Genomic DNA, 144,179 nt, shown 5'->3' with positions numbered 1-144,179 from the left:
GTGATCTTCCTGAAGCACAGATTGGACTACATCACTCCTCTACTCAATAAACCCCAGTGGCTCGCTGTTATCTCCCAAAACAAATATAAAATCCTGTTTGGTTCTTAACACCTTTATAACCTGGCTACTTAATATCTTTCCATTATTATTTACTCTCTTTCATGTAATCTAAGATCCAGTGACAGTGGCCTTGCTGTTCCAAGAATATGTGGCTCAATCTTCTGGCTCCTTGCATTTTCACTGGCCATCCCCCATGCCCAGAAGGTTCTACCTCTTCATCTCCACCTCTGAGCTTCCCTGGCATCCTGCAAGTTTCAGCTCATATACACCTTCTGCAAGAAGCTTTTCTGGCTTCCCCTCAATCCTAGTGCCTAACTTCTGAGATTGCCCCCAACTGACCCCATATATATCTTGTTTGGACATAGCTCTCTATATGTTGCCTCCTCTGTTCCTTGAAGGCCTTTCTTCTTGGCCTTTCTTGGTAACCCCAGTGCTTAGCTCAGTACCTGGTGCTTAATAAGCATTTAACAAATGCTTATTGACTTGACTTAGCATATTGTTCATCCTTAATAAATGTTTGTTTAATGATGAAAGAAGAGAGAGAAAAAGAAAGAAGGAGAAACTCATTTGATGCTGAGTCTAATACAACCATCATGTCTTTCTCTGCCCCTCTCAGTTCTCTTCTGCTGGCTAAATAGCTCTGCTTCTTCCAACCAATTCTTATATGGCATGTTTTCAAAACACTTTACCACCTGGGTCACCCTTCTCTGGACACTCACCAGCATTTTGTTATCCTTCCTAAAATGTGTCACTCGAACTGAAAACAATGCTCAGCTCTAGTTCTCTCCATCTGTAAAGAGGGAACAGCTACGTTTTCTACCTTCTCTTCTCAGGGTAGTGGTGCTGAACTCATCTGGGAAATGCAGCTCTTTATAAGGAATGAGGCTGAAAAATTAGGCACCATCAAAACTGCTATACCTGCCTAGGTGGGAGAGCTCAGACTTTTAGATGAGGGGTTCTTAGATTTAGGGGAAGGAAACTCCGAGGTCACCTAGTTCAACCGTTTTGTTTTATAGACATGTAAACTGATTCCCAGAAAAGTGAAGTGACTTACTACTTAAGGAGACATATGGGTGGGAAGAGGTTGGCACTTTCCACTGCACTACCGTGGGACTGTAGGGATGGCCAATCCCTACCCACCCTTTATCCTAGGCTCAGAGGTCTAGACAAGTCCTAACTTAGATTTTCAAAGGCAGATCTGCCAAAGTGGAGTTTGTACCGCTGGTAATGATAGGCAGTTTCTCCTGCCAATGGTAATAGCAGGCAACTGTTTGAAAGTAATTAACTTGAAGAAACCTCCCCCGAGTACAGTTGTTCACCCAATCCGAATCTCCTTTCATTGTGCCAATGACTCCTCAGGGCATTTGGAAATTTACCAGCAGAAAACTTAGGATGCAGAGAGGTTATTACTCCAAGGAACAATTACATTAAGATTGAATTAGCAGAAAAGTCTATCTTACCAAGTCTGTGGTATGCAATAGACTCACTGATTTTAAAAGAAATATATAATGTTAGCAATTAGCTGTGACACCAGAAATGGTCATAAGAAGTTTACTTTACCCGTGATTTTTAAAAAAATGCCTTAAAAAGAAAAAAGTTTCATCAAAAGTTTTTTTAAAGTCTCTGAACTTCCTTCAGAAGGAAACACAGGCAAACAGAACAGCTTTGAAAGTAACGTGTTGAATTTATTATATACTTTAAAAAATAAGTTGTGCCTAATGGAAATTCACATTTTCACATATAATTATCTTTTTTCTGTTCTATTTAATTAATGGAAATGTTCTCCTTTTGGGCTGTGCATTAAACCCAGAATAATACATTAAAAAAAAATAAAGATTTCAAAACCACACCTGAGAACCAACAATAATTTTTGGGAAAGAAGAACAGATCTTCCTATTCAATTCTCTAGGGGGTCCTATCCACTCCAAATGAGACATAGCTGTGCTAAAAACTTAAACTTATAGGATTAAAGCCGACACTCTCTTTGGCAAATTAATGACCAAAGAATTGACTGATGTGCTAATGGAAGAGCGTAGTACCATGGATGATTGCAAAAATCAAGCTGGCTTTGAGATGCTCTGTGACTATGTGATAAGGCAGGAAGAGCACCAGTATTGGAATCATGGAGCTTGGATTTGAGTCCTAATTCCAATATTTACTATCTGTGTGGTCTAGGGCAAGTTGTTCTACCTTTCTGAACTTTAGAGCTCTGTAAAATGGAAGACCCGATCAAATAATGGTCCCTTCCAGTCTAACATTCTGTGATTTCGTTTTTCAGCTACAGCCTCACTATGATGTTTTATGTTATGTCACATTAAAATTATTTTGTACTTCCTGAGTGAACACCAACTGATAAAGGAGGGAGGCCTCCCACAGACAGGCTATCTACCAAGGTGAAGCCAACACGGCACTCTACAAAGAGCACTAATTTTGGATTCAAAGGACCTGAGTTTAAATCTTGCCTCTTCCACTTACTGCTTGTGAGACCCTGGATAAGTCATTTGGTTTCTCTAGTTTTCTCTTGCGAAAAAGGAAAGGGGTTGGACTATACCCATAAACTCCCTTCCAGCTCTAAATCTACATAAATGTTAGCTATTATTATTTTTACATATTCCAAAGCACCAACATATCTGTCACAAGACACTCACTCACTGAAATCAATCAATAAATATTTATTAAGTGCCAGGCACATGAATTCTTGTACCCTACTTCAAAAGCATTTCCTTTCAAACCACTGATAAAGACAATGTTAGGCTTCAAATTCAGTTGCTCAAAACTACCTTGGTACTGAATGATAAAGCCAAATATCTTTTAAGAGACACTCCCATGTCTACTTCTACTCTTCGTTGCAGAAATTTCATCTGGGAGACAGCAAGAGTCATAGACATTATGTATTGGCCCATCCCTGCATTTTGCAGATGGGAAGACTGAGGTCCCAAGAGAGGAGGTGGTAAACTATCAAGTTGACACAGGTAGTAAGTAAAAGAACTAAGAGTCAGGCCTTCTCATTTAAGACCCGTTTAGTCTCTACGTTTAGTCTATAGTGCACTGCATAAGGAAGGCCTCTTAGGGAAGTACCATGTGTCTTGCCCTTCTTTTTATCTCCATTGCTTAGCATAGTAGCTGGCACATAGTAAATGCTTAATCAATGCTTGTTACCTCACTTTAGACTGATTGAGAATATGGGCTATAACCCCTAGGGAGCAACATGGCTTAGGCTAGGAAATAGATATATGATTGACATTCTCCTTTTGAATCTGGAGATAATAAAAATTAGTGGACATTTATTTAGTCCTCTTACATTGTCAACCAGCTGAAGCCCACCAACTCAAAATGCGGAGGAGTCCAAGCTGGGTTGAAAGCAGAAAAGTTTTATTAGGAGGAAAATCAGACACTAGTGCCAAGGCCCCCAGTACAAGGTACAAGGGAGTCCACAGCCCAGGAGAGGTAGGGGAGATTTATGCTTGAAAACTGCAAAGGGGAGGTTCAGGGTGGGGTTGGGGAAAAGAATGGACAATCTTTCTCAAGAACAGGTGGACATAGAAGAAGGATGTTGTTTGGGGGGAGAGGGGAGACAGTTCAGCAAGGTCATCCAGTGAAAACCAGCAATGGCATCTGGGAATGAGCAAGACTTTGGCTCACTGAGGGCTCCTGATTGGTTCCTTTCGGCAAAAAGGTTTACTCTGTGTCCAGGGTACCTGGCTGGTAAGGTAATTCAATTCATAGAAGACAGACATATTAAACTCAGGGGTACTTCCACAACATGTATGATCTCATTTTAGTATTACCCCTATTTTACAGAAAAGGAAATTGAGGATCAGGTCACATAGTTCAGAAATTTCTGAGGTAGGAATAGAATCCAAGCCTTTCCTCACTTACTCTAGATCCAGCTCACACTTCACACTGGTCAGGATAAGGATTGGCTCTATGATTTCATTGGAATGCAGAACTCCCAGGTGAGAAAACTCTTTCTACCAGAACAGGGTTGCACTTACCTGCAATTTATAGCCTAAAATAGAGGTGCCAGACATGTAGCAGGGGTGCATGGGGCCCACAGTACTCATGACTGTAGCCCACACCAGATTAAAATGTAACTGAGAAATATTTAACAAAATAAATAAAAATACAATAAAACATAGACAATGTTAATATGTGGTTTTCTAAGTCAATATACTGCCCACAGGGATCCTTTAGTAGCCCTTAGGTTGGTTGGTTTGTTGGTCTTCCTCCATTTTTGAAGAAATCTTGACTTACTTGTGAATTGGATTTAAGTAAGGCAGAGTTCCCAACATGCTGTCAGCCTCACTCTCTCTTCTAAAGTCATTGAAGTCCTTCCCTTAGTTTTAGTAGCCTGTATCTATTTGAGTTTGATACCACCAGCCTATGGCAAATAGAGGTTAAATGACACAGCTAGTATGTGTCAGAGGCAGGGTTTGGACGTAGGTATTCCTGGCTTCCATGCCAGGTCTCTCTCACAATACCATCCAGAGACTTGAACCCTACCATGGTTATACTGGCTTTCACACATTTGTAAACTTAACTGCATTGGTTTCCTCTTTTTAAAATTTATTTATTTTTAGTTTTCAACATTTGCTTTTATAAGATTTTGAGTTATAAAATTTCCCCCCTTCTTCCACTCCTTCCTGCCCAAGATGGCATGCAATCTGATATAGGCTATGTACATACAATCATATTAAACATATTTCCACATTAGTCATGTTGTGAAAGAAAAATCAGAACAAAAGGGAAACATTGGTTTTCTCTTTGAGAGGCAGCTAGCACACCTTAATTGGGCAGTTAGCATTTGAAGGGTTTTTTGTTTCTGGCAAAGATCCCCAATCTCCATGCATATAAGGCTGTAGCAATACCAGCCTGGTCTTGTCAAAGGGCTGTGTGGCATGTATTTGTTATTTTAATTACTTTACTTTAAAACTGCAGATATCTGGGATTTTTTCAGTATGGATCCTCCTTCCTTCCACTAATGAAAATCCTGGTCTTTAAACCTCAGTAGCTGAACATTGAGGTCAGTCATGAGGAGCCAGCCTAATGTCTAGCCTGGCTTAGCAGAAGATGTGGTCTTTGAAGGAGATGGAGCCAAATTGTGATGAGACGGAGTAATGCCTGCTTCATAATCCTACCAACTGCTTTATATTTCGATACCTATATGTCTCAACAATCACAGGAGAGTATAACAGTAGTTTTAAGTTACTTTGTCCTATGTTGAGTCTTTGTAAATGAAGTGCTTGTCAACCTTTTGTGTTCAGCATTTCTTCTGCATAGAGGAAAAAAATAGCTTTCCTAAACCTAAACCTAAAAAAAAAAAAGAATCATTACCCTGTAGCCAGCTTGATAGTGGATCTCTTTTTCTGAACTTCAATAGTCTATCCCTGACTCACACCTGAAGCTGTTGAAGCTTGGCAGGACCCACCACTGCTGGTGCTCTTCTAGCATGGCCTGTGAAAAGCCAGGGTCACTCACGCTATGATGAGGCATAAGAGTAAGGCTTCAGAGGAGGATTGTTTTAATTAGTCAATTAAATTTAATTTTGCTTTGAAAATCTTGTGACATCCCTTGAGATAAAATGAAACTCTCTGGACTATTATTGCAAAAACAGGTTTGCAAAAGGGGCTCTCACCTGGTGCTCTGCCCAGCCAACCCTTCCCCCATCCTTTAAGACCCAGCTCAAATCTTACTCCATTCTTTAAGCCTCTCCAAACTTGCCATCAGGAAGTGTTTTTTCTTTTGTCTGAACTTGCACAGCCACTAGAAGAGCTTTACCTGGGAATCTGAAGGTTTGAGCCCTTGGCCTGGCACTACCACTGTCTAGATATGTTGGGTGGTCATAAGCAAGCTAATTTCACCTCTCTGGGCCTCACTTTCCTCCTTGAAATGAGGGCCTTGAAGTTCCCTCTACTAATACAAGTGGGAACTCTTCTGTGACATGGAAATGCCAGCAAGATACTCTCTAAGCTCCTTTTCAGTCCTGACATTTTAGGATTCCCTGAGCTGTAAAACAGTGATAATAACATGTGCCCTGCTCACTAGACATAATTGCTATGAGAATCAAATGGGATAATGGCTGTGAAAGGTTCTATTAAGTTACCATATAAACGCTCTATTAATTTACTATATAAATGTAGGGTTGCAATGGGAAAGCAGTTCTGCAATTATCCTTTGTAGGCTTCCTATGATAAATGATCGGGTATACTACCTTATATTCCTAGCTGTGTAACTCTGGGCAAGTCACTTAATGTCTCTGAACCTCGGTATCCTCATCTGTAAAATGGGAAGGATAATACCTGCAGTATATACCTCACAGGGTTGTTGTGAGGGTCAAATGAAATAATATGTAATGATAATGGTAAAGCATTTATTAAACCCTTATGGTGCATCAAGCACTGTGCTAAGCTCTGGAGGTTAAATCCCAAATAAGCAAGATAGTCACTGACCTCAAGGAGTTTATATTCTAGTAGAGGAAGACTCATAAAGAAGATCTGGGGCGGGGAGAGGTAGGGGTTAAATGAATAAATTACTTTGCAAACTTTAAAGGGTTATAGAAATTTAAACTATTATTATTATTCATATGGTAAGTTCAGATTTGTAATTTCCTCTAGAGACCTTCCCTGGGAGGAATCTCCTTTTTATCAATGAAGACAGAAAATCCTTTCCAATTTATATATAATTTAAGAGAGTTGCCTGGGCACCTAGAGGTTGTTGACTAATTTCTGGAATACATAAGGGAGCAGCTTAGTCTGAGTTACTAAGTCATAGTGATTAGAACCAGCTGAAAGGGTGCAGGGCGATAAGGCAGGGCTGAGATACCCCAAATTTTCCTGCTACAGTTGGAGGCACTGTGGTCTACTTTTAATGAAAAGAATCCTGGACTAGGAGTCAAGAGACTCAATTTCCTGTTAGTTAACCTGCCTCGGTTACCCCCAAGAGAAAAATGAGGATGGTGTTACCTGTGCTACCTATCTCGTGTCAGGCAACACTGATGAGCAGTAAAATGGGACAATGACAGTATTTTGAAAATTTAAACCACTTCTACGCATATTTGTATATATAACATTTTATTTTTTCCCCAATTACATGTTAAACAATTTTTATACCACTTTTACTTTTGAGAGACAGCATGGTATGTACAGAATAGATTCTTAGACTTGGAGTCAAGAAAATGTGGATTCAGATCCCATTTCTAGCTGTGTAGCTATGGGTAAGCTGCTTCTCTTTTCTGAGCCTCAGAATATCTACTTTACAGGATATTATGAAGATCAAACAAGACAATTTGTGTAAAGCATTTTGCCAGACATAAAGCCAATAATAGTACGTGAAAATAATAGTGTGTTCTTTGCAGCTCGCGCCGACCATGGGGATCTCCCGGGACAACAGGCACAAGCGCCGCAAGACTAGGGGCAAGCGTAAGCCCTACCACAAGAAGCGCAAGTATGAGCCGGGCCGCCCGCCAGCCAACACCAAGATCGGCCCCCGCCGCATCCCCACCGTGCGAGTCCGAGGTGGCAACAAAAAGTACCGGGCACTGAGGCTGGACGTGGGCAACTTCTCCTGGGGCTCCGAGTGCTGAACCCGAAAAACAAGGATTATTGATGTGGTCTATAATGCATCCAACAATGGGCTGGTTCGGACCAAGACACTGGTGAAGAATTGCATCGTGCTCATCGATAGCACCCCGTACCTCCAGTGGTATGAGTCCCACTATGCCCTGCCCTTGGGCAGGAAGAAAGGAGCCAAGCTGACTCCTGAGGAGGAAGAAATTTTAAATAAAAAGCGGTCAAAGAAGATCCAGAAGAAATATGAAGAAAGGAAGAGGAATGCCAAGATCAGCACACTTCTGGAGGAGCAGTTTCAGCAGGGCAAGGTACTTGCCTGCATCGCATCAAGGCCAGGCTAGTGTGAACGAGCAGATGGCTACGTGCTCGAAGGCAAAGAGCTTGAGTTCTACCTAAGAAAGATCAAAGCCCGAAAGGGCAAATAAACTGTAACCTGGACATTCTCTAATGGAATAAATCCCCATATTGTTCAAAAAAATATAATAATAGTTTATTATTATTGTTATTATTGTTATTATTATTATTATTATTATTATTATTATTATTATTATTATTATTATTTCCTTGGCTTCCTGGGCACAGCTATAGAGCCTGCTAGATAATCTCGAAAGCATCATGTTAGACTCTAGGGTGAATTTGATTTATGTCACATCTCTGTGATGACAAATGTCTTATGGTTCCTTGGAGGATCCTGCTTCTAGCCTGACTTCCTACAAGAATAGTCTTTACACAAATCACTGGGTAAATGAATAAATGGTAAAAGGATACGAACAGTCAATTTACAAAAGAAGGAGCACAAAGTATAACAATCCATTCACCCAGTTTTTTATGTAGGGGACTAGTCCCCCAGGAAATTAGGTGAGAAGTAGTCTAAGTGACCATGAAATGCTATAAATAACAATTTACAATTTGTTCAGAGTCTTTAATAATTAGAGAGGTAGAAATTTTAAAAGTCTGAGGTAACAACTAAATAACCACCACATCAATCAAAATAGGAAAAAAGAACAAAAGTTGATATTATTGGGATTGTGTGGAAATAGACTATTGCATTGCTGGTGGAATTATAAATGGCTCATCATATACATTCATATGTACATATACATACATACACATACACACACGTCTATATATACACATTATAAATCTACGCCTATTCAAGAGGCAATGTGGTGCAGTGGACAAATAGTTGGCCTCAGAACTCAAGGGGTTCTTAGGGTCCTGGATAGCTACTTCTAAGCCTTGGGGTGGGAGCAACCATGATGGTTAAGCTCTCCTCTGCCTCATATATACCACCTCCTGTCTCTCCCTCAGGGCACTTCACTTCTTCTGGCTTGCCTGCCCAACCCTTGGCAGTTGGTCAGCAAATGTGGTGGTGCTGAAGGGGTGGCATCCCCACTGGGGTTGTTCCTCTATTTATTTATAATATGAGAAAAACCAACCTAGAAATAACTTTTGTGTCCAGAGCTTAGCAACAACAACATGGCATGTGTCAATGTAATGGAATATGGAAACAAAATAGAAACTAAATAAATATTGGAAGATTATGTACAATGAAGAAAGAATTAGAGTATAACCATTGGTTGCCTATGGGTTGGAATAAAACTGGAAGGAAACATGCAGTACCTAAATTGCTGCTATTGTTATTTTAAATTTTACGTTATGTTAAAATAATGTCATTTCAAAAGTTTTTTTCATGTAAATAGTTTTGTTCTATATTTTTATTGTTTTATCTTATTTTTTATTATCTTATCAATTTGTTTTGTTGTTTTTGTTGTTTTATTTATTTTTCTTGTTTTTTTTACCCTTATTTTGTTTGTATTTGTTGAGATGGTTAAACTTACAATTTAAAGGAAAAATGAAAAATCATTGGATGTTCCTATCCTCCTTTTGGGATGGCCCAAGCAGAAACAATTCTATTTTTGGCAATTATACAAGATGAGATTGCTACTTTTCTACTTTTCTAAGAATTTGTCCAATTTAAGCTATGGTCAAAAAAAGGTCAAAAAAGGCAACTTTTTTGAACTAGAATATAATTGTTCATTGGAGTCCTGGTCTTAATGGGCATTAACTATGCAGAACAACTTACTTATAAAGAAAGAAGGCTGGTAATGGTACTGATATGACTTTTCATATTAAGTAGCTTGTACCGTGAAGCTTCAATGCCTACCCTCTGGCAAGCATGACCTCTGGCAAAACTCTATTTCCATGATACAAGAAAGTCTCCATGCTCCATCAAGTGACTGATTAATCCCAGTGCATATTTTACCTGATCCTTTTCTGGTAAATTCGAAATTTTGCCTAATAACATCTATTTGGGAAGGGTGAGTGAGAGAGGAGCTAGCCTAGTTAGGTGGTGCAGTGGATGGAGCACTGGGCTTGGAATTAGGAAGACTCATCTTCAAGTTCAAATCTGGCCTCAGACACTTACTAGCTGTGTGACCCTGTTCAAGTCACTTAACCCTGTTTGCCTCAGTTTCTTTATCTGTAAAATGAGCTGGAGAACAAACCACTCCGGTATCTTTGCCAAGAAAACCTCAAAATGGGATCATGAAGAGTGAGACATGACTGAACAACAGTGAGTGGGGAAGCCTGACCTGTGATTTCATCAGTATGGGAAACTCCCATATGTGGAAATTCCCTCCAACAACTACTGGGTAATACATATGCTTAGAAGAGTTGCCCGGACCCCTGGGAGCTTGTGATTTGCTCCATTCCACCATACCACCTCCCAAAGGAGTGTACGTTTATGTCCCCCTTCAAAGTATGCTCAAATTTTTAAAGAGTTTAGAACCATTAAGAGAGTATTCTTCTAGATCAAAAGAGAAAGTAGAAGAGAGTGAGATGGGCTGAGTGCCTCTTGATTAATTAATTGATAAGGGATAATTGTAATTAACAAGAGCTGCCACAGACAAATTAGAAATGTAGCAGGAGGTATAATTAAGGCATTGTTAGTGCTTTATAAATGTTTATCTCCCATCATTAGCAGTTCTGTTAGAATTATCTTTTGCTTTTATAAAACTGAATCATTTCCAGGCCATAAAAGTGATGTATTTTTTAAAAAAAGATTAATCTTGACATGCCAGGCATTGCCAAATGCTACAATAGATGGATTGTATAAGGCACAATGCCTCTACAACGCTTGTTTAAGGATCTGATCTTTGATAGAAACAGTCTAATAGAAATGCTAACCAACTATCCTCCCATCCACTCACCTAACTATCCATCCAAGCAACCATCTGTCCACATTCTCCATCAAGCCACTCCTGATCCTGAGGTAACTAAGTGATGCAATGGATAGAATGTTTGGTATGGAATAAGGAAGACCTGCATTCAAATCCCACTTCAGACACCTAGATGTGTGTTACTCTGGGCAAGTCACGTAACCTCTGTCTGCCTCAGTTTCCTCAATTATAAAATAGGGCAGCTAGGTGGTGCAGTGGGTAGAGTGCCAGGCCTGGAGTCAGGAAGACCTGAGTTCAAATCCAACCTCAAACACTAGCTGTGTCACCCTTGGCAAGTCACTTAACCCTGTTTGCCTCAGTTTCCTCATCTATAAAATGAGCTGGAGAAGGAAATGGCAAACCACATCAGCACCTTTGCCAAGAAAGCCCTAAGTAAGGTCCTGAAGAGTTGGACACAATGGAAAAGGCTGAACAGCCACCACCAGATTGTTGTGATGATCAAATGAGAACAATAATAATAAATGCTCAGCCAGTTCCTGACACATAGTAGGTGTTTAATAAATGCTTATTCCCTTCTACCACCACCCATAACACCAGCTAGAAGAGGTAGAAGTGAGGTTACAGATCAACTAGTCCCTGTTTGCCTTCTGTAACCTTCATCTTTCTCTGTTCCTTTGCACAGGCTGCACTCATGCCTGGAATCCACTTCCTTCTCACCACTATTTCTTAAGAGTCCTGGTTTCCTTCTAGAGTCAGCTCAAGCACTGCCATCTAGCGCCTTTCCTAGTCCCTACCACGTTCTAGGGCTTTTCCTCACCAAATGACTTTGTCTTTATTTTGTACATACTTTTAGGTATACAAATAATCTCCTCTAATAAAATTATAACCTTCTTCAGAGCAGGAATTATTCCATTTCTATCTTTATATACTGAGTGCCCAGCACAACGGCTGACACATAGGAGACATTTAAATGCTTATTGACAACTTTGAAAAATCTAAAAACTGACAAATGCAATGACTGATCACAATTGTTGTTTAGTCATGTCTGACTTTCACCCCATTTGGGATTTTCTTGGCAAAGATAGTGGAATGGTTTGCTATTTCCTTATCTCACACATTTTACAGATGAGGAAACTAAGGCAAACAGGGTTAAGTGACTTGCCTAGGGTCACACAGCTAGTATCTGAGATGGGATATAAACTCAGGAAGATGAGTCTTCCTGATTCCAAACTCAATGCTCTATCCATTTTGACACCTAGCTGCACTAGATCACATACATATGATGAAGCATGTTGCCTGTCTTCTCACACAGAGGTGATGGACTCAATATGCAGAATGAGATGAATACTCTTGGATAGGGCCAAGCTGGGAATTTGTTTGACTATATGTATTGTTACAAGGGTTTTGTTCTTTTTTTCTTCTAAATGTGAGGAGATGGGGAGGAAGAGAAAAGAAATGGTTAATCAAATTTTTTCACTTTATATTTCTTGCTTATTTTTGCAACACGCTAATGTGAAAATCTGTTTTGGATGATTTCATATGGATAATTGATGCCACATTTCTTGCCCTCTAAATGGGTGGGGGAGGGGCAGGAGAGAGAGAGGGAACCCAAACTTTAAAAAAAATTTTAAATGTAGAAAATGAGTAAATAATAAATTTGTTTTAAAAAAGAAAAGCAATGCTTATTAAATGAAAAATTAAATACATAAAATGCTCAATATACTTTTTAAAAACACATAATCAGTAGTTTTATTGTGTTTTCAACAAAGATGAAACCTTAGAAAAAGGTCAAAGAAAAGAAGGAAATATTTTCCATTCTCAAAAGTAAAACTTTTTGGGGGAGGGGAAAGAAATAGATTGGAGATTTCATCATAGGAGAGCTTCTATTATGGAAACTCCTCCACTGATGCTAATTACTCATTTTTAATAAGTGGTGACTACTTTGGGAGCATGGATTCTTGGTTGAATTTTGGTTCCCATAATCACAAGTCTTAGGTGTCTTCAGAAGAATGGTGCTAGATTTTTGGGTAAGGATTCCAGATGTGGTTTCCAACTGGTCCCATGACTTCTATTAGGGAGCTGAATCTTTGGGACCTAAGTCTAGCAGAACTGAGATGGGAGGGGTGAAGCCAAGGAAAAGGGCAAATATTGGTGTATTATTCTTTAATTTGTAACATCTGTCTTGTCTTCCCAACTAAATTGCAAGTTTCTTGAGAGCCTGACAAAGCAATCCCACCTACAGAGTTAAATAGTATCTAAAGAAAAGCATTGTAACCAGATTCAAGGATATGCTCCATAAAAGTGATCTAGGAATAATATCTTGGTAGAATGAAAAATAGAAAAACAAAAGCATTTCTTATTATTTTTCATCCTCTTACTGCTGGGGAGGACCACTGGACTGTGACACAATTGTCTTTACCATATTGTCCATGAGACAAAAATACTCATCCCTTTAAGCCTTGTTTTGTAAACCAGTTAGACCAGATGACCAGTTTAAATGACAAAAGGAATGACCCAGGGTTCAACTCTGGAGAGTTCTGGAATGCTGCCCTTTTTCTCACTTTCTCTTATGTGAAAAATCTGTATCTTCTCTCATTTTTGCAATGGAGAAATACCTGCTCTCGACCAATTCAGCTAAAAGATAAAACTGTTCTAGGCTGACTTCAGAAAAACTGGGAAGACCTATATGGTCTGATGCTGAGTGAAGTGAGCAGAACCCAGAGGACTTTGTATACAATAGCAGCCACGTTATGCAATGACTAAAAATGTTAAACTGAACCCTTCTCAGCATTATGAGGCTCTAAGACATCTCCAGAGGCCTTGGGATGGAAAATGCTGTCCACATCCAAAGAAAGAACTATGGAAGTCAAATCGCTCTCATTTCATTTTACCTTAAGTTGAATTTTGTTTCATCTTTCTGATGGTTCCTCCTATTGGTTTCAATTTTTACTTACAACTTCACTAATGTGAAAATATGTTTAATGGGTACGTAAATGTAAAGCCTATGTCAGATTGTGCGCTGTTTGGGGGGGGAGAAAAAGGGAGAAAAAAATTTTCAACTCAAAAGCATATGGAAAAAAAAATTTTTTAAAAAAAAAGAAAAAAAAAGATAAAACTGTTCTTTCTTTGGCAGCCTGGTGCAGTGGTAAAGGTGATGGACCCGCAATTTAAAAGACAGGGATCAAGTCAAGACTGTGCCTTTTCCTAGATGCATGATCTTGGACAAGGTATTTACTCTTACTGATCCTCAGTTTTTCCATCTGTAAAATGGGACAATAATATTTGCATTTCCTACCTCATGGGATTGTTTTAAAGTTCAAATAGGATAAAGTAAATCTACATAAATGTAAGCTATTATTTTGAGTTTGGACTTTAAACAAACAATAGAGAAGGTGAGCATTTTATTCCTAGATCTAGGAGTCCCAGATCTTAGAATTTATCCAAGGTGTCAAAAAGCCAGTCTCATTCAGATTGTCTTCCATGACATTAAAAATGCATCAGACAGAAACGTAAAAAGTCACAAAAAGCCTCATGACTTGGTGAAGCTATGAAACAGTTCAGGTCAAGTATGTAAGTCACAAGGTTAACATAAAAGGTAGGCAGATATTGGAAGGAGTCAGTGAGAAGGAAGGACTCCCATAAACAGTCAGGAAAATGAAACTGTTGTGTCTGATTATTTCTCTTTAGGCTTTCTAAGTAGGGACTTAGGACTTGCTAGAAGCAAAGATAACCAAGCTTCACATACTTCACCTGGCCACTACAATGGCAGCTCAAGGCTGGTCAAGCATCACTGCTGTCTCTCCAAAGTAATCTGACGGCCCAAGCCTTCCAATCTCCACATACTCCTCATTATCAGACCTGAAATGGAGAAGATGTACCCTCCATTATGATGCAAAAGTCATCTCTTGGCTGCCTCCAAACCACAATTTTCTCTCCATCTTCAAACTGGACAACCTCTAGCATGTGAGCCACTGTTGGTCATTCCCACTTATCCAGTGATTGCAGGATGAAGACATTACTCAGGAATTCCTCATGCATCTTCCATTTTCTCATAGTATTGCCCATCAAAATGCGGCTGTAGCAATCCCTAGCAACATCGCTAAGTTTGAGGTTTGTCTTGGCTTTAATGATGGTAGCCATTGGCGTGCCATAGATTAGCACATGTTCTCTCTATTGATATATTTACATGAAAATTTTCCATCTGCAGATAGATTTGCCTTCTGGTTGTCAGAAATTTAAAATTTAAGTAATGTTGTTTATTTCTTTGCTTTAGTTATCCCAAACCTTAAGCTCAAATTTATTGGCCAAGTAATATAAGCTGTTTAATTCTGATACGTATCTCAGCAGCCATTTCTTCTCCTTGCTTTAGGTGGGACTCAAGTTTTTCCTCATCCTGGTTTTGACACTCAGGAATATGACCGGACCTGTGATTTCACTGATACAGGGTTAGCAAACTCCCCCTCCCAATGCTTGTTGTCTAGCTGGGGTAGGCAAACTATGACCCAAGGGCCAAATCTGGCCCAGTACATGTTTTTGTACAGCCCTTGAGCTATGAATGCATTCTTAGCCTTTAGGCCATACAAAAACAGGGGCACCATTCTTGCCTCGAAGGCCTCTAGATCTGCACTTTCTTTGCTATGCCTATTACTAATGCCCTTTAAAGATCAAACAAGTTATTTAAGCTGTCTGGGCCTCAGTTTCCATATCTGTAAAATGAGTGATATGAACTGGATGATTTCCAAAATATGATCTGCGAATGCCTTATCTCATATAGTGTTAAAATATAAGCTCCTCAAGCCCATGTGGAAGAAATAAAGGTAGGTACAAATGTCAAATAACTACTACTAATAATATAACCCCCTATGCTTCAATTAGTTGTGTATGATTGTTCAATTATCTATGACAATCGTCATTGTTAAAAGGTCTATTGTTGTTCAGTTGTGTCCCACTCTTGGTGACCCCATTTGCAATTTTCTTGGCAAAGACACTGGAGTGATTTGCTATTTCCTTCTCCAGCTCATTTGACAGATGAGGAAACTGAGGCAAACAAGATTAATTAACTTGCCCAGAGTCACACAGCTAGTAAGTGTCTGTGGCTAAATTTGAACTACCCTGTTTCCTTATCTTTCTCATGCAAACTGCTTTTTATTTCCTTCTGTGTGTTTTATGATTTTTTGATATTTTCTTTTGTATTTCTTATATTTCTTCTAAAATCCTAAATTATCAGTTTCCCTATTTATCCACAATTTTTTTTCAGATAGCTCTTTCCTTTTCGTCTATGCATTTATATCTCTATATATTTATGTGTATGTACAAAACTGTAAACACATACACACACACAAAACATTTCCCAATCCCCCTTAAGGTTAGTGTTTTCCTTCAGTTATCCTCAATTTCTCCTCTGTGTGTGTGTGTCTTGTTTGTATATAGTTCTTTTCATTTTGTCTCCTCCATTAGACTGTGAGCTACTTGAGGGAATGGACAGTCTTTTGCCTTTCTTTGTATCCCCAGTACTTCACACAGTGCCTGGCACTTAGAAGGCACATATTAAATGCATTGTAACTGACATATACACCCCTCCCTAACCCCATCCTTGTCGAAATTGCTTCTCATTTTCTTTCCTTTTTATGGGAAGCTAAGTTTGTCATGTATAAACACTTTTTGTGTGAAAATTATAACAGAAATTTAATTCATATAGGCTTTAGGACTTGCCAGATATTTTCCTCCTAACAAGAATTTATTAAGCACCTACTGTATGCCAAGCAATGAGCTAGGTTACAGGCCACAAAGACAAAAATAAGGATATTACCTACCTTAAAGAAGACTACTTCAATGAAAGTTTTCATCCCTATTTTACAGATGAAGGATTGGAAAAGAAACAAATATAGAAACAGAAGTAAAATGACTCGCCCATTACCACAGAGCTAACAAGTCAGTGCATCATGGATTTAAAACTAGAAGGGACTTCAGAGATGATCTAATCCTGCTTCCTTAGCTTACAGCTAGCAGCTAGGTAGTCCAACAGATGGAGTTCTGGGCCTGGACTCTTAGGAAGATTTGAGTTTAAATGTAGCCTCAGACACTTACTAGTTGTGTGGTCCTGGGCAAGCCACTTAACCCTAGTTTGCCTCAGTTTCCTTAACTATAAAATGAGGATAATAATTACATTCAATTAAATTAAATTAGATTAGATTAAATTAGATTAAATGAGATAATAATTGTAAGGTGTTTAGTACAGTGCTTAGCACATAATAAGCCCTATAAATGTTAGTTGTTTTTATTTATAGATAAAGAAATCTTTCCAGTCTTCTTACATCTTACTCCCTACCATCTACTTTTCAATCCAATGACACTGGCCTGTTCCATTAAAAAGACACTCTTCTCAGCTCCAGGCATTTTCTCTGGCCATCCCCCATGCCTGGAATTCTCTTTCTCCTAAGCTCTGATTACTGACTTCTCTGGCTTTCTTTAAGTCTAATCTAAAATCTCATTTTCTACAAGAAGCCTTCCCTAGTCCCTCATAATTCCAATATTTTCCTCCTTTTAATTATTTCCTATTTATTCTGTAGTAGCTTGCTTTGTATATATTTGTTTGCACTTTGTCTCCCTCACTAGACTATAAGCTCCTTGAGGGCAGGGATTGTCTAGTGTCTCTTTTTATATCCCCAGCACTTAGCACAGTGCCTGCCTACAGTGTAGTAGGTGCTTAATAAAGGTTGATTGTATTGTAAACCTTAGACCCCTCGAGATGAACTGACTTGCCCCCGTGACCCACATAGTAAGTATGCAGCCGGGATGTAAACTGAAGTGCTCCAAATGTAAGTCCAGTGTTCCCTCCACTTAACTATGCTGTTAATATCAGAGCTCAGATTCAAATCCCTATCTCCTAACTCCAAATCTGTTATTCTTTTCACTGCTCTTTCTAATCTTCTTTCCATGCTGCCTTCCTTCCATGATGATAAGTATGATAAATAGTATCAATTATTAGATCATTATGAATTATAGAACATGTCAAATATTCAATTCAACAAACATTTATTAAGCATCTACTAAGTACCATGCACTATGCTAGTGTTGGGAATACAAAAAGAAGCACAAGATAGTCCCAGCCCTCAAGGAAGCTTATAATCTAATGGAGGAGACAACATGCAAACAAATATATACAAAACAAACTATATGCAGAATAAATATGAAATAATTAACAGAGAGAAGGCACTGCAATAAAGAGGGAATAAAATGTAGTTTTATTACTTTCAAACATATATTAACTAGCATTAACTACTAATAAGTTGAATTACTAATCCAGCCTTAGAACCAGAAAGAGCTGGGTTCAAGTCCTATCTCTGACATATACTGGCTGCTTGACCCTGGCAAGTCTTGTAACCTCTCAGTGCTCAAAGAAACTTTCTAAGACCATAAGTTAAAGGAAATGACTGACCTGCATTGGGAGAAGGAGTTTCTCACATGGGAGTCTCCTACACCAGTATAATCCTAGGTCTAGTCCTTTTTTCTAAATGTCAATTTTTCTAGAAAAATATTTATAAATGACAACTTAAAATATTTTATAGGGATTGGATATGGTCACAAACTGAGTGTGTGTTCATCGGTTAACAATGCATTAATTCTTTAGGGATCGTGGAGCCCTTGAATGAATTAGAGGAGCAATTCCTCATTGGCACACATCTCAGGTGGCCTTTAAAAAGAAAGTCCAACAAATTACTATGTGTGAATGGAATGGAATCCTATTGTGCTGCAAGAAATGAGGAAAAGGATGAATATGAATATGTGGACTGATGCAGAACAAAGTGAGCAGAACCAGGAGGACAATTTAAACAATAATAATTTTATAAAGATGAATAATTTGGAAAGAAAAGAATCCTGATCACCATGATTCCAGAAAATTGGTGGAGAATGATACCTACTAATTGACAGAGAAGTGATGGACAGGGTGCAGAAAGGTATTTTTCGGACATGGCCAGTGCAGGAATTTGTTTTCTTGACTATGCATATTTGTTATGAAGGTTTTGATTTTTCTTTTTCTTTCATGGAGAAATGATTGGGAGGGAGAGAAAATAGAGTTTTGTTCATTGAAAAAAAAATTAATTTATTTTTAAAAAATAGTGGAACAGTTCAATAGCTCAAGAGTCAATCAATTCAAAGGAGTCCAGGTATAAGCCAAACTCAAGAAGAAATACAACATCCAATCATGTGCATAGTATGCATAGAGCCCAACAAGGGACAGACATGAGATGTGAGAAATTTGCCACATGAAGCTGGAAGAGCATGGGTGTGGACATCTGCCGCAAAGAACAAGGGGTCAGAACTCTAGGATTGATATTTTGTGGGCCAGTTGGGCATGAGGAATGTCAAATAAATGCTGTATTGCTAAACTCCCCTAACCCCTCCAACTACAAGGTTCTGTATATTTCTGCCCCCCCCATTTCCTTCATAGAAGCCTAAATACTTTTTCTTTGGGAACAGGGAAAAATCTGTTTGCTTTTCCTCGTTTTTAAATATTCACTAAGTCTTTATAAGCAGTGTTAGTTAGCCACAGGCATTTGCTAGTCTAGATATGCTTAGTGTGATTGTAGTTAGAAGGAAGAAATGGGGGGAGGGGGTTGAGGAGGAATCATTCCCAGAGACAGAAGAGACAACTTTAACGCTGAGGTGTTTTGTCAGAGTATTGTCTCTGGCTGGGGATTCAGAGCTAAAAATAGAAAGAATTGTAGATATTTGTTACAATTTCCCAGAGCAGAGAGAGAATGTTTATGTGGGGAAACTCATCCAGGCAATGAGTCAATAGTAAAGTGGAGAGTAAATAGGGAATGGCTGAACAACCCCCAATCACCACACCAGCACATCATATACATATAAGTAGATATATCATATATGAAAAGTGCATACAGCTTTTTTTTTTGGAGGAAGAGTTACTAATAAAAGCTCCAGTAGAAGTCTACATGGATGAGGCGGCATGTGACATGATCTTTTATCCTCTGTGGTGCTTCCCTGCTTAGGGCACTACAGTTATCATCACCCTTAGGGCATACTCAGCCTGAGAACTGCCATGGTCATTTATAACCATTGTAATTTCTTCATTCAGGACATTACTGTGCCCTTCTGTTCCCCACGAGGCTTCCTTAAGCAAGATGCTTCTGCTTCCATACCCACTATAGGTTACCTCTCAGCTTACTACTTGACATATTACCATATTCACTCTTCTAATTCTGAATTCTAGGGTAATCCAGGGAGCACTTTGGATATTGCCTCATTAATTACTAATTATATCTAATTAATCAGTTAAAATCTGATCTCCCCACTCCAGCTTATCAAATATTATTTACTTCACAGAGGATAGGGACTAGGGCTGTGATTTCATTAGCTTAGGGAACTCCCAGCAAGGAAACTTCCTCTATCAATACTGGTCCGTACCTTCTTTTCAGCTTTATGTTGTTTAGTGTTGCCTAAAACACTGAGAACTTGGTGACTTGCTCAGGGACACAGAATTATTATGTGTCATAATGGGGCCTTGAAAGCAGGTCTCTTTGATTTTGAGGTCAGCTCTCCACCCAGTACATTGTTGCAAAAAAAAATTGTTGAAAAACCTCCTTTCCCATATATCATTGTTCATATTTCTATATCAAAGCCCAGAATCTAGGATTAGATAAATGTTAAGGGTATCACATTATTAACAAAGCAAAACTACAGAGATAGACAATTATTTACAGTAACTTACAATTATTTTTACAGTGTTTCAGCTGTGAGAAAGATCACAGCCAGTCACCTCGAACAATCACTGTAACTGAGGATGAAACCTTGTCATTTCTGAAAATACAGTCCAAACATGTTGTTTACTCAAAATACCAATAAAAATAGCTTCTCAACTATTCTCATCATCCTTTTTACAAGGTAAAGGTTAAAACAATTCTATCAGGAAAGAAATTCTCTTCATCTCCTTTTTCCTTGCCTTCTCCAGTTTCTTTTAAGCTATTACTCTTAACAGATTCCTTGTTAAATTCTCTTTATAATGTTTCTTCACACTGTCTAGAGGAAGTGAAGTGGTACAATGTATGGAGTGCTAGACCTGGGGTCAGGAAGACCTGAGTTCAAATTTGACCTTAAGCCTCAAATTTGCTGTGGGCAAATCACTCAACTTCTGTTTGACTTTTTTTTTTGTAACTGTAAAATGGGACAATAATAGCACCTACCTCACAGAGTTGCTGTGAAGATCGAATGTTGTAAAAATATTTATCACAGTGCCTAGCACTTAAATGCTTATTTCCTTTCCTTTATAGTGTAAGTTAAACAACTTTCAAGAAAGTTTTTGTTCCTATTTTTTCCCTTATCGTCTCTATAATTTCTCTTCAACCATCTTCATTAACTCTGTCTTCTCAGTCTCTCAAAAACTGACAGCCCATCTGCCAAATCCTCAATATTCCATCTGGCTCTTAAAGTCACAGTAACTATAATGATAACCTGCATAGAAGAGGCTATTGGAACCAGTGTTACATATATATCTCTTTAAAAGAAAAAACTGTTGGACTATCAAATGTTTTATATCCACTTGACTATTTACATAAACTTGAAAGAGTCAAGAGATGCAGCATGATATAGTAAGTACATAGAGAGCAATCCTTGATGTCAGAAAGATCTGAGTTCAAGTTCCTTTTTGACATATACTGGTTGTGTGACCCAGGCAGATCACTTAACCTCTCTGTGCCCCTAGCCAGCTATCTATGACTAGGAGTTGCAGAACTGTTACCAATCTGCTTTAGTAGGAGTTTCCTTACTGGGAATTCCCTACAACAAGAAAATCCATTGGGACTAAAAGGATAAAAGATTTCCCTTTATATATTGAGATTTTTACTTCCATGGTTTGGACCACCTAAATATCAGGGCCTTTGCTTAAATTATCCAAATATTTAATGTATCATTGACATAATTATTAATGATTTCTCTTGTACTTAATTTTGGAATACCTATTTTATCAAGTTCTGTCTCTGAGGCCTACCAGTTATATGACCCCAGCAAATCACTACCTCTGTAAACCCCCTGCCCTGCTAGAAGGACTTTCTTCACCTGAAGTTCTTTACATCAGTGAAATCTTAAATCAAGACCAAAAACCATTTTTAACACTCACACTCAAGTCAGGACAGTAATGCACTTGAACTTAAATTGAGCTAAGCAGACGTCCATCATTCCCCTTTATTTCTGCCATTGACAGCTGCAAGCATTTATTAAGGGCCTATTAAATGTAGGCTCTTCTGTTTATGGGAGACAGTTTCCATAGCTCTAAAGTGAGAGGAATGGAGGAGACGATTTTCTTCCGCAGTCTATGATGGATGAGCCCATATCCTCAATTGACTTTCAAAGGTTTGGGCATTTCTGTGAAACCTTTAACCCTGTAACCAATGGGAAGACATTATCCAAATGAATTCACTTAAAAAACAATTAAATACATAGGAGCCAAAGATATGATTTACTGTCCTGCTAAAGAGATGCCTGGATCAATACACAAACCTCAGATTGTAATATAATACACTAGATCCTGAGTCAGAGAGGAATTTCTCCTGGAGCCCAGGATTGTACTTTACTCTCAAGGAGGAGACTGTCCTAGCAGAATGGGGTCAGATGAAGGGAAATTTCTCTGGAGTGATATTTATGGGTGGAACAGTAGGGAGCAATGGGATATCACTCACGTAGAATCAAGGATCTAAGTCTGGACAAAAGAAATCTGCTATGTATAACCTATATCAAATTGCCTTCCATGTAAGGGAGGGGAGATGGTGGCAGGGAGGGAGGGGAAGGAGGGAGAGAATTTAGAACTCAAAATTTTAAAAAATATGAACATTGTTTTTACATGTAATTGGAAAAAATAAAATATTATAAAAAACACAAAAGAAGTCTGTGAGAAATTGTAGACAGAGTAGAGTGAGCTGAGGGAAGGGAAGAAATGAGAAAAAGACCACGAAAGGATCACAAAGTTAGAAATGGAAGAGCCACTAGAGATCACTTAATCCAACTGCCTCAGTGATCATTTAGTCCAACTGCCTCAGTGTGCCAATGAGAAAAACCAAGGTCCAGAGAAATTCCATCAATCAATCAGCCAATCGAGAATCATTTATTAAGAACCTACTATATGTCAGGCACTGTGCTAAGCACTGGGGTACTTACAAGCAGAGGTGTCCTGGAGTCAGCTCCTAACTAGCTTGTGAGAGCTGACTATTCAGTTTTCAGTGAGCTTTCGCACCTCAGAAATCAGCAAATGCTACAATCAGGGCTTAAGAAAGTGATGGAGAAAATGTTAGTAATGCAGTTTAAACTTGAAAGTGTCTTGTACGTTTTGGGGTTTTTTTGTGGAGACCTGGTTGTTTAACAGCATACCTCTGGGTACCAGTATTAAAAAATGTGAGGAGCTTACATTCTAATTGTTGTTGTTGTTTGTCCTTTGCTCTCAAAGAGGACCATGACATCAGGGAAGTGATGCCATGACTTGCAAGTGAATTGGATTTAAGTGAGGGAGGGCTGTGCAAAGTCATCAGCCCCACTTTCTCCTCTGGAGCCATCTGGGTCCAGTGGCAAGACATAGATCAGAATGGCTAGTGATGGCCCTGGAAGGCAATGGGAGACCTTTGCCTTTTTTTTTAAGGGCAACTGGGGTTAAGTGACTTGCCCAGGATCACACAGCTAGTAAGTGTCAACTGTTTGTCTGAGGTCGGATTTGAACTCAGGTCCTCCTGACTTCAGGGCTGGTGCTCTAACCACTGCACTACCTAGCTGCCCTGACCTTTGCCTTTTTAAGATAAGACATCTAATAGAGAAAGAACAACATATATTATTACATACAAGATAAAAATAAAGAAAATAAATACAAAGTAGCTAAATTGAAATGTAGTTTTAGGAGGGAGGGCACTAGTAGTTGAGAGGGTCACAAAAGCTTCATACATAGGATAGTGCTTGAACTCTGCTTTGAAGGAAGAGAGGAAGGTGGGGAGGTTCATTCTAAGCTTGGCAGAAAGCTGGGTCAAAGGCAAGGATAGAGGCAATGGAATTGTCATGGTAGGGAATAATAAGAAAGCCAGTTTAGCTGGATTGCAGTATACAGGAGGGGGAGTAATGCATAATGATGTTAGAAAGATAGATTGGGGCCAGATTGTGAAAGTCTTTAAAAAACTTCATATATAGTTTATATTTTATCCTAGGGGGAGCCATAAGTTTATTGAGTAGGGGAGTGACATGGTCAGATCTGCTTTTAAGGAAAATCCCTTTGGCAGGAAGATGGACTAGAATAGGAGACAGATTTGAGGCTTGGAGGTCAATTAGAAAACTATAGTCCAGGTGAGAGGTGATGAAAGCCTGAACTAAAGCAGTAGCTGTTTGAGTGGAGAGAAAGGGTCAGGTGCAAGAGATATTACTGAAGTAGACATAGCATGCTTTAGTAGCTGATCAGATTTAGGGGGTGAGGGAGATGAGGAGTTGAGGATATTGCTGAGATTACAAACCTGGCAGATTATCTTCTCTAGTTATGTTGAAGCTGATTATTCTTTTATTCTATGATATTTTATGAGGCCTGATACCTGCTAGAATTGTGCTCAATATCTTCTGTACCTCTACAAAAACCCTCACTGGTGCTGCCACACTGATTTCATCCTTATTTGATTTCAAACTAATTAACCCAGAAAGACCCGGGTTCAAATCCTACCTCAGATGCTTATTAGCTATCAGACAAGTCACTTAACCTCTATGCTCGTTTCCTTGTGTGTCAAATGAGGGGGTTGGATGGGATGACCTCTAAGGTCCCTTTCAGTTCTAACTCTCAGATCCTATGAACTCAGCAGTAGAACCTTCCTTGTCTCATTTTCATCCAATTTCACATTTTCATGAAAGCGAAAATGTTGGTTCTAAAATATCTTGCCTCCTTTCTTCCCTTCAACAGGATAAAAGGGAGTTGGGTTATAAATAGATTGGATATTGCTGCTTTTGAAATTACTGATTGATGTTTTTTGCCATCCTTCTCCTTTTGACTTCCTGTAAGGAAGGAAACACTGAGTGACTGTGGGGGGCACCTCTGTACCCAGGATGACCGAGTCTTGGCTTCTGGAACTAAGGGAACAGTACAGGCCTAACAGAAAAGTCCTGGTGCTCTAGGGAGGTTGTTGTCAATGTCTAACGTGCTAATTCTGAGTGGGGGGGTTCCAGAGGGGTGACCTCAAAAATTGTTTGAGAAGGTATGTCTAGATTTCTCCAGGGGTTCTAAAAAGATTCATTTTGTAGGAATCATAAATAAAATCAGCACTATGAATAAATGAATAAATAAAAAATTCCTCATTTCTAAGGTCCAGGCTCCCTGGTGCAACAATTACATACAGTAGGCTGATTCTAGATAGGAGCAGCTAGGTGGTGAAGTGGATAGAGTGTCCGACCAAGTGAGGAAGATTCATCTTCCTGAGTTCAAATCCCACCTTAGATACTTATTCGCTGTGTGACCCTGGGTAAGTCACTAAACGCTATTTGCCTCAGTTTCCTCACCTGTAAAGTGAGCTGGAGAAGGAAATGGTGAACCACTCCAGTATCTTTGCCAAGAAAACTCCAAATGGGATCACAAAGCGTCGGACACAACTGATGTGACTGAACAGACTTTAGATAAAACAATTAAAATAGTGACCAGCCTCACAAGCTTTCTCATGACCAGCAATTTATTGTAATTATTTTTTCAGTATGAGATTTAACAAGATAATTACTCAACAAACATTTATTAAGCATATACTAGGTGCTAGGGAGAGAGAAAGAGAGAGTGAGATCCAGAACCTGTCCTATGAATGTATGGCCCCTGAAGGCCAGGGACTGTTTTACACAGCTAGCTAGATTTTAGTGATGCCCTATAATGAAACTAAAGCTGAGGTGGGCAGATTTTGGTTCATGTGAAACTATTTCCAAATGAATTGATATTTAAGCACCTACTATGTGCTAGGCACTGGAAATGAAAACAAAACAAAAAACCTCAAAGCTTTCATCTTCCTGGGAAGAGATTTTTAGAGGCATGGAGCTTTGATGTCAGGGTCTGTTTTGTTTTTGTCTTTGAATCTCCAATGCCAAAAAACAATCCTGTGCACTTAGTAGGTACTTAATAAATTTTTGCTGACTTGGAAATAAATTACCTTTCGCCATATTTTACATAAACTACAAACTTCCCATCAAGCTATAACTTCACTCAAGTCTTACTGACCTTGCAAAACAAAACACACCTTGTACTAAATCCACCAACAAACATTAAAAAACTACTGTGTGCTAGGCACTATGCTAGGCAGCAGAGACAAAAAGGGAGGCAAAAGGCCCTGCCATCAAAGTTTACAAACTAGTGAGGAAGGACAAGATAGATAGACTGATTGATAAATTGATCTGTATATACACACGTGTATATAAAGCATTGGGGAAAAGGCACTAACAGTTGGAAGGATCAGGAAAGGTTTCATTTCAAGTAGAAGATAAGGCTGGAGCTGTGCTATGAAGGAAGCTAGAGATTTTAATAGGCAAAGGAGAGGATGGAGTCATTCCACGCATGCAAAGGCATGGAGATGGGAGATCGGAAATCTGTGTTCGAGGAAGTGTACCGTGGCAAATTTGACAGAATCATAATGAGTATGAGAATAATGAGTGATAAGTTTAGAAAGGTAGGATTGGGCAAGATTGTGAAGGGCATTAAAGTTCAAACTGAGTTTATATTTGATTCCAGAGACTAGGAGTACTAGGGACCCACTGGAATTTACTCACAGTCAGATCAGTGCTTTAGGAAAACTACTTTGTCAGCTGTGCGGATAATTGAATAGGGAGAGATTGGAGGCAGGGAGACTAAATAGGAAACTTTTTCAATAGTCTAGATGAGAAGTGATTAAGTACCTGAACTAGGGTGGTAGCCATGAGAGTGGAGAGAAGTGGATAAGAGGACAGATGTGAGAGATTCTGGGGAGGTAGGAGATAGTTTGGCAACTGAATCCATCTAGAGGGAAAGTAAAAGTAAGGTCAAAGATAACACTGATATTACGAATGTGGGAGACTAGAAAGATGGTGGAGTTTGGAGGAGTTGGGTTTAGAGAGATAGATAATGAGTTTTGTTGTGGACCTGCTAATCCACTCTGCAGCAGTCCTACCTAGGAACTGCAAGCCTGCCCTCTTCCTGTCACTTTCAATGATGTTACCACTTTGAACTATGGAGTAAGACATCAGAATTACATCTGCCAGAGAACCTGAGAACAGTCTAGTGTTAAAGAAAAGACCAAGGTAGTGAAATGAGGAAACATTTTCATTTTTAATGGTCAAGGCATGAAGGGTTAGATCTGATGGGAGTTATGGGTAGATTCTAATGATGAGACCAATCAGAGGGTAGACAGGCAGGAGGTAGCAGGAGAGGCTGAATCCCAGTCTACTGATGGTTCGGTGGTGTCAGAATTAAAACTTTCTTCAACAGACAGGAGGAAGTTGAGAGCCTGCTCTCCTTCTTCAGGTCCACATAGGAAATTTGCTAGTATCAGTGCTTTGCATATACTAGGCACTTATAAATGCTTATAGGATTGAAGTCTTGTGTGTGCAGGCAACCAGTATTGGATGATTTTTTTAAAAGTGTAAACAAAAGCCTCAAGAGGGTTCAATACTGAAATGCTGACTGCTGATGTGTTATTGACAAAGTGAACATAGAAGAAATTTGGATCCTTTTAACTAATTAAAGATGTCAAATTCAAAAACAATTCCAGGATTGGCTTCATTAATGAGAAGCACAAAAACACTTGAAATCTTATCCTGATGAAAACAAGTCCATAAAAAAGGTCTTAGGCATCCTGTAGTTATCACAAAAGCAAAAAAAACCCCCCCAAAAACCAAAAAACCCAAGAAACAAGCAAACAAAACCCCCCACTACCAAAACCCAGCCCTAAACCATAGGGCATTTTAGGAAGGTAGTTGTGGGAGGCCTTCAGTCACAGCAAAATACTCAATTGAGGAAGACTTGTATGTTGACTCAAAGCTCCACAGATCATAAGGAGTTAATTTTTTGATGTCTAAAAGAAAGGCCTCCGGCACCTCAGTTGCCCAACTCAATGATGTGCCCTTGACACTGTCAACAGCCTTGACATTGTACTGAGCTACAGAGGCCAAGCCAGGTGGCTTCCATCTCAGCTCTCTTCTTGTCCAGTCACCATCCTCATCATTTTCAAGGCCATTTCCCCTTGGTCAGATGGAACCTGGGAAGAAAAAGGAGTCCAGATATTAGCGTTTATGATGGCATTGCTATTGTTAGGTTCATTTTGGGGACCAGGGGTTAGGGAGTAGTGTCCAAGAGATCGAAGGCTTTTGGATGGAGAACTGGAAGGGAACTTGAAGGCCCTTTAAATTGCCTGACTTTAGAGGGCAGGAAGTGGAGAGGCCAAGAAGTTAAGTGGCTTGTCAAAGGTCACACAAGAAGTGGCAGAACTGAGATGTGACTACAGGTGGTGACTCCAAATCTAGCACTCTTTCCACTGCATCATGGTCATATTAATGAGAGAGAGAAGGAGGAGGAGAAGTAGCAGAGAGAAAAGAGGGAGAGGTGAGGAGAAGAAAAGACAGAAGGAAGGAAGAAACAAAGAAAGAAAGAATAAGTACAGGTGGATCCTTGAAAACACAAGTTTAAGTGAAATAAGGTTCTGGAGGCAGTTGCTAGCTACCTAATTCCAGGTATCAGATGAATGTTATGTCAGGGCTTTGCAGTATTAGGGTAGCATTTATTTTTTTATTCTTTTTTAATTTTTGGCTAGGCAATGGGGTTAAGTGACTTGCCCAGGGTCACACAGCTAGTAAGTGTTATGTGTCTGAGGCCACATTTGAACCCAGGTCCTCCTGAATCTAGGGCCAGTGCTCTATCCACTGCGCCACCTAGCTGTTCCTTATTTTTTTTATTCTTAAGAATGTTTTTATTTTATTTTTTTCCCTCAATTACACACAAAAATAATTCATTTTTATAATTTTTGAATTCTAAATTCCCTATCTTCTTCCTATCCCCCCCTCGAGAAGGAAAGCCTTTTGATATAGATTACACATGTGCAGTCATGCAAAACACACGTCCACATTAGCCATCTTGAAAAAGAGAACACGGACAAAAAACCAAAACAAAACATAACAAAACCCAAAGAAAAAAAAGTTTTAAAAGCATGCTTTGATCTGCATTCAGACTGTATCAGTTCTTTCCCTGGAGGTAAATAGCATTTTTCATCATAAATTCTTCAGAACTGTCTTGGATCATTGTATGGCTGAATATAACTAAGTGATTCAGAGTTGATCATTGTACAGTTTTGCTGTTACACAGTTGTACACAGGTACAATGATCTCCTGTCTCTGCTGAGTTCACTTTGCATCAGTTTATAGAAGTCTTTCCAGGTTTTTCTGCAGCCATCCTGGGTAGCATTTAATTTAATGTATTAAGGCTATTATTGTCAGATAATATAGGTCAGGGCAACATTAAATAGAGTATGCTATAAAGCATTAAGATATTAATCATAAAAATAATACTTGGGGCATACTTTTAAAAAGAGTCACATTTCCCATGGCAAAGAACCTCCTAATCTTGGAATGTGTGAGGGGAGTGTCAAGATTCTATTTTAAAAGAGTCATGGAAAACCAAGAAATTATCTGAAGTAAAACCAATAGAAATAATTGAAGGAATGGAAAATCAGAAAGATTTTAAAATGGTTTGCATGTATCTAATGTCTTTTCCAGGTAAAGAACCCATAATGACTTGTGCTGTCTGGTTTCCCCAGCAGATGTAAATTGTGCCGAATTTACGCACTGCCTGTTGTTTCCTTTTGTGGCCGATGGCCATGGTCGCCAGTTCATCTCTACATCTCAGTGTTCTCAATGCTTACGATTCCCCTGGGACTCACCCCACCCCACCCAGGCTAGCTCCTTCTCTTTGGTGCCCCTATGCTCCAAAACACATCCTCGTTCCTCATACCCAGCCAAAACTCCCATTCCCTCAGGACATAATACATTTTAGCTAGTTTTAGGAGGAAAACATTTGATTTCACAAATTCACTCGACTCCACTCTGTTCACCTTCTTAATTAATCAATAAGCATTTATTAAATGCCTACCACATGTCAGGCACTGTTCAGATGAACCCTCTGGGAACTTGTTTTATCAGGGGAGACAACACATACACATTTAAATAATACACAAAATAAGTGCAAAATAGCTATCAGGTGGTTTACCTAGTAACTTGTCAGCCTCAAGAATAATGACTCTCTAACGATGAGATTTCAGTAAAAGCATCAGCACCAGTCCTAGCACTAAAAAGTTTAGAGAGATACATTTTGTTGTTTTTCAGTTGTTTTTAGTCATGTCCTGCTCTTCATGACCCAATTTGGGGTTTTCTTGGCAAAGATACTGGAATGGTTTGCCATTTCCTTCTCTAGCTCATTTTACAGATGAGGAAATGAGGCAAATAGAGTTAAGTGACTTGCCCAGGGTCACACAGTTAATAAGTCTCTGAGGCCGGATTTGAACTTAGGTCTTCCTGACTCCAGGCCTGGCGCTCTACCCACTATGCCACCTAGTTGCCCATAGAAAGACACATAGCTCAGGCTATAATAGCCAGCATTCTTCTCCCTTCTGCTTCTCCAGTATGCCTGTGCATGCCAGTCTAGAGACCACACACTTTTCAATCTGGAACAAAAGCTGTGTTTTTCTCACCATGTGGCCAGCCTTGAGAATCCAGTAGAAAGCAAGGTTCTTGTGGGACTTATAGAAAGCAGATGTATCATTAGACTCAGGATTAACATACAGAGGCTTCCTTTTCATCTGACTAAAAGTAGTCAGCTCAGGCCACTTCAGTTTACGCAACCATGCCTCCTGACCTGTCAGTGATGAGAAAGACAAAGAAATGAAAGTTATTAGCTGTCTCCAACAAGACCCTCTCCTATTGCTGTCAGTGACTGCCTACAAAAGGGCTATAACCCACAGAAATGGGCCACCCAGGTCTATTTGCACCGCAGAGAGGCACAAGTTTCCAGTTTTCCACGTAATTGCTACAGAGTCAAATACCCCTCTAGCAACCTGATATGGCTTTAAGAGACTCCCATAAATAACTGTATTGGCAAGGAGACAGCTCCAAACAAAGTCAGCTCCCTAAACAGACAAAGAGCAGGCTATGTGGAATGATGACAGTAGTTTGTTGGGCACTTCTCAAATCTGAAGTGGGCACCTGGCCCTCTCCTATCTTTCTAGTTTCCTTCCAAATTATTCTTCTCTGTGTTCTTTACTATCCACTGACATTGGCCTCCAAAACTGGGAGAAGAAGCAAGGCACTAGCCATCCTTATACTTCCTGCCTTCTCTCTTTTTCTTTCACTCCAGTCCTTCATTCAGCTACCAAAGTGACTTTCCTAAAGCACAGGTCTGACCATGCCCTTCCCATCCTTGCCCCACCATTCATTCAACTTCAGTGCTCCCCTTCACCTCCAACATTATATATAAAATCCTGTTTGGTATTTAAAACCCCTCATAACTCATTCCCTTCCTACCTTTTCAGGCTTCTCACACTTCGCTCCCTTCCATGTACTATTCAGCCTAGTTACACTGGTCTTCTTGTTCCTTGCACAGGAGACACCATCTCCCAACCTGGTGTATTAACCCTGGATGTTCCCCTTGCCTGAAATTCCATCTCTCCTCACCTCTGCCTCTGGGCTTCCATGATTTCCTTCAGGTTTCAGCTCAAATGCCTTTCCCAGTCCACTCCTCCTCTATTAGGATGTGAGCTCCTTGACAACAATGACTATTTTTGCCTTCCTTTGTACCTTCAGCATTTAGCATAATGTCTAGCAAATAGTAGTTGCTTAATACTCTTTAACTTGACTTGAAAGGCTGGAGAGGAGATGTAGAGAGCAGAGACAAAGTAGTCCTACTCCTTTATCACAAGGTTTAAGAGCTGACTGGCAGGGAAGACCCAATAGAAAATAGATAACCAGCTTCCCGACAAACTTAATATCATCAATTCCACTTGCCTAGTCTGTGAATTTTCATTGTCTGTTTGTTTTCAGGTCAATTCCTGAAACTCTCTCCATGTTATCATATCTCTCTCCATCCACCCCAACCATTCCCACCCATGGTATCCACTATAAGATCTAATTGTCTCCCCCTATCCATCCTCCCCAACCTTCCCTACCCATAGTACCCACTATGAGATCTAATTGTCTCCCCCTCTTCATCCTCCCCAAACTTCCCTACCCATGGTATCCACTATGAGATCTAATTGCCCATTGTAAATTATGACGTTGATGCCAGCTTCCAGCAGTTCATCTACAATGTTAATCACAGGCTTCATGAAGTCCTTCTCCATGTTCCTGAAAACTGAACTTGATTGTTCTGCATATGTAGGAAGGAGAAAAACTGGATTAAGCTTGACATAATCAGAATAAGAGGAGTCACTGGGTACATGACATAAGCAGTTTCAGTATATAATGTACTTTAGTAGTACTGTTCTAAGCAATGAATCAATTACAGGTGCTTGGTTAACATGGCCCTGACTCAATAAATGAATAAACATTTATTAAATGCTTCCTACGTATACACTGTGTTAAGGGCTGGGGATAAAAAAAAAGGACAAAAATAATCCTGCCCTCAAGGAGTTTACATTCTAATGGACAGAGATAATATATATAAGGGAATGGTAACTGGAAAGGAGTATTTTGTTTTGGAAAGTTACTAGGTTGGTGAGTAAAGCCATAGAGAAGTAGATTGGCACACCTTTTCCAATATTGATTTCATGATGGTTGTGGAACTGGAAGGGGTGTGGTGGGAGGAGGTGGCTGGGGAGTAAACCGTGGCTGAGTGCAGGCCGATATAGTAGGCAGTGAAAAAGTTCACCAGCTGAGCCTCAGGATAAGAGTTCTAGAATGAAAGGGTTAAGTTCTCAAGGCATGGTTTCTGGCCTTGGTCCTAAAACACCCTACTTAACTCTGTGATAACCAAAGACGGAGAGAAGGATGGGCAAGTATAAAAAGAATCACTGGCACATTTCATGAAAATGCCTGGTAGTCACTTGGCAGATTTCATTACATCTTATTATAAGAGAAACTAGACGTTGAGGGAGTAGTTTGCCTAATGTCACAAAGTGAGACAGAGGCTCAGAAGCCAGATGCTTCTAGGTCTCCATTAATCATTTTGTGCTAGGCACTATGAGAAAACCTTAACAAGTTAAGCCAATTCACATAGCCTCAACTATGGTTTCTTCTTAAAAAAGTGGTACAGAAAGGGGCAATGATGGTCTCCAGAGGCAAAGTGGCCTAAAAGAGAGAGCCTTGGGCAGGGATTGAGAAGACCGGAGTTTGGGTCCTGGCTTTGCACTAGCTGTAGCTACACTACCTTGGGCAAGTCATTTATGTCCTCTGGGCCTAGGCTACACCATCTGTAGAATAGGGACAATTCCTTACAGGTTTGAGGGGATAATAACTGAACTGACAGAAGACACTTAAAAAATTTTGCATGCATAAAATTAAAATGCTTTTGCATGAACACAATCAATGTAGCTAGGATAAGAAGTCAACAAACATTTATTAAATGCCTGCAATGTGTCAGGCACTGTGCTAAGAGCTGGAAGGGAAGATGTCAAGTGGGAAAAAAAAAATCCTTGCCTCTTTGTATCAAATATTGCTGATCAAAGTTTGTTATCCAAGATATATAGACAAGTGACACAAATATAAGATGAAGACTCTGATAAATAAGTAGTTAAAAGACATGAACAAAGAATTTATAGAAGAAATGCAAATGATCAGCAATTGCAAAAAAAAATGCTCTAAGGCACTAATAAGAGAAATGCACATTAAAATAACTCTGGGGTTTTGCCTTATACCCCATAAATTAGTAAATAAGATTAAGTATAGGCTCAGTCCATGTTGGAGGAGTTTTGAAAGAGGCATACACTGTTGGTGCAGCAACAAATTGGTCCAACCATTTTAGGGAAAAAATGTAGAATTATGCAAGAAAAATGATGGAATTGTTCCTACCTTTTGCCCCAGAGCTCTTACTAGGGGCATATACTCTAAGAAGGGCAATTATAGAAGGAAAGGCACGTGGAAAAAATTATCTGTAGTAGCATCCTTTATGTTAGCAAATACACTGCAAACACAGTGGATGCCCCCAAGTTGGGGGATGACTGAATGAACTGTGGATGACTGAATGAATTGTGGTGTATGGATGTAATGGAATATTATAGTGCCATAAGAAATAAATATGAGAAATTCAAAGATAAGTGGAAAGACTTGTATGAAGTGAAGAAAGTAGAACCACGAAAACAACATATACAATCAATACAATAAAGAAAAAGAAAATAACATTAAAAGCCAGCTGAATTCAAGTAGAAATCAATCTTGGCTTTGGAGAATGGAGAACATGTTACACATCCCTTTTCTCAGTAGTGGTAGGAACCTGTAGGTGTCAATGCTGCATACATTGCCAGACTTGGTGACTTTCTCAGCCTGCTCTGCTTATTGCTTTGTTACAAAAGCAGATTCAAAGCGGGGGTAGGATATTGTGAATGAAACAATAGGCATCGATAAAATATGGAGGAAAAGTATACAGCAAACATTAAAGTTTATAAACAAAAATGTGAACTGTCTTCTCCAAAACCCTCTACAAATAGAACCTAATAATATTAACTAATACCTCCCCAGGTGACAAAATCTGGAATGATTTTGAGCTTCTTTCTGATGGGTCCATTCATGAGCGCACTTAACTTATTCTGGTGCAGTGGTCTCACATGGCGGTGATAAAGTCGAACTGAAACAAAACCAGTCTGCATTGAGTCATTGGACTGAAAATAAATCCAAAAGTGAAAAAAAAATTGCAGGACAGAGTCTTTCTTACAAAGACTCCAAAGTGAAAGTACTTGAAAGATCAAGTTACAAACATCAGTATAAAGTCTCGTAGCTTCAGGTACACCGATGTGGTAGGGTTAGAGTTTGGGTGGGAGAAGTCAAGGGAGTGTTTCAGTTGGAAGATAGGAAAGAATAATCTTGGCTGTCCCCCAAAGAAATACAAGTTGAAAGTGAAGATAGTTTGTTACTTTTGAAAGGTGAACTTCATTCCTTTGCTTTTCAACTCTAAGAGAACCAAAGTTAGGATTAGGGATGCTTTAGGATTGGGAGGGGAAGAGAAGTAGCTGCTCCTGTTGAGGGACATTTGGGGAAGTGGTTGAAGGAAGAGAGGAGAGATGAGATTTGCAGTCCTTGGGGATATTTAGGAGCATCAGAAAGTAGTTTGGAAGCTGGTATGTGTTGACTGGAATTTAGGGTATCTATGAATGCAGTAGGACAGAAAGAATCTCAGCATTTGTAGTGAGAAGGTTCTGCCTGTGTACATATTCCTACGAGATTAGCGAGTCAATAGCAGAGATGCTCTGGCAAAAGTGTAAGTTAGTGGGTACTAGTGCCTGTGCAGAGCTTGGGAGCCCTGGTGATGTGTTTAGAACTTGAACTGGGGAAAGAGGGCATGAAGTCAGACCCTGAGCACTACATAAGGCTGTGTGTAGCCTGGTTGCACCCAAACACACCATAGCATGGAAAGAAAGGCAGTGAAAAACTACAAGATCAGATTCTATCTAGTGTGTAGCTGAATCCTGGGCTTGGGAGTTCTCTACTGGTTAGTCATGGATGTAGACTACCTGGGTCAGGGGAGGCTACAGTCTTACACCAGAAGTCAAGTCTCAGGGCATTTACTAAATACTTACTATGCATCAGGCACTGTGTTAAGCACTGGGGATACAAATGGAAGCAAAAAGAGATAACAAAAACAGCTTACCTATAAATTCAATAATTTGCAAAGAGGTGAGAATTCAGTTAAAAAGGACTTTCAGCTTGGAAATTATGCATCAATAAGGCATTTGAACTAGATAAAGGGCAAATAACAATGGGCTTAAGGCAGACAGGAATTTTCCAAGTCTGTTTCCCCTTGAAGTCAATCAACATACATTTATTAAGCACTTACTGTATGCCAGGTACTGTACTATAAGCTGGGGACTTAAAGAAAGGCAAAAACAGTTCCTGGGCACTTTTCCAGGGTAAGAATGACCTAAGGTCACCAGGCCCAACTCACCTAGATGATCCTGGGTGAATTCTTGGCTTGTCTTCATTGTAAACTCAGGAGGATTTTTATTTAAAATATTGTAAAAGTTCACTCCATCTGTGTCCTGAAATTAAATTAAAAGTCATGCTGCTCTTACTTGCTCATCACACACTTTTTTCTTTAGATCCTGAGCCCATGGGTCTGATAGCTGAATTTACTAAATAGACTTCTCTTCTCACCTGCTCCACAAACATTTCTGCATCTGCCCACAGTTGGGTAGCCCATTCATATAGTCTCTTATTCATAGCATCTAGAATTTTCTCTCCAATTTTTGTCATATCTGCTAGACTTCTGTCATCCAGAAGAGACTAGAATGCAAATAGAGAAGAAAAAGAGCACTGTTAATTTAAAAGCCTAACCTTGGTTATGTTCTGAGGATGAGGGTCCTTTTGGTCTCATAGAAAGTCTGATTTATCATTGTAAAATAAAAATGTGAAAAATAAATATCAAGCAATTGTCTGGAATTTTGGGGAAAAAGTGAAGATACCTAAACAAAAAATGTTATATTACAAAAATAATAGAGAATAGAAGAAGGTATCATTAAGATCTGTGGCTGGAGAGAGAATTCTTTACCAATCAAGTGATAGAAGAGATCACACACACACACACACACACACACACACACACACACACACACAATTTTGATTAAAAGAGCTTTTGCATATATAAAATAGATGCAGCAGAAAAAAGGAGAAACTGCCAAGTGGGAAGAAATCTTCACGTCAAATGTCATTGATAAGGATATGACATCCAAGATATAAAAGAAACTGATGCAAATATAAGGCTGAGTTATTCCCATTGGATAATATCCCAGTGGATAATATCAAAGGATATGAATAAACAGTTTCCAAAAAGAAGAAATGCAAGTTAAATGATGATACCAAAAATGCTTTGATTCACTAATAAGAGCAATATGATTTAAAACAATTCTGAGGTTTCACTTCACATAAATGAAACAGTCAAATATTGGAGTGTCTATGGGAAGACAAGCTTTACTTGTAGAGCTATGAATTGGTCCAACCATTCCAGAAAACAATTTGGAATTATGTAAGGAAAGCTACTAAATTGTTCATATCCTTTGATCTCACTAGTGAAGTATATACCCTGAGTAGGTCAAAGACAGTCAGTTACTAAATGAGCAATTTATTAAGTATTTACTTCTTCCAGGCACTGTGATAAGTACCGTGAAATACAAATAAAGACACCAAATATACCAAAATATTCATAACAGCATTTTTCTATGGTGGCAAAGAATTGGACACAAAGTGAGTATCTGCTAATTATAAAATGACTGAATGAACTAATGGAATATTATCATGCCATGAGAAATAATTAAATTCAAGAATTCAGAAAGACATGGGCACACTTTGATGAACTAATATAGAGGGAAGGTAGAAGAACCAAGAAAATATACACAATGACTAAAATAATTTAAATGAAAGAAACCCTAACAGAAAATGGAATTTTGAATAATTATAATGAGCCATCTTGGTCCCTCCCTTCCTATCATGTAACATGTTCCCTTCCCCTTTGAAGAGGTAGGACGCTATCGAGAGAAGACTACAAGTCATTGTCATCGAGAGTGTTCATTGTATTGGTTGTTTTTGCATAGCAGTTTCTTCTTCAATACCAGGGAGGTTTTAATGATGGGGCTGGGATGGTGGTGGTGGTAGTGGTAGTGGTGAAGGAGAGGAATGGGAGGGGTCTCTACTCAGATATAACTATGGTATAAAAAACAAAGGACATCAATTAAAAAAATCTCTTTAGGGAAGAATTTCCGTGCAAAATAGCTGAAGTGTATTTAACTGATGACAGCTGTCTTCAATCAAGGACTGTTAAAACACGAAGAGTTGTTCATATGCCTGACAAAACGATGAATCTGATTTATTTACTCACATATTCTGGAGGTTGGTTGTTCATTAAAAAAAAAAAAAAGAAATCACCAATCTCATTTTAGCCTCCAAGGATAATTAAATAAACTAGCTATTAGGTTGATAAAAGAAATGGCAATTTGAAGACAATTCAATGCAAACACAATTCCAGATGTTTATATTTCCAGTTGAAGGAATTTAGTTGCTAGATATAATAAAGGGAATAAAGGAAATAACACTTACCATGCTGTACAGATAAGGTCCCCAGGAAAGCACAGAATCTAAAGAGAACCACATATATGCAGAATGGATAAAGGAAGCTTGTCACAGCTTTGTCTTCAAGAGAAAAAAGCAAAACTTAACTTATACTCCTGAACAGAATTTTGAAATGTTTATTTCATAACTTCCTGTCTCCTTAACTCAGAATCATACTGTTTGTGATACTCATGGATTTCTCTGTGGGTAGGAGATGGGGATAGGGTGGGTGCATGCTCCAAAGCTGAGTAGCAAGACTTAATTGCATGTTTAATAAATGTTGTCATAAATAATTAAGTCTTCCTACAGAAAGGTAGTTGACAGGTAGGTTGTGGCTTCTCTATCCATTTCCCAGTCTTCTGGTTGCTTTAAATACTTGCTCATCCCCACAATATTGGCCTATATCCTGTTTGTTCCCCGTGTTCTAAGGCTACTGTTTCAGAGAATGACTTAATTAAGGAAGGCTGAGGACAAATCTAACATACCCACCAAACTCACTGGCATTAGCTTTGCAGAATGTCGGGTTTGTCTTTTGTTTTTTATAATTTTACATAAACAGGAGAAATAAATGAACCTTCCATGAACCTAAAGAGCCAGAGGCTGGGAAAATTCCCTGCCTAACTGTGCATTATGGAATATTGGGTTCAATACTAGGTGCCAGATTTTAGGCAGGAAGCTGAAGACCATGTTATCTGAGGACCTGCTAAAGGAACAAGTTTGCTGACTTTGGTAGAGAAATAAGGAAGGTGAAAGGTGAAAAAGGAAAACTATATGACTGTCATCTTCAACTATTTGAAGAACAGTCATGGGGAAGTGAGATTAAGATATTCTAATCCCCCTAATTAGATTTTAAACTAATCCTTCCTATGTAGCACTAGAAGGCAGAAATAGAAAAAACAGGTAGAAGTTTAAAGAGGGAAGATTTTGGTTCAAAATAAGATGAATTTTCTACAATTGGAGCTGTCCAACAGTAGAATGAGATGTCTTGCAAGAGTAAATTCACCATCATTGGAAATGTTCAGTGGTGTAGAGGAGAGTCCTGTCTTGCCCTGGGTTGCAAATTAGACTAAATGACCTCTGAGGCTGCTCTTATTCAAAGGCTCTATGATCAAGCACAGGAAGCCTCTCACGTCCTAGGGATACTTTAAGGCCACAAAAGCTTGATTGCTTTCTAAGAGCCAAAGCTCCGAATGAAAAAGGAAAAATGAAAAGCAATAGCTCTGAGGGGTGACTCAGTTCATTTCATGTGATTTTCATCCTATTTCAGAAATGGCAAGAATAATGGCAAGAATGACCCATCATCAGAAACATACAAAGCAAGAGTGTGCCCACATATGAGACCATAAAGCTATCTTTCAAGTGGAGTCACTATATTTTCTTACTGACAGCCTTACCCGCGGGAGGGATATGTACAGCACTAAACCAACATTTACCTGCATCGGACTCCAGAAGCCACACCCCAAAATCTTCAGTATTCAAATTAAATACAAAATCAGCTAACTTATGTGTGGTTGGGACAAGGAAGCTAATGAAATTGGGAGGGCGAAAAAAGACCATCTGTTGTAATATGCATCTATTCAGCAATTTCCAAAACAAATGGAAATTTCCTTTCCAACTCGTCCTGTGAAGCTCTGGGAGTCTTTTTAATATTGGAGGAGGACAATTGGTCAAAAACTGCTGTCCTCTGCAAGGAGCTGCAGAGTCAAGATATCATGCTAGTCATGGGTCTAAAACACAGGCTTTTGGGATGGGAAATGGGAAAGAAGCCTTACCTGCAGGAGAAATCCAGGAATCACCCAGGGCAACACCAGCAAAGTTGCAATTTATACTGTCGTTTTGGATAGCCTGAGAGAAGAAAAGCACATAAGCATCAGAGTTCAAATCTTGGCTCATCATGTCTTGGCTAATCTCTGCGTAACCCTAGGCAAACTACTTAATCTCTCTGGGCCTCAGTTTTGTTATCTGTAAAGTAAATGAGATGGACTAGATGATCTTAGGAAGTCCCTTCCAGCTGTAATTTTTTGGCCCTATGATCTTTCTCACACTTAGAGAGGCAAATTTTAAGTCCAGCCATCCCTTCATTTGGTAAAAGGTGATACGGAAATCTTCACCCAATCTATTTCACCAATACAGAAAACTTCTCTTTCTATGCCTTAGCCTTAGCCTTTCTTCATGCCTAGAATTTGCTCCTTTCTCACTTGGGAAGAGAATCTCTCTCTTCCTTCCAGATACAACCGAAGCACGATACTCTATGGCAAACACTTCCTGATCCTTCCATACATAGTGCCCTCCCTCTCTAACTACCTCGTATTAAACAATAATGAATTTATTTTCTATACACTTCAAATGTCATATCCCCCAACTGAATGTAAGCTCCTTGAGAGTAGGAATCTTTTAATTGCCTTCTAAGAGTCGAAGCTCTTATCTTTTTTTTTTTTTGTATTCATATCCCTAACACCTAGACAGTGCCAGGTATCTAAGTGCTTAATAAATACCTGTGGATAGATCTGATGGATGCTCACATCAGAGTTATGATGTAATGAAAAGAACACTGACTGAATTAGGGGGTCAAAAGAACTGAGGGTGAATCTAAGTCCTACAACTTAAGTGACTTCACTTAATCTCTTTGAACCTAAGTTTCCTTATGTGTAAAGCAGCACCTGCACTGCCTACCTTGTGGGTTATTTCAGAGACAGAAAAAGGTAATGTATATGTGAAACACTTTGTAAAACATATTGCTGTTGTTATAAGGCACCATGTAAATGTAAGTATTATTATCATGTTATAGAAATATGAGGGCAAAAAGCCTCCACTAAGGTTCTCTTCTGATACAAGGAGGTGCTGGTAAATGTTATGGAAAGTCTTCCAGGATGGGCCCAGTAATGGACTATAGGTGAGTCATCTGAGAACTAGCCCAGTCAAGATCAGAGAGGATCAGCACCAAGTTTGTCTATAGGGTGATTTTCTGGCAACAGAAAGCTATGAAAACTATCTTGATAGATGAAGTACCCATATCAATGAATCATGGCTACTAGCAGCAGACATAGAGAGAGGCAGTCTAACAAAAAGGCTAGAGTGCTGGACTCAGAGTTAGCGAGATATGAGTTCAAATCTTGCTTTAGACACTTACTAACTCTGTTGTTTAGTCATTTTGGTCATATCTGACTCTCCCTGACCCCATATGGAGTTTTCTTGGCAAAGATACTAGAGTGGTCTGCCATTTTCTTCTCTAGCTCATTTTACAGATGAGGAATTGAGGCAAAAAGGGTTAAGTGACTTGCCCAGGGTTACATAGCTAGTAAGGGTCTGAGGCCAAATTTGAACTCAGGTCTTCCTGACTCTAGGCCTGGCACTTTATCCACTGTGCCACCTAGCTGCCCTACTATCTCTGTGATTCTGGGCAAATCATTCAGTCTCTCTGAGCCTCAGTTTCCTCATCTGTAAAACAAAGAAAATAAGAGCACCTACCTAACAGGTTGTTGTGATGTCTTCTGCAAAGCCTGTTGCTAACCTTAAAGTACTGTGTTAATGTCAGCTGTTACTGTTATCATAGAAACAGCAAGAGCTACTTTTGTGTGCTTCATCACACAAAAATGAGTCTGATAAGGCCCCTCTTTACACGAACCATAGGTATATGAGAAAGATGAAGCGAGTCTCTGGTGTAAGGTCTCAATTTGACTTTGGGCGGCAAGTACAGAGCAGATAGCTGACCTTGCATCATGGAACACAGTCCTTTGTGTGAGCACTCACATGTGCTGCCTGTGCACAGTCACTGGCAAACAGCAAGTTCTAAGTAACTACTGAAACCTCTGAGAACACTCCTAAGTTGAATGAGCACCACAAAGAACCAGAAATGTACACTAACAAACTTTAGGCTCTACCAACAAAAGCAAGCAGGAAAGACAGAAAGAAATTCCATTCAAAATAATTACTGACTATATAAAACATCAGGAACTCTAGCTACCAGGACACCCACAGGAATTCTATGAATACAATTCCAAAACAATCTCTACAGAGATTAAGACAAACCAAAATAACTGCAGTGATTTAAACTGTTCTTGGTTGGGCTGTGCTAATACAAGAATGACAATATTACCTAAATCAATTTACAGATTCAAAGGCATACCAATCAAATTACTAAAGGATTACTTTATTAGATTAGAAAAAATAGTCACAAAATTCATCTGAGAAACAGAAGTCCAACAACTTTGAGAGAATTAATGAAAAAAAAAATAGGAAGGGGAGCCTAGCAGCACCAGATCTCTAATGGAAGCATAAAGCAGTAATCATCAAAACTATTTGGTCTCACATAACAAATAGAAAAATTGATTTGTGTAACAGGTTAGGTATACCAGACCCAGAAACTGTGACACTTAGATAGTAGCATAGTGTTCAATAAATCAGAGAACCCCAACTACTGAGGTAAAGACTATTTGTTGGAAAAGCTGGAAAGCAGTTCAATAGAAACTAGGTTTGGAGTGATGGAATTTTACTGTGCTGTAAGAAATGATGAGCTAGTCGATTGTATAAAAAACATGGAAAGACTTACATGAAATAATAAAGAGCTAAATGAGCAGAACCAAGAGAATATTGTATACAGTAACAGCAACATTATTTAATGAATAACTGTGAACAACTAAGATATTCTGAGGAATATAAACACTCAAATCAACTACAAAGGATAATGAATAACTAAATAGATAATAAATAATAATAAATAAATACAAAATGTATGAAGAATGATGCTATCCACCTCCAGAGAAAGAACTGATAAATGGAAATATGCATAGTATGGTGTGCATATGTGTGTGTGTGTGTATGTGTGTGTGTGTGTGAGAGAGAGAGAGAGAGAGAGAGAGAGAGAGAGAGAGAGAGAGAGAGAGAGAGAGAGAGAGAGAGAGAGAGAGAGAGAGAGAGAGAGAGAGAGAGAGAGAGAAAGCCTTCTCTAGCATGTGGTGGGCAGGGAGACATTTCAGAACTTAAAATGTAACCAAAAATTTTTTTAATTTAATTTAAAAATTTTTTTTAAAGAAATAAGGCTTAGATCAACATCTACCACTATCTATTATTAAAATCTCTAAATGAATAAATGACCCACATATATGAAGTCATACCCTAAACAAATTAGGAACAGGGAAGAACATATCTTTCATAACTATGACTAGAGAGAAATTCCCATCAGTTGGGAAATGGTTGAACAAGTTGTGGAATATGATTATAATGGAATACTTTTGTGCTATAAGAAATGACAAACAAACTGGTTTCAGAAAAACCTGGGAAGACCTATATGAATTGATATAAAGTGAGGTGAGCAGAATCCAGGAGAACAATCTACACAGTAACAGCAACCTTGTTACTCTGATCAGTACAATGATTCAAAACAGCTCTGAAAGGACTTATGATGAAAAAATACTATCTATCTCCAGAGAGAGAACTGATGAACTCTGAGAGTGGTTAGAAGCATATTTTTTTCCTTCCTTCCTTCATGGCTAATGTAGAAATATGTTTTACTTCATATGGTAAAGGGTATCATATTTCTTGCCTTCTCAGTGGGTGGGGGAGGAGTGGAATAAGGAAGAGAATCTAGAACCGGAAATAAAAGAAAATGAATTTTTAAAATGTGGGAAGAGCTCTTGTATAAACAAACATGGGACACAGAGAACTATGGTAGATAAAAGGGTCAGTTTTGATTATATAAAATTGAAAAGTTTTCACACAAACAAAATTAATGTAGTTAGAATAAGAAGAAAAAAGCTAATTGGAGGAAAAAAATCTTTGCTTTAAATTTTTCTGATAAAGGTCCAGTATTCAAGATATACACTGTGTCCCAAAAGTCTTAGTTCAGTTGTAAGTTACAAAAATTGCACTAAGAGTTGTGGGCACCTCTATAGGAAATTGCTACAAATATATAAGAAAAAAAATCTACTCTCCAATACTTAAATGGTTAAAGAATATGATCAGGTAGTTCTCAAAAGAAGAAGTTCAAGTTATCAATAATCATATAAAAAAATGTTCCAAATTACTAATAATTGAGAAGTGCAAATTTAAACAACTCTGAGGTTCTACTTCATACCCATGAAGACAGGCAAAGATGACAAAAGAGGGAAAATAACAAATATCAGAGAAACTGTAGGCAGACAAGGACATTAAGGCATTGTGAATGCAGTCTAACCACTTTGGAAAGCTAAAATATCACTAAACTGTGTACACCCACTGAACCAGAGATACCACTACTTTGCATTTATTCCCCAGATGTCAAAGACAGAGGGAAAGAATCCATACATACAAAAATAGTTGCAGGACTTTTGTTGTAGCAAAGAACTAGAAACTAAGAGGTTCCCATCCATTGGGAAAGGTATGAAATAATTATGGTATATGAATGTAATAGAATATTCAGAGAAACCTGGTAAGACTCGTGTGAACTGATACTGAGTGGAAAAATGAGAAGAATTGAATAAATGAATAATTTATACTATGACTATATCATAAAAAAAAAAGACTCACTATCTATCTATGATCCAGTGCCTAATTATGCCTCCAGAAGACCAATGATAAAGCATGTTTCTCCTCCAACTTTTAGCCAAGATGTGATGGACAAGTGTACAATGAGATATATATTTTCAGCTACAGCCAATATATGGACTGGTTTTGTGGGACTCTACCTACTTGTTATAGGGGAAGACATTTGGGGGAAGAAGGAAGAACTAAAAGAAGTGGGAATAGTATAGTGATACTAAAAAAAAAAGAAAGAAAAAGGCATTGATGAATCATTTTTTTTAAAAAAGTAAAGTGAGCAGAGGGAAGGTCAGAAGGGAACAGACATGCTGGTTGGAACTATTAGAACTACCAGGTTAAATTTAAAACATGTATTAAAAAACAAAACCCACATGGGTTGTAGGTAATAGAGATTCACAGCTTCATATGTAATTTTCTTTTTCTTTTTGTTCTTGGTACAGGGAAATGCTCATATTTGTTAATGTCTGTCAAGTTCATAGTATTAAAATTAGGAAATATTAAATAATATTAGTTATTAATTATTCACGGTACTATGCCATTTTGACCATAACAATAAAAAGGAAAGTATTTAAAATACAAACTTTGGGCTCCTTTTTGTGGTATGAATGATTCCAAAAGATGTTTAAAAAAAACAAAACTAGACTGATTGATCAACCAACGAAGAAGCACTTGGTAAAGCAACTACTATGTGCCAGGGTGCTGGGGCTACAAAGAAAAAAGTGGCTCCACTCTCCAGGAGCTTTTTTTCTATTGGGGGAGACAACATGTGTATATAAAACATATACTTATTAGCAAATACTGGTTTGGGTGATTAGACTAGAATGCCTGACTGATTCCAATGATGAAATAGTTTAATTTATATGGTGCCTTTCTTCAGAAGAGCTCAAAGGTTTTTAGGTGTCCTTGATAGATATGGGGCATAAAGATTATTATCCCCATTCTTCAGATGAGAAAACTGAGGCCCAGAGAGGTAAATGACTTACTCTACAATCACGTACCAAAAGCCAAGTCTTCTCCCCTGTTACCTTGTAAAGCTCTAGGGAAATCCCAGCAGCCATCTTCCCTCCATAGGATTCTGAGAAAATGTAGAATGGAATTGTCTAGAGGAGAAAAAAAAGATGTGTAGAAAAGTCAAAATTCTAAAGGTCTTTAAAATGAGCAAAGTCCATTCCACACTGTGTGCAAGCAAAAACAAACCTGCTCTAGTTTCTTCTGAGCCATGATTAGGGTGTAATCAAACCCTGATGAGGGTGCAGAATTCAGGGCCACTCTGTAAAGTTATTGTCAATTTTACCAGTAACTGATACCTAATCTTTACAGAAATTACTCTAAAACTGTGTCACTGGATTGAGAGTTTAAAAAATTCACCTTAAAGGAAAGACATATTTGTTCTGAGGGAAGCAGTGTTGCTCCTGCTAGCATCGGATTTGACCATCACAGAATCTTTGCTTACCTTGAATTCTGGCCGAGCATCGAAAAAATTTTGTAAGAGAACCAGCATGTCAGAAGCCACCATGTCAAGATTTTTGGCATATGCATCGCTTTGATTTGCAAAGCTAAATCCAGTGCCCACAGGGTTATCCACAAACAGCAGACTGGCTGATTGTAGCTGTGTGCCAGAGAGAAAAGACAAATGGTGAAGGCCATCAACCAGACAATACTTCCTGAGCAGCAGTCAGTGTATGGCCTGCATACCAGTAAAGAGTCTTATTCATGACCACCACTGAGGTGAAGCTCTCATGCATTAGGATCTTGGGACTTTTTTCCCAACAACATCAGGCAGATGAGAATGGGGAGAGAAGGAAATTAATGTTTTCTACACCGTCCTGGATTCTCCCTTTTCCTTCTCATAAGACTGCACCACTTTAAGTACTCAGGATCATAGGATCATAGCATCATAGATCTAAGGCTGACATTGAGGTCATCTAGTCTGATCCCTTTATTTATTTATTTATTTATTTATTTTTGGCTAGGCAATGGGGTTAAGTGACTTGCCCGGGCTCACACAGCTAGTAAGTGTGATGTGTCTGAGGCTGGATTTGAACTCAGGTACTCCTGAATCCAGGGCTGGTGCTCTATCCACTGCGCCACCTAGCTGCCCCTGACCCCTTTATTTTACAGATGAGGAGAATAAGGCCCAGAGAGGTTAGGTGGACTTCCCCAGGGCCACACAAATAGTAAGCGGCAGAGATATCTGATAAGGCCCATGTGAGATTGTCCCATGCCATTTTGACCAACAATTTCAAAACAGTGCTAACATATGCAAGGACTAAATTAACACTGCAGTTATCTCCCCTCCTTTGCCTCCTGCTCCCCAAATTCAGTCTCACACTAGCCAGGATACTCTAAGACATTTCTAAATCTTCTTGGACTGACAGATTGTTGGAGCTGGGAGAAATTTGAGATACTCATAGGTTATACTTGTGAAAACCCAGGCCCAAAATGAATGGTGGCTACATACTTAAGATCACACAGCCAGTGAGTAAGTAGCAGAGCTGGACTGAAACTCTGTTCCACTGCATTATTCTTTCTATTGCAGAGGGCTCTTTCTACCACACTATACTGCCTTCTGGAGGGGGCTGAGAGGCTTGGGAAGAAAACAAAAATGGTCCTCTAACTGAGTATTAGAAGGACGAAAAACTGCCTTTAGCCATAAGGGGGCTGTCCAATAATTAAATATAAGCAATAAATGTGTTATTATTTACTATTTGCCTTTGGAACTTAAGTCAGTTCAGGATTTAAAGTGCATGTTCGGAATTTCATTTGCTTGTCTGCGAATGAGGCAAGACTAGATCAGATCAATGGGCATCTAGGTGGCACAATGGATAGAGTGCTGGGCCTGGAGTTGGGAAGACTCATCTTCCTGAGCTCAAATCTGGCCTCAGCCACTTACTAACTGTGTGACCCTGGGCAAGTCACTTCACCCTGTTTGTCTCAGTTTCTCATCTATAAAATGAGCTGGAGAAGGAAATGGCAAAGCACTCCAGTATCTACGCTAAAAAAGACCCCAAATGAGGTCAAGAAGAGTAGGACGTGACTGAAACAACTGAACAACAACAAAAGATACAGATATACAGATACAGTTAACAATAATCTTTACTATACCCAGGTAGTTTTCCTTGGTTTGAGCTCCTCATCAAGGGGACCAATTTCTTGAAAGTTTCCAAATCCAGTGCTGGAACCTCCTGGACCCCCCTGTAACAAATAAATAGAAAATAAATGAGTATATAAGTCAATGAAAAATACAGTCAAATCACAACAATGTAAAGAAAGAGAAGAAAACAATGAAAGTAAATGTTGTGCAGTTGCCTTAGCTCTAGAGTAAAGAAAATGTACCTCTCTCCATTTTTTTGTAGGAAAGGCTGTGGGAGAGAACTATGGGTGTGGCACACTCTATATATCATCAGGCCCAGCTGATACGTTGGTTGGTTTTACTGAACTACTCTATCTTCTTTCTTTTTTATTCTTTGTGACAAGGTAGGGAAATGAAGAGGGATGTATTCAGAAATGAAGATATCAATTTTTTAAAGAGAAAATCATAGATTACACTGAAAACAACTAGGTTATCTGGAAACTGGAGCTATCCTAATGCTCATTTTGAGGAGAGAGAAGACCTCACTAATAAGTGGGGTCCCTCAGGGCTCTGGGCTCCAAACAGAATTGGTACTTAGTTGCTACATGAGCATGAGTCAGAGTACAGTATTTAGAGATGAGAGGGATCTTAGAGATAAAATGGTTCAAACCTCTCATTTAAGAGGGGAGGAAAGTGGGGCTCTAAGAAGTTAAGTGATTATCCCCAAATCTCATAGTCAAGTCAACAGCAATGCCCCTAGGTATCCAGCTGGCATGTTACCCTGTATATCCTGTCCTGGGATGTTCCATATTTATTGCAAGCAGAGTTCTCCTAACCCCTCAGGGTCATACTTCTATAGTGAAAAACCCTGTTGACAAAAGTGACTGCGAACTACTGAGGGGACCCCAGAACATGGAGCAGCTGTAATTCAATGGGTTCAGTGATTGATTGGACATTTCCATTTGGATATCCCATAGACATCTCAAACTCCATATGTCCAGAAAAGAACTCATCATCTTTCCTTCCAAATCTCTTCCTAACATCCCTATTTCTGTCAAGGGTACCATCACCTTACCAGTCATCTAGGTGATGAGTCACTCAGACTCATTTTTGACTCCTCTCTAGTGGAAAGAAGGGATAGCTAGAATACTGACACTCCACTCAGATGCCCATCGTAGAGTGACCCTAAAACTGTGTAAAAGACTACTAACAAATACTAGTATTTCAGTGATAATACAATATCACAGGATTCTAGAATCCCAGAACTAGATAGAACTTTAACGGATTATCAGATGGTCCAGTCCCCTATCTCCAATCTCCAAGACTGTATGGTCTGTTCTGACAGATCTCTATGGAAGGGATGCCATAACCTTCTTTTGAAGGCTATTCTAGAGTTTCAAATCATCCTTATGGGAAAGTTCTTCTGCACATTTAACTCAAATAACTCCTGTTGCAACTAAGATTCATCTCTAGTTTCAGTCCTTTGGGGCAATAGAGAAGAGCTTGTTATTAGCACCTATTTTGTATGTAAACCACTCTGAAACCTTAAAGTGCTATTATCAAGTTATAAATTATTAAGACAGTCTGCAAATGTTTGTAGGCCATTGGCGCCCTGGCTTTCAGGTGCTCTTTAGCCTTAGGATGCAGTTAGTTTTACCTCTGCTCCCCACAAAGGAGCACACCTGACACTGGATGGGAGGGGACAGGAGGAGAAGACATTTACTAGGTGGATATATCTCTTTTTTCTTTTAAATTTATTTATTCAGTTTTAGTTTTCAACATTCACTTCCATAAGATTTTGAGTTCTAAATTTTCTCCCCTTCCTAAGACAGCATGCAATCTGATGTAGGCTATACACATACTATCATATTAAACATATTTCCACATTAGTCATATTGTAAATAAGAATCAGAACCAAAGGGGAAAACCATGAGAAAGAAAAAGAGAGAGAGAGAGAGAGAGAGAGAGAGAGAGAGAAGAAGAGAGAGAGAGAGAGAGACAGAAAGAATAGTATGCTTTGATCTGCATTCAGACCTCATAGTTCTTTCTCTGGATTGTAGACAGCATTTTCCATCATGAGTCTTTTGGAGTTATCTTAGATTCTTGCATTGCTGAGAAAAGCTAAGTCTGTCAAAGCTGGTTATCGCACAATGTTGCTGTTACTGTGTACAATGTTCTCCTGGCTTCACTCGGCATCAGTTCATGCAAGTCTTTCCAGATTTTTCTGAAGTCTGCTTGCTCATCATTTCTTATGCAATAGTTTTCCATTACATTCATATACCACAACTTGTGCAGCCATTCCCCAGTTGTTGGGCATCCCTTCAATTTCCAGTTCTTGGCTACCACAAAAAACTGCTATGAATATTTTTGTACATGTGGGTCCTTTTCCCTTTTTTATGATCTCTTTGTGATACACAGACCTATTAGTAGTGTTGGTGGATCAAAGGGTATGCACAGTTTTATAGCCCTTTTTGGGCATAGTTTCAAATTGCTCTCCAGAATGGCTGGATCAGTTCACAACTTAGGTGGATATATTTCAAGGACATTTCTTTTGGAGAAGTTTTCAGTATCTCCAATGTCAGGTATCCCACCTGAGCCTCATCTATTAATCTATAAGAGAATTCCAGCATGATAACTATACTAGAAGAATCATACTCTGTAAATTGTCTAATCTTCTTTAGCTCATTAGACAGCCTGGGTCAACTTATGGGGGGGGGGAAGGTCAAGTTTTGCAGCTCAGATTGCTATTTCTTTATTAGCTTACATGTAAAGAAAATGCTACATTAGCCATCAGTTGTACTGGTGAAGATTTGATGACTAGAGCAAAGCCATGCCTTGGTATCCCAGAGTCTATGGCAAGACTATAGTCCTAAAGTCTACCCTGAAACATATTCCCCCTCTCCCCTCCCTCTTCCCTCATTCTGGAGGCCCAAGACTTCATGGGGTAGGTGCTGTTATTTTAGGAAGGTCCTGCCCTGCCCTACCCTCCTGCTTCCCTCCTCCAGAAGGAAATGCCTTTAAGAGGAGACAAAGCATTTTGCTCCACAAGTGGAAGGGAAAAACAAAAACAAACAAAACCCAATGAAACTGAAAATACTAAAAGAGAAGGAAAGTGACTGCCATTCCCATAAAAATATCTTCAGAATCTTCCAGCAGAGCAGAGTTTGTCCTGTCAGGGATAAATGATCACAGAGAACAGACTGCCTCAAGATGAAGTGGGAGAAGCAAGGAGCAACAATCTTTCACGACATGGCCTATAGGCTGGTCATCTACTACAAAATGCTTTTGATGACCGAAAGGGAACACACAGGAAACAAATTGTTAGGGTAATTTTTTTTGGCTTTGAAGTTTTATATTCTTTTTCTTCTCTCAAAATGTAGATCCTAGAACCATAGATTTAGGACTGATAAGGACCTTAAAGATCTAGTCCAGGGATGGGGAGCCTGTTGCCTTCTAGGTCCTTGGGTGCAGCCTTTTAACTGAGCTCAAGTTTTACAGAAAACATTCTTTTATTAAAGGGATCCGTTCTGTGAAGTTCAGACTCAGTCAAAGGGCCGCACTTGAGGATCTAGAGGGCCACATGGAACCTTGAGGCCGCAGGTTTCCCACCCCTGACTAGTCCAACTCCTTCATTTTACAGATAAGGAAGGTCATGGGACAGTGAGTGATTGAGCTAGGATTTAAACCCAGATCTTCAGATCTCAAATCCTTTTTCCATTGCACCATGTGACATCCTTGGATGGATTTTGTGGCTTCAGTCCTCATTTTCTTCAACCGTTCATTTAAGAAAACACTTCCAACAGAAGACTCAGGAGACACACCTTAAATAAGTTCTTTAAAAGTGAAAATTAAAAACTCACAAGGTGTGGGACTAGTATTCATCTTTTGCACATAGCCAGCGGCTAAGTTGGCCATAGCTTCTGCTACAGCCTGCTGGGCAAAGAATTAAAACCACAACTGCTAGAACTCCAGTTGGCTGCTGCCTCATAATGTCCTGTGAAATGAAGGACCACCCATCTACTGTTGAGGCTTCTCTGCTCTTGTTTTGGATACCAAAGCACCTGGACAGGAGCCTTATTTCTCCCAAGAGCCAGAAAACTGACAGAAAAAAAAAGGTTTTTTGCTCACCTTTAGTTAGAAGTGTATGAGCGCTCTTACCTGAAGCCACATGATCAGAGGCAGTTCTGTGAAGTTTTTGCAGGGGTTGTTGGCATAGTAGAGCCACCAGAACATGGATGCATTACTCCGGACTGTCACATAATCCCAGGCTTCCTTGCCTTCCTCTACTGGCTGAACTAGAGCAATGCCTAAAAAAAGAAGCTACATTTATCTATCTATCCATTCATGCATTCATTGAACAGTGCCCAAATAAAAGACATTGGCTATAGTGGCTTGGGGTGGAGGGAGGGATTTATTTCAGATTTCAGACATTTATCTTCACACACCCCCCCCAACAGCACTGCTAGTAGAAGGTAATGGTCATCGTGGTAGCTGCAGCTTCTTCTCTTTTTTCCACGTATTTTATAGAGAGGCAGCTTGTCAAAGCAGAAAACTAGCTTTGAGGTTAGGAAGATTGGTTTAAGCCCTGCCCCTGACTATGTGACCCTGGGAAAGTCACTTAACCTCAGGGTTCCAGGGATATGCTCTGTGTCGAACCCCAATTTAAAAACAGTCTGTTCTAAGAAAGAGACAAATGACATTAGGGAATGTGTCCACATTTTAATTTCTTTCAAGCTAGCTTGACATGTATTACATGGGAGTTACAGTCCAGAACTGGCCTGATTTGGGATTTGGGTTATATGTCCTTCAAAGATTAGGTGTTCCCAAGGGGAGCCAATCAACTGTGATTGATCAACACACTGGAAGGGGGCTATATTAAAATGAGGTCTTGAGTACACAATTTAGGTTACTTAATCTCAGCCAACAGGGGTAATATCATCCAGCCACCTGGACTGAGAAAATACCACCCCCAGCCTTGGGCTATCTAGGCAGAAGAATGTGTTTCCACCCAAACTTGAGCAGATTAAATCAATTTAGACCTGGGTTGGAGTTTGACCAGGATAAGATTCAATGCAATCTTATTATCAGTAATGTCCTTCTAAAGAACTTTTCAGAAGGGTGCTGGCTGAAGTGGGAAGCTCTGAGAATAATTTTTCACTTCTGTTAAGGCAGTTTTGTTGTTCAGTCATTTCAGTCATGTGATTCTTTGTGACACTATTTGGGGTTTTCTTGCAAAGATACTGGAGTAGTTCGCCATTTCCTTCTCCAGCTCATTTTACAAGACAATGAAACTGAGGCAAATGGGAAGTGACTTGCCCACTAGTGTCTGAAGCTGGACTTGAACTCCAGTTTTCCTAACTCCATGCCCAGCACTCTATTCATTCCACCACCTAGCTGCCCCACCCCAAGGCAGTAGGGATGCTGATTTGAATTGGAACAGAGTTTCCCTAATAGGACTTTCCCATACCAATGAAATCAAAACCAACAACAAAAACCCCTCAAACTGACACTTAGGTGGCATTTTACTATTCCAGCTAGCTTCACAATGATCCCTGGAGAGTTTATTATTAGTATCTAAACTTTACACATAAATGAAGATAGGCTGAAGAAGGTTCAATTATTTGACCAGGGTCACATACTCTAAGCCTGGTTAGTCCCTAACTCTCTGGCCTCCTTCTGGACCTCTGTCCATAGTGACCATCTCCAAGCTAATGGATGCTTCACTTCCCCAGGCTCCTCATCTGATTGGTGAGTATGACCCCAAACCTTCACTTGAGTTAGTTTCCAAGTCAGCCATGCTCTTTCCAAAGCTGGTTCAGCCCAGTGACTCCCCAGACTCTTTCTGGGCCTTGCCCCCATGTCTGTGCTGTCCTCTGTCCTCCTCTCCTCTTTTCAGTTTCCTTTTTATATGTTGTCATCTCCCATTGGAATGTAAACTCCTAGAGGGCAGGGGTTGTCTTTTTTTTTTAATTGTATTTGTATCCTCAGTACTTACCATAGTACTCAGTACATAATAAGTGCTTAATAAATTCATTCTCTGTTTCTCTCTGTCTCTCATTGCAGACAGGACTAGAAAACAATTCTTTTGATTCCAAGTCCAATGCTAGATCCACTTTGGAATTATTGTGCCATTTATACTATAGCTCGATGGTGCTTTAGCATTCTAAAACCTCTCTTCCCATCATCAGAGACAGAATAAAAACAGAAACATGAACCTAAGAATCACTGATGCTCAAATGCCTTTAGGTAGGACCAAAATTAAGTTAAATGGATCAGGATTTCACCAGTTTTTCTAAAACCTCCAAAGAATATTCACCTGTTATGTATGCTTTGTTTTGTTTTAATCTAAAAACCTACACTGCAGAGAAGTTATTCTGTAAGTTTAACCTAAATCCTTCATGCTGCAGGCTGAATCCACTTCCTGCAATGCCTCATTTTAAAGACATATCTTGCTTCCAAATGCCATTATAATACTTTCACCTCACACCAATGTGGCCTTTCTGTATCAGATGGAAAGTGGAACAGGGTTCAAAAATAAAGTGAGAGGAGGGAAAAAGGAAGTTTTGTTAAATCTCTGTTTCTGACTTGATTTTTCTGCTTTCCTATTTCTTTCTCCCTTTAGCTTCAAACCTTCACTCTGTGGCAGAGGAGTGATGATGATGATGATGATAATAGCTGATAAATACGAGCACTTTAGCATTTGCAAAGGGCTTCATATACTCTATGACTTTTGCCTCACCCCAAAATGCTATGAAATAAGGGAGACGAGCATTATTATTCCCATTTCATAGATATGAAACTGAGGATCAGGAAGGTGACTTGTTCATAAAAGCACAATTAGCAAATGTAGGAGGCATAGCCTCTCTTCATACTACACTGTAATGTTTCTTTGGCAGAAAAAGAACAGATGGATGATTGCTGAGGGAGGAGATTAGGATAGCTAGCCACAGGGAGATAAAAACGTGAGCAGAGGAAGAGAAAAGTCAGTCAACCAACAAGTATTTATTAAGTGTTTACTATACGCCAGCCACTGGGCTAAGGGGCTTAAGTGCCTAAGTGCCAGAGACACAAAGAAAGGAAAAAAACTCTGTCCCTGCCCTCAAGAGCCCCAGTCTAATGAGGGAGACAGCATACACACAACTATGTAGATCCAAGTTATGTACAGGGCAGAAGGAGGGAATTCTCAGAGGGAAAACACTAGCATTAAGGTGGACCAGAAAGGCATCTTGGAGAAGGTGGGGTTTTGGCTGAGAAGGAAACCAAGGAGAGCCAGCAGGCAGAGAGGAGGAGACAGGAGATGTTCTAGAAATGGGGGAGAGGTAGTGAAATTGTCCAGAGTGGGAGGTGGAGTATCTTGTTCAAAAAGGCCAGAGTCACTCTACTGTCGAGTACGTGGGGGGGGGGTGGCAAGGAGGGAACGGTACAAGGCACAAAAAGACTGAGAGGTAGGAAGGGGCCAGGGCACAAAGGGCTTTAAAAGCCACAACTAAGATTTTATATTTGATCCAGGAGATAATGGGGAGCCATTATAGTTTACTGACTGTGGGAGGAGAGAGTGTGGCTTGCTTTTAAGGAAGATTTAGTAGCTGAGGAAAGGCTGGATTGGAGTAAAGAGTGCAAATTAAGGGGAAAAGAAAGTGGCCCATGTCAGGAGACAGGAAGACAGCAGGAAATATACAGATGGTTACTTCCTTGTTTCCATTCCCACTTTTGGAGACACTATAATAAGCTGATATTTAATCTACATCAGCACTTTCAGGTTCATGAAATACATGATCTCATTTAAGCCTGAGGAGGTAGGGTCTGTTATTATCCCCATTATACAGATAATAATCAGAGAGATTACTAAGTAATTGAGGCAGAATTTGAATCCAGCTCTTCTTTATCCCAAGACCAGTCCTTTATCCATGATAGGATTCTGTCTTTGGGCAGTTGGGTGGTACAGTGGATAGAGTGCTGGGCCTGGAGTCAGGAAGACCTGAGTTCAGATCTGGCCTCAGACACTTACTAGCTCACCCTGTTTGCCTCAGTTTCCTCATCTATAAAAGGAGCTGGAGAAGGAAATGGAAAACCATTCCAGTATCTTTGCCAAGAAAACCCCAAAATGGGTTCAGGAAGAGTCCCCAGCAACAACAATATGCTGTCTTTAAGTCAGAAGAGGAGGGGAAATGCTGAGATTCCCAATTTATAAAAGGCAAAACTGTGGTATTGGGCAAGCTAGGCAACTGGAATGTAATAGACTTTTTACCTCCAGAGTTCTGACTCCAAGTCTCTCTCCATGAACCACTTGGCCCGTGATAACAAGCAATGATTGCTAAATATGAACAAAGCTTCCTCTAAGGCCTTCATGTGGTCTCTCAAAAAAGCTTCTGGAAATAAGTTGTGTTAAACACTAATTTGTAAAACAAACTTAAGAGAAAGTGGAGAATGCCGGACTTGCGGCTGTTGTTGTTTGTACATAGGTAGGGACAGAACAAGAGTTCTTATGATTTCCAGGGAACTCCCAGTTTTCTAACCACAGAAAGTCCCTCACAGGATTGCCTGAAGGCATTGGGGCAGTAAGCGACTTGCCCATGGTCACAAGGTTAGTATCCAAGAAAGGAATGGAACCCAAGGTCTGCCCGGTACAGGCTGCTTCTCAGAACATCAAAAAGGCACCAGAGGAGGAAGATATTCTTTTGTCTTGAGGTAACAAGACTCTTAAAAAGTTTTTTCTTTCTCTGGATCTTTCAACTCAAAATTTTAGAGACAAGAACATCATTTAGCCCAGCCCACCCAAACACAGCACAAAAAGGGAAGTCTCAGTCTTGGGTTGAGACCAGATTGAATGGAGACCAGCTCTTCCACATTGAGAAAGAATAACCATTCACTTATATATGGCTTTCCTTCACAATAACCCTGTGTGAAGGGGCATATACGTGCTTCTTTTACAGATAACAGGCCCAGAAAACTTCAAGCAACTTGTCCTCAGTCCAACTAGTATATGTCTAAAGCAAGACTTGAATCCAGGTCTCAGAAGATCGATTAGAGATCCAGAATTAGAAGGGATCTTAGAACTCATCTGAGACCCCACCCCCACCCCCATTTTACAGACGGGGTAGCTGAGATCCGGATTAAGGAAGTGACTTTCTAGAACTAGATAACTTTCACACTTGTAGTAAGACGCAGAGTTAGCATTCAAACTCATGCCCTGTGACTACAAGTTCAGGACTCTTTCTACCTCCTCTCATGAGAACAGCTCATTTATAGAGCATCCTTCAGGTTTTTACGAAGTTCTTTCTCTAGGAAGGTAGAGAGTAAAAATAAAATTAACCTCTCCATTTCCCAGATGAGAAAAACTGTGGCTCTCTCAGGGTCCCATAGTTTGTAGGGGAAGTAGGGCTGGAACTCAGGTCTCCTGCCTCCAGCTCTGAGCAAGGCAACTCTTAGCTTCGCTGTGGTTGTTTTTATTAAGATTAACCTCTGTAGAAACACGGTAGATGAAATCCAGCCAAAAGGGAGAGAAGGAATAGCACCAACTTCCCTCTTCCGAGCCAGAAGCATCGGCCTCAGCTACTGCAGAGAGGGCGCCAAACCTACCGGGGCTCAGACTCAGCAGCAACAGCAGGGTAGCACAGTGCCAGGGGACCAGCTCCATGATGACTGCGGTGGCCGCAGAGGCCGTCCCAGCAACAGTGGTGGTGGGAACAGCAGCAGCAGGGCAGGAGTTTTACCCAGTAGTCCCAGCAACAGTGGTGGTGGGAACAGCAGCAGCAGGGCAGGAGTTTTACCCAGTAATCATATGACCTACCGGATGGGCGGAGGAGAAAAGGGGACTGGGGAGGGCTGGTTTGGGTAAGGATGTCAGTCATGCTTTCTCCAGGGCTCCCTCTGGCCCTTCCACTTGGCTATTACAAGGCAGGTGGCAAAGAAGCCTCTATTTAGCTCCTGGGGGAGCTATACAGATGGGGTAGCTGAGGTGGGAGGTGGGAGGAGTGGAGATTTGGGCTTCCAGTACTGCCAAATAGCTGTCAACTCATCTTTTGCAGATGTAACTGGGATGGGGGAGGGGTAGAGAAGAGGAGATTCTAAGATGCTTGAAATAGGAACACAAGGGGCCCTAAGAGGATGCTGTACAATATTGCCCCTACTCTCTTTTTAAGCCTGGATATGTAAAACTTGCTGTTACTACAACTGTGAGACAGGGACCTTGAAATCAGTGGGCATGGGCTTTCTTGATTCCTACCCCACCCTGCCAGCTTCTAGGACCTCAGCACTGAAATGACCTTGTATTTATTTTTAAACTATTTTGTAGATGGTGTACAGGTGCTGGACTTGCAGTCAGGAAGTCTTGGATTCATATCCTGCCTCTTACTTTCTAGCTCTCTACGCCTTAGTTATTCACCTAGAAAATGAAGAGATTGGACTCGTTGCCTCCAAAGTCTCTTCCAGTTCTAAGTCTATGATGCTATGATCAAATGTATAATAGTGCTATGTAAATGTTTGGTAGTAGTTATCCCTTCCACGTCTCGACTTTCCCCCTCCTGGTTTCAATATATCTTGGGTTGGCATAAGAAATTAAATGGGAATTTGGGGATTTTGCAGAAGCTGTAGATGACATGCGAAGGCCAGCAAATGAAACTGAGCCTATGACCAAATACTCCTTGTGGGCAGAGATTGTTTTCTTTTTGTCTTTAATGATGGTTGGTTTGTTTGTTTAATGGACCTGCGGGTTCATTGGAACTTCCAAGTAATATTTCCTCTACCACTGCAGATCATCGAGGGGTACCTGCTCTTCATCTTAGAATCTAGGAAGGTTGAGGCTCCGAGAGGTTAGGCAATTTGTCCAGGGTCACACAGCTAGTATGTGTCAGAAATGGAACTCAACCCAAGTCTTTCTGACTCTGAGGCTAGCTAGCTAGCTCTTCCTTCCAGTGGTTTTCCAACTTATTTTGCCTGTGATACAGTATTCTTTCCTACAAGGAGTCACTACAAATTGAACTTTGGGAAGAATAAAGGCTGGGAGACCCTCTAATGGGCCATTTTCCTCTGATCAGAGCAGCCCTTTTGTTCAGTTCTTGGTGAGTTCAAAGCTCAAATTATTCTGAGCTCAGTGAATGGGTAATAGTCAAGTTTTGTTTAATTTTTTGAAATCTATTCTTACCACACTAAGTGTGCTAGGTAAATAAAATGTGTGGCAAAATTATTTATGTTGTTCTTCAGTTGTGTCTGACTTTTGGTGACCCTATTTTGGATTTTCTTGGTAAAGATCCTGGAATGGTTTGCCATTTCCTTCTCCAGCTCATTTTACAGATAAGAAAACTGAGGCAAACAGGGTTAAGTGACTTGTCCAGAGCCACATAGCTAGGAAGTGTTTGAAGCTAGATTTGAACTCAGGAAGATGAGTCTTTCTGACTCCAGGCCCAGCACTTCATCCACTCTGCCACCTAGCTGCCCTAAAGTCATTTATAGATTTTCCTGTATCTGTAATAACAATAACATTGAAAATTTCACCAACTGCACACCTCACAAAGCCCATGGAATACTTTTGGAGAGTCATTATTCCATTCACTGTGCAACAGGTATGTCACATATATGACAAGTATATACTTGCCAAGTATATACAAAGTACATACCAGGTAATTTCTCCAGGGGTATGGGGAGGCAAATAGAAGTTAGGAGGGAATGAGGAAAGATCCCATATAGTATTTGGCCCTGGAGCTGATCTTTGAAGGAAGCTAGAGATTCTAAGTAGAGGTAAAGACAGAGAGCTTTCCAGGCCTTGGGGACATACCCCATTCCATGGCATGGTGATGAGAGATGGAGTGTCATATGTAGGGAACATTGAAAAAGCCGGTTTGGCTGAACAATAGAGTACATAGAGGTGACTAAAATGTTAACAAGTCTGGAAAGGCAAGCTAGAGCCAGATTGTATAGAGATCTAAATGTCAAACAATTTCATTTTGATCCTATAGTAAATAAGAAGCTTCTTAAAGGAGAGTGATGTGGTCAGATGTATGATGCAGTAATATCTCTGTGACAGCTTGGTGGAAGATGGATTGAGAGAGAAGAGATTTGAAGCTGAGAGGCTAATTGGGCAGCTGTTTCAATAGTACAGAAGAAAGAAAAGAAGGAATTTCTATTACTCTGCAGTGGGGGGGGGGTCTTGGCAGGGTAATGATGAAAGAGCTTCGGTGAAGAATAGGTAAGATAGTGCCAAGTATTCTTAGGTATGGCTCTTAGGCAGGCATTCCTCAGTTGAACTTCTACCTCCCTGCTTTCCTTAAAGTAGGGCTAAGCCTGAATTTGTCCTATTAGGGGGAGGGGTTAAATTGGAAGACAGTAGGGTATTTCTTTAGTTTGGAGGATTCATTGCTCTGAGAGTCGAATTAAGTGACTTCCCTAATGACACATAGCTGATATAGATGGATCTGGGAGCATGGATTTTGGTTCACTGTGTTTAAGCAGGGGGGCTTTCTACCTTTTTCCAGTTTCCACCTGGGTAAGCAGCTGGACATCTTTAATGTCCAGCTTAAAATCCATAAAATGAGAGGACTCAATGACGTTGAAGGTCCCTGCTAGCTCTAAATCTTTGATCCTATGATTCTCCAAATGACTTCACCTATGTGAGTGAAACTATGTTGCAAAAATTAGCCAGCATGGACTGAGGAGTTTGGTATCTCTGGAATGTTTTTAAAGACTATTTTAAAAATACTTCTCTGGGGCAAAAGATAAACCCATGCTCTCTTCTTAGTCATTTCTGGGTCATCATTTTTCTAGGGTTAGAGAAAGAGAAATATGTGGGACATATGGGTGGAGGGCAAGTGATTAAGAAATAAAAGAAAACTGTGAATCCACCTGTAACTCCACAAACCTTTGAAATGTCTCTGTAACTGGAAGGCAAGTCCCATAGGTCAGTGCTGGACAATTGACTGAGAAGAAGGAAAGATAGCAGATGTAATTCTTGCTAGAAATTTTCTTCAGGTCTTAGAAATTTTTCTTGTTATCAGAAGAAAGGATTTTCCTGTTCTTCTCTCCACTTTTCAAATAATAACTGCCATTTATGTAGTACTTTACATGTATTATCTCATTTGATCCTTATGACAACCCCATGAGGTAAGGTGGTACAAATACTATCATTCCCATTTTACAAATCATGAAAACTTCGGTCCAGATATTATGAATTTCCCATGGTCACATAGCTAATAATAATAATAATGATAATAATAAATGGCCAAGGGGAGACTTGAACCCAGGGTCTGTTGATTTCTAATCCTGAGCTTGGCTTTCCACTATACCATGCTGCCTTTCCATGGACATTGAGTCATCTTGAAATGATTCCTTTTTTCTGAGTTTGTATCTGAAAAACTGAACTCATTTAAAACTGTCAAGTTTGAGAGCTGAGACCTGAGATTGATATGTGCTATTAACAACTGAAAACATTTCCCGGTGGTGTGATTTTTTTTTATTATTCCTCACAGCTGCTTGCAAACCTATTTCCAGCTTCAGTTTCTGAATTTAAAATTCAAAATTGTTCATCTATTTGGGCCAAAATAATTATTCACAGTAAGTGTAGGGGGACATGAAGATGAAGTTAAATCTATACACTCCTGACCTAATTGCACAGTAAATCACTCTACATGGCTCTAGGGTAGGGACTAGTTTGTTCAAATGACCTTATATATCTGGTTGACCTAGCAGAGTCATATACACATGGGTGCCTTGTAGTTATTCACTAAATACTGACCTATTATTTGACACTTAATACTGTATCCTCTAGCAAATCATTGGCATTTCCATTAACCCCACCCTCAGAAAGGCAAAAGATGTTCTGATTTTAAAAAAAATCCTGAGTAAGGCATACTTTTTTTGGGGGGGAGGTAATCATTTTATTAATTATTAATGAAAAGATAGTCACGTAAGGTATATTTCTTCTGGCTGCCCTTGGTTAACCAGAATGATTCAGACTCTTAGGAAAGCAGTGTGGCCTTCACTCACTGGGGAGTAACGCATGTTGTAGTAATGTGGTAGAGTAATGTAGTAGAAGGCAAGCCTTTACATTCTTTTTTTTCTTTTCTTCTTTCTTTTCTATCAGTGGTAAGGAACAAGGACAACTTTGGAAATGGACTGCTTAGCTTGCTTTCATGAGGATGTAGTCAACCTGCTTTGAAAAGGTTATCAACTTGGCAATACCAGTGGCATCCATTCCAAGCACTGTGCCAAACTCCAGACAAGATAATTCAGCAACCTCTTAGATAAAAAGGAAAAAGGGCCCATCTCATACACCTACTGACAAAGTTTTCTAAATTTGGTAGGAGAATGGCGTAGGAGTGGTTAACCCAAGAGTGGAAGGGTTGCTGAGGAGACTGAGGACAAGGGGGATCTGGTCTCTGGTCAACACATGAGAGGGATGAAACATAATAACCCTTGATCGCTGCCTGCCTTACAGTTTACAAAATGCTTCCCCTCACTTTAACAGTGAAGTAGGTTGTGTTGTTACCCTCATTTTACAAAGCAGCTTAAGTGATATGCCCAAGATCACCCCACCTTTAAGTGTCTGAGCACAGATGAGAATCTGAACTTCAGAGCTAAGCTCTGAATCAAGGATTCTAAGAGGTGGACAATAGGGAGTGTATTCTAGGCACATGAGGAGGAGTGTACAAAGGCAAGAGCTGAAATGCCTTGTGTGGGAGAGTGCAGTAAGGCCAGTTTGGCAGAAGTGGAGAATGCAAAGAGGGAAGTAACAGGTAGTAAGGCTGGAGAGGTGGGTTGGAACCAAACCGTGAAAACCTAAACCCAGGACTTAAAAGTTAAAGGAATGACACGCATTTATGAAGTTCTTACTATATGCCAGGCACTTTACAAATATTATCTCATTTGGTTCTCACAACACCTCCAGGGAGGTAAGTACTATTATGAACCCCATTTTACAGGAGAGGAAACTGAGGCAGACAGAAGTGCCCAGGATCACATACCTCATAAGAGTCCTAGGCTGGATTTGAACTGAGGACTTCCTGACTCCAGTGCTGGTAAGCGGACACTAATTTGCCTACTGTACTTTCCACTAACACCACCGAGTCTAGAATTGAGACTACACTAGTCTATACTTGTATTAGTTCCTTTGCAAGGATTATCCATTTTTAGACTGTAAGCTTCCTGGGTTTTAGTAACCTTTCCTAGTTGTCCCAATCATAGGGAGTTCTCAAACGAACTCCCTCGCCTAAACAAGAGAGCCTGCAGTGTCCACGTTGGGCCAGAAGGTGGCGATGTCAATCCCCGAAGCAACCAAGGGGGCCCCTCATAACGTTCTCTCGCATCTCAGAGGTTTCTTGGTGCCTCTCGGCTTCCGTCGAACACGGTACAAGATGGCGGCCTCCGAGACGGTTCGCCTGCGGCTCCACTTTGACTACCCACCGCCTTCCTCTCCGCGCTGTTCAGTTTTCTGGCTCCTGGCTGACCTGACCAAATGCCGAGTGGTCACTGACCTGGCCAGCCTCATCCGCCACCGCTTCGGCTTCAGCTCTAGGGCGGCATTGGGACTCTACCTAGATGGGGGGTTACTCCCCCCCACTGAGAGCGCGCGCCTGGTGCGTGACAACGACTGCCTCAGGTGCGTGAACGTGCGCGTGATGGGTGTGTGTGTGGGTGGGTGTGGGTGTGGGTGTGGGTGTGTGTGGGGAGGCTTCTGCCTCAGGCGTGGAGCCAGGTGGGCGCATGCGCAGAGTTGCGGGGGGGGGTGCGTAGTGATTTCTGCTCCTCGTGCTCTTGTTCTCAGCCCCCCCCCCCAGTGTAATGGGCATTTCCTCCCTTTCCCCTCAGATAGGGGTCCCGGGGCCACGTACGTTGGGGAGGCAGCACCCCACCCCTCTTAAGCCATGGCTGGGACGCTCTAGAGCTGGCTCAAGCATGGGAGCACGTGTGGACGTGAAGGAACCGGCTTTGAATCGGAAGTCACTTCTTCACATGGGCGTGTGGACTGGCAGAAGCACGAGTTTTTAATTTCATTAGGGCTGGTTGGTTTAATCGGCTTTCTACCCTTTCCCCGCCTGCTTCTCCTCCCTCTCTTTCCCAGTCTCCTTACACCAACCACCGCCCTCCCTTCTCGATCGGGTGACACCGGGGGCCTCCGTGTTCTTCGCACAAAACACTGGCCGCTGGCTCCCCAGGGTCCAGGCATTTTCAGTGGCTGTGCCCGTGCCTGGAATACACTCCCTCTCATTCCCCGCCTTCTCCCGGCTTCCCTGACTTCCTCCAAGTCCTTGCTAAAATCCCACTTTCTACAGGAAACGTTTGACTCTTCCCTTTGGTGGTTATTCATAACGTACCTTGTCGGTAGCTGTTGTTCAGTCATATCCGACTCTTCATGACCCCATTTGGGGTTTTCTTGGGAAAGATATTGGAGGCATTTGTCATTTCCTTCTCCAGTGTGTTTTACAGAGAGGAAACTGAGGCAAACAGAGTTAAGTGACTTGCCCGGGGTCAAAGAGCTAGTAAGTCTCTGAAGGCAGATTTGAAGTCGGGAAGATGAATCTTCCGTGATTCCTAAGTGTCACTGTTCACTGCACCACCTAGCTTCGTGTTGTCTTTCTTTTTAGACCTAGAGCCCTTTGATAGCTGGGACAGTCTTTTGCCTTTCATTGTTTCCCCACCTCTTAGTACTGTGCTTGGTATTGTTTGGCCTCCATTGGCTTAGAGTGAATGCAAATAGCAATTGTTTCTGTTTTGACTAGAAACCCTGAGGGTCTTCCCCTCCTGGACCGATTGTTTTTTGGGGGGAAACAGAGAGGTCATTCTCTGCCTCATTTCTTATTAAGCCGTAATCACAGAATGGGCTTTTCCTCATTCAGACTGAGACCTGTTGAAGAACTTAGCTTGGAAAGACCGAGGATCCCCACTGCATTCCTGGCCATCTCCAATTGTCCTGATTTATATCTGGTCACTGGACCTAGCTGGCCCTGTAGACTGGTGAGTTTGCCCAGTCCTCTCTCATGTAAATCCAGTTCACTTGCATTGTCATGGCATCACCTTTCTGAGGTCATGGTCGGCTTTGAGAAAGAAGGACAAACTGCCACAGGCAGAACACAGTAGGTGGTTACCTCTCCCAGTACACACTTGTAAAATACAATACTAAATTTCTACACTTGATGATGTATTTCCCTTAACAACTAATTAAGCATTTACTAAGCACTTACTACCTGTTACTTGATAGGCAGGCTCTGGGATGGACATAGGTAAGGAAATTTCCTCTACTGATGCAGGTCTTCACCTTCTCTGTAGCTCTTAACATCCTAGACAGCTGAGAGGTTAAAAACTTGCCCACAGTTGGTATGACTGGGGAGGCAGGACTTGAACCTAAGTCTTCCTGGCTACAAGGGATACAAAAATAAAAATGAAACAGTTTCTTGAGGTGCAGCCATTCTATGTGAGGAAACAACAATGTGCAAGTAGATATAAAGAACATACAAAGTAAGTATAAGATAATTTGAGGAGGAAAGAGGCAGTAGCAATTAGGATGTGGTGCTTGACCTAAGCTTTTGAAGGAAGCACGAATTCACCTATGGTGACAGCTCCCTCTGGATTATATAGTTTACCTGCAGGCTTTTTCCTACACAAGTTGCATTTTCATTCATAACTCATATCTTATTGAGGAATACTCCTTGCTCCCCCTTGCCACTTTCATCCTCTCCGTCTAGCACCATCATTCAGTAATTTCCTCTTTAAGGTTTATTCAATTTATATTTATCAACCAATCAAGATTCTGGTAGCTATTATTTACCAACCTCCAGAACACGTTCTTTCCCCTTCCTTAAAGAGTTCAGTGCCTGACCCACAATCTTTCTCTTCTTTCTACCCTAACTTTATAATGCATTTTGATCCTTCTTCAAGCACCCTAACCTTCTTCTTCCTGATACTCTGTTCTTCCTAGGTTTTTAAGACACTACTTTCTCCTTGTATTCCTCCTATTTACCTGGCTGCCCCTCAGTCTCTTTTACCAGATCTTTGTCTAGGTCATGCTCCCAAACCATGGATGCCCCACAGGGCTCTGTCCTAGACCCTCTTCTCTTCTCCCTCAGTATTATTTTATCTGATGATATCATCAATTCACTTGGATTCAATTATCTCTATGCAAATGATTCTTAGATCTTTTTGTCCTGTCCTGACCTCTCTGCTGACCTCCAGTCTCGAATCTTCATCTGCTTATTGGACATCTTGAATTGGATATCTCATAGACATCTTAAACTCAACATGTCCAAAACTGAATTTATTATTTTTCCTCCCAAATTGTCCCCTCTTTTTATCTTTCTTATTACTGTCCAGGACACTACCATCCTTTTAGTCTCCCAGACTTACAACCTAGGCATCATCCACAGCTTCTTACTCTTGCCATCCCCCATACCAGTTGCCAAGACCTATTGAGCCTACCTTTGCAACATCTCTCATATGGGACCCAATTCTCTCCTCTGACACTGCCATCTCTGTGGCACTTTATCACTTCATGTTTGGTCCCCCTGCCTCAAATATCTCCCTACTCCAGTTTGTCCCCCCATTCATCTGTCAAATTGATTTTCCTAAAGCAAAGACTACTTCACCACCCCCACCCCCACTCTGTAAACTCTAGTGGCTCTCTATTACTTCCGGGTTCAAAAATAAAATCCTCTGTTTGACTTTTTCAGAATTAACAATTATTTTTACAAAGGTCTGCCTTCTCTCCCTCTCACTTTTTTTCCTCACTCCCAGTTGAGAAACTGAGAAAACTGTTTGACTTTTAAAGCTCTTTGTAACCTGCCCCCTTCCGATACCTTACTTCCCACCATGTACTCTTTGATCCAATGACAATAGCTGCTTTGCTGGTCCTTGAACATGAAACTCTATCTCTAGACTCTTTTCATTTTCACATGTTGTCCCCCATACTTGGGATTTTCTGCTTCCTGGATTACCTGACTTCTTCAGCTCCTAGCTTTCTTCAAGAAGCCTTTCTAGAGCTCCCTTAATGCTAGTGCCTTCCCTCCAAGATTATCTGAAATTTATCTTGTTTATATGTTGTTTACATATAGTTGTTGGCTAATTGTTTACCCCCTTAGAATGTGAACTCCTTCTGAGCTGCTTTTTTTTTCCTCTTTATATATCCTTAGTTCTTAGCATAGTGCTTGGCTTTTAAATTTTTTTTTGTTTTAATTAACTAGGTCATTAGTAAATGCTTCTTGGCTTGGATTGACTTCTAAGAGGTGAAAATGAAGAGGGAGTACATTGTAGGCATGTGGGGTAGATAGCTTGGGCAAAGGAATAGAGATGGGAGATGAAATGTTAGTATGTGAGGGATGCAGGATGACCACTTTGGATGGAGTGTAGGCTGCCTAAAGGGAAGTAATAGATAATAAAGCTGGAGCCAAATTGTAAAGGTGTTTAAATGCCAAACAGAAGTATTTGTATTTGATATTGGAATTTTTTGAGCAAGGGAGACCTGTGCTTTAGGAGCAACAATTTGGCAGTTGTGGAGGATTTTGTATTTGATCCTGGAGGGGATAGGGAGCCACTGGAGTTTATTGAATATGGGTGACATGGTCAAACCTGTGCTGTAGGAAAATCACTTTGGTGGCTGAATAGAGGATGGATTAGAGTGGGGAGAGATTTGAAACAAGGAGACCCAGTAACAGGTTATTGCAGAAATCAAGGTGTGAGATGATGAGAGCCCGCACTAGAGTGATGGCAATGTCAGAGGAGAGAAGGGGCATGTATGAAAGATATTGCAAAGGTGAAATTAAGAGAGTGCAGGGAGGTGGAGCTGTGGGAAGTTTGAGAAAAGCTGAAAGGGTTTAGAGGAGCCACTGTGGAGAGTGGGATGGTGAGTTGATAAGGAAGATATGGTAGAATTGCCTAGCAGCAGTGGGGGCCCAGATGAAGTTGTAGAACATAAATTTGTAGTGGACCTAGTTAGAACATTGTATGATTTTTCTTTACCTTCAGTCAGCCACACATGTGTAGGGGTGAAGGTGACAAATGATGGGATTGATCCAAGGCTGAAGCTTGACTGAGCATCACTGTTGTTTGTTGTTCAGTTATTTCAATCATGTCTAACTCTTCATGACCCTATTTGGGTCACATGACCTATTTAGGTTTTTCTTGGCAAAGATACTCGAGTGGTTTGCCTTTTCCTTCTTTAGCTCATTTTACAGATGAAGAAACTGAGACAAACAGGGTTAAGTGACTTGCCTTAGTCACAGAGCTAGTAAGTGTCTGAGGCCAGATTTGAACTCAGGTCTTCTTGACTCCAGGCCTCTACTGTGCCATCTAGCTGCCTCTTGAGTGTCATTGCTGGTATGACAAGTGTGCTAGGGATTCAAGAGAGGTAGACAGTTTAGAGTTGAATTGGTTTACCAGGGAGTCAATATGAGGAGAAGAAGGAAGAGTGGCTAGTACAGGGGTAATGGCCTGGGGGAGAATTGAGAGGTCTAGGGATTGGAAGTTGTAGTGAGGATAAAGAATAGGGTTATGTAAGAGAAGACAGGAATAGGTGAAAAGCCAATAGATTATGATTGGATAATGGGATTTCAAAATCCTTGAACATGAAGGTGGTACACTTGTGGGTGATGGCAAGATCAAATCTGACTGTCTTTGCTTAGCGCTGTTCCTTTTCCCCCTAGCTCCTCTGCCTTCAGTCGTGGGGCCAGCTGAACACCCCAGGAGGTCAGCCAGCAGGCTCTTCCCCCTTCCCCACCATTCATCCAAAATAAAAGAGAAAGACTGAATCTACCATTTATAACATTGTCTGTATTACAGTAACTACTATCTGTAAGGTTTATAAAAGTCCAGGGGCTGTGTGTGTGTGTGTGTGTGTGTGTGTGTGTATGTATGTATGTATATGTAGCCAGCTAATGATGTCAGGGTTTACCTGTACTTTTCATTTTTCTGAAACCCCATTTCACCAGGGCAGAGAGGGGTGCTGACAGTAAAACAGGAGCACAGGAGTGTGATGTTGTCTGACATGGTCCCCCCTCAGTGAGAATCCCAGCAAATTTGGAAGAGATAGGTATGGTGGGGTTAATTGGTAAATTGTGATCTTCTAGGCAAAATGGATTTTTCTCAGTTTCTTTTATCTTTCTGTGGAATTTGATACTATTGCTTACCTCACCTTGTTTAAATTATTTCAACTGCTTTGGTTTCTACAATATTGTCCTGGTTCATTTACTGTGACTGTTCCCTCTGTTTCCTTTAGCAGTTGGTTTTTTTCCTCTTCCTTCTTAACCCTTGGCAGCTATCTAAAAACCTATCTTTCCTCATTCTTTTCTCCGTTAACCTACTCCTTTAATTGAGATAAAAAGAAGTCTCCTTTACTGACAATTCTCCATTCAGTATATCTAGTCTCAGCCTCTTATTGAGTACTTGTTATAAGCCTAACCATGGAAAATATATAATATCATAACCCTTCTCCTCAAGAAGTTTATAATGTTCTTGGAGAAACAAGATTGTACAGCAGCCCCCTAAGCAATCCAGCAAACCACTCCAGTAATAAAAAATAATTTTATATTTTCAATGGCTTATACAACACTTCTACAGCAATACAACACTTTGATAACCTGTTGTCACCTCAACTTCAACTTATCTCATACTGAATTATGCTCTTCCCTTCTCCTGCCCCTACCAGACTCCCTAATTCTACATTTCTGCCACTATTGTCATTATCATTCTCCTTCCTAGTAGTCCTAGATTAAAACTTGTAATCGCATTGGACTCCTTTTGTTACTTATATTCAGTGTCATAGAGTCCTGTCTATTCTTCATTGCTAGTACTAGTTTAGGTTCTCAAGATCATATGTATGGATTACTTCGATAGTTTAATAGCTAGATTTCCTGCCTCATCTCCATCCTGTCCATCTTCTTCATTGTTGATGGATTAACCTTGTCACTTTCTTTAAGTTACATAACGTTTTCCAATTGCATATCGCTTCAAAACCAAAATCCCTAGCTTGACATTTAGGATGTTCAGTGTATGAATCAGATCAAATGTCCTATTACCTTTCAACATGAAGATTTCGCTAAAGCTGGTTTCATCTGTATTTGCTGAGCACACTATGCTTGCTCCCACCTTCCTATCTTTGTTCATGCTGTTCTTACCATTTGGAATATTGCCTATCCAAATCCTATTTAAGCAGGAGACCATAGAGTTTGAAGCTGGAAGGACCCCTTAGAGAATATCTAGTCTGACCTCTTCATTTAATACATAATGAATGATTTCCAAGGCTCAGCCCAAATTACTAGCCTTCTGTGCTGACTTTCCTGATTATTTTGACCCACCCTGATTTCACCTTTCACTGAACTCAAGAGCCCTCTAACCCAGCCCATGCAAGAAGGAACCCACATTCTAAATATCTGACGAGTAATCACTCAGCCTCTACGTGAAGACCTCCAAGGAGGGAGAGCCTATCACCTCTTGAGGCAGCCCATCCCATTTTTGGACAGATCTAATTATTTGGAAGCTTTTTCTGCCATCAGATTTGTGCCTTTTTGTAGCTTCCACCCACTGCTTCTGGTTCTGCTCCATAAATCCAAATAGAATAAATCTAATTCCTCTTCCACATGACAGCTTTTCACATACTTGAACCCAACTATCAGTCCCTCTCCCCTCCCCCGTCTTCTTTTCTCCAGCATAAACATGCTCAGTTCCTTCCACCAATCATCATATGTCACAAATTCAAGTAGTTGCCCTCCTGGATTATTAATGTCTTTCTTAAACCTTGTGCTCAGAACTTGCAGAACTAGAGCATGGGACGCTCACCTCCCTATTTGTGAAGCTGTTCTTCTAATTCAGTGCAGCTAGGTGGCATGGTGGATAGAGTGTTGGGCCTGAAGTCAGGAAGACTCATTTTTATGAGTTCAGATCTGGCCTCAGACACTAGCTGTGTGATCCTGGGCAGGTCACTTAACCCTGTTGCCTCAGTTCCTCATCTGTTAGGAAAAAGAAAAAGCTGGAGAAGGAAATGGCAAACCACTCTAATATCTTTGCCAAGAAAATCCCAAGGACTTCTGGTGCCAAGATGGTGGAGTGAGGAAGGAACCCTCAGAAGCTCTCCCAGATTATCCTCCAAACAACTTGAAAACCACTTCAGCACTGATCTAAGAGCAGAGAAGCAGCTAACCAGCACAGGAGGAAAGGTCTGTCTCCCTGGGGTAGAAGGGAAGCAAAGTCTGAGACCAAGAGCAGCCAGCCTCCCAGCAGGGGGCCTTGGGCAGGGCTCGGAGCTGGCACAGTCCACCATGGAGGCCCTACCCTCCTGCAAATCAGCAGTCCCCTAAGCAATCCAGCAGTTTCTGCAGTACAGCAAGGCTCCACTCCCAGCACAAGCCACTAGCCAGGCCTTGACCCCTTTGCTGACCAGTAGTGAAGTTCTGCTGTAGGGTGGGCCAACACCAAGACCCCATCCCCAAAGTCCTTCCCCAGAGAGGCCTTGTTTCCATAGCAACCCAGCAGGAAGACCCTGCCCCTGGGGCGGGGCAGCAAAGAAACCTCACACCCTGGGGAGGCTAACAGATGGCCCCACTCCCTAGTACAAGCCAGAAGGGAAGTGAACCCTCTAGTGTAAGCAAGCAGTTAGTTCCTAAGTCCCAGTGAAAGCCAGAAGCAAGACCCTGAGCCTCGCACAAAAAGCTTGGAGAAAAAGCCAGAGCCCAGTTCTCACATAAAAACACAAAGTCACTAAATATGTAGAAAAAAATGTGCAAAAACCAAAAAAAGAACTTGACTATAGAAAATTACTGTGGTAACAAGGGAGATCAAGGACCAAACTTAGAAGAGGACAATAGTGTCAGAATGGTTATATGTGAAGCCTCAAAGAAAAATGTAATTTGGTCTCACACCCAAAAAGAATTCCTGGAAGAGCTTAAAAAAGGATTTTAAAAAGCAAATTAAAGAAGTAGAAGAAGAATTGGGAAAAGAAATGAGAACAATGCAAGAGAGTCATGAAAAAAGAGCCAGTAGCATGCAAAAAGATAACAAAAATTCACTGAAGAAAATAACTTCTTAAAAAATAGAATTGGCCAAATGGGAAAAGAAGTACAAAAGTTCACTGGAGAAAATAATTCCTTAAAAATTAGAATTGAGCAAGTAGAAGCTAATGATTCCATGAGACGTACAGTTACAGTAAAACAAAATAAAAAAAAGTAGGAGAAAATGTGAAATTTCTCATTGAAAAAACAACCGACCTAGGAAATAGATCCAGGAGAGATAAGTTAAGAATTACTGGACTACTTGAAAGCAATGATTTAAAAAAAAATAAGCTCAGACAACATATTTCAAGAAATTATCAAGGAAAACTGTCCTGATACACTAGAACCAGAGGGCAGAATAGAAATTGAAAGAATTCACCCATTACCACCTGAAAGAGATCCCCAAATGAAAACTCCCAGGAACATCATAGCCAAATTCCAGAGCTCACAGATTAAGGAGGGATAAGATAGGGGTGAGGGAGAGAGGGATAAACAAGGGAAAAGTAGCATGGAGGGAAATATACAGTTATTATAACTATAAATGTGAATGGGATGAACTTACCCATAAAAGGGAAGCAGGTAGCAAAATGGATTAAAAACCAGAATCCTACAATATGTTGTTTACAAGAAACACATTTGAAACAGAGAGACACACAGGGTAAATGGGGCTGGAGCAGAATCTATTACACTTCAGTTAAAGCAAAGAAAGCAGGGGTAGCAATCATGATCTCAGACAAAGAAAAAGCAAAAATAGATCTTATCAAAAGAGATAAGGAAACTATATCTTGTTGAAAGGTACCATAGACAATAAAGTAATATCAGTACTAAACATATATGCACTAAATGGTATAGCATCTAGGTTTTTGAAGGAGAAGTTGAATGAATTACAGGAGGAAATAGATAATAAAACTATACTAGTTGGGGAACCTCAACTTTCCCTTCTCAAAACTAGATAAATCTAAGGGCAGGTAGGTGGTGCAGTGGATAGAGCACCAACCCTGGAGTCAGGAGGACCTGAATTCAAATCTGGCCTCAGATACTTGACACTTATTAGCTGTGTGACCATGGGCAAGTCACTTGACTCCATTGCCTAGCAAAAAAAAAAACCCTAGATAAATCTAACCAAAAAATAAACACGAAAGAAATTAAGGAAGTGAATAAAATTCTAGAAAAGTTAGGTATGATGGATCTCTGGAGAAAATTGAATGAGAATAAAAAGGAATATACTTTTTTTTCCCTTCTGAAAGTACATGGCTCCTGCACAAAAATTGACTATGTATTAGAACATAAAAGCCTCATAACCAAATGTAGAAATAGTCAGTGCATCTTTTTCAGATCATAGTGCAATAAAAATTGCATTCAGTAACGGGCAGTGGAAAGATAGGTTAAAAATTAATTGGAAACTAGTCTAAGAACAAGTCATAGAAACAACTGATAATTTCATTAAAGAAATTGAACAATGAGACAACATACCAAAATTTATGGGATGTAGCCAAACCAGTACTTAGGGGAAAATTTATATCTCTAATTACTTGCATCAATAAAATAGAGAAAAAGCAGATCAGTGAATGGGGCATGCAACTTAAAAAAAAATAAACTAGAAAAGGAACAACTAACCCCACCCAATTAAATACCAAATTGAAAATCAAAGGAGAGATTAATAAAGTTGAAAAAAAGAAAACCATTTAACTAATAAAACTAGAACCTGGTTTTATGAAAAAACCCGATAAGATAAACCATTGGTTAATTTGATTAAAAAAAGGAAAGATGAAAACCAAATTACTAATATAAAAAATGAAAGGGGTGAATTCACTACCAATGAAGAAGAAATTAAGACAATTGTTAGGAGCTATTTTGCCCAATTATATGCCAATAAATTTGACAATTTAAATGAAATTGATGAATATCTACAAAAATATAAATTACCCAGATCAACAGAAAAGGAAATAAAATAAATAATCCAATCTCAGAAGAAGAAATTGAACAAGCTTTCGATGAACTTCCTATGAAAAAATCCCCAGGGCCAGATGGATTCATAGGCAAATTCTATCACACATTTAAAGAATAACTAATCCTAATACTTTATTTAAACTATTCGGAAAAATAGGCAAAGAAGGAGTCATACCAAATTCCTTTTGTGACACAAGTATGGTGCTGATGCCTAAACCAGGAAGAGCCAAAACAGAGAAAGAAAATTGTAGACCAATTGCCCTAATGAATATTGATGCAAAAATTTTAAATAAAACACTAGAGAAGAGATTACAGCAATATATCGCAAGGATCATCCACTGTGACCAGGTGGGATATATACCAGGAATGCAGGGCTAGTTCAATATAAGGAAAACTATCAGCTTTTGACAAAATACAACACCCATTCCTATTAAAAAACGCTAGAGAGCATAGGAATAAATGGAGCTTACCTTAAAATGATAAACAATATTTATTGAAAACCATCAGCAAGCATTATCTGTAATGGGGATAAGCTAGAAGCCTTCCCAATACAATGAGGGGTGAGGCAAGGATGCCCATTATCACCTCTGTTATTCAATATTGTACTAGAAGTATTAGCTGTAGCAATAAGAGAAGAAAAAGAAATTGAAGGAATCAGAATAGGCAGTGAGGAAACAAAACTATCACTCTTTGCCGATAATATTATGTTATACTAGAAAATCCTAGAGGATCAACTGAAAAACTACTTGAAAATTATTAACAACTTTAGCAAAGTTGCAAGATATTAGATAAACCCACATAAATCATCAGCATTTCTTTATATTATCAACAAAGCCCAGCAGCAAGAGATAGAGAAGTTCCATTTAAAATAACTGTGAACAATATAAAATATGTCTACCTGCCAAGACAAACCCAGGAATTATATGAACACAACTACAAAACACCTTTTGTACAAAATTAGATCTAAACAACTAGAAAAAAAAATCATTTGCTCATGGATAGGTCAGGCCAGTATAATAAAAATGACAATTCTGCCTAAATTAATCTGTGTATTCAGTGCCATACCAGTCAGACTATCAAAAACTTATAGAGCTAGAAAAAATAATAACAAAATTCATCTGAAAGAATAAAAGGTCAAGGATATCAGGGGGATCAATGAAAAAAAATTTGAAGGAAGGTGGTCTAGCCATACCAGATCTTAAAATGTATTATAAAGTGATAATTATTCAAATAAATCTGATACTACCTAAGAAATAGAGTGGTGGGTCAGTGGAAAAATTAGATACAAATTACATTATAGTAAATGACCATAGTAATCTGGTATATGTTAAACCCAACATCCAAGCTTTTGGAACAAAAACTCATTTGACAAAAACTGCTGGGAAAACTGGAAAACAATATGGCAGAAACTAATTATAAACCAACATCTCACACTATATACCAAGATAAGGTTAAAATGGGTACATGATTTACACATATAAGGTGATACCATAGACAAATTAGAAGAGCATGGAATAGTCAGATTTATGTATAAGGGAAGAATTTATGACCAAACAAAAGATAGAGAGCGTTACAAAATATAAAATAGATAATTTTGATTATATAATTTAAAAGTTTTGCACAAAGAAAAGCAATGCAACCAAAATTATAAGGAAAGCAGAAAATGGGTGGGAAAGGAATTTTGCAACAAGTATCTCTGATAAAGGCTTCATTTCTCAAATATATAGAGAACTGAATCTAATTTATGAAATTCAAGTTATTCCTCAATTGATAAATGGTCATAGGATATGAACTGGCAGTTTTCAGGCAAAAACATCGAAGCTATCTATAATCATATGAAAAGATGCTCTAAATCACTATTAATTAGAGAAATGCAAATTAAAACAACTCTAAAGTACTACCTGACACCTATCAGATTGGCTAATGTGATAAAAAGGGAAAATGATAAATGTTGGTGGGCACGTGGAAAAACTGGGATACTATTGCACTGTTTGTGGAGTTGTGAACTGATCCAACCATTCTGGAGAGCAATTTGGAACTGCGCCCAAAGGATTATAAAATTGTGCATACCCTTTGATCCAGCAATACCACTGCTCGATCTATATCCCAGAAACATCCAAAAAAGGGAGGGGAAGGACATATTTGTACAAAAATATTTATAGAAGCCCTTTTTTGTGGTGGCTAAGAATTGGAAATTAAAGGAATGCCCATCAGTTGGGGAATGGCTAAATAAGGTGTGGTATATGATTGTAATGGAATATTATTGTTCTATAAGACATGATAGAAAAACTTGGAAAGACTTACATGAACTCATGTAAAGTGAAGAAACAGAACAAGGAGAATGTTGTATGTAGTAACAGCAATATTGTTCAGTGAAGGAACTGTTAATGACTTAGCTATTCTCAGCAATACAGTGATCCAAGAAAATTCCAAAAGGACTAATGATGAAGTATACTATCCATCACCAGAGAAAGAACCAATATTGTTTGCATAGACTCAAGCATGTTCTTTTTTACTTTTTCTTTCATTCTTTTTCTTTTATTCTAGTCTTCTTCTACAAAATGACTAATATGGAAATGTTTTACATGATTGCACATGTATAACCTATATCTGATTGTTTACTGTCTCAGAGAGGGAGATGGAGGGGGGAGGAGAGAGAGGGAGGAATAGAATTTGGAACTCAAAACTTTAAGTTAAAAAATTTATTTTAACTTGTAAGTGGAGGTGGGGAATAAAATATTTTAAAAAAAGAAATGATGAACATCATGGTTAAAATGTTTTTTTACATTTATTTTATTTTGTTTTTTCACTATTATTTTATTTTTTCCGATTACAGGTAAAGATAATTTTCAACATTCACTTTTATAAGATTTTGAGCTCCAAATTTTTTTCTCCCTTTCCTCTCCTCCCCCCTTTCCAAGATGGCAAGCAATCTGATATGGGCTATACCTGTATAATCATATTAAACATATTTCCATATTAGTCATGTTGTGAAAGAAGAATCAGAACAAAAGGGAAAAACATGGTTAACATCTTTACTATTATGTATTCCAATTGTTTTGGAGTAGAGAGCTTATTGAAATAGTTTGCCTTAAAGTTGTGATAATTAGAAACACATTTAGAGTCAGGAACATCTGGATCTGAATCCTTTTTCACTCATGTACTGATTGTTTTTCTGGGAATGTTCTTTAATCTCTCTCAGTTTCAGTTTTTATCTGGAAAATGTTAATAATAAAAGCACCTACCTCATAGGGTTGTTATGAAAAAAAACCAAACCCTAACTGTATCACAAAGAGTTGGACAAAACTAAAATAACTGAATAACAACAAAATCCTTATTCAGCTCAAAGTTGCATTAGTGACTTTGCCTACTTTGTCACACTATTGACTCACTGAGCTTGTGATCCATTACATCCCCACTGCTTTCTACCCATTCCTGCTCTATCTTATGCTTATGGAGTTGATTATTTTTGTACCCAACTGTAAAACATTTATCCTTATTGAATTTCATTTTATTAGATTCAGCTCAGTATTTTAGCCTGTTGAGATTGTTTTGGATTCTGATTTTGTTATTCAGTGTATTAATTCTCCCCTCTCCATCACCATACAAAAATAGTATAATTTATCAAAAGCATTGCCAAAATCTAAATAAACTTTACCATTCACCTCATCTACTAGATCAATAATCTTTCCCAAGGAGGAAATAATGTTAGTCTGGCATGACCTAATTTTTTTCAAAGTTTTGTATTATTTTTAAAAATTTATTTTCAGTTCTGAATTCTCTCCCTCCCATTGAGAAGGCAAGAAATGCTGGCATAACCTAATTTTGATGACCCCATGCTGGCTTTTGGCCATTACATTTTTCATTTCTAGATATTTGCTAAACCAAAAGTAAAATTATCTGGCATATAATTTATAGACTTCCCTTTTTGGAAAATCAGCATTTGACCTTATCTAATTTCCATTTCTCATGATCTTTCAGGAATCAGTGACAGTGAGTGTCTCATCAGTCACATCTGCCAATTCTTTCAAAACGTGAGCATGTAGTTCATCTGGGCCCAAAGACTTGAATTCATTGTTATTGGCAACTCAGTGTTCTCTCATTATCTTCCTACTTATCTTTATTATCAACTCCCATTTTGTAAAAGTCTTCATCCTTACTGAGAAAATGTAAACAAAAAGAACTGTGCAGCTGTGTCTTCTCTCATTTGTCAATTATCACCATCCTTTCTATCTCAACTCTGCCCTGTCCTCTTCTCTTGAGCCCTTGTGGCTTCCTTATTGTATTATTGATCTTGCTGTGCCAGTTCTCAGCGTTGGATCACTCCCACCATCTGCTGCCTTCACTCCTATGCACATGCTGCTGATTGAAACTGGAGAAAATCATGAAACCATGCTGACTGGGTCCACTACAGTTTTATGTTTTATAACTTCAATTAGGCCCTCAGTGCTGCTAGAGAGTCTTATACCTTCCTTATCAATTCACTATCACACTCTCCACAGGGGCTGTTCTTAACATTTTCATCCTTCCTCAAACCTTCCATGGTTCCTCCTCCCACCCTCTCCACTGAGATTCTTGCCTCATATTTTACAGGAAAAAAATGAGGCCATTTGCAGCTCCCTCTTCTCTCCTCATCTCACATCACTTACATGCCTTCTGCCACTATCTCCTCCTTCCCTCCATCACCCATGAAGAATTGTCTCTTCTTGTCAAGGCTAAGTCCTCTGCATGTACAAACAATCCCATTCCATCCCATCTTCTCCAGCAAATTGCTCCCATTTATCGTCCCTGCTCCCTTTCTAATCTTCTGTCTCTCTCTCTGTCTACTGGCTTATTCCCTGTTGCCTCCAAACATTTCCATATGTCCTTCAAAAAACCTTCACTTGCTGTATCTATCCCAGCTAACTAATGTCCCATACCTCTCCTGCCTTTTTTTGTTAAACTCCTTGATAAGACTGTATATAATATAAGACAGTGCCTACGCTTCCTTTTCTCTCACTCTCTTCTTAACTCTCTACGTTCTGGCTTCTGACCTCATCATTCAACCAAAACTTTCTCCAGAGTTGCTAGTGATCTCTTAATAGCCAAATCTGACAGCCTTTTTTTTTTTTTGGTGAGGCAGTTGGGGTTAAGTGACTTGCCCAGGGTCACACAGCCAGTGAATGTTATATGTCTGAGGCCAGATTTGAACTAAGGTCCTCCTGACTTCAGGGCCAGTGCTCTATGTACTGCGCCACCTAGCTGCTCCAGCCTTTTCTTAATCTTCATCATTTTTGACCTCTCTGTAGCCTTTGACACTGTTGATCACTCTCTTGATATTCTGTTCTTTCTAGATTTCTGAGATACTGTTCTCTCCTGATTCTTTTCATGCTTATATGACTTTTCCTTCTTATTTTCCTTTGCTGGATCTTCATCCAACTCATGTTCGTTCACTGACCATGAACATCCCCCAGGGTTCTGTCCTGGGCCCTCTTTTCCTCCACATTATTGCATTTGGTAATCAGATCAACTCTCATAAATTCAATTAGAATCCCTATGCTGATGATTCTCAGATCTACTTATCTAGCAAATCTAATCTAGCATCCTCTCTGTTGACTTTCAGTTTTGCAACTCCAGCTGTCTATCATATATTAGATACCTTGAACTAGATGTCCTGTAAACATCTTAAATTCATGTCCAAAGCTTAACTCTTTATCTTTCTTCCCAAAAACTCACCCCTTCCAAACTTCCCTATTATTGTTGAGGGTACTACTCCTCCTATCCTTCCCTGTGCTTACAGCCTAGGTGTTATCCTCAGCTCCTCATTCTTTCTTCACCCTTCCATATCCAATCTGTTGCCAAGGCTTGCCGATTTTGCCTTCTCTCATATATGCCCTCTTCTCTCCTCTGACACTACCACCATCTTGGTGCAAGCCATCATTACCTCATTCAGATGAACTATTGCAGTAATCTCCAGATTGGTCTCTGCCCCAAGTATCTCCCTCTTCCAATCCCATCTTCCCCTGAGCTGTCAAAATGATCTTCCTAAAGCACAGATCTGACCATGTCATTCTTCCCCACTACTCAGTAATCTAGTGCTTTCCTGTCACCTCTAGGGTCAAATAGAAAAATCCTCAGTTTGATATTGAAACATAAACTCCCCTTTCTTACCTTTCTAGTCTTCTTATCCCTTATGCCTCCAGCCCCCAAACTCTTTAATTCAGTAACACTAACCTCACTGTTTCTCAAACAAGACACTTCATTCCCAACTAGGGCATTTTCTCCCCATTGCATAGAATGCTCTTCCTTCATTTCTGTCTCCTGACTTCACTGGTTTCCTTCAGTTCCCAGCTAAAATCTTACCTTCTACAAGAAGTATTCTGATCCCTCTTATGCTTATATCCAGTTTATTCTCTGTATAGCTTGTTTGTACATTGTTATTTACATGTTGTCTCCCCCATTAAGTTGTGAATTCTGATAGCAGGGACTTTGTCTTTCTTTGTATCCCCGACACTTAGCACAATGCCTGGCACATAGTTGGCACTTAATAAATGTTTAGTGACTGAGTAATTATTCTTTTTCTCCCAATATAACTATAAAATACCTTTTTTTTTGTCCTTATCTTCTTTCACCAGCTTCTTCAACTCATTCAGAACTTTAGCATTCCTGGCATTTTTTTGTTGGATTGTATCACATTCTTATATTTCTATTCTCTTTTGTTGTTCATTCATTTCAGTTATGTCTGGCTCTTTGTGACCCCATTTAGCACTTTCTTGGCAAAGATACTGGAATGGTTTGCCAATTCCTTCTCCAGATCATTTTACAGATCAGGAAACTGAGGCAAACAGGGTTAAGTGACTTTCTCAAGGTCCCACAGCTAGTACATGTCTGAGATCAGATTTGAACTCATGAAGATAATCTTCTGATTCCAAGCCCCAGTGCTCTATCCACTGCACCACCCAGCTGCCCTTTCTCTTCTCTTACCTGGCTGCTATCTTCTGTACATTTTTTTAAAAATGTAAGTTGGTTATTTTGTTCCCCGTGCATCCACATTGCTCTCTTTCAGTAAGTTCCATTTTTAAATTCAATGGAATTAGTGCCTTTTTTTTTTAAGGCATTTGGGGTTAAGTGACTTGCCCAGGGTCACACAGCTAGTAAGTGTCAAGTGTTTGGTCTGAGGCTGGATTTGAACTCAGGTCCTCCTGACTTCAGGGCCGGTGCTCTTTCCATTGAGCCACCTAGCTGCCCCCAAGAAATTAGTGCCTTCTTATTAAGTGCCAACTATTAAGTGCCAACTTCAGAATTTCATTCTTAAAAGTCTTATTCCTGCTAAGCTGCCTTTCCCTGTAGCATTTTTCTTTTTGGGATCCTACTTATTTTTTCTTGAACCCATTGAAATCTGCTTTTCCAAGATCTAGAGTGCATGCCAACTATGTCCAGTTTTCTATTCCAGAGAGATATCCTATAATCTAGGATGTAGTAGTTATTTTCACTTCAACATCCAGATAGTTCCTTTTGGGTGAGGCAGTTGGGGCTAAGTGACTTGCCCATGGTTACATAGCTAGTAAGTGTCAAGTGTTTGAGGCCAGATTTGAACTCAGGTCTTCCTGACTCCAAGGCCAGAGCTTTATCCACTGCACCACCTAGCTGCCCCCAGATAGTTCCTTCTTTAGCACTTGTCTGTACCACACAATTTTAATGATTGCTTGGCACATATAGGAATGTGGTTACCATTCTACTATTCAAGTTAGCATATAATTAAAGAATCCTAATCTGATCTGCCTAATCTGGCTCTTAAGGGCAGGGGGTATGGTACTTGTGTGTGTCCTACAGTGCCTAGCAAAGGACTAGGAAGCCCTTGATGCTTAATAAGTATGTTTCTATTTTTAGTTTAGTTTTGATAGCTTTTCTGGGGGACTCTGTATTTTGTATAGGCTACTTGGTATAGGCTTCTGTAGTTATATTTATCTATGGTGGTCATTCTTGTAGATCTATCTTTTGTTTCTAGATAAGCATCCAGCTCTGTGGGAGATTATTTTCTCCTCCTAGAACTAGATTACCAGTATAAATTTATATCTGTTGCTTCAGAATGGCAGTCATTTTGTAATCTAGCAAATTTACTTTAGTGTTCTGGCTCTTTGATTTCTTGTAGCACTAAGTAATGAAAGCCTGAATGGGAACATAGAACCACGGTAAAGACTCTGCCTATCACCCAATTTAGTATTTGATTATAAGCTACCTTTTATTGATGACCTTCCCCTTTCCACCTTACATAATACCTCAATATGTGTGTTGATGTTTATTTCCGTACTAGATTCTAAGATCCATTAAAGCAAAGGCTATCTCTAAAAATTTTTTGCTTTCTCCAGGACCTAACATAGCTTTTTCCTCATCAGCAAATGTTTAATTGGTTAATTGATTAATAAATTTTGTCACCCTAAGTAAATTGTAAGTCTCTTGAAAACAGGGACCATAATTATTAATTTTGGGTTTTACTTAATGCTGAGCACACATCAGGTGCTTCAAAATAATTATTGAATGTGTTTATTGCCATTTTTATGGAAAAAGTTTTGGGATTATTTTCCAAGCTGCCTAGAAATGAATCTTTGTCTTAGTTGTATTAAATTCAGTTTTGTTGCTTGCAACAGAATTTAAACTCCATCCTTGTTACTGCATCAACATAAAAAACTTAATACTATGTTTTTTAAAAAATATTTTATTTTACCCCAGTTACATGTAGACAATTTTTTATATTTATTTTAAAAAGTTTTTGAGTTCCAAATTTTCTCTCTCCCTCCTTCATCTCACTCTCCCTGAGATGGTAAGCAATTTGATAAAAGTTATACATCTTCAATTACATAAAACATTGGTATTATTTTTTTTTGCTTAGGCAGTTGAGGTTAAGTGACTTGCCCAGGGTCACACAGCTAGTAAGTGTCAAGTGTCTGAGACCAGATTTGAACTCGGGTCCTTCTGACTCCAGAGCTTTATCCATTGGGCTACCTAGCTGCCCCTCATTAATATTATTCTTAAAGAATTTCTTTTAAGTCTTGCTGTTGCTAAGACTTAATTTGTCCTATTTGTTGATTAGCTGGAAAGTGAGCTTATAGGACAGCTTCATTGCTCTTGTGTGGTGGCAGCAGTGACATGTGTTTATCATTTGAATGGATAGTATTTCAAGATGTTATATTTCTCTCTTCATTTCATTAATCTTAGTAGCTTTTATATTGGTCTTGATTTGTTCATGTCTATGAACTTTTGTGCTATGAATTCCTAGAGAATTATTGTAGGTCATTTGCTGCTGATACCCACATATGAATTTTTGTTGTTTAGTCATTTTTCAGTCATGTCTGGCTCTTTGTGACCCCCATTTGGGGTTTTCTTGGCAAAGATATTAGAGTGGTTTGCCATTTCCTTCTCCATCTCATTTTACAGGTGAGGAAACTGAGGCAAATAGCATTTAGTGACTTACCCAGGGTCACATAGCTAATAAGTATCTAAGGTGGGATTTGAACTCAGGAAGAGAAGTCTTCCTGACTCCAGGCTTGGCACTCTATCCACTGTGCCACCTACCTGCCCCACATATGAATACATCAGTGTATTTATTATTCTTTAATAACAGCATTCCAGTGTGATTTTTTTTAATTCCTAAGAGAATGTTTGGAATCCATTCGTTTTCATTTTAGTTGAAAGAATGATAGAATTAGAAGCAAAAGATCTAGACTCATGCCTGGCTCTGACAGTTGCTAGCCATGTAACCTAGGCTGATCTTTTGATCTCTCTGCGTCTGTTTCTTCATCTGTGAATGGGTATTATAATACTTGTGTATCAGCTACCTCACAGGGTGTGACCATGAAGATCAAATTAGACCATGTTGACAAAGTGCTTTGTAACCGTAAAGCGTGATATAAATTTAGGTTATAGTTCATTTATATTGTTCACTAGTATTTCCTCTTTTACTCATAAAATATAATTCTGTAGTCCTTTATGGGCTACTAAAAATTGTCATCAAAATGCAAATTGCATCTTCTGCAAAGGAAGTCCCTGGATGAGAAGGTGTGCTACGATTGAATTCTAGTTGTTAAGTCACAGTGCGTTATATAGAGGGATGGCCCCTGCAGAGACTGTGGGTGTGGTAAAATATTAAGTGAAAGTTTGTCAGTGCAGTGTTTTGGGTAAAATATCATAGAATTTTTTTCTGGATTGTCTCTGCCTCACCAGTGAATGTGCTCAAATTCCAATAAACTTAACATTTTACTAAATATATGATATGAAAATAAATTTGTAGGGGTTTTAAAAATTGCGTTCTAAAACCAAATATAAACAACACCTTTATATTGAGTTTTGAGGTTATTTAGGTTGTTTATTCTTTTCATCATTAGATGATTAAGATTAGATTGTATTAATCACATTCATGAAAGCAGTTACAAGTACTGTCTTGGAGACTGGTAACTTTTCTATTGAATGTTGATATAGAATTTGAGTAGTTCATAGTGCTTTTGTATGGAAAAATTGTCACAGGTTTCTCACTGACCCTAGGCTTCTTTTACTCTTTTGACAGAGTTAAATTAGAAGATGTTGAAATCGTTGAGAACTCTGTAGCAGTCAGTAATGGACTTAGTTATTCATACAAAAAATCACGGAAGAGGAGAACCACTTGGGAGGAAGAAGAAGAGTCCGATGCAGAAAATGATCAGTACACAGAGAAACATTGGAAAAGGGGAGAGATCAGTGAAACCTCTTCTCTGGAACCAGATCACAGCACAAGGAAGAAAAACAAGAAGAGAAAAAGGAGTGAGGGAGGAAGCGAAAATAATGGAAAATGGACTCCCAAAAAATTAGGGAAGGAGAAGGAAGGGAAAGCTGAAGATAAGAAGCAGAAAAAATCTCCAAAGCCTTCTAAAGCAAAGACGTTGCCAGAGCGGACCAAAAAGAGCCATAGTATTCAGAAGAGTGCTTCCAGTAAAAAGAATTTAGCTGAAACCAAGAGGAAAAAGGATGTTGGCTTGTCTGCTAAAGCTAACCCTGATACCTCATCAGATTCTGATTCTTCTGCCACATCATCAGATGATAGCCACAACAAGACAAGTCTTGGTGGCAAGAAATTAGTAGAGAAGCCATCATTTATCACATCAAAACCAACTGGTTCTCACTCAACTGCAGATAGACTTATTGGCAGTAATGCACCCTCTGTCAAGGGCAAAGGAGCTCAAGCATCATCCTCTAGTTTGGATTCCAGTTCCAGTTCAGATGACCAGAGCAGGATGCCAAAGAGAACTCCAGCATTGTCTCCTCCACCAACTGGAACTGGAGTAGCTCCAGGATCTTCACAGGGAAATGGTCCGGATACAGACAATCACTTAGGAACAAGACAGGAGAGTCGATACTCCAATCTCTGGGATAAGCCAGTATTGGGGAATAGTGGGAAGCAGCTGACATCTCTGGCTCCACAATCAGCTCCTCACCCCAGCGGTTTTGGAAGGGGGAGGGGAAGAGGGGAAGACATTTTTCCCTGGAGGGGACCTAGGGGACGAGGTTTTCGTGGAATCAGAGGACGAGGGAGAGGGGGAAACATTAATTATGGGTTTAATGGTGAATCCCAGAAACAGCAGCAATTAACTGAAGTAGTAAAAAACACTTCCATTATTATCCAGGTAGGTAGCCTTCCTTTCTTCTTTTATCTATTTATTTTTACTACCTACATGTGTAACCAGCCTGAGACATGGTAAGCCTGGAATTTTTCTATTCAGTATTTATTACTGCTAATGAAATCATTCAGTCATTGAGCATTTATTAAGTATCTGTTTATATGCCAGTCATTGTGCTAGGATACAGAGACAAAAATGCCCTCAAGGATTAGAAATTCTATTGGGGGAGACTGCGTGTGTTTGTATGTGTGTTTAAGTATAAATACGAGTTAATTTTGGGGATTAGGGCACAAGTAGCCAGATGGCTCAGGACAGGTTTCATGTAGAAGGTGGCATTTGAGCTGAGTTTTGAAAGAATCAGGATTTAAAAGGCTCAGGTGAGGAGGCAGTACTTCCCAGCCATGGAGGACATCCAGTGCAGAGGCACAGAAACAGAAGATGGAGTGCCCTGGGTGAAGAAGAGCAAGGTGGCTGGTCTAGGTGGACCACACAGTGTGGGAAGAAGAATAATGTAAAACAAGGTTGGAAAGGTAGGTGGGCCCCAGGCTATGAAGTGCTTTAAAAGCCAAAGGAGGATTTAGAATTGATCCTAGAAATGATAAGGTATAAATTGGAGTTGGAGTTAGGGTAGTGATGTGGTCTGACCTGTTCTTGAAGAAAATAATTTGGACACCTAAGTGGAGAATGGATTGGAGAGACACTTGAGACTAGGAGACCAGTTAGAAGAATTTGCAATAGTTTATGCCGAGGTGATGAGGTGATCCTGCACCAGGATGTTATAGAGGTATAAACAAGATTTGTAACTGATTAGGTATATGAAATGAGAGAGAATGAGGCCATGTGGAGAGATAATACTAAAGTTATAAACCTGGGAAACTAGAATAATGGTGGTGTCCTAGGCAAAATAAGAATGTTTAGGAAAAGGGTCCATTTAGGGGGAATTTAGGGTTCTGTTTTAGACTGTTGAGTTAGAGGTGCTTACTAAACTTCTGGTTGGAAGTGTCCAATAGGCAGTTGAAGATGCTTAACCAGAGTTCAAGGTCCATACTGGGACTGGATATATAGATCTGGGAGTCATCTGAACAGAAATTTTCATTAAACTTGTGGAAGAATATAGAGAGCCCTAGAAAGCCTAGTGGTATACCCAGAGTTAGGCATCCTGTTATGGATAATGACCTAGCAAAGGAGGCTGAAAAGGCAATGCAAGAATCTAAGACAGTTCCAAAAAACTCATGGTGGAAAATCCTGTTCACATCCAGAGAAAGAACTTGCCAGTCTGAATGCAGATGAAAGCATACTATTTGCTTTCTTTTTTTGTCATTTTGTTTTGTTACTTCTTTCTCATGGTTCTTCCCATTGTTTCTAATTCTTCTTTACAACATGACTAATATGAAAATGTTTAGTATGAATGTGTATATGGAGCCTTCTAGAAATTTGGCTGAATGGGAGAGGAGAGAGAGGAAAAAACTTAAGGAGATGGAGCTGGCTCCAGAGGATAAAGCACAGTCCTCTCTCACTTAAATCCAGTTCACTTGCATGTCTTGGCATCACCTTCCTGATGTCATGGTCCTCTTCGAAAATGAAGGAGATGGAAGGCTGTAAGGAGAGGGTGGTATAGAGACTTAAGTATGATTCTAAGCAGCAAGGAAGGAACCACTAAATGGAGAGAGATTAAAGATTAAAGAAAGATGGTATAGGATGATAGGGCTGGCAATCATCTGGGAAAGATGGGAAGAGATGGTTTCAGGAGTAAATGTAGAAGGTTGGTCTTGGTGATAAGGGTCAACTCTTCATGGACACCATTGTTTTTGTAGAATCCAGTGGAGACGCCTCAGAAGGACTACAGTCTGCTTCCTCAATTAGCAGCACCCCCTCGGGTAGGGGAAAAGATTGCATTTAAGGTATTTTCCCCCCTAACATCTAAATGGCCTAAACAACTAGAATATGTTGCAGGGGTTCTTAATCTGGGGTCCATGGATTTCTTGGGGTCTGTGAACTTTAAAAAAAAAGTTTTTGCAGCTAGGTACAGTGAGTGGATAGAGTGCCCAGCCTGGAGTCAAGAAGACTCATCTTCATGAGTTCAAATCTGGCCTCAGACACTTCCTAGTTGTGTGACCCTGGACAAGTCACTTAACCCTGTTTGCCTCAGTTTCCTCATCTATAAAATGAGTTGGTAAACTATGTCAGTATTTTTGTCAAGAAAGTTCTAATTAGCATCATGAAGAGTTGGACATGACTAAAACAACTGAACAAAAACAACAAAAATTTCAATATAAATGGTTTTCTTGGCAATTCTGTGTATTTTATTTTACACATTCAGAAATGATACTGAGGAGTCCACAGGCTTCACCAGACTACCAAAGGAAGCCATGTTACAAAAAGTTATGAACCCCCAGGTCTATTGGATATGTAACAAAATAGCTTAAAATTATTTCCCACTGCTACCCCTGCCATTCACTCATCTGTTAGACATGCTGGTTGGGCAGATGAAGTAGGAGAGGTCAGCATTTTGACACTACTATACTATCTTGAGGAATTAGAAGTGAGAAGTTATAAGACAGCCTTTCTCAGGAATGAGAAGACCCAGAGCAGCCATAATCTAGATCCCATTTTTTTCCAAATCTAATTTCTCTCAGTATTTCTCCCCTCTGTCCCACCCTCATATGCTCTATCAATGGCAAATGGGTATTACTTACTAATATGGAAAACCTCTAGTATTTCCCCCAGTGTTATCAACAGTGGAATGGCTAAATGTTCTTGTCATGTTTATCAGCATTTAAAGAATTTTTAAAATGAACAGTTACATCGCTTATTGTAAATACCTTTTTTTGGTTTGTTTATCTTTCTTAGCTTTTGGAATTGACAGCAGATTATTCTCCTGATGTCTCTAGTTACAAGGTACTACTTATTTTAAAATTGTCATATGACAAAAGTGAAGGTATTTAGAGCACATCGTTTAGAAGTAATTTTTGTAAACCATATTTGTAGGATTTAATACCACCTTCAAAATGATTGGTGTTTTTAGTTGTTATATAGACTTTAATATAATAGCTCACATTTATATGGTATTTCTCAAAGTTTACACAGTACTTTCCTCCTGCCAAGTCTGTAAAGTATGTGGTACAGGTATTATTATCCTCATTTTACAGAGGAGACCCTGAGAGATAGTAACTTGCCAGTGAACATATAGCTCGCAATTGTCTTCAATGAGTTTCAAATTCAGGGCTCTTGACTCCCAAATCTAGTGCTATGTTTACTATATCAGGCTGATCCTCTGTAGCCTAATAGATATAGACAGTATAGGAAATTGAGCTGAGTAGTATAATCAATAGAAGAATGAAAAAATTATTAATTTGTAAACCAAGTGACTGGCTTTCTTTTGGAATCATCTCTATTTTAAGCCTAGTAATGGGTGAATTTTCCCATGTACTTCATAAAGGATGAACATTTCATCCAAATAAATCATTTTTTGGAGTCAGCCTTGTCGATCTGTAACATCATATTTTTCAGGATACACTTTTCCCATTGTGAACTTTGAGATTAAAGTTTTACATAATTATACTAATGATAGTTATGTTAACATGTTTCTATTGAGTTGTCAGTCTGTGAGTTTATTTTTTTTTGAAATTGAGCTATTTAATATCTCTTTGAGACGTTCTATTGACAGATTACATATTACAATTAAGTAAAACTTTGATTTAACCAGAATGATCAAGAAACAATATGTTGGTTTATTTATACTTGGTTACCTTGAATCTGCTTCTTTTAAAAAATAACTCACTGAAATCTTATTCTCATAGGATTTGGCTTAAGGAGAGAATAACATACACATTCAGTTGGGAATGGAAATCTGTCTTACCCTACAGGATAATAGGGGGAGAAAGGGACAAGAGAGCAGGGGGATGATAGAGAGGAGGGCAGATTGGGAAAGGGGGTAATCAGAAGCAAATACTTCTGAGGAGGGACAGGGTCAAAAGAAAGAATAGAATAAAAGGGGGGACAGGATAGGATTAAGGGAAGTAGAGTTAGTTTTTCACAACATGTCTACTGTGGAAGTGTTTTGCATAACTGCACATGTGTAACCTATGTTGAGTTGCTTGCCTTTTCAATGAGGGTGGGTGGGGTGGGAGGAAGGGAGAAAATTTGGAACCCAAAGTTTTAAAAGCACATGTTTAAAAAAAATGTTTTCACATGCAGTTGGGAAATAAGAAATACAGGAAATGGGGTACAGAAGTCTATCCTGTCCTACAAGAAAATATAAGGAGAAGGAGATAAGAGAAGGAGGGGAGAGATAGAAGAGAGAGCAGACTAGGGGAAGGGGTATTCAGAATGCACGCCATCTTGGGGTGGGGGGAGGGACAAATGGGGAGAAAATTTGGAACTCAAAATCTTGTGGAACTAAATGTTGAAAACTATAAATAAATTTATATTTATATCAAAAAATATTTTTAAAAAAATAGGAAAAGAAAAAAACTCACTGAAAGTCTTTCTAAGGTATATTAGTACATTTCTTTAGCAAAGTGCACTCAGCACCATTCCTCTTGTGATTTCCCAGTGCATTAAAATTCTCATTAATTATGTTGTAAACTTACACAATAGTTATAGAAAATATAAGAAATTGGTCTGAGTTTGAAATTCCAGAACATGCCTTTAAGATTTTGGTTTTATATTAATATCTTGATAAGAACTTCTTGATAAGAACTTCTCCCTGTTTCTCTTCCTTCTCCTCTATCCACTCCTGTCTCTCTCTCTTCTCACTTGATCACTCTGGTTAATTTAATAACATCACATCTTTCTGGTCATACTGTAATGGAGATCCTCACGCAAGAATAGGGAGTCCAGTGTTTTAGTATGTCCTGCAGATATTTACTTACAAGTTTCTCTGTCCTACAACTGTCACCATGCCATGTGTAGTAGCAGTTTCTTGGCCAGAGCAGAAGAATCAGGATGGCCCTACTGACCAGTCAGTGTTAAGGACAGCAGAGAAACTAGCAGTTAGTACCAGAATATGTGTCTGGGGAGAAGAGAAGATGGAATCTTTTGAGCAAAGAAATGTTCAGGTTAAAAAAGATGTGGCACCAACTATGCAACTTTGCTATCTCCCTGATTCCCCCTGGGGATTTCCATCTCATGCTCAGAAGGCAATTCTGAAGGAAGAGTTTCCAAAGAGGTTGATAGCAATGACAGCCTTATTGAAATGAGTACGTAGTTATTTGGCTGAATGTGCTCTGCTGTGTTGGTTCAGTCTCAGTTCCATATAGTCATACTTTATTATGATATTCAGTTTGTCTCTGGTCTTCCAGATTTGAATTTGTATTGGCTTAAATGAAATTTTGTTTTGTTTGTGTTGAGGTATGACTGTGTTGTTGAAATGGGATGTTTACTAAACTGTAGGTAACTTTGATGTGAACTTTTTTTATTTTTGAAGGAGGGGAAAATAATAAACTACAATCCTGATGCTCAGGAAGTGGACATAGAAATCCTTTCCTCTTTACCAGGTAAGTCCTTTTAGAGCCAATTTTGAAACATTGGCTATGGGTTTCTAGAGTGCTTTTAAACAACTTTCATAGAGGTGGACAAGTTTTGAGTGACCTCCTTGGCATTAGAACTGTACTGTCTACTTTTTAAAGGCTGTTATCCTTCTTCGCAGCAACTATCCAGCTGACACTTCTATGTAAAATGAAGAGAATAGTGTTTAGCAGAATATCTTAATTGCCTAGAAATTGTACACACTTACACTTCCCCTCTCCCCAACCTCCCTCTCATCTATGGTTTCAGTGGTGAAGGAACCTGGGAAGTTTGATCTGGTGTACCAGAATGAAAATGGAACCGAAGTGGTGGAGTATGCAGTGTCACAGGATAAAAGGGTATGCTTCTATTCATTCTTTTAAAAAAAGTTTTATTAGTGCTTTACTTTAAACACAATGACTTGCCAGGATTTTTGTTGTGGTAAACTTTCTATTAATAGTGTTGTTCTATAATTCTGTTAAGCATAGTTTGGCGTTTTTCTATGCTATTTGTTTAAACTAGGGAAATTGCTGTCTTTAAGAGTGTTTGGTTTAGATTAGTAGAGCAGTCAGAAACTTTTCACTACTTATATTTGAGATCTAAAGGTTTAAAGTTTTTTGACATGAATTGACTTTTATTTTGTCAATACTAAAATGAAAAAATATGAGTTTTACATTTAAGGCAATGCTTTATTTAAAGGTTTTGTATTTTAGGTGAACTTCATAAACAGTAAACCCCCATTTTGTCCCAAACTTAAATAGTTGGGAAGCTCAAATATATAGGTTTTTCTATATTTTATGAAAGGTTTTTCTAATTTTATGAGAGAGGTAGAAAGCTCTCATACTTGTTTTTTAAAAGATCAACTTTCAGAATATGTGATTGGAATGAATATATACTAACCCAATCTATTTTGCTTCCGATCTCTGTATCATAGACTTTTTGCCACTATGTGTGCATTTCTGGAAATTTTGCTGTTAAGTAGATAATAAGAAACATTAATTTAGTCCCTGTGCTGCTTATGCAGGTAGGCTTATTAGTTAGCTTGTCGTTTTTGCCATTAAATGATGCTTCTGCATCATTAAGAAAGTCAGTGTCATTGTAATTGTAGTACAGTTGATAGAAATTAATAAATGAATGTTTTACCATGGCAAGAAATAAAATAATTTTTTTTAAAAAAAGAACAGATCTATGGAATGCAGAGTAGCAAAAAGAGGGGATGACTTTAGCATCTGATAATCACAGGGAACAGATGTCTTCTGTCTGAGGAACAAGGTTCTAAAGTCCCTTCTGAATAATCAAAGATTAATTCAGTTCAACAAGTATTTATTTTAAAGTCCCTGCTGTATGCAAAGCACTCTGCCAGGTGAGATACAGAATTTAACTAGGATATGTTCCCTGTGCTTAGTCTAGAAGGGAAATAATGAAACGTGTTTCACTTGTTTTATTACAGTTTTTGTATATGTTCAGTTTTATATATATTTCATTATATCCCGATGTACATATAATTTATTATAACTCAGCCAGGGTATTTACTAACTAGAAAACAATGTTTTTCCATCATTTTGGTATATGGAAATTGACTATGTTTGATAATAAATTTATTTTGCTAGAACAGTCTACCAGAAAGGTAATATCACCATATTGATTAATTTTTTGTATTTTTCCCCAGATAACTATTTGTTGGAAAGAACTGATCGAACCAAGGCTGATTATTGAGCCTCATGCTGACACTCCAAGTACAGAACAGGCCTGACCTTTATCATTCCACCCATTCCACTTTGTTGTACACCCATTGTATATATTGTCAGATTAAGGACTAAACATATGGGTTCAAATGGTTTGTTTATAATTTTTGTTTGTTTTATGATCTTGTGAAAGTGACTATAGTTTGGACCTTTTCTAAATAAAGTATTTCAATATCATAGAGTAAATTTTTAGTATCTTTTTTATGTTAAGTACTTTATAAAAGATCTACCTCTTAATATTAAAACTAGTCACTTTAAAATATGTAATATGTTACAGAATTGTTAGTTATCTTAAATTAACTATAGTTTTAGGATCACTGCTATGTAATTTCTTCCCCAGATCCCACCATCAAATCGTGAAAGTCAGTAGGACTTTCATAACAGAATCTGACATAACAATTGAGTGCTGTGAAGTTAATAAACTCTTTGGCCACTGGGTGGTAATGTAAGAAAAGAGACTATGTTTTTTTTTTTTAATATGCCAGTTGGGTAACATTTAAACCACTAAAGTAAATTTCCACATTTTAATAATCCTATCCATTGAAGTTTAGTTTTATAATGGTATTTGTATAAATGTTTTCAGATATTTGGGAAGTAAGGTTCTGTGAACCTTTCACATTTCCTATGAGAAAAAGTATACAAAATTCGTGAGACCCTGTCTGAAGAAGGTAACACAAGAAACTTTGTATATGAGAATTTGGTAATAACTATTTCTCAGCTTCTGTAAGATAGCATGGGAGATGCCATGGCATCAGGTTTCGATTAATTTAGTGAACAGTCTGTCAACTATGTGTTTGGCTCCATCATGGAGACAGTCCTCCTTACACTTTTACTATGGAAGAAAAACTATCCCCTCTGTTTTGATGATCTCTGAAGTCCCTTCAGGCTCTAAATCTATGTCCTCGATTGTCTATGAGGGCAGCTAGACAGCGCAGTGAATAGAGTGCTGGGCCTATAGTCAGGAAGACTCATCTTCCTGAGTTCAAATCCAGCTTCAGACACTTCCAAGCTGTGTTACCCTGGGCAAGTCACTTAATCCTGTTTGCCTCACTTCCTCATCTGTAAAATGAGCTGGGGAAGGAAATGGCAAACCACTCCAGTATCTGTGCCAAGAAAATCCCAGCTGGGGTCATGAAGAGTCAGACTTGACTGAACAGCAACAAAAATTCACATGTGTGTATCACAGCAGCAAGACAAAAATGAAACAAAGTCTGCCTCTGATGTCTGTCATCTTTGCGACCAGGGGCAAGTTAGCCTCTCTGGGCCTCATTTTCTTCATGTATGAAACAAAGGGGTTAGACCTGATGGCTTCTAGGGTCATTTCCAATTTGAAATCTATGATTCTGTAATGAGGATCATCAACAACAGTTAACAGTTGTCAGAAATTTGAAGAATTAAGATTAGAATATCGCTTGGTGAATATATAGAGAAATACAATTTTAAGAACTGAATGTTCTAAATCCATCAAACTGACAAAATGGGAAATTTAACGTTGGCAGTACTGTAAGAAAACAAGCACATTAATTCACTGGTAGTAGAACTGTGAATTGGACCAGTCATTTTAGAAAGCAATATAAAATTATGCAATAAAAGTTATCAAATTCTTCATACATTTTTGACTCATCCACCACCTTCTCCCCGATTCCCCACCAAAGAAGGTGCAAGGTCCAAAACTGTCAAATCCTCAAGAAAAACCACTGAGGCAAAGCTCCAAGCCAATAACCATTTATTAAAGGTACTGGATCCTCTCACAATCTGAGATGCCTTCTTTCTCCAGGGCCTTACTTTTACAGGACTTGATACCTAGACACTCAGAAGAGGCAAAGTAAAATAGTCTTACTGGTTGATAGACCTTGCTCATAACCCTCCAGGAGGGCCAGAAATGATGCATCAGCATGGATGGTCACAGGATGGGCAGGGCAAGGGTCATCTCCACTAAGTGGTCATAAGATGGGCTCCTCTTCATGTTGGGCAAGAAGGTGGTCCAGAGATACAAAAATAAGTTGGAGGACTTTGCATATCACATGATCCCATCACTTCACTCAGCATCAGACCGTACAAGTCTTTCCAGGTTTTTCTGAAGTCATCCTGTTCATCATTTCTTATAGCACAATAGTATTCCATTACATTCACATACCACAACTTGCTCAGCCATTCCCCAATTGATGGGCATCCTCTCAATTTCCAATTCTTTGCCACCACAAAAAGAGCTGCTATGAATATTTTTGTACATGTTATTCCTCTGATTTTAAAATTACTTTTAGAGCCTTTTGGATAACATCAGTGGAGGCAATTCTTAATCTTTCGAGATTGGATTGGATTGGATTAGGGGGAGTAAAGCCATCCACATCATCAAGCTGGTTAAGGGTGAGGTCAGAGGTCGAGCTGGTGAAACTGATTTTGGTCAGAAAAGAAGGTATGATCTTTATAAGATATATTCTTGTGTATCTCATAAATTGTCTCATAAGGTATTTCTCAAAGAGGAGCTGCAAATAGGTTTTTGAGCAATGGCATCATATAAATAAACATATAACCTTCCAAGGAGACGACTTTCAAGGATAATGATGATATGGATTAATTGCCACCTCCTACATAAGACCTTCATACCACCCCAACCCCCAACTGCTCCCTCCTGCAAATAATTACCTTGTGTTTTGTGTGTGCACACACACGCACATAAATATATGTAAGGATGCATGTATGCATGGTGGTTTTGGATGTGTGTGTATGTGTGTATGCATGCTGTTTCTCCCAATAGAATATAAGTTCATGGAGGGCAGGGACTGTTTTCGTTATTATCTTTATATTCCCCATGCCTAACATGTAACAGACAACAAATGCTCATTGATTCAATGGACAAGTCTAGTTGTTATTTGGTCATTTTTTAGTCATGTCCATCTCTTTGTGACCCCATTTGGGGTTTTCTTGGCAAAGATCCTGGAGTGGTTTGCCATTTCTTTCTCATTTTACAGATGAGGAAACTAAGACAAGGGTTAAGTGACTTGTCCAAGGTCTCACAGCTAGGAAGTGTTTGAGACTGGATTTGAACTCATGAAGAGGAGTCTTTCTGACTCCAAGTCCAGCACTCTATCCACTGTGCCACCTAGCTGCCCCATTCTGGTATGTTTGTTTAAATCCTCATTACTTGACAGCCTTGCCTATTAAATAGTAATGAACTGCCAAATTATGTGGTGCAGAGAAATGAGAGAAAACTGAACTGAGGAAGTTAGAGGAGACTGTATGAGAGTCTCTGTATAATAAATCTCTGTATAAGAGATTTGCAGGCTGGCTAGGGTTTGAACATGTTGAAAGGAAGGGAGAAGTCACTATTTGCCAGGCAGACTAAAGAAAAGTACCATCAGAGTAATCATAACATGTTCAGGGGACAGCAAGGAAAATACCCTTGATGACATTTTCTGATCCAATCTGTATCCTTTTTGGGTAAGAAGGGGGCAGGGAAGGGAACTTCCATAAGAGGTCATGGAGCTCTGATACTTAGACCCACAAACCATATTGATAGAGAACATACCCAAAAGATGTAAGTAAAAAAGATGGGGCAGGAGATGGGTCAGCAGAAATATTCATATCTATGCTGTGCTATGCTATGCTAGCATATACATGCTAAAACCTGAAAACAAACTGTATGTCCACTATTGTGTTATAAGAAATGATGAAGGGGATGGTTTCAGAAAAACATGGGAAGACATATGAATTGATGTAAAGTGAGCAGAATCAGGAGAATACATTATACAGTAAGAGCAATATTATAATAATGATCAACTGGGAAAGATTTATGTACTCTAATTAATGATCCAAGATAATTCCAAAGGACTCTTGATGAAAAATGCTATTCACTTCCAGAGAGAGAGAGAGCAAGCTGATAAATTCTGAGGGCAGATTGAAGCATACTTTTTAAACTTACTTTATTGTTATTTTTTGCAACATAGCTAATATGGAAATACGTTTTGCATATTTCCCAGATCACTTTATGCAGCCTCAGCCTTTCTCCTAAGTTCTGGCCATACACCTTCCAACTATCTATTGGAAATTTCAAACTGAATTTCTCATGGGCATCTCTTGCATTTATGATTAATATCATGTTGCTTGCCTTCTTAATGATCTGGAAGGGGCTGAAGGGAGGGAGAGAATTTGGAACTCAGAACTTTTAAGAATGAAAGTTAAAACAAATTATATTAAAAACAAACAATATGTCCAACACTTGTCCAAATAGATTATAGCATATGAATGTTATGAAATAATATTAACAATATTTAGAAAAAGAATGGATGTGAATATATAAACAAATGCACAAAGATACAGAAATGCAAGAAAGCAGGACTCAAATAGTCTATGCATTGACTGACTATACTTTCAAAATTTTAGATATATACTGAAGTAGATTTCTCAGAAAACTGATCAGAGTACTCTATGTATGGTCTAATTAGAGCAAAATTATATTATCTCCTGTCCTTGTTTATTTTTAATAATGAAGTCAACAATTACATCATTTTTGAGGAGGATTTGAGGAGGGGGCAGGATTACGTTGTTCACTCACAGTGAGCTGTTGTCAACAAAAATCCTTAGATTTTTTTTTTCCTCCATGTGAGCCAGTCTCCCTAATCTTGAATTTATACTTGAACTTTAAAAAAAAATGTGAATGTAGAACTTTAAATTCACCCTTATCAACCTTTTTCTTATTAGTTTAGGCTCAATGTTGCTGCTTTTTGAAATCTTTTTGAAAATTCTGTCATTCAAACATATTTATGTGCTCTTGGTCAGTATCATGTATGGTGATTGCTAAACATGCCCACTATGTCATCATCCAAATCACTGATAGAAATGTTGGATAGAACATAGTCAAGGGCAAAAGTGCAGAATAAGCCAAGGCTGGCAAAGTATGTTAAGGTTAGCCAAAGGTGATTTGAGAACTATGCTGAGGTTAAAAGGAATAAATTACAGAGAGAAGGCAGAACTGCCTAAAGCCATTTCACTTCTGTTGTGTCTACCAAAAATAATGATCCTTCAGGAAGGATAGAACACACACACGTGCACGTGCGCACACACACATGCACACACACACGCACACACAATGTGTATCTATAATGGAAGAGGCAGGTGGGGGAGAGAGAAAGTGAGATTTGAGGGAATCCAAGGAAGCTAGGAGGTATAGGTTCAGAGGAAGAGCATATTAGGCATAGGGAACAGGTAGGGAAAAGGCACTTGGGAGGTGGTGTACTTCTGTAATGAGGCCAGTGTTACAGAATCATATGTAAGAAGACTGAAAAGTAGGAAGTGCCTACGCTGGGAAGGACTTTAAAAGTCAAGGAGAAAATTTTATATTTGCTCGTGGAGTAACAGGGGTTACCTCTGGGGTTTTTTGAGTTGGATCAGAGAGGAGGAGTATGACATAGTCAGACCCGTGCTTTAAGTAAATATTATGACAGTTTGAGAAGGGATTGAGCACTACCTGGGAGCAAAGAAGTGTAGGAAATCAGGAGAGGTTTCATGGAAGTTGTGTCACCTTGCAGGAAGATGAATATTCTAATAGAGATGAAGAGGGAGTATGTTCTAGGCACGAGGAATGACTTGTGTGACTGAATGGATAGAATGCTAAGTTTCAAGATCATGTAGTTATCTAAATTGGCTGGAAAATAGTGTGCAAAGGGAAATGATGGGAAATAAGACTGGAAAGGTAGGTTGGAGCCAAATGAATTTATTTTGTGCTCAGCGATTTTGAAAAGAGAGATGATGAAGTCATAGCTATGCTTTAGGAAGAAAAGGGAAGACAGTGTAAAAGAGGAGCTGAAAAAGTGAAAGACAGCAAAGAGGAGAGTGGGAGAGGAGGAAAGCAGAACCCAGAATGTCTCTTCATGTTTATAGCAACATGTTCCATTGTTGGGTATCAGTATTCTCTGCCCTGGGCTATAGTTTTTCTAGAAGCTCTGTGATTTAGTGGATAGGGAGATAACCTCATAATTGTTTCAAGTACTGCTTTTAACAAACATTGTCTCTATGACTCTGGGCAAGTTGCCTGTCCCAGGGTTCAGAAAGCTATGGTGGCAAGATTAAATCTATCCTCCCTCACTTGTTTTTTTTATATGGCCCCTGAAACAAGAATGCTTTTAGCATTTTTAAATGGTTGAAAAAAATCAAAAGAAGAATATTTTGTGACGTGTGAAAACGTACATGAAATTCAAATTTTCGTGTCCATAAGTACAGTTTTATTGGAACACAGCTACCCATACTCATTTATGCATTGTCTGTGACTGCTTGTGAGCTACAGCAGCAGGGTTCAAAAGTTTCAACAGCATGTGGCACTCTCATCTCTTTGTACCACTGCTCAGTGCACTACAAGTCCAACATTTTGAGTGCCATGTGTATTGCTACATATGCTGCAACATCTTATTTTGTTTTTTATTATTGGTGCATTCCCATAATGTCAAAACAAGAAAAGAAGAGAAAAAAAAGTTTTATTACAATATTTTGAGTTTGGGGCTGAGATAGAAATTTCTCTTATCAAACACTAAATGGCTTTGGAAATTAGCCTTTGCTATAGAGTTGATAGTGTTTCTCAGTGAATTCGACCTAAATTTACAAGTCAAAGCAACACTTCTATGTGAAACTTATACTGCGGTAAGGTCAATGCTAGATGTCAAGATGCTTTATGCATTTCTCATGCTCGCAATTGTTAAAACAAAAAATGAGATCTCCATTTCTACACAAATTTGCATTAGATATATTTTCTGAGCTCAAACTACAGTTGCAGTAGTGTTTTTTTGGACCTTAATCTAAGTGTAAAAGAAATGTCCATATTTCAAAATCCATTTAATTGTGCAACTGAGGAGCCTCATCTGTAATGTAATGACAAGCTACAAGGCAAATATCAAAAGAAAAATAAAATAGAATTCTATAAATGCCTTTTAAGCAATGAATATGCACAATTAAAACTATAGGCTGGGGGCAGCTAGGTATCGCCTAGATTGGAGTCAGGAGGATCTGAGTTCAAATCCAGCCTCAGACACTTGACCCTTACTAGCTGTGTGACCCTGGGCAAGTCACTTAACCCTGATTGCCTCACCAAAAAGAAAACAAACAAACCCAAAAACCAAAAACAAAATAAGCTCACGGACTGATATCAGTATTTCCCAGCTCATATCTATGTGAAAAGTCATTTTCAAAGATCAAATAATCTCATTACAAATCACCATTAACAGATGAACATTTGTAATCAATTTTGATGATAGAGAACACTAATTTTGGGCCCCAATTAAGTGAAATTTTATCACTACAAAAAGAATTCCATTCTTATTAGTGGGACTGCATTACAAAAAAAAAAGTTATACCCTATTATCATTATTGTTCTTGTATTTTGAATGTCATCAATAAAAATTTTTGGAAATTTGTTTTCTCTCTTGTTATGTCAGTACCCACATAATATCTTCAATTTTGCCTCTTCACCTGCAAAGGCTATAATATTTGCTATCTAGCCCTTTACAGAAAAAGTTTGCTGACCCTATCCTAGCAAAGCTCTAAGACTCTTAAACTGCAAGACAATTGCTTATCTGTATTATTGAGAAACTTCCTCACCAGGAGTCTCCTACACCAGTAAACCACAGGTATAGAGTGAAAAAAAATCAGTGTCTTACTTCTTTTAAAATTTTCCTTAGGTACTTAATAAATGCTCTCAATTTATGCTTACTAAGTAATTAGCCTTTATTTTTATAAGAGCATCATCAGTACAAACCACATCCTTCACCCCATCCTGGGAAAGCAAAGCCAAAACAAGTTCTGGCAAATGGCCCCAATCAAGAGAGATGGGTTATATTTAATTTCTAGAGTATATACGTTTTGGGACAGCTAGATGGCACAGTAGATAGAATGCTAGATATGGAGTCAGAAAGACTCATCTTCTTGAATTCAAATCTTGCCTCAGAAACTTACTAGCTGTGTGACCCTCGACAAGGCAGTTAATCCTGTTTGCCTCAATTTCCTCATTTGTCAAATGAGCTGGAGAAGGAAATAGCAAACCACTCCAGTATCTTTGTCAAGAAAACCCCAAATAGGGTCATGAAGAGTTGGACGGGACTGAAAAAAGACTGGAAAAAAAATATAATGTATTAGCAGTCTCTTTCTCTCCTCCTTCCCACTCTTACCCCTTGCCCCCAGGGGCAAGAATCACAAGAAGGACAGGACTTACACAAATGGAGACAAATCACTTAAACTTCAAGACACAAGGTTGGTAGGTAGCTTCTCCCTACCATCCATTTCAACAACTATTCTGCTCTTCTAAACGCTCTGTGAAGAAGGAGCTTAATCAGGACACCTGAGTTGAAGTCCTATCCCTGCCACTTACAACTGTGTGTGAGACCTTGAGTAAGACACTCACACTCCCTGGGCTTCAGTTACAAATATTAGTAACCTTGGAGATGGTACTTTTAATACATTGGTGGAGTTGGAAGACAGATTGAAAGGCCAAGGTTTCCAAACTTAATGTAATGACCAGTTCCTCTTCTACCCAATGTTGCTTTGGCTCATACCTTATTCAAATAAAATTAAGAATTTATTAACACTTTTACAACACACAAACAATTTTAATATAACAATAAAAGTAGCATACATATAATGCCTGGGGGCACCTACCTGCTTGCAGGTTGAGTATCCCAGTGGACAGCTTACCTGAGGTCATGGTTCTGTGTGAATTTGAAGATCTCATGTTGATTTATTTAGAATACTCCATTAAAAAAAATCCACTAAGCATTTTAGTTTCTGGGAGGAAATTTTCATTATAAAATGCTTCATCTTTATTATTATCATGGAGAAAAATGGCAATTCTTCTAGTTCAAACACTCATCCAAGTCCTTTGGCATGAGAAAACCTGTTGTGGTATCTCTCTGGGACACCCTGCCATCCACATTCAAACTAGCAGGTTGAATCCTCAAGGACTCTGTAGGTGTCTACAGGTGACTAATACTATAGTCCACAAGTTCCCGCCATACATTTACCTTTATTTCTAGTCTCAGCTAAAATCTCACCTTCTGCAAGAAAACTTTCTCCTTCCCTCTTAATGCTAGTGCCTTTCCTCTAAGATTGCCCTCCATTTACACTGTATATATTTTGTATGTACATAGTAGTTTGCATGCTGTCTTCCCCAATAGATTGCAAACTCCTTGAGCATGGACTGTTTTTACCTTGTTATCTCCACTGCTTAGCAGTGCCTGGCACATAGAGGTGCTTAATACTAGAAGGAGTAGATGCATCAATTGACATGGAAATTTTATTATAATTTTGCTTTGAAATTTTCACCATATCTCCATTTTTTATTTTTTAATTTTTTTGCTTATGGATTAAAAAAAATGTGCTGCATCAATTGACTTAGCTTGGTCCTTCAAGGTATCCTTAGATTTGAATCCTTCTCAATGTTGCTTGTCAATTTGAGTCTTGTTAGCCATAGGACACAATTTGCTCAAGACAAAGGCATTTACTGTAATGGTATAATGGTTACAGTATTTCACAAATCTGGAGAACACTTCCTACAAATAGGTATCAGAGGGAGGAGGAGACACCCACAGAGTTGGTAAATGAAGTACACACAAAGGGAATATGAGTCATGAAGATACATTGTAGTGGGGGGTGGCGGGAGACCACTGATGGTTGATATCTTCCAACTCCTGCCACTAACCTGGTTTTCCCAGGCTCTGGTAGAGTCTGATTCATTGATCAACTACCACTGCCTCCAGCTTTGGACTAAGCTAATATTGTGGTCTAGGGTACTATGATGCATTTCTGGAAGAGAATAGAGCACAAATCATAAGACTAGCAAGAATGTGATTTTTGAGGACTGCTGTCTCTTGAGTAAAATCCCCTCTCTTGGCAGCTAACACTTGATTCTTCTCCCTGACACACTTAGTTAGACTTTGCTGGACTCCCTTCTGCCCTGGACACTGGCATATGTTTCTGTTGCAAGTTGCCATTATTGTGGGGAGGGGATATACCTTTCCTTCCCAACTACTGCCATTTTATAATAGGAGCAAGGGAAAAGGTAAGGAGCCCCCTCTGAAGCTGAGTTCTTCCTCCATAGTTGTGTTCTTCTTCACTGACACAGCTGGCTAGCTTACTCTATAAATAGTCTCAAAGGTCAGGGGCAATCTTTTCAGTCCATCCCCAGATTTTGCAATAAGTATCAATTGCCTTCATTCAATGACTCATGCTCTATGATTCTACCAGTCTAAGTGAGCAACTTCCTATATCCTAAAGGAGTAACCCTTATACCTAGGGCTACACCTAGAGATGTCCCATGCCCTGACCTCATGTAGTCATGTAATTTTGTAAACAGGTTTCATTTTAATGGGGTTTAAAATTAATTACTCTTTTAACAAATTGAATAATTATTTTGGTCATTGTTTCTTAATCCCACCTCAAAAAGCATCCCCCCCAAAGTTTGGCTGAGAGATGGGGGTGTGCAGAAACAAGAAGCATTAGGGGATTCCATCTAGGACATCAACTTTTGACTCAATTCCACATTACTCTCTAATCCCCCCCCTCCATTTCCTTATTTATTTTTTATGGAATGGATATACCATAAAGGCAGTGGAGCTTTGTGGCTAGAAGACCAGTCTCCACACCAAGGAAGATCTGGGTTCAAGTCCCAGCTCTGACACATACTAGCTGCGTGACCCTAGGCAAGTCACTTTATCTCTTAGTGTTCTAGGTGACACTTCTTCGCCTGTTTCTCTGCATCCCCAGGGCACAGCAGGTATTTAATAAATACTTGTTGACTCGACACTATGAGTTGTAGAGAATGGGCTGCCTTACAATGGTAGAGGGAGTTTCCTCACCAAGTAACTCTCTATGTCAGCAATCCATTCCTCCATATACAGATAATAGGATCATGAATCCAGAGCTGGAATGGACCTAGCCCAATCCTTTATTTTAGAGATTTATTTAGACATTTTTTAGATTATTTTTAGACATATTTAGGAAACTGAGGTTCAGATTAACCACTTGACAATGTCAGAGAGGGTTGGAGGGGATCTGAAATCACATCCCCCTGATGCCCAAGCTAGTGTTCTCTCCACTGTGACATAGCTAGCTGCCTCCTATTCCATCAGGGCAGGGAAGATGTCCTTTCTTGGATAGGTTTCTGCATCCATATGCTCAGAAAAGGACATAAGAAAAGGATGAAAAATGACCTGAAGCAAAGATCCCCTTTCCCAGTTTAAACGGGCTGCCTAGAAACAAAACCAGCAGTACTAGATGCAAGGGAGAAGTCTGAATTACACACTGAAGAGTTCTGGGTCTGGAGTCAGACCCAGACTTTCAATCCTGACTTTGCCACACACAACCTGTATGCCATTGAATGAATGGCTTCACCCCTCTGGTACCAAGATTCCTCTTGGTAAAATGAGGAAACTAGATGAGATGGTTTATTCTAAGTACACCTCCAGCTCTAAATCACAGGAGTCACCTGAGTAACTAGAGAGGAGGTTTGGGATGACAAAAGAGTGCAAGACTAGGAAAGGCTCTGCTGGCCCAGGGTGAAAAAGACTGTCAGGAATTGGTTGGGGTGTCCAGACTCCACTTTGCAGCAACTGACAGAACAAGTGAGGGAGGCCATCTCTTCTCTTCCTTAGCCTCCCACTGGTTAGATGGGTGTCTGCCCTTTGGGTTGGTATCTTGTGCTGGGGAGAGGTTGCCCCAGGCTCTTCCTCCAGCCTATGAAAGCATATTAAAAGCCTCCCTCTTTAGTTCAAAGGAAATATTAAGAAATAATATTTCTCCAGCCTAAAACTCTTCCAGACTTTTCCTTCTAAGAAAGTGGGTAGAACAAAAATTAAGGTCTTTCCTAGAGGACTGGATTAAGAGTGAAAGCTAAATTTAACTCAAGTTGAGATAAGAACCTAGCATCCCTACTGGCCTGAAATGAATAGCTTACTCCTAAGGGCAGTGTCCACTTTTCCATTGATGATATTTTTGGGGTTTTTTTGGGGGGGGCTAGGCAATGGGTTAAGTGACTTGCCCAGGGTCACACAACTAGTAAGCCTCTGAGGTCAAATTTGAACTCAGGTCCCCCTGACTGCAGGGCTGGTGCTCTATCCACTTTGCCATCTACCTGCCCCCTCCACTCTTGATTAAGGTATTGATGGAAGCTAGGAGGGAGAGGAGGGGGGAGTAGGAAGTTACCTTTTTCAATCCTTGAAGGGAATGGTCCAAGAAGGAACTGGGTAATGACTATTCTGGCATGTTAACCCAAACTGTGTTTTAACATATTGTGATCATCTCCTTGTTCAAGATTCCTATAAATTCTACCTCATGTTATCTTGTGGTAAACAGACGTGTCAGGAGCTGTACCAATTTGGACAGCTCTCTCTCCAAGCTACAAACTACAGTCCTTCATAACTTGGCCCCCTCCTGTTTCTCCAGTCTCCTGACATTTACTCCCCTCTGCATACTATTCAGTCTAGCCTCCTGGATGCCCCTTGTAGGAGATGCTCCATCTTTGGACTCTGCATTTTCATTGGCTCTCCCTCCATGCCTGGAATGCTTTCTCTCTTCATTTCATCCTCTTGCCTTCCTTAAATTCAAGTTCTACGTTCTACAAGAAGGCCCCTTAATATTAGCACTTTCTCTTTGTGATTACATATATGTATATAGATAGTGTGTGTGTTACACGTACACATACATAGTTTGTATTAGAATGTACAGTATTTTTGTTTTTATTTTTATTTTTTCCTTTCTGTGTACCCCTAGTGTTTGGTACCTGGCCTGACACATAGTAGGAATTTAATAAATGTTTGTTGACTTCGCTACAGAGTGTTAAATGAAATACAATTCTTTCTGGCCTACTTGTGTATAAAAGGCACAGTATTGACATTTTCCTTTAACAACCCCAGAGCCGTCCCCGCCCTGCAACTCCCCCCCACCACGTGATTTCCCGTAACTCTTCGGTTCTCCTCCCCTACAGCTAGTTTCGTTTCTCTCTCCTCTGAAGCCATCCTGAAACTGTTTTCTTCCTTGAAGGCGTCTAGAGAGGATCTCGATGGCCGAGCTGCAGCCCCTAGCCGATGAGCTGACCTGCTCCATCTGCCTGGAGATCTTCCAGGAGCCCGTCACTACCCCATGCGGCCACAACTTTTGCTGGCCCTGCCTGGACGAGACGTGGACCGGCCAGAGCTTCCAATTCTCCTGCCCCCAGTGCCGAACACTCTTCCAGGAGAGGCCACAGCTGAAGAAGAACACGGTGCTGTGCGCAGTGGTGGAGCAGCTGCAGCAAGCGCAGAGCCGCTGGGATTGGGGGCAGCCCCACAGTGCGTCCCAAGATGGCGAGCCCTTGGACCTGCCGTCGGCGAAGGATGAAGCGGCGGGGATCGTGGCCTGTGACTACTGCTTCCAGGCTCCTGCGGCCAAGACGTGCTTCACCTGCATGGCATCCTTCTGCCAGGAGCACCTGCGTCCGCACCTGGACAACCCCACGTTCCACGGCCACGAGCTGCAGGCGCCCGTCGGGGACCTGGCCAGTCGCAAGTGCCCTGAGCACAGCCGCTTGCGTGAATTCTTTTGCTCTCAGCACGGCGTCTGCATCTGTTGCATCTGCCTGGTAGAGCACAAGACCTGCTCCCCGGTGGCCCTGGACGTGGCCACGACCGAGCTGAAGGTGGGCAGAGGGGGAGCGGGGAGAGGCACGGTGGGGGAAGTCCTGGGCTCCATGTAAGCCTGAGCCTGGGCTCTAGCCTCAGGCCCTTGCGGGAAGCCCGGTTTAGCTTCAATTTCCCTGTGCCAGGATTAGTTTCTCTCCCCTGGGGTTTCGGGCTTTCAAGGGGAAGAACCTGTAGTTGAGCCAAGAAACAGATAGGCGGCTTGTGCATGTGGGAGAGAGAGGCTGAAGCATCTCGGAGACCCTGGGCTGGGCAAAGGTTGTTTGGGTTCCTTTTCTGTGTGAGCGTGTTGATTTCTTGGTCTGCAGAAAGAGGCGAAGTAATCCTGTCCCGTGCCCAGACTTGTTAGGAGGAAAAGCGACAGTCAACGTGAGAGGGCTTGCTTGAAGAGTAGTTTTTTTGGGGTTCAAGCCCTGCTTCCTATATGGTGGCCGTGTGACCCTGGGCAAGTCACAGTGCCCCAGGTAACTTATAGAGTTCGTGCTGTTTTGCTTTGATCGAGGGAGATTCCTTCCCCAGAATTCTCTCAGAGAGGTGCTGGGTGGATCCTGAGGTCTCTTCCTATCTGTGAGACAGTATTGCTAAACCTAGGAAATCGAAGGTCCCGAAATTATTTAAAAAAGTATGGTGGGGGAGTGACGAGAAGGTCTCCTCTCAGTTTCCTTGAGACCCTGATAGAAGTGACTGCCCTAAAATCATGAAGCTGAGATAAGAGGGTCATAGATCTTAGCAGATCAGGACCTGAGGTCAAAGTGACTTGACCAGGGTGACCAAGTAGTAAATGTTTGAGGAGACATTTGAACCCAGATCCTCTTACTTCGAAGCCAAGGCTCTTTCTCCTGTGGCTTTCAATTTTCTCACTTGTAAAATGAGGGGGTTAGCTTAGGTGATCTCTAAGGCTCCTTCCAGCTCTAAATCCTATGATACAGGGTCCATCAGCCCTACTGTGAATCTCTCTGTCTGTCTCTCTGTTTCTGCCTCTCTGTCTCACACTTTGTTTCTGTCTCACTGTCTCTTTGTCTATCTCTCTGTCTCTCTGTGTCTCTGTTTCTCTACCAGGCCAAAAAATGCCTTAAAACTTCTCTTTTTTTTTTTTACATGATCTGTTGTATCTTTCGGTAAAAATGTATGCTCCTTGACAGCAGGAACTCTTTGTTGTTGTTGTTTTTCTTTGCATGTGAATCTCCTAGGATGTATATATAGTAGTAGGGATCTAATAAATTCTTGAATTGAAGGTGATTAGGTCTTTGAAGCCCAAGGCATTTTTGCAAACATTCTTTGAGCCTTATGAACTCTAGTCATCATCTTCCCTCCCTTTTTCCTTTTCAAAAATATTTTACTCTTTTAACAAATTCATTTTTAAAATTTTTAGTTCTCAAATCTCTTCCTCCTTCTCTGAAACCCATTGAGAAGGCAAACAACGATACCTATTATACTTGTGAAGTCATGCAAAGCATACCTTTTTCTATTTAATGATGAAAATTGGTTCCTCCACACACATTCCTTCTTCCTTAATCTCAATCTTCTTGGGGTTTTGAGGAGGTTTTTGGTGGCCGCATTTAAAAAAAATAACATTTGATTTTTCTCCCAGTTGTACGTAAAGATAGTTTTTAACATTTGTTGTTTTGGGTTTTTTTTGAGTTCCTAATTTTGTCTCTTCCTTCGTCACCTCCCTCTTCCCTGAGTTGGTAAGCAATTTGATGTAGGTTATACACGTTCAGTCCTGCAAAACATATTACAAAATTAGTCATGTTGTGAAAGAAGACACAGACCCAAAGGGGGAAAAAAACCCACGAAAAATACAGAAAAGTGAAAAATAGTAAGCTTGCATCTGCATTTAGAATCAATCAGTTCTTTCTCTGCAGGTGAATAACATTTTTCATCATGAGTCCTTTGGAATTGTCTTGAATCATTGTATTGCTGAGAATAGCCAAGTCATTCACAGCTGATCATTGTACAGTATTGCTGTTACTGTGTACGATGTTCTCCTGGTTCTGCTCAATTAACTTTGCATCAGTTTGTACAAGTCTTAATAGGTTTTTCTGAAATCAGCCTGCTCATCATTCCTTACAGCACAGTAATATTCCATTATACTCATATACCACAGCGTATGCAGCCATTTCCCAATTGATGGGCCTCCCCTCGATTTCCAATTCTTTGCCACTACAAAAAGTGGTTGCATTTTAAAATTTTGAATTCCAAATTCTCTCCCTTCCTTTCTTCTTCCTTCCCCTCTCCTTGAGAAGGCAGATGATTTGATGTAGATTAGACATATGTAGGTCATGCTACCAAAGAAAACACAGACAAAAAAAATAATCTGTAAAATAAAGGAGATTAGATGTTCTTTAAAGTTGCTTCCAGCTCTAATATTCTAATTGTGATATATCCAAGGTAGTAGCAGACCACCTCTGTGTCCAACATTCTGTCTTCTCAAGTCCCTGACCACATAACATGGCTTCTGAGTTCCCTTCTAGCTCTGTGGTTCTGTGATTGCCTATTTGGGGCTGAGGCTTTACCCAAGAGACAGGTTTTTTTGGTTAATCTAATAGGGCACCATCCTATAATTTGGGCTTTAAACAGTACACTTCTCAGTGACCTGTGTTTTCTGAATAACTCTATCTCCCTACTGTTATCATGTCAAATTTGGCTTTAAGGTCTGGCTCTGGATTTTGGACTGAGTTAAGGAAGGTTAACATTGCCAGTCAAACAGGTGAAATGAAGTTATTTCCTGGGTGCCTAAGAGGTCGTATGCAACCTTATTGTCAAATGCTGACCTCTTCTCCCATCCACATTTCTGTGTCCACAATCTGAGTTTGGAATCAGGTTTTCCATGAACTTGCTATGTGACCTTGGACAAGTCACAGTAAGAGTGGGAGAGGTGCAAGTAACCTTAGATATCTTGGAGTTGGAGGAATCTTAACCTTTCTTTATGTATAGCCCATGTATAAGCCTGTGTACCCCTTCTCAGAATAATGTTTTTTAATTCATAAAATAAAATATAATACATAGGATCATTAAAGAAACCAGTTATAGAGAAATATAGTTACCAGACTATTAAAAGAATAAGTTCACAGACTCTGTTAAAAACACCTTATTAGGTCTAATTAAATCTAAATTTCCCCATTTTGCAAGAGAGACTACTGAGACCCAGAAAACTGAAATGACCTGTCCAAGGTCTTACACTAAGTTAGGAACTCTGACTATGTTTCTTCATCTGTAAAATGAGAGAGGTAATCCGTACCTATATCACAAGATTGTTTGGGAGGTGAAAATGAGTCACTTAAAATGAGAGATGAATTCTTTTTAAAATTAAATTTTTTGCTGGTTTTTAAAAAATTATTAATTTTTTATTCTGAATTTAGGAAAAAAGCAACTAAAGTGATCATTTCCATATATGTAGAAGAACAGAAAAAGAGAATTGGCATAGAAAATTAGTTCTTTACAAATGTATAGCGTTTGGGATACAGCAAGGGCACCTGGCAGCTTCTGGGAACATCATGGGAGTTGGGCTGAGGAACACTGCCAGTCAATCACTTGAATTTCTCTCACCCTGTTGTTTTTAATTGCAGTCTAAGATGAAGCAGAAGCTGACAACCGTATATGGTCATATCAATATGGCTTCAAGTGCCTTGAGAGATGTAAAGTTGAAACAGCATGCAGTCCAGGTAAATAGGCAATGCCTTTACCAGTCATCCAAGCTTAGATGACTTAGCTCCCTGACTCCCAGCTGTCCCATTTTAGTGGAGATATGACAAATTGGGAGCATGCCCAGCAGCTTCTATCTAGGATTAGAGAGACCCATGCCTGAAACCTTCTGATTCTAATTTGAAGATTAAAATTTCCAAATATTTGGAGGTCTACCATGGGGAAGATGGATTAGACTGATTCTGTTTACAAGGAGAGGGCAGAACTAGTGGTTAGAAGAGGCATAATTCAGCTCACTGTCATTCGAGTCCACTAATAAGAACTTTGCACCAATTAAAGTCATCTGTCAATGTAACTGGTTGCTTTGTGAAGCATTAACTTCCCCATCCCTGGGTATGTTCCAACAAAGCCCCAAAGACCAATTTTTGGAGATTGTTGTAGAGTGGGGAAGGTTGGATTAGATGACATCTAAGGTCCTTTTGAACCCAAAGATTCTATGCTTCTCTAGGTCTTACAAGTCATTCCAACCCTCCTTGAGAGCGAAGAATCAAAGTTGAGCTTGGAAATCCTAGTTACATGTCAAATAGGGAATCATTTCAATGATTGATTTAAAAGGTAACCTTGGAGTCTTGCACCCAGTTCTCCCTCTGACTGCTAAGTAGAGATATTGACAAATTGGGGGGCATGGCCAAAGGTTCACATCCAGGATTAGAGGGACCCATACCTGAAGCGCAGTGATTAGAGGCTTCAAATATTTGGAAGTTTACCATGGGGAAGATGGATTCAATTGATTCCATTTGCAATCAGAGGGCAGATGTAGCCCTTAGCTTGTGTTAGGTTATCTAGCACTACTCTAGTGAAATGACTGTTATGGGATAAGGGAAGAGCTCTGTAGAAGCACTGGGACTGTTCATCTTATTTAAAGCCACTCCAAGTTAAAATCTTTCTTTGGATCCCTTAGGATACAGCAGCTAGAAAGATGGACTTGTTGAAACGTGAATATGAAGAAATGAAAGTCCTCATTGACTCAGAGGAGAAGAGTGCTCTAAAGAAGCTGAAAGATGAAGAAAAGAGAGTTTTGGACAAATATGACCATATTCATCAGGTCCTGCTCAAGAAAAAAGGGGAAATTGAGTCTATAAAAGAAGAGATTGAACGTTTGCTCACGAAAAATGATGAGATTGCCTTTTTGGAGGTGAGTCCTCATTGAGTCAATCCACAAGGGCTATATTGAATGCCTGCCTTGTCTCTTATTGGGCCAGCTGTTCCTCTGTTTCCCCCCTTTAAGGAGTATCACTGTTGCTGTTCTAGAACTGTGATTTCATCAGAGCAGGGAACTTCCAATGTGGAAATACACAATGTAGATGAGCAAGTAAGTGATCTATAATTCAGCCTCAGAGAGTTACACTGAGAAGTATGTGTCAGGGGAAGGCCAGCTCTCTGGACATTTTCTATTATATGTTGTCTTTTCCCATTGCAATGTAAACTGCTCCAGGGTAGGGACTGTCTTTTTTCTTGTATTTGTATCCCCAGCCATAGTGCCTGGCATTAAATGCCTGTTTCCTTAGTGTGCCTCACTGCCTCCCTAGCCATTATAGGGTGCTAAAAGTATATGAGAACATGGAGCCTGCCCTTCAAAAAAAAAAGTTTTACTGATTCATCTTATATTTATGCCATTATCATTTCAATATCCCCTCCATTTCTCCTGATTGAACCCTTCCTTATGACAAAGAAAAACCAGTTAGTAGATGTGCCAATTATGAGCAGCTTGGTGGCACAGTGGATACAGTACTGGGCTTAGAGTCAGGAAGACTCATCTTCCTGAGTTCAAATGTGGCCTATGACAACTTACAATCTGTGTGACCCTGGGCAAGTCACTTAACCCTGTTTACCTCAGTTTCCTCACCTGTAAAACAAGCTGGAGAAGGAAACGGCAAACCACTCCAGTATCTTTGTGAAGAAAACCCAAAATGGGGTTATGAAGAATCAGACCTGACTGAAAAATGACACACAATCATACCTAATACAGCAACTGGCCCTGTTAATGCATACAACATTCTATCCTAGTGGTGTTCTGCCTCTCACTCTACTGGGAAGAGGTAGGTATATTATCTCTTCTACTGCACTAGATAAAACTTTGGACACAGAATCAGGAAGCCCTGAGTTCAAATACAGCTTCACATACTTCCTAGCTGTGTGACCCTGGGAAATTCACTTAACCACTTTCTATCTCAGTTTCCTCACCTGTACAATGGTAATTATAATGGCACCCACCTCAGGATTGTTGTGAGGATAAAATGAAATAATGTTTTGAAAGCCCATTGCAAACCTTAAAGGAGTATCTAAATGCTAGCTATTATATTATTATTATTATTTTTCAGTTACTTAGAGTTCTACTTCCTTTTAATTTTCTCTCCGTTTGTATTGTTGTAGGCATGTGCATGTGTTGCTCCTGATTTTACTCCTTTCATTCATCATCAGGTCATACAAAACTCCCTGTGTTGCCTTTGATTCACACTTATCATTTCTTACTGCACAACACTGTTCCATTGCATTCCTGTAGCCTTTCTCCAATGAGTACTTATTTTTGCTTTCAGTTCTTTGCTATCAGAGAAAAGGCTGCCATGAACATTTTGTACATGTTGACCCTTTATTTCCGACTTTGAATTTCTTGGGCTTATTGCCCAAGGGTCTCTGGGTCAAAGGGTTACAGCTCCACCAACAGCATGTTAGTATACTTGTCCTCCCACAGCCCCTCCAATACTGAATCTTTTTTTTTTAATCATTTTCTCCAATTTGCTTGACATGAGATAAAGCCTCAGAGTTGTTTTAACTTGACTTTTTCTTACTATTTAGTGATTTGGAACATATTGTCAAGTGGTTACTTAGAGTCTGCAGTTTTTCTTTTAAAAACTTTCTAGCCTTTGACCACTGGTCTATTAAGGAGAAAGGCTCTTGATATTATACGTCTCTGTCCAAATCCTTTGATTTGGAATGTTATTGAATAGTCAGAAATGAGGACTGTGAGGAGTTCAGAGACATATGGGAAAATCTGCATGAAGATGATGTGGCTGGAGGACTCTCCTCCCTTTTCAGTATCTGCCTGGTTTGTCCTCATCCTCATCTACCATCCTTCCCATGTGGCTCAGTGATAGAACTTTACTAGGGAGCAGCAAATGAAGGTCCTTCCCACCTCCACACACATGCCCTTCTGCCTTAGTTTAGATGTCGTTTCATTTGATCCTTGTAATTATGGCGAGGACGACCCACAGACTGATTTGTCCCAGGCCTTACACTTCCCTAGCATGGAATTCAGTTCTGTACTCCCCACACCCTAGCAAACGCCCTGCCTAAACTCAGCCAAACGTTTCCTTTCAGTTTTTCTAGGAGTTGGGGAGAAGTGGAGGGTCTCCCACAGTGGTGCACTTTCACCTGGTTTCCCCTTGTGGCCAAGGCATACATGTGCATGAAGGTTTGATTATGTGAGAGATAGTGTGGTACAATGAAAAGAGAGCTGACCCCAAAGCCAGGAAGATGTGGATTCAGGTTCTGCCTCAGACTCATACTGGTTAAGTGACTTTGCAGGGCTCTAGGCAACTCTAAGCCTATAAGATGCAAAGCAGGTGCTGATCTGCGTTGGTAGAGGTCTTTCTTTAAGTAGGAGTTCCCTATACCGTGAAATCCCAGGCTGAGTCCCTGTCTCAGGTTCAGGGTGTCACCTGTGACATGGCAAAGCTACCTAGACCTGAAAGGATGAACTCTGGGATACTGGGCAAGTTGCTTTAGCACCTTTGGTCCAATTCAATTCAAGAAACATTTGGTCAGGGTTATGGCTACCAAAATGACATGCTTGCTCTCAGTGAGTTGGTTGTCTGTTGGGTGGGGGGAGGAAGATATATGTACAAAAAAAGTGTAATTGGAGGTTATCTGAGGAAGGAGACGACTGACAATGGAGGGATCAGGGAAGCTTTCATGGCAACTGAACTGAGCTTTGAAGGAAGTCGAGGATGCTGAGAGGAGAGTGGAGGAGGGAGTGCATTTAAAAAAGATGTATTTTATTGCTGTTCTTTTACATCTATGTTCCTTCCCACTGACAGCCTCCCTTGTAACTAATCAGAATATTGAGCAAAATACAATGGCCACATCAGAATATACTTCCCGTATTGCACACCTCTGGTCCAGTAACTCCTGGAGGAAAGATGAAACTCATACTTCACCCACAGCCCTCAGAGGTCATTTTTGGTCACTACTTTGATCTGCCTTTTGGAATCTTACTAAGTGCCCTCCTCTCCCTTTCCATTGTTCTCCTGGTCCTACTTATTTCATTAGGCTTCTCTTTAAGGATTGGTCATTTCATACAGCCCATTCATAATTCACTTCATTTGTACATGACATTTTACTCATTCCCCAGCTATTGAATATCCACTTTGTTTCTGCTATAATAAAGAAGTGTTGCTCTAAACTTTTTTCTATACCTGGAATCTTTGGAGGGAATGCATCACAAGCATGAGAGCTAGTCATTTGTAAAAACATGGAGGAAGCAGGAGATGAAATGTGGAGGTCAGGAACAGCTATACTTGAACACAAAGAGTTATTAATGGAGTAGAATAGTTTGAGATAAGGCTGGAAAGGTAGGTTGGAGCCAGATTATTTAGGACTTTCAAAGGCAGGCTAGGGAGTTTATAAGCAATGGGTAGCCACTGAAGGGTTTTGAACAGGGAAGTAATATGGTCAGGCCTATGCCACTGGGAGATTATTTTGGCAGCTATATGAAGGGTGATTTGGAGAGAGGAATGATTGAAAACTAAGCAACCTATTAGGAAGCTATTATAAAAGTTCTACTAAGAAGTGTTGAAGGACTGAAGTTCTGTGTGTATGGAAGAGAAGAAAGGATGCATGTGAGAGATTGTGGAGGGCTAGGTGTAGCAACTTTTTGCATATAGGATAGGGGGCAAGGAGAGGCATGCAGCAAACATGACTTCTAGGCTGCAAAACTACATGGTTTCAAGGGAGCCTTTGAGATGTTTCAGTGCATAACCCTCATTTTCAGAAGGGAAAACAGGTCTAGAAATGTTCAGTGAGAGGGCTGAGCTAAGTGGTGCTTCATCATGGTCCCTTTTGTGATTCTCTGTAGCTTAATCTCGTGCACTTTTCCTGGGCTAACCACCTGCCTTGTTTTAGAAAGCCTCAAAGCTGCAAGAACTTGTCATCAGGGCTGTGTATGTACCAAAGAATGAATTAGACCAAGAGATGATCCACAATGTTTATCAAGGTGCCTACTCCCTTAAAGACTTTTTAAAACAGAAAATAAACAACCTTCAAGAGAAGAAAACAGAGGAGGCTACTAGTCCAGGTAATTACTTAAAAACAAACAAACAAGTATTTTGATCTTAAGAAACACCAAATCCAACTGGAGTTTCTATATTCATAGTAGGATAGAAAAATATTTATACATTTAACTACAGACATTAATTATACATAGCTTGCTTTTCTTTTTTCAAGGTGGTTTTCAAAGCTGTTCTGCTTACCTGCTGGCCTTACTTCTGTTTTCTTCTGCACACTGAAAAAAATAGTTAAATGATTCTTTTTTTCATTTTGCTACCTTTTTTGTGTGTGTGTGGGGGGACCCTAGCCCTAACCGCTTCTTTCTCCTTCTAAGCCCTATTGGAGATTTAAAAAAAAGAAAAGAAAGTCCTTCTGACATTTATACACAGCCAAGCAAATCAAATTCTCACATTTACTGTGTCTGAAAATATATGTCTTACTATTCAGCTTGAGTCCCTTATTTTTCTGTCAGCAGGTAGGTAGCATACTTCCTTATCAGTCTTCTGGAATTGTGATTGATGCATTGATCAGAGTCCCGAAGTCTTTCAAAGGTGTTTTTCTTTATACTAATGTTGTTATTGTAAAAAAAAAATGTTCTGTTCTGCCCTCTTCACTCTGCATCAGTTTATATGAATCTGGAACTATCCCTGTCATCATTCCTCAGTAGCCCCAGAATTACTAGTCATTATATTTGGGACAAAAATTCTATTCTGGATGGTAGGGTGGAGATAGTTGGGGGTTATGGTGAGTAGTTTTGGGGAGAACTGAAACATCCTCTCCATACTGGACAAGTTGGGGAAGGAAATGAGAGTTGATACCTTTTCAAAACCCTTTTCTCCTCCATTGTCTCTGCATGCTGTTTAAAGCCAATAGCCAGGTTCTACTCTACTTTTCTACCCTTATTACACATTGTTCCCTTTCTCATATTCTGCATGAAGAACTGGCCTTCTCCCAACTCTCAACTCTCTTCCTTTGCATAGACTGTACCCCATGTCTGCAATATATTCTCTCCTCATCTCCAACTCTTAGAATCCCTGTCTTCCTTCAAAACTTAGTTGAAATATCTTCTACACCTTCTGTGTTAGTTCCTTCTTAATTAACATTCCCCTTCCTCTCTCCTCAATTACCTTGTATTTTAAAGAATCACAGAATTTTTGAGCTGGAGTACCCTTGGTGGCTGTCTAGACCAACCCATACATTAAAAAATCCTCTGAGGAAAATTAAAATTAATACTACTTTGATTCTATAATGTTTTGATTTTATATTGTAATTGGATCTATATCTGCCTAAAATTACCTTCCCATGTCCTTCAGTTGTGGTTTGAGTTAAAGTTATGACTTAAAGAAAAGTTGTTTTCTCTGATACAGGTAGCCCCTAGGATACTTCCATGACATCTGTTTGTTATATTCAAGCCCCACAAGTTAACTTGGCACCATCCTGCAAAGATATGTCTTCAGTCCTTGGATGTCCTTGTGCAATTAGGGGAGTTTTTCTCTTTTCCAAGGAGACTGCAAATAGTTTTGATTCCCTAGCAAAGATTGCAAGATGCAGATGGGTCCCATTGAACAATGAACACTCCTTAGTTGTCAAAGAGGGGCAATGATTAGCCTCATGTGAATGGCAACCCACCTTTTTCAGTTTAGCCAATTGTAATGCTCCTGTCTCAGCCCTACAACCTCTCACTTCTTCTCTATGCCTATCAAAACCTTTTCTTTGTTGCATATCATAAAGAGGTCTCCTCCTTCTTACTGAGGTTGCCAGTTAGACCCACTTTTTAACAGCTGTGTACCTCAGTTTATCTTTATTAATTTTATTTGCCACACCCTAATATAAAATACCCAACAAGTTGTCAGCTAATCTTTACTTGAAGACCTCCAACGAGGGGACATTCCACTCTTGGACAGCTCTAATTATTGTGAAGTTTCTCTTTGCAGTTTCCAACCATTACTTCTGATGCTTCCCTCTAAGGCCAAATAGAGTAAGTCTAATCCCAGCTAGGTGGTGCGGTGGCTAGAGTGCCCAGCCTGGAGTCAGGAAGACTCATCTCCCCAAGTTTAAATCAGGCCTCAGACGCTTCCTGGCTCTGTGATCCTGGGCAAGTCACTTAACCCTGTTTGTCTCAGTTTCCTCATCTGTAAAATAAACTAAAGGAGGAAATGACAAACCACTTTAGCATCTTTTCCAAGAAAACCCCCAAATGAGATGGATAAGACTGAACAAGAACAAAACAACAAATCCTTCCTCCATGTGACAGCCCTTCAGATGCTGGAAGACAGCTATCATGTTCTCCCTGAGTCTTCTCCATACTAAATATTACCAATACCCTGAACTGATCCTCCTAAGAAATGGATTCAAGGCCCTGCATTATCCTGGTTCCTCTCCTCTGGACTCTCTCCAGCTTACCAATGTTCTTCTTAAACTGTGGCAACAAGAACTGAACACAGTATTCCAGATGAGGTATGACTAGGGAATTGCACAGTGGCCCTATTATGTCCTTATTCCTAGATGCAGCCCAGGATTACATTAGCTTTTTTGTCTCCCACATCAATCCTATTGCTGACTCATGTTAAGCTTTTGGTCCACTGAAATCCCCAGATCTTTTTAAGAATAACTTCTGTCTAACCATGTCTCTCCCATCTTGAACTTGTGAGATTTATTTTTTGATCCAAGTACAGGGACTTTTACCTTTATCTTAATTGAATTTCATCTTATCAGATTCAGCCCAATATTCCAGGCAGTCCAGCTTTTTTTTTTAAGTCCAGATGGTTTTGAATCCTGATTCTATCATTCAATATCCTAGAGATCCCACCTAGCTCTGTATTATCTTTGTGCAAAGTTTCATGAGCATTCCATCTATGTTGTTATTGTTTCACCATTTTTCAGTCCTGTTGGACTCTTTTGACCTCATTTGGGGTTTTCTTGGCAATGATACTGGAATGCTTTGCCATTTCCTTCTCCAGTTCATTTTATAGATGAGGAAACGGAGATAAACAGGGTTAAGTGACTTGCCCAGGGGCATACAAGTAGTTTCTGAGCATTCCATCTATACGTTTAACTGAATCACTGGTAAAAATGTTAACTAGCACAGGGCCAAATTCAGATTTATGGAGTTCTCTCTTGGAGACCTTCTGCCATAATGATATTGAACTATTAGTAAATATTCTTTGAGTCAGGCCATCCAATAAGTTATGGATCCATGTAATTGCCTTCTTGTCTGGTCCCTTTCTCTCCATCTTTTCCACAAGAATAGTATGAGCAAAGGTGTGCTGATAATTGTGTGACCCCTAGCAAGGGGCTGGGAAAGGAAGAGGATGTTTAACTTAAATTATTCACATTTTCTCCATCATCTTCAGCCTCAAGACTAACAAAACACAAAACCAACCTTGATTTGTAGTGTTTGCCTATTTTTGAAGTGTGAATGTTCACACTGACAATTTAACAGTTGCCTCTTGTTAGCTGATTAGAGCTGGCTCCAGCATGCCCCTGAATATGAAGCACTTTATGAAGAACTTTACCAACATTCAGGGAAAGTATGTCTATGCTATTCCTTTCATCTACTTGTTGACATATTCTGATGACAAAGGAAAAGAGGTTATTCTGGCATGACCTGTTCCCCTAGGGGGCAACCTGGCCTTTTGAAATCATTACTTCCCTTTCTAGAAATTCATGGAATCTTTAATGAGTTTCCAAGAATTTCCCCAGGAGTTGAAATGAGTTTGTAGACTCTGTTCTCTTCCCTTTTTTCTTTTTTTTTTTTTTGAAAACTGGGATAATATTTGCCATTCTCTGACCCTGCAATATCTCTCCTATTTCCTGTGATCTTTCAAATATTACTGACAGTGGAAAATCAAGCATGCCTGCCAGTTCTTTTATTAGCAAAGGATATAGTTGACTGATGCCAAGTGATGCTTATTCATCAACATCAGCTAAGTTTCTCCAACCATCATCTTACTCATCTTGGGTATCAGTTCCTTTTCACTCATTTTTGCTTCATCATTTCCACTGTAAAGGTCATTGCCCTTTACAGAGAAAAGAGAAGTGATATATGCATCAATCAGCTGTACTTTCTCTCTGCGGTTAATTATCGTTGCATTTACCCTCGAGTAAAGGTTTTATCCCATCTTTCATCCTAATTTAGGTTTTTTATTTTTTTAAACCCCCTCCTTTTTTTTTCTTTTCCTTTTTCTTTTTTAGCATTTCTCATCAGCCTCAGCTTGTTTTGAACTTTAGCTCATATGCTACGGAGTTGTTTTTTTTTATGATCTGTTTCACACTTTTGTGTGTATCTTCTGTTACCTGACCTTGCTTCTTATTTCTGTACTCTGCCCCCCATCCCCACCTCCAAACCTCACTTGTTCAGTGAGTTGTCTCTGCATCCACATCAGTCTCTTTAGACCAGTCCCATTTTTTTTCTCATCATTAGAACTATTTCCCTTTGTATCTTGAGAATTTCATCCTTGAGAATCTTTTCCTTGGGCTGATTTTCCTTGTATCATTTTACTCCATGGGACCTTACTCGTTTTTCCTTTGGAGACATTAAAATCTGCTTTCGCCAGATCCAGGGTGCATGGCAGACTATGCCTGCATCTCCTCTCCTTCTCCGTTGCAGTCTCTTAGGTATATTCATTTCTCCCTTAGCATTCTTATTATTCCCTCTCCAGTAACTGGTTACTTCCCGTTTGGGAGAATCAGATCCAAAATAGAATTTCCTCTTGTTGTTTCTTCTACTTCGTGAAGAATGAAATAAATTGTACTTTGGCAAATCAAGAACATATTAACTGCTCTGCTTCTGGCAGAGCCTTAGAGTTCCATCAGATGTCTGGATAATGGTAGTGCCCCAATCACTACTATATCACGCCTCTACACCAGGCTTGTGATGTATTTCTGTGCTTCTTGTCCATTTCTCTTTCCATCCAGGTGGTCTGTATTATACTTCAGTGACAAAATCATTCTTGTTTCTCCCTCCGTTGAACTTCACCAAATACATTCTGTCATGATTCCATCCCCCTGCTCCTGTATTTCCTCATATGAGTATATCTTTTCAATATTCAGTGTTACCACCTCTGTCAACCTTTTACCTATTCTGTTTCTTTTGGAATGAAATACACCTCTCCAGAGCCTCAGTCCACTCATGGGTTTTAATCTCCCAATTCTCAGTGATATTTTCGAAGTCAAATTTATGTCCTTGCATTAGGACTTCTGTTGCATTTTGCTTGTTGCCTAAACTTTGGGCATTAAACATTTGAGGCCACAGGTTTTGCCAAAGGATCTGTTCTTGTCTTTTGGCTCCTATGAACTTCAGGGTGTTGAATTGATTCTCTCCCTTTTTCATAGCTCCACCCTGTGTTATCTAGCTTGAGGGATGTCTGCTTCCTCCCCCTCCCTTTTAGTTTAAAGCTCCTGTGATTAAATCGGCAAGACACTCAGCCAATTTCCAGGCAGCTAGATAACTCAGTGGATGTAGCACTGGTCCTGGAGTCTTCCTGACTTTTTGAACCTGAGTTCAAATCTGGCCTCAGATATTCACTAGCTGTGTGACTCTTGGCTGGTCACTTAATCTCTGTTTGCCTAATCTACTGGAAAAGAAAACGGCTGACTATTCTAGTATCTTTGCCGAGAAAACCCCACACAGGGTCATGAAGAGTTAGACGTGCCTGAAGAGCAACTCCATTGTGGCCCAGAAATCTCTTGTCTACGTATTTTAGGCCACGCTCAAGAAGCCCAGATTTCATTTGCAGACGCTACCTTCTTAGCCAGCTGTTGATAGCTCAAATTAATTTTTTTTCTTTTGCATCGCTTTCATTCAGGGGACAGCAGTGAGGAAAACAAACTGAGGCCGCTTCAGTTTATTGATAATCACTGACAGTGACTTTTTAGGCTACCGTTTGATGTTGTTGCTGTTGTTTCAGTCACGTCCGACTCTTCCTGACCCCATTTGGGGTCTGCTTGGCAAAGAGACTGGAATGGTTTGCCATTTCCTTCTCCAGCTTATTTTATGGATGAGGAAACTGAGGCAAACAAGGTTGAGGGACTTGCCCAGGGTCACACAGCTAGTAACTATCTGAGGCCAGATTTGAATTCAGGTCTTCCTGACTCCAGGTGTAGTGCTCTATCTACTGTGGCCACCTAGTTGCCCATAGTACCATTTGTGCCCATATTAATCTCCAGAAGTTGTCATCTGTTTTGATGAATCTTGGGAGTCTTTATGGTAGGTCTTCAACCCTTTCTTTTCTTGTTACCAGGTGGATAAGTAGCTGCCTCCATACCCCGAATTGGGGATTCACCTACTATTACTACAATTACTATTATTTGTCACTTCTTCTATGACCCTTACTAAATATCTCATCTGGTAGCTTTGGTGGCTCTACTCTACCATCTTATACAGGACTAATTGCAGGGAATCACTACCTTCGATTACTCTCTGATTCTCCCTCAATCTTTTACTTATTTACATTGTATAGACTTTATTTCTGCCTATATGTTTGCATTGTCTTCCACCTGATAGAGTATCAGCTCCACAGAGAACAAGCCAAGCACAGTTTCACTAATGTATCTGTATCCTTGGTGCCAGGTGAATAAGAAGTGCTTGATGGTTAATTGATAGCCCCGCTCCTGATCTCTCTTCTGGATTCAGCTGGGCGGTTTTCATTATCATTTGGTTGTTTATTTCTTTTTTATAAAACAGACTTTGCCACCACCCGGTCATCTCCTGGCAGAAGCTGGCTGATTAGTTTGGGGCCACTTAAATCAACTTTAAGGGAATTTTACATTTGATCCAAGTCATAACTTCTCTATGTTGTGATCTGTCAGCACCTCCTAGCCATATCATTTTGCTCATTAGCCTTACCACTAAAAAGTTGGTGTAGGCCAGAAAAGAAGAAACTCCAGATTGGTCTGCTAACTACCTTCTTCACTGAAATTATACTTGATTGGGTGGAGAGGCCATTGGAAAGTGTTGACCAAAATGAAGTGTTTAAATCGTCCATTAATTTCAAATATCCAAATTCTCCCTATTCCCCCAGTGTGTCTCAATTAACTTGTTAAGCATTTATTAGGCTTCTGCTCATATTCAAGGCATGTGCTAGACGTTCAGGGGGATTACAAGGACAGACAAGTATAGGCACAATCATTCTATGGCTTAGAGTCTAGTACAGACAACTGGTATATAAAACAGGTTGGCTTAAGTGCACAAGAGTGGTGCAGACATGCTCAATAAGCATTTATTAAGCATCAGCTGTGTGCCAGGCACTGTGCTAAGTGCTGAGTATATAAACAAAAGCAAAAAACAGTTCAGGGAGCTCAGAGTTTAATGGGAACCAACACGCAAACAACTATGAACAAAGCAGACGTGCAAGATAAACTGGAGAGAATCATCAGAGGGAAGGCACTAGCGTGAAGTCATGGCACTGGTAGAACCAAGGAGGCCAAGAGATGAGGTCTGTCTTGGGGGAAATCAGTGAAGACTTGTAGAAGCATAGAACTTTAGAGCTGAAAGGGATCTCAGAGAGCTAGCTCCAGCTTTGTGGGGGAGGTGCATTTGTGTTGGGTCTTAGGGGATGGGCAAGATTTCAGTTGTCACAGATGTGGGAGAAGAGTATGATAGGTATGGTAAATGTTGTGAGTACAAGTACAGAGGTAAGAAATGATGGGATGTTTCTAGGAGATAACAGGTAGTTTGGCTGGGCTGGAGAGAATCTTGTTAAATGAGACTAGGAAAAAGCAGACTGAGAATAGATGGGGTTAGGGGTAGGGCTTTGCGTTGGGTTGGGGAGTTTGCAGAGTGGCTGATGTGTTTGTTTGAAGCTCAGTTGTGTGTACTGATCCCAATCTCTGTTGGAATAGATGATTCTGGAAAACCTTCGTCTTTCTTTGGACCAACATATCCCAACAGAGAGTATCGCCAAACAAGACGGATGCCCAGTAAGTGATTCCTCCTAAGGCTATACCCTGCTGTGCCTATGGTGATGCTTTTTGCTGAGGAAATGGCTAAGCCTGTTGGTAGGTGTTACTGGTAAGATGCTCATGGTTCTCTTTTCATCTCTTAAAAGGGGACAAGCCAGGGGACAAAGCAGAGCCCAAGCCACAGAAGCAGCAGCAAGAGAAAAGTGGGGTTACAGATGAGAGTAAGTAAACGTGGAAAAACAAAAAGCAATTGGGTTTTTGTTTGTTTCTTTTTGCCATCTCTACCCTGAGGAAGCGAAAAGAATTTTGCCTTGGCCAGTAGATGCTGGGTAATCATCCAGTTCAACCCTCTAATTTTGCCGATAAGGAAACAAAGCCAGAGAAATTTAGTAACTTGTCGGAGGACATAAGTACTAAGTAGCAGAGTGACTATTCTAACCCAGGTCTTCCAGTGACCTTTTATTTAAACTTTAGATTGAAATGTTTTCATGTTTGGGTTCGGGGGGGAAAATACTTTTCACTTTTGGATACATTTTATTGCTGCCTTTTGTTTTTGCATCACAGTAATTTCTGGAACATCCTTCCTCTTTCGTCCCCCAACCCTTCAAAATTGAACCCTCCCTTGTAACAAAAACAGACAAAACACCCAATTGTTTCAAGCAGAAAACACATTCCAAGTTACAAAAGCCTGACACAGGACCTTCTGGCCTCTGGATGTCAGTGCCCGTGTTTACATAGTACTTTACAGGCTGCAGCACATCCCAACAGCCCTGGGTCATTGAAGGATAGGGGACAGAACAGGGGGTGTTTAAGCTGGAGAAGAGGAGATAGGGGGTGATGTGAGAGTGCTTTTCAAGTTATCTGGCACGTGCATATGCATATAGCAGACTGCATATGATAAGATATACAAGATTCTTTCCTAGTAGATCCCTGTCTTTGCTGGGAGGAAGGAGGTAAGAATGTCACTTTCTTCTGAAGTATTTGAGAATTTGGTGGGGATACCTGTAGACCATAGAAAAATTTAAGAAGGGGCAGGGGGGTCAAAGAAAAGGAAAGAAAACTGAGTCACTGAAAGATTTTTTTTTAAATGCACAGAAAAGAACAGGACAGCCACAAGTAATCACAGATAAGCAAGAAAGCTTTGAGAGTTTAAATGTTGAATTTATTATGTATTTAAAAAGAAAAATGAACTCTATATAATAGAGATCTGCAATTTCATGTAATCCTTTTTTCTTTTCTACTATACGTATGGAAGTACCTTTTTATTCTATTTGTCAAGTTCAGAATTTTTTTAAAAAGAAAAATAGGTGGAGATTAATTGATGGGGGTAGGCAAGAGTCTCTTGTTTAAAATGTAAACGTGGAGTCAAAATTTAAAAAATATGTAGTAGCTTTACTTTTAATGTGCATGTGTATATATTATGAATTTCACCATGGGAACTATAAATAAAACAACCAGACCACGGGGAAGATGGGATCCTGAGTTAGGTCAGATGTGTGGTTATCCTTCAGAGCAGATAGGAAGGTAACTAGATAGATAAAGCATTTATTAACTACTTAAGAAAATCTAAAGGGTATTTTTTAAAAAAGAAATGAAAAAGGGGCAGCTAGGTGGCGCAGCAGATAAAACACTGGCCCTGAAGTCAGGAGGACCTGAGTTCAAACAAATCTGGCCTCAGACACATAACACTTAATCGCTGTGTGACCCTAGGCAAGTCACTTAACCCCAATTGCCTCACCCCCCCAAAAAAATCAAAGAAGGTATTAAGCTCGTTCTTTACAATTTTGCAACATTCATTTCCCCATGTTTTGTGACATTGTTGTATTTATTGTGTAAATTGTTTTCTTGGCTCTGCTTACTTCACTTTGCATCAGTTCATGTAAGTGTTTCCATACTTCTCTGTATATTTCATGCTCATCATTTTTTTTTGTTTTGGGGCTAGGCAGTAGGGTTAAGTGACTTGCCCAGGGTCACATAGAATGAGAACCTGAAGGGTAGAGTGGAACAGGAAAAAAGACACAGAAGAAAAAGGACATTAGTTTAGCCACCAAAAGAGACTATAGAGTCCATCTAGTCTAACTCCCTTATTTTACAGAAGAAGAAACTGAATCCCAAAGAATATAAGTGATTTTCCCAAGGTCACACACCTAATATTTATGCTGTGTATACTTATATGCCTGTACCTTACACAGTGCTTGAACATAGCAGATGCTTAAAAAATCCTTATTGATTGATATTTATATCAATTACCTATATATCTTGGACAGCAGACATATTTGTGGGAAAGATTTTTTTCTCTAATTAACAGCTTCTCTTATAATTCTTATTCAAATGCATTGATTTTCTTCATGCAAAAGCTTTTCAACTTTATGAAATAGTCCATTTTATCTTATATGATCACATTTCTCCCTTATTTAGGTGAGAATTCTTCCCCTAGTGTAATCCTTATGTTATGGTGTAAGATACTGGTCTGCATCTAATCTGCCAAATTACTTTCCAGTTTTCTCATTGTGATTCAGGGAGTCTTTGATACTAGGTGTTTTAGGTTTGTTGAACACTAAACCACTATGCAAGACTATTTCTGAGTCTTGTTGACCTTGTCCATTCCATTGATCAACTCCTTAATTTTTTTTAACTTGTATCAAATAATTTTGATTAGTGTTTTTTACTATAGTTTAAGATCTGGTAATGTTAGGCCTTCTTCATTCCTTTTTTTTTTGCATTTATTTTCTCTGAGGTTCTTGACCTTTTGTTCCATTAGATGAATTTTGTTATGTATCTAATTCAATAAAGTAATCCTGGGATACTTAGTTTGATATGACATTCAATCTATTAACTGATTTGGGTGCTATCATCATTTCTTGTTATGAAGATTGTTTCATATTTGTATTCATGCAAGTTCTGAGTGTGAATTGTTGAGTAGGTGTTAAGATTTTATACATTTTTGTAACTATATTGAATGGAATTTCTTTTTCTGTCTCCTGCTGGGTTTTGTCACTAATATAAAGAAAGTCTGGTTTTGTAGGTTTATTTTGTATTCTGCTGATTTCTGAACTTATAAATTGTTTTGATTAATATTTTCATTGAAGCCATCATATTATCTGCAAATAGAGATGATTTTGCTTCAGCTGATTCCTTCCATTTCTTTGTCTTTTCCCCCCCTGTTATGGCCAGCATTTCTAGACCTATATCAAATAGTAGTGGTGATGATGGCCATCTTTGCATTACTCTTGATCATATGGGAAAGCCTTCTTTCTAGTGTTTACACATTACAAATAATCTTGGGTTTTCATTTTATATAAACATTATTTATCAGAGTAATAACAGGTCCATTTAATTTTATGCTTTTTAGTGTCTTTGAAATAGATTTTTATGAACAATCTTTGTTTTAATGTCACCTAGTTTTTTTGTTGTTTAGTTGTTTCATTTGTGTCTGACTCCTCATGACCCCATTTGGGGTTTTCTTGGCAAAGATACTGGAGTGATTTGTCATTTCCTTCTCCAGCTCACTTTACAGGAAGCAGAGGAAAATAGGGTTGAATGACTTACCTAGGGTCACTTAACTACATCTAACTTGTACAACTCAATGGGGCCTGGAATTATGCTTAGATAAGCATCTAATATAGGTCAGATTTGAACTCAGATCTTCCTGACTTCAGGTGGGCTCTCTATCCACTAGCTCCCCGCATAGATTTACCCAGTGTGTTTCTTCCCTTTCCATAGAGCTATGCCATGTAACAAATAATGTTTTTAAGAAGCAGAGAAGAAAAAATTTCAGCAAAACCGACTAATACAAAAACCAAACCCTGATGTTATATACCCATAGACTCCCATTCCCACCCTCATCTCTGCATAGGAGCAGAGGGAGTGTCTGTTTCTCACATCTCTTCTTTGGTATTAAGCTTGTTCTTTACAATTTTGCAACATTCATTTTCCAATGTTTTGTGGCATTATTGTACTTATTGTGTAAATTGTTTTCTTGGCTCTGCTTACTTCACTTTGCATCAGTTCATGTAAATGTTTCCATACTTCTCTGTATTTTTCATGCTCATCATTTTTTTTTTTGTTTTGGGGCTAGGCAGTAGGGTTAAGTGGCTTGCCCAGGGTCACACAGCTAGTAAGTGTCAAGTGTCTAAGGCTGGATTTGAACTCAGGTCCTCCTGACTCCAGGGCCAGGTGCTCTATTTGCTGTGCCACCTAGCTGCCCCTCTTATCATTTCTTATAGCACAGAAGATCCCATTCTATTTAGGCACCATAAATTGTTTAGTCCTTCTGCAGTTGGTAGGCACCTACTTTCTTTCCACTGCTTTGCTACCACAGAAAGTACTGCTGTAAATATTTGATTGGTTATAGAGCCTTTATATTTGTCAGCATCATTGTCATCTTTTGAATTCTTCAGTTTTTTTTATTTAAAATATCTTAATGCAGAAAATTGTATTTTTTTTCAGAACAGGAAAAGAAACCTAAAAAACCTAGTAAGTATAAGCAACTTCTGTACCTCTTCTCCCTCCCCCACAACGCAACACAAACTTAGTGCTGCAAGCTTGTTTCTTGGGCTCACAGCCTGGAACCTTAGTCAGTAACTCCAGGATATGGTTGTTTCCCTCCCCCCTCCACCACCTTTCAGTATCTTCCTAGGTGTTCTGATTACAAACGAGCCATATAGTTGGGACCAGATGGGTTTTGCCCCTGGCATTATGTCTGTGTTTAAATGATTTAAGCCCAAGTTATTTTTAAAAAGCAGATAAGGAATGAGTCGACCAAGTCCTGCCCTGTCCTTCCTGCACATCACCAATTTAATTTTCTCCTCACTTAGCATCTGCTACTGCAGCCACCCCCAGTCTGAATCCCAGTGTAGGATCTGTGACAGACTTAACAAAATTAAAACCAGCCCTCCTAGAGAGTAAGTACTCTTGGGAATGGGGAGATGTGTGCTCTTGCCTTTTGAATGTCTTATCCTGAATTTATTTCGAAACAATGACAGATTTCTCCTCTGTAGCTATAGAAAAAGCCAGTGCCTTACCAAAGAATTCACCAAATCGGAAGACACAAGTACTAGAGGCCTTCTTGGCAAAGTCCAGACCAGAGCTCCTGCAGTGTAAGTGCCATTATCAGTGGGGGAAATACCTGGGATTGTAGGATCTACAGCTGGGAAGGTCCTTAGAGGTCATCTCATCCACCCCTTTACTTCCCTTACCCTCTACTTCCATTTTAAAGATGGGGGAAATGAGGCTCAGAGAGGGATCATAACATTACAGATTTAGAGTTACAAGAGACTTTAAAGTTCATCGAGTCCAAACCCTTTTATTTTACAACTTGGAAAAAAAAAGATTTCTAGAGAAGGGAAAGGACTTGCCCAAGATCACATAGTGAGTAATGGAACCTAGGATTTGATCCCAAGTCATCTTCAAGCTCCAAATTCAGGGCTCTTTCCACTGTACTATATTGCCTCTCACATGTGGTAGATCTCACTTAGTTTTGAATGTCTTTTCAGTGAAAAGTTATTGGACTCCTATCACACTATTAAGGATTTGGCCTTATTAATATAATTAACAAAGAAGCATTTATTAATAATGGCTAGAGGAAAAGATGGCTGATATTGGTCCCAATATATGCTGTCTCCAAATATAGGCTGTATCCCCTAAATGACATCTATAGTAAGGAAAAGCATGTTTAAAAAAGTTACATAAAATTATCATATATTTTTTTAAAAATAGGCTTTTTGGTTTATTATATTTTGTTATATTTTAATCATTACTTCTCTCCTCCTTGTAGTGATACAGAAAAGAGAACACTAGCTCTGGGTGTGACTTTGGGCAAATTACTTTAACTGCCCAAGACCCCAGTTTTTTCATCTGTAAAATAAGGACAAGATGGCCTCCAAAGTCCCTTCAACTCAAGTCTCAGATTCTATGATCTTAATCACTTTCATTGTTGTCTTCTTAGATTTAGAGCTGGAAGGGGCCTTGAGAGGTTAATTAATCCAACCTCTTCATTTTGTAGATGAGGAACTGAGGCTCAGAGATGGACAGTGACTTTAAGGTCATGCAAGTAGTAGGAGATCGAGGCAGGATTTGAACTCAAATACCCCAACTCCAAACCCAGTGTTCTTTCCACTCTATGAAATTGATTCTTACCTCAGTTGATGCTTATCTCAGCATAATTCCAGGCTCCATTGAGTTGTACAAGTTAGATGTAGGAGCAAAATCTAGGCTCTGTTTAGACTAAAAGAATATTACCTCCATTTTACCAATGACAAAATGAAGGCCCAAAATAGGTTAAGTAGCTTACCCAGGATCAGCCAGTCAGCCAACAAACACTAATTAATTAATTAATTAATTAATGTTTTCACTAAATATTTATTAAGTGAATACTACGTTGGCAACATTTGCTAAGCATTGGGGATGCAAAAAAAGACAAAAAGACAGTCCCTGACCTTAAAGAGCTCACGATCACCATATAGTATAGTGGCAGTTAGGATTTGAATCCAAAATGAATAATAATAATAACAACAACACCACCACCACATATAGTACTTTAAGGTGTACACAGGCTTCATTTAATTATCTCATTTGATTCTCATAATAACCCTATAATGTAGGTATTATTATTACACACACATTGATATGTATATATATACACATATAATTATGCCATAATATATGCAATATGTATATATATATATATATATGCGCAAACAATCCAGCTCTTGAAATGTTAGCTGCCATTACTGTCCCTAGTTTACATATGAGGAAACCAAAGTTAGGAATTTAAGTGACTTTTCCAGGGTCACACAATTCTTAAATGTCTTAGACTGGATTGGAGCTCCAGGCTTCCTGGCACCAAGTCTGCTGCTCTGTTCACTCCATTACCTAGATTCATGGCATGGTACCAAGTCCTTCCTCTTTAGGAGCTGATAATCTAATATTGACTTGGTGGTGTTTGTTAAAATGGAAAGAGCACTGAAAAATCCTGGTGACCTGGGCTTGAATCTTGGTTCTGTTGTTTACCAACTGTATGCTCTTGGGAAAGTTAACTTCCCCTATCTGGGCCTCAGTTCCTGTTCAAGAATTGATAACAATAATAATAGCTAATGTTTATAGAGCTCTTGCTATGTGCTAGGCACTGTGCTGAACATTTTACAATCATTATCTCATTTGATCTTAAAAATTCTGGGCAATAGGTGCTATTATTATCTCCATTTTACAGAAGAGGAAACTGAGGCAAACAGGTTAAGTGATTTGCCCAGGGCCACACAGCTAGGAAGTGTCTGAGGCCAAATCTGAATTTGAATTCCAAATCTTCCTGACTCTTGGCCCAGTGTTCCATGATAAAATGAGCGGATTGGCCTAGATGACCTTCCAACTCCCATAGAAAGCATGGAGAAGTAAAAACAAACAAACAAACAAAAAAACTGCCAGTTAATTTTAGGTCAAGTTGCTAGATTAGTATATTGAGGGTAAAAAAAGATATATAATTGGGCAGGAGTATGGAGATGGGAAAGCAAAACTCTCCTGAACTCAATCTGAAAAAGCTTTTCAAAGAGAGGGGATTTCAAGAGTTATTTGAATGATGGAGGAAGAGTGGTTGAGCAGGGAGGGGTTGGAGGATCGTGTTTCACCATGTCAAAGAGGCTTCTGTTTACTCTTTTTAGTTTGTTCTTTGCACTTTTCCTACCCAAGAGTTTTGTCTCTATAGATGCTACTCGAGTGGTTCTGAATTACAACACCGCCAACCACAAAGTGGCCTTGTCAGAGAACAACACTGTAGCAACCGTGGCCACTGTCCGCCAGCCCTACCCACCCCACCCTCAGAGATTCACCCACTGCTCTCAGGTGCTTGGCCTGCAGGGTTACGATTCGGGAGTCCATTACTGGGAGGTGGAGCTGCAGAAGAACACCTTTTGTGGCATTGGCATCTGCTATGGGAGCATGGATCGTAAGGGTTCTGACAGCCGACTGGGCCGCAACTGCTCCTCCTGGTGCGTGGAGTGGTTCAACACCAAGATCTCCACTTGGCACAACGATGTGGAGAAAAACCTGCCCCTCACCAAGGCCACCAGGATTGGTGTGCTCCTGAATTACAATGACGGCTTTGTCATTTTCTTTGCCATCACAGATAAAGTTAACCTTATCTATAAGTACAAGGCAGAGTTTTTGGAAGCAGTGTACCCAGCCTTCTGGCTGTTCTCCAATGGTACCACTCTATCTATCTGCCCACTGAAATAGGAAGTAGTTTTACTTAAAGGGTGGGACCCCGGTGTTCACACTCCATCCAACTCAGGTTACATCCTGTGATGAGTTCGAATAACTATCCTCTGAGCTAAGGCTGTCTGGTTATAGGAGAAGCAATCTACTCCCATACCATGATGGCATTCTTCTTTGGATCATTTTACAGATAATTCCGTGTGAGGTTGGGAAGTGGATTTGGGAAGGGGAAGTACATTCATGTTGATAGTGGGGGAGGATGGCACTTAGGGTTCAGTTAAGCTGAATTTTAAGGCCTAAAATCACCTTCTCATTAGGTAATATGACCTCTCAAAGTTGTACTGGCCAGTGCTGGTAATACCAGGCCATTGGGCAGTTCGCAGAGGCTTAGATCAATGCTAACCCAATCCCTAGAAAAGTATGAGTAGTACAGGCTGTCCTACTGGGTTGCACCCTGAGGGTTGGGTTTAGCTTATGTGGTATAACCTTGCCATCCTTCCTTTCTCCTTCCAACCCTAACTCTCATGATTATCTTCATCTTTTTGATTTTTTAAAGTAGTGATGTAGAAAGAGAAGCATTTGATATTGGGACCTTGATGCCAACCTCCTTCCCCACCCCCAACCCCAGTAGTTTTAACTCATAAGCCAAAAAATTTCAAGAGCTTTGCTGACTAGTCATGTGCTGCTATTGTGGTAAATTATAGTAACTTGTTATTGCATAGGGAAGAGGAGGCTATATATTTTCACGTCCTAAGAGAAGAAATTCTTCAATAATTCTTTACCGAGGATTAAAATTTTAAAAAAGAAATCATTCTTTATTTTATCTTTGTAGAGGGGAGAAAAAATATCCCTGGAGGTAGTTTTTAAAACTTTCCAAGGATATCAGGATCTTAGATATGGCTCCAGAGGGGATTATAATGATCATTTAGCCTAGCCCTTTCATTTTATAGATAAAGAAACTGGGACCCAGTTAATCTATTACTTGCTCAAGGTTATACAGGCCATGAACTGAGCAAGGACTGGAACCCTAATTCTTTTTCTCTAAACCCAGTACTCTTCTGCTATAGCAGGCAGAACTAGATCCTTTGTCACTGTATGTGGCCTTCTAAGATGAGAATAATTATTATTTTCCTTTCTGACTGCCCAGAGCATCCCTTATCCAATCCAAGGCTCTAAAGTCAGGTCCAAAGTGAACTAATGGGCTGTGGAGGGGATGGTCTCTGGCTTTGGATAAGCCAGGCCTCAGCTTCTGAGTTCTTAGTCAAGTGTCATCATTTGGGGAAGCTTTGACTACCACTCCCTTGCCTAAGGCTCACAGTTGCTACAGCTGACTGAGACCTTTCCTGTCATGGTACATGTTTACCGGAGGAGAAATAGCACTGGTGTTGATCCCAGGCTCTTGGAAGCTCATTAATCTTTCTTCCTCCCCTCTAACCTGAGTTTGTTTAAAATGATAACCATGGTTTTGCCGATGCTTTTCATCTCTTTCATTTGTGAATAACTCTTTTTTGTCTATATTATCTCAATGGACTAATGAGTTATTGGCAATATGTAGACACAGTTGGTCTTGGAAAAAAAACCAGGTATGTATAATGTCTGAATCTTCCATGTGATTGTGTCTCTAAGAGACTGCATCCTAGTAATGTTGGGGTGCTAGACAAGAACACGTATTTGAAACTTCAAACTCGACCCCCCCAAAAAGAAAAGAGGTAGGCATTCACTTGAATTGAGGCCATAGGTATCATAAATTTTGAGCTGAAAGGCATTGTAAATGTTGTGAAGTCCAACCTCCTCATTTTACAGATGAGGAAACTGAGGCATATAGAATTTAAGTGTCTTGCGTAGAGTCATACAGCTACTTAGTGTCAGAGGCAGGATTTGAACTCAGATTTTCCCTGAATTTCAAGTCTAGTGCTCTAATAATTATACCACGTCAGTCTCCAGATTTTTCTTTTTTATTCCTTCCTCTTTGAACTTGGGTTGTCTACATTATCTAGTATGGCATTTCACTCCTCTCAAAACCCCCCAAACTAATTTGGCCGCAGAATGCTTTGGGATTTGAAATGCTAGCCTAGAGGTAATTAGAGGTTTGGGAGGATCCCAAGAGAAAACCATGGAACAGAAATAAAGGAAATTGTCAATTTTCATACTGGAAAATTATTGTCTATAATAGGTATTTCTGATACATAGATGTTTTCACATTTGATGTATTTTTCTTAAGAGGGGAAAATATCATTATCAGTGAAAGCATTTCACAGAAACCTCTATCCATGTCCTGTGTAATAGTTCAGGACGTGCTGGTCTAATAACTTGCACAGAACCTGTCACAAACATAAAGGTGTGGACTCATCTTCCCAATGATCCGAAGTAATGACATGGGTTTTGTGGTATAGTTAGGCCTCAGGATCCCAAGGGAAACTGTTTTTACACTTCTTTAGACACTGGAAGGAAAGTTCTGGAGTCACCCTCTCAACTTTTAAAGTCCTTCTTAGGTCCTCTGGGACGGAAGGCTTGCCATGAGCTTAATTTTAGAAAGCCTGATTCCTAAGGAGAGAGAACCTCTCCTGTTCTCTTGCCCCAGATACAGTAGCAAAGAGTTGTGTCTTCTTGGCAAGACCCACCACTATTTCTCTACATAGAGTTGCTCTGTTTGTGAGAAAATAATAAAGCAGAATTACTCTGTTTGGAAGAGATTAATTGATACAAATGGTTGAAACTTCTGTACGTATGTATAAATGCAACATCTTAACAAGAGCTCTGGGACGTGTGAACTTCTACTTAGTTCGTTTTCTCTGAGAGCTTTAGTTGGGGAAAAGAAGGCCTCTAGGTCCCTTTCCTTATGTTATAAGGATAAATAACAAAAATGTGTAGAATAGAAAAACATGCTTTGGGGGAGACTAGCCTTGGTGATGCTGAGGGCAAATGAGAAGGAGGTGACCACTAGGCTCCCACCTCCTTAAGCAAGAAGATAATGCAGGATCAGGTTTCTCCCTAATATTTGTTGACCCAAAGTGTAATTGACAGACGAAACTCCAACATGTTTTTGGTTTCTTTTTTAAATATCACACCAAGCACGCTCTGGTGTTTAGGATCTCAGTGTTGGGAACCTTCCCAACTGGAGGCTTTGAGCTATTGTGATTGTATTCTAGCTTTTCCTTCAACGTAAATGCCACAGAGCAGCAGGGGCCAGGACCATGGGGACGTGAGGGACCATCATTTTGTTCCTATGCTTAAAAAACAAGCTAATTGTCGTAAGAAGGTGTGGTTGATTAAGGAGGAAAGGGCTGCTTGAGGCCAGCCAATTATACCCTCCATATTACCACCCCATGATTACTAATGCTACAAGCAGGAGCAAAATATCGTATACATTCTCACAGAGCCACTCTATTGGTTGTTTTTACTTAACTGGTTTTCCTGATAAGGAAATGGATAGCAATCTATTACTTAGCGTGATGTAGCAAAAGTTACGAGCTAATAGCATCATAAACCTAGAAGTAGAAGGTCCTCAGAAACCATCTCATTTAACCTTTCCATTTTAGAGATGAGGCAAATGAGGACAGGCAAGTGAAACAATTTGCTCAAGATCACAGAGGTAAAAAGTGTCAGAGGTGGGATTTGAACCCAAGCTCTGAACACAGAGCCAGTGCTCTTGTCATTGTCCCCTGCTGCCCCTTGTCATGTTTTTGCCTTTGAATTCTCAGTGCTTCATACATAGTAAATGCTTAATAGTTGTGAAATTGAATCTGTTTTTTTATCATTGATTACTTTGAGATGGATCTCTAGCCTATAATGAATCCTTACTCTGCAAATTTTCCTCTATTGATCTCCATTGATAATTGTAGAAGCTGTAGAAATTGATTTTTCATGTACCATGGGAAATGCCTATCCTGTGGTTATCTGACATAACCATGCCTTTGAACCTGAGTCCAATAAAATTGCATCAAAATAGAATTCAATAAAGTTGTATCATGTCAGAAATGGACTATGGCTGTTTTTTTTTTTTTGAACTATCAGTGTATGTTGGAGGGGTGGGGCTCTGAAACATTATGGACAAACAACATGAACCATTAGGGAAAAACAAATGTCCTCCAAAGTTATTCTAAATGTACTTTCTTGTAATATGTAAAACAATATAAGCCTTTTAGAAATGGAGGGGAAAGAGGGATGTGGTGATGTATGTCTGTGATTCCTGCCACTGGGTGGCAAGGAGGCTAATGGGTCTCTTGAGCCTGGTCATTCTGAACTGCAGTAGGACTAAAGGTGATTGGCTGTTCACAGGTCAGAAATAGGGCAGGAAGAAGGGAGAGAGAGGGAGAGACATAAGGGGAATGGAGGATGAGAAGGAGATGAGGGAGGGGGGAGGATAGCAGTGGGAGAAAAGTTACTAAGTTATTCATACCCTTTGACCCAGTGATCCACTCCCACTTGTGTACTGTAGGAGGTCAAGGATAGAAAGTTCCCACATGACCAAAATCTTCCTGACACTTTTTGAAGAAAGAACTGGTAAGAAAATGGGTGCCCATTATCTGAAGAATGGCTGAACAAAATGGCATGCGAATGGAATATTATGGACCATGTGAAATAAGCACTATAAGAAATGATGAATGTTAGGAGTTTAGAGAAATATCAGAAGCCTCTGAATTGATGCATGAGTGAAATAAGCAGAACCAAAAGAATGAGGCATGCAATGACCACAACTATAAATGAACACTGAAAGGAAGCCAAATGCTGAGTTACTGAGTCTTGATTTTAGAGAACAGATGAAATAGCTCCTTTGGCAGACAGGTGAGAGAGTATTGGGGCAAAATATTGTATACATGGTCATACAAAGTCACTGTTGTTTTTGCTTAACCTTTTTCTTAAAAGGATATTTTGGGGAGAAGGGGAGGGATATCTAGAAATAACTGATTTTCAAACAAAGAGCATTAGTAAAATATTTAACATGGGTAGCTAGGTGGCACAGTGGATGGAGCGCCAGCCCTGGAATCAGGAGAACCTGAGTTCAAATTCGGCCTCAGACACTTACTAGCTGTGTGACCCTGGGAAAGTAACCTAACTTTGCCCCAGTTTCCTCATCTGTAAAATTCACTGGAGAAGGAAATGGCAAGCCACTCTAGTATCTGTGCCAAGAAAACCCCAAATGGGGTCACAAAGAGTCAAACATGACTGAAATAACTGAACAATGACAAAATATTTAAAAGAACTAGAAGGAAAGAGAGGGAAAAAAAGATCCTTGCATCCCCTTTCTTTCTCTTATGTTCACCTCCTGCCCTGAGTACTCAACTGACTGGTAGCAGAGCAAATAATGTCTCACTGATAGGCTTGTTTTCAGACAGCCATTGAAGTATCCCTGATTTAAAGACTGTCCTTTAGACTTTCACTGGCAGCCACTCTCTCCCATTAAAAGGTTCAAAGACAGTGGTTTCTGAAACTTATTCAGTGAGGCAGAATTGGTAACTTGTGAGGAACTGAAGAGGAACTAGTTTAAGAAGTCAATTTGTGGTTCACTTCTACTGACAACTGTTGAGGGCCCACATCTTTCTACTGTCTTGTTTCCTAGGCAGCAATCCCACAATACCATTACATCATAATGTTGGAATTGAACCCTTTATTGCACTTTGTGTGATAAATGAATCTATATCATTTTGAGGCATAACAATTTCATTTATATAATATATAGGTAATTATGTTCATGAATCCAGGGAGTGGTAAAGGGAGGAGAAGACATTAAAATGAAAAAGGCTATTGAAAAAGGATAGGTTGGGGAGCAGTTCATGAAGGGGAAAATCAATCAACAAGTATTTATGAAACTTTTACCTTATGCCAGACACTATGAAAAGTGATAGTGATATAGATACAGCAGTAGAAGTTCTTGTCCTCAAACAACTTAAATTCTACCATGACTTTGGCTGATTCCATCAAATAACCTTTTTGTTGTACATTATGATGTACGGTATGATTCCAGGTTTTTTGTTAATCATTTTCAAGAATTCCAATGATCATTAAGTTACCTTCCTTAAGCTGTTTTCCAGATCAATTATTTTTGGTATGAGATCTTTTATATTTTCTTTAATTTTTTTTCAATCTTTTGATTTTATTTGAATATTTCTTGCTGTCTCATAGTCATTGATTTCTATTTGGGCTGTGTTTTAAAAGAAAATAAAGCTTTATTGCTATTTTTGTTTGATTATATCACCAAAATATTCCCCAATATACTTATTCCTTCCTTTCCCAGGGAGCCATTCCATGTAGCAAATAATTTCTTTTAAAGAAAAAGGAGAAAAATAAATCATCAAAACTAATTAATACATTGAACAAATCTAAAAAATACATGTGCAATTTCCCATACCCATAGACCTTCTACTTCTACAAAAGCGTGGAGGGAGGGTGTTTTCTGAAATCTCTCCTTGGGAGCTATGCTTGTTCTTTGTAAGTTGGCGTCATTCCCTTTTGAATATTTTGATTGTTCTTTGTGTTTACATTGTTATAGTGGTGAATATGGGGCAGCTAGGTGGTACAGTGGATAGAGCACCAGCCCTGAAGTCAGGAGGACCTGAGTTCAAATATGACCTCAGACACTTACTGGCTATGTGACCCTGGGCATGTCACTCAACCCTGTTGCCTCAGTTTCCACTGAGTTTCTGTACAAATGAGCTGGAGAAGGAAATGGCAAACCACTCTAGTATCTTTGCCAAGAAAACCCAAATGGGGTCACAGAGAGCTGGACATGACTGAAACCTCTCAACAACAAAAGTCGTGAATACTGTTGTCTTTGCTCTATTTATTTCATTCTGCATCACTTCACACAAATCTTTCCATGCTTCTCTGTATTCATCATATTTGCCATTTCTGAAAGCACAATAATATTCTCTTACATTCACGTATCACATTTTATTTAGCTATTTCTCATTTGATGAACATCTACTTTGTTTTTGATTCTTTGCTATCACAAATAGTGCTGCTATAAATATTTTGGTGTTTATAACTTTCTTTTTATCAGTGCTCTCCTTGGGATATAAGCCTAGTAGTGGAATTATTTCTGCTGTGCAGGCCATAAATTCTGCTCTCATAATTTTTATTTCTTTCTTAAACCATTCAGGAATATCTTATTGTGGTTCTGTACTCTTTTAGGAATATGCAAAGCTCTCCACCTTATCAGGTGTTGATTCATTTTCCTTCATTTTGTAATATTTATTCATAGGTGTCTGGACTTGTTTAGATTTTACCTTCTGTTATTAATCTTCCTGTAGCCTATTTGTTTAAGGTCTTTAGAAAACAGTGTCCAGTTTTCTTGCTCTGGAGGTCTTGGGTAATTTCAATCTTTCCCCTCCATATTGCCCATCACTCACTTTCTGACTTCCTCATTTGAGGTTTCCCTAGAGGTTAGACTTCAACACTGTTTCAGCCTCCTTTCTTACTGGAGAATTCATTCTTCACTGACCTTAGTTTCTGCCTCATGTTACTTCTGGGAGACTGAACTTGCTTGTGTAACCCTGCCAAAGCGTGGTGGCCAATGGGGCAGGGGTAGAGGGTGCGGTGTTGAGTGAGAGCATTAGGATTAGAGATTAACTTTCTCTGCTGATAATTTGTAGGTGCCTCCTTAGGGTTCCTGGTGTTTAAACCATGGAGACAGCTGAAATTCCTTAATTTCTTGTCCAGAATTATTATTTTGGAGAAGTTTGAGAGGATGTGATGATTAGAGAAATCTCGTACTCCATCTTGTTGGTCATACGACCCAAAAGGCCCTGATTGGTCTGTTCTCCACCTTGAGCTCAGCACTTTTTTGTCAGATGTGGTACTTCATTGCAGGACCTCTAGAAAATCATTTGGTCATTGCTTTTATGGGTGTTCTTAAGTCTTCCAAAGTTGTTTTTCTTTTTTTTTTCTTTTTTTCTTTTCTTTTTTTATTTTTCTTAGGCAATTGGGGGTTAAGTGACTTGCCAAGGGTCATACAGCTAATAAGTGTTGAGTGTTTGGTCTGAGTCCAGATTTGAACTCAGGTCCTCCTGACTTCAGGGCCAGTGCTCAAAGTTGTTTTTCTTCGAAATGTCATAATCATATGAATTTTTCCCTTCGTTCTACTCATTTACCCTTGCATCAATTAATATTTTCCCATTAATCTCTGAATTTGTCTCGTCTGTTATTTCTTATGGAAAAAATGATTTTCTAGTACATTCAAAGGCCACAATTTGTTTAGCTGTGCCCAAATTGATGGACACCCTCTTAGATTCTAGTTCTTTGCCTTTCCTTTCTTTTTCCTTTTCATCCTTCTTTCAGAATCAGGAAGTTTGTTTTGCTGGTGACTATTCCCTCTCCAATGTTATCTTCCGTCTAGACCCAGCTTTCTTCCATGGGTTGGCAATGGATTCTGCCTTCACTTTGTCCTCTGGTTCTAATAGATCGGGGTAGATTTCATTTATGATTTCTTGAAATACAGTGTCCAGGCTTTTTTTTTTAATTGTGAATTTCAGGGAAGTCCAATTATTCTGAAATGACCTCTTGATCTGTTTTGCAGCAGCTTTTGATATGATAGATTTTACATTTTCTTCTATTTTTTCAAACTTTGGGTCTTGTTTTAATATTTCTTACTGTCTTGTGGAGTCAGCAAGCTTCTGCTTGGTTTACTCTAATTTGCAGGGACTCTGTTACTTGGGTAATGTTTGCCACTTTCTATTCTAAGAAGTTTCTTCTTCCAGTTCTTTACACAGGAGCTTTTATTTTATTTTTGATCTCTTGCTTCATTTCTTCTTCAGATTCACATAGTCTTTGTGGGAATTCTCTCTCTCTGTGTCTCTGTCTCTCTCTCTCTCTTGTCTCTTTGCTTGCAGTTGTTCTGACATCACTCTCTCCTTTATATTGGGTTTTGGACAACTCTGAATCTATAATAATATGATAATTGCTTATAAATGTTGCTGTTTTCTTCAGTTTAGTTATCTTTCCAGCCTTAAAAAGAATTGGGTTTTTTCCAGGGATAGTCATTTCCCTCTGCTGTACTTTTGGTTGGAGTGATCAGTCCATCTTGGTTTCACCTGGGGTCACCTGGATTCTTTGTGCTGACCCTTCCATTACCCAGGCTTTAGACCCCTGGATCTTTGAGGTTTAGAGCACTGGATCTTCAGGGCCTTTTCTGGTGTCTCAGGACAGAGTCTTAAGGACCTGGGCCTGGGGTATCCTGGTCTGAGCAATGCCTGATGTGCGCTTGTCACTACTATATCCTTATTGGTTGCTACTGCTCCCTGGGAAGGCTTTCTGGGTGTGAGCTTCTGACCCTTGGACTTTCTGGAGGAGCCATCTGTTCTAGTTGCCTCCAAACACAGGCAGCATATTTTTTCTGACCTATCCCTGCCCATGCTGAGAAGTTGCAAGTTTGTTCACCTGTGGTTGTGTGGATTTTATCGGCAGGCCTTTCCTAGTGTTTGTTGGTTTCTACCAGACTTTCTCTTTACTCTTAGGGTAGAAGTAGTCACTTTCTGTAATTTCCCATTGGATTTCTTGATCTTTAGTCAGTCTGGTATGAACTGTAGGTTTTGGCTGGACTCAATTTGGGGGAGCTAAGGTTTCTGCCTCTGATCAGACAGCTATCTTGGCCAGAAGTTAACCAGAAAGTATTTAAAAGAGAAGTGAAAAGCTGTGATGACTAATTGGATGTGAGGAGGAGAGAAGGGGTAAATTAAAGATGATCCATGCCTACGAATCAGAAATTGAGGGAATGCCCATCAATTGGGGAATAGCTGAACAAGTTGTGGTATATGAATGTAATGGAATATTATTGTTCCATAAGAAATGATGAGGGGCAGCTAGGTGGTGCAGTGGATAGAGTACTGGCCCTGAAGTCAGGAGGACCTGAGTTCAAATCCAGCCTCAGACCAAACATCTGACACTAGCTGTGTGACCCTGGTCAAGTCACTTAACCCCAATTGCCTAAAAAAAACCAAACGAATCCCCAAAAACAAAAAAACATAAGAAATGATGAGCAAGTGGACTTCAGAAAAACCTGGAAAGACTTACATGAACTGATGCTGAGTAGAACCAGGAGAACATTGTACACAGTAACAGCAACATTATGTGATGACCAGCTTTGGTAGACTTAGCTCTTCTCAGCAATGCAATGATCTAAGACAACTCCAAAAGACTCATTATGGAAAATGCTGTCTCCATCCAGAAAAAGAATGGTGGAGTCTGAATGCAGATTAAAGCATAAAATTTTCTCTCTCTTTTTTTTCTTTCTAATGGTTTTCCTTTTTGATCTGATTCTTCTTTCACAACATGACTAATGTGGAAATGTATATCAGATTTCATGCTGTCTTGGGGAGGGGGAAGGGAAGGGAGGAAGAAAATTTAGAAGTCAAAATCATATAAAAGTGAATGTTGAAAGCTAAAAACAATGAAATTAAAATTTTTTTTTTTTTACAAAAGATAACCCATGCCTAGGTGAGTTGAAGGATAGTGAAATAATTGGCAGAAAGAGAGTCAAGAGAAGAAATTTGGTGGTGGTGGTGGTGATGAGTGCAGTGTCAGACTAATAATTTTCTCATCTATACAATGAGCTGGAGAAGGAAATGGCAAATCACTCCCATATCTTTGCCAAGAAAATCCCAAATGGGGTCACAAGGTGTCACACACACCTGAAATGATGGAACAACAAACAGTTCTTAACTTGAAGTCTATAAACTCATTTAAAAAATAATTTGATAACTACATTTTGATATAATTGCTTTTCTTTCTAACCCTGTGAATTTTATTTTATGCATTTACAAACATGATATTAGGAAGGGGTTCATAGGCTTCACCACACTGCCACAGGGACACAGGGACCCATGACATATAATAGGTTAAGAGCCCCTTGTCTAGACAATGAATTTGAGATGCTGGCAGACACCTGGGTGACATTCAATAGATAGTTTATTGGAAATATGGCACTAGAAGCACAGGGTTGGGAATCATCAGTATAGAGGAGACAATGGAAGAACAATCTGAACATGGAAACCAGCTCATGCCTATGCAGCATAGCAGCAGAGAGGTAAGAGGACACTGCTGGGATTGTGTTGGGTAAGAGGAAAGAAACCAGCCTGGAGTTGAAATCTCTCTGAATTTGACAAGATCTTTCTGGGCTATGAAAAGAAAATGTGTGTGTGTGTGTGTGTGTGTGTGTGTGTATGTGTGTTTGAGGATGGGGGTGCAAGAACAGGGGAGGAAAGCCATTTCCATGCTGCAAGTATGAATGGTGACCAGGAATGGAAGTGTGGCAGTTAGGAGCCAGAGGGTAGGCTAAGGAATATAGTCCAGCCACAGTCACAATAATCCTGGGCACAGTCTTGGCCAAGTGTTTGCCAAGTAGGGCAGAGGACACCACTGCTTTTTCAGTGCTATTCCAAACACAGTTCATGCTGTCCCTGGACCCAAGCCCTAGATCAGAGATTTTGACCTTTTTTATATTATGGATCACTTCAACAGTCTGGTGAAGTTTATGGACCTTTCCAGAATCATGTTTTTAAAGGATAGGATTACAAAAGAAATCAATTTTGCTGAAACATAGTAGCAAAAAATTCAAACAAGAAGTTTAGTGACCCCAAGTTAGAGCAAGCATTCTGTTCTGTCTCAAGATTTCTAACTGCTTTATAAAACTGCTTACCTTTGTGGTGGCTAAGATGTGGAAATCAAAGGAATGACCATCAGTTGAGGAGTTGCTAAACAGTCTATGGTATATGATTGTAATGGAATATTATTGTGCTATAAGAAATGACAGTCAGGATGATTTCAGAAAAACCTGGAAAGACTTACATGAACTGATACAAAGTGAAATGAACAGAACCAGGAGAACTTTATACACAGTAACAGCAATATTGTTCAGTGAAGAATGGTGAATGACTTAGCTATTCTCAGCAAGACAGTGATCCAAGAAAATCCCAAAGGCTAATAATGAAGCATACTGTCTCCAGAGAAAGAACTGATATTGTTTGAATACAGACTAAAGCATACTATTTCTGACTTTCTTTCTTTTTTCCCTTTATTTGAATCTTCTGGTACAAGACTAATATGGAAATGTTTTACATGATTGCACATGTATAACCTATATCTGATTGCTTACATCTCAGGAAGGGGAGAGGAGAGAAAGGGAAGCATAGAATTTGCAACTCAAAACTAAAAAAAAATGAAATGTTCAAAAAAAGTTTTCACATGGAGTTGGGATTGGGGGGGAATAAAATATGTTTTTTTTTAAAAAAGTAAAATAAATTGGGTGAATAAAAAAATGGGACATTATCCTTGATAAGTTCACTGTTACCTAGTAATAGTGATGCCAAAAATGTTACATTTTCATCTGCCTTGTTCTTGCTTTCTAGGAATGATGAGGCCTTTCCATTTGTCCTACAGTTGTGCTCTCCTATATGTGTTGTCTGTTATCAGGGATCTTTTTAGCTTTCTGTTTGTATCCCAGCATTTAACATAATGCTTTGCACATAGTAAGCACTTAAATGCTTTTTTCATCCATTCAGAGACAGCTGTAACTGAAAAACTTAGGTTTGTGTATGTCCTTTTGGCCACGTATGCATGATAATGGCCTCTGTATTGGTGTGTAATGTTTTTATTCCCCTGAATTCTTGCTTCTCTAAATCCATCCCTATCATCATTTCCTAGGGTGCAATAATATTCTACTTTTACATTCCTGTACGATAGTTTGTCCAGTCCAACTGATGGTTACTCCCTGCTATAAAAATTTTTGTACATACAGGTCCTTTCCCTCTTTATTTTACCTCGTAGGGGGTATAAGTCTAGCAGTGACATGTGAGGGTGAAAGGAAATGAAGACGCTGGTGACTTTTGGAGAGCAGTTCCAAATTGCTTTCCAGAATGACTGGTACCAATTCACATTCCACCAGTGCGTTAGCGTGCCTATCCTGCCAAATCTCCTTCAACAACTATCGTTTTTCTTTTCTTTTTTTTCATCTTTGCCAATTTAGGTGGTTACCAAACAATGTTCTCTAGATGGACAAGAT

General features: G+C 39.5%; 3 protein-coding genes and 2 pseudogenes across 6 annotated transcripts in view; 3 read left to right on the top strand and 2 right to left on the bottom strand.

Annotated features, from left to right (window-relative positions):
• Positions 1-8,099, top strand: part of LOC110212122 (small ribosomal subunit protein eS8 pseudogene) — a 58,465-nt pseudogene extending 50,366 nt beyond the window's left edge. The window contains exon 2 of the transcript XR_013487242.1: positions 7,415-8,099. The product of XR_013487242.1 is annotated as a small ribosomal subunit protein eS8 pseudogene (transcript). The remainder of the gene's footprint in view (positions 1-7,414) is intronic.
• A 6,286-nt stretch (positions 8,100-14,385) lies between these two features.
• LOC144457695 (cAMP-dependent protein kinase type I-beta regulatory subunit pseudogene) lies at positions 14,386-16,656 on the bottom strand (annotated as a pseudogene).
• A 10,433-nt stretch (positions 16,657-27,089) lies between these two features.
• Positions 27,090-57,454, bottom strand: SCPEP1 (serine carboxypeptidase 1). Of its 2 annotated transcripts, XM_020991924.1 has the most exons (13): positions 57,243-57,454; positions 51,822-51,970; positions 47,696-47,785; positions 46,044-46,199; positions 45,616-45,690; positions 39,847-39,919; positions 38,063-38,100; positions 36,128-36,256; positions 35,919-36,012; positions 34,491-34,604; positions 32,055-32,192; positions 30,523-30,686; positions 27,090-28,041 (listed from the first exon to the last, which is right to left on the bottom strand). In XM_020991924.1, the coding sequence occupies exons 1-13, from the start codon at positions 57,298-57,300 to the stop codon at positions 27,973-27,975; spliced, it is 1,347 nt and encodes a 448-aa protein (XP_020847583.1). In that variant the 5' UTR covers positions 57,301-57,454; the 3' UTR covers positions 27,090-27,972. The 2 variants fall into 2 exon arrangements, with proteins under 2 accessions (XP_020847583.1, XP_020847584.1); XM_020991925.2 differs by lacking the exon at positions 32,055-32,192.
• A 5,397-nt stretch (positions 57,455-62,851) lies between these two features.
• Positions 62,852-92,639, top strand: COIL (coilin). Its single transcript, XM_020991930.2, has 7 exons — positions 62,852-63,252; positions 84,114-85,206; positions 87,015-87,101; positions 88,051-88,098; positions 90,629-90,698; positions 90,979-91,067; positions 92,378-92,639. The coding sequence occupies exons 1-7, from the start codon at positions 62,909-62,911 to the stop codon at positions 92,459-92,461; spliced, it is 1,815 nt and encodes a 604-aa protein (XP_020847589.1). The 5' UTR covers positions 62,852-62,908; the 3' UTR covers positions 92,462-92,639.
• Positions 92,640-105,390: 12,751 nt separating this feature from the next.
• Positions 105,391-135,167, top strand: TRIM25 (tripartite motif containing 25). Of its 2 annotated transcripts, XM_020991926.2 has the most exons (10): positions 105,393-106,104; positions 109,675-109,770; positions 110,712-110,945; positions 114,932-115,103; positions 122,918-122,995; positions 123,124-123,198; positions 127,427-127,453; positions 127,795-127,881; positions 127,978-128,076; positions 130,677-135,167. In XM_020991926.2, exons 1-10 carry the CDS (start codon positions 105,490-105,492, stop codon positions 131,204-131,206), a joined length of 2,013 nt encoding a protein of 670 aa, XP_020847585.1. In that variant the 5' UTR covers positions 105,393-105,489; the 3' UTR covers positions 131,207-135,167. The 2 variants fall into 2 exon arrangements, with proteins under 2 accessions (XP_020847587.1, XP_020847585.1); XM_020991928.2 differs by lacking the exon at positions 127,795-127,881 and having other exon boundaries at positions 105,391-106,104.
• Positions 135,168-144,179: the final 9,012 nt, after the last annotated feature.

The sequence above is a fragment of the Phascolarctos cinereus genome, unplaced genomic scaffold (genome assembly GCF_003287225.1).
Source record: "Phascolarctos cinereus isolate Bilbo 61053 unplaced genomic scaffold, phaCin_HiC Scaffold_5;HRSCAF=322, whole genome shotgun sequence".
In the NCBI taxonomy this organism is placed as follows: Eukaryota; Metazoa; Chordata; class Mammalia; order Diprotodontia; family Phascolarctidae; genus Phascolarctos; species Phascolarctos cinereus.
The sequence above is the reverse complement of the archived record's forward strand: the minus strand, read 5'-3'. Positions and strand labels throughout refer to the sequence as shown.

What these genes read in the sequence shown, in the direction of transcription:
- SCPEP1 (XM_020991924.1), bottom strand. Translation starts at nt 57,300, where the DNA reads ATGGAGCTGGTCCCCTGGCACTGTGCTACCCTGCTGTTGCTGCTGAGT. An exon ending in CAGAAATGTTTGTGGAGCAG is followed by an intron (nt 36,013 to 36,127) that starts GTGAGAAGAGAA and finishes ATTTAATTTCAG; the next exon opens with GACACAGATGGAGTGAACTT. An exon ending in TCTCATAGTGGATACCATGG is followed by an intron (nt 30,687 to 32,054) that starts GTAGGGAAGTTT and finishes CATCACTGACAG; the next exon opens with GTCAGGAGGCATGGTTGCGT.
- COIL (XM_020991930.2), top strand. Translation starts at nt 62,909, where the DNA reads ATGTCAATCCCCGAAGCAACCAAGGGGGCCCCTCATAACGTTCTCTCG. An exon ending in CTGATGTCTCTAGTTACAAG is followed by an intron (nt 88,099 to 90,628) that starts GTACTACTTATT and finishes TTATTTTTGAAG; the next exon opens with GAGGGGAAAATAATAAACTA. An exon ending in CAGTGTCACAGGATAAAAGG is followed by an intron (nt 91,068 to 92,377) that starts GTATGCTTCTAT and finishes ATTTTTCCCCAG; the next exon opens with ATAACTATTTGTTGGAAAGA.
- TRIM25 (XM_020991926.2), top strand. Translation starts at nt 105,490, where the DNA reads ATGGCCGAGCTGCAGCCCCTAGCCGATGAGCTGACCTGCTCCATCTGC. An exon ending in AAGTGGGGTTACAGATGAGA is followed by an intron (nt 123,199 to 127,426) that starts GTAAGTAAACGT and finishes ATTTTTTTTCAG; the next exon opens with AACAGGAAAAGAAACCTAAA. An exon ending in AAAGAAACCTAAAAAACCTA is followed by an intron (nt 127,454 to 127,794) that starts GTAAGTATAAGC and finishes CTCCTCACTTAG; the next exon opens with CATCTGCTACTGCAGCCACC.